At 38.1% G+C, this 144,179-nt stretch overlaps 3 protein-coding genes across 12 annotated transcripts in view; 2 read left to right on the top strand and 1 right to left on the bottom strand.

Annotated features, from left to right (window-relative positions):
- Positions 1-44,547, top strand: part of dab2ipb (DAB2 interacting protein b) — a 160,770-nt gene extending 116,223 nt beyond the window's left edge. For 7 of the 10 annotated variants that reach the window (XM_046838900.1, XM_046838904.1, XM_046838905.1 and 4 more), the window contains 14 exons: positions 9,482-9,635; positions 10,872-10,970; positions 12,725-13,279; positions 26,736-26,880; positions 29,749-29,893; positions 30,031-30,267; positions 30,392-30,593; positions 31,517-31,695; positions 31,797-32,670; positions 34,983-35,105; positions 36,497-36,699; positions 37,641-37,763; positions 39,831-39,918; positions 41,481-44,547. In XM_046838900.1, coding sequence (XP_046694856.1) covers positions 9,482-9,635; positions 10,872-10,970; positions 12,725-13,279; positions 26,736-26,880; positions 29,749-29,893; positions 30,031-30,267; positions 30,392-30,593; positions 31,517-31,695; positions 31,797-32,670; positions 34,983-35,105; positions 36,497-36,699; positions 37,641-37,763; positions 39,831-39,918; positions 41,481-41,648 — 3,295 coding nt within the window. In that variant the 3' untranslated portion in view covers positions 41,649-44,547. The remainder of the gene's footprint in view (positions 1-9,481; positions 9,636-10,871; positions 10,971-12,724; positions 13,280-26,735; positions 26,881-29,748; positions 29,894-30,030; positions 30,268-30,391; positions 30,594-31,516; positions 31,696-31,796; positions 32,671-34,982; positions 35,106-36,496; positions 36,700-37,640; positions 37,764-39,830; positions 39,919-41,480) is intronic. The other 3 variants (XM_046838901.1, XM_046838910.1, XM_046838909.1) reach the window with 1 other exon arrangement.
- A 2,979-nt stretch (positions 44,548-47,526) lies between these two features.
- Positions 47,527-73,523, bottom strand: ttll11 (tubulin tyrosine ligase-like family, member 11). The gene is made up of 10 exons (XM_046839930.1): positions 73,309-73,523; positions 72,486-72,910; positions 64,623-64,722; positions 60,433-60,566; positions 58,274-58,849; positions 58,005-58,100; positions 55,309-55,421; positions 50,740-50,958; positions 49,244-49,350; positions 47,527-48,515 (listed from the first exon to the last, which is right to left on the bottom strand). Exons 2-10 carry the CDS (start codon positions 72,885-72,887, stop codon positions 48,223-48,225), a joined length of 2,040 nt encoding a protein of 679 aa, XP_046695886.1. The 5' UTR covers positions 72,888-72,910; positions 73,309-73,523; the 3' UTR covers positions 47,527-48,222.
- A 9,218-nt stretch (positions 73,524-82,741) lies between these two features.
- Positions 82,742-136,138, top strand: si:dkey-34e4.1 (carboxyl-terminal PDZ ligand of neuronal nitric oxide synthase protein). Its single transcript, XM_046839803.1, has 11 exons — positions 82,742-83,145; positions 86,327-86,398; positions 103,538-103,630; positions 103,734-103,792; positions 105,734-105,842; positions 107,178-107,319; positions 109,937-110,073; positions 119,068-119,214; positions 122,561-122,726; positions 124,176-124,452; positions 133,945-136,138. The coding sequence occupies exons 1-11, from the start codon at positions 83,041-83,043 to the stop codon at positions 134,411-134,413; spliced, it is 1,776 nt and encodes a 591-aa protein (XP_046695759.1). The 5' UTR covers positions 82,742-83,040; the 3' UTR covers positions 134,414-136,138.
- The last annotated feature ends 8,041 nt before the right edge of the window (positions 136,139-144,179 follow it).

The following is a 144,179-nucleotide window of genomic DNA, read 5'->3' as shown; positions in this document are numbered from 1 at the left end:
TAAAATGTAATAAAATGGCATTGGAAAGCTGTGAAATAAGAAGTTTTTAAAGAAGCAAGAAGACATTTATATATAGCTTTTATAGAGGGAGCCTCCAATGTAAGTGCTTAATACTAACATTAGGTAAAGCAGTAAATGTTTAATTTTCCTCCATAGAATAGTCTGTTTTGATGTAGGATGTAATAACAATTGTCAAAGTTCAACTATGAATATTACAACAGACTTTCCCATGGAGGAAAATTAAACGTTTACTGCTTTACTCAGTGTTAGTGTGAAGCACTAACATTGAAGGCTCCCTCCATGAACGCTATATAAATGCCTTCTTGCTTTTTCAAAACTCTGAATTGTAAAGTACTGGAGACTCCTTTCATGAGCGTACTAAGAATTGTGATTGCTGATCAAAAAATACATATTTTAAATGAAATAGGTAGTCCTGCTGTGAAGTAAGAAGAATAAAACACAAGAAATGTGGCGCACTTTTGTTGGATTTAAGTTTGCAAAGCATTATTCCTTGCTGTAGAGCAGAACACAGGAAATGGCCATTCAATGTTGTTGTTTTTTTGGTCAAGTTTTGTTTGGCTACCCACCCCTTTTTCTGCTAATTACTCCAAGACACTCAAATGCAGATCTTTTCAACATACTGTTTTTCTGACCTTTATTTGAACCTACAATGTGACTTTCAGACAGGACATGAGATTATTTTGCCTCGCTGAATTTATGCTGCTATTCCCTTTTTTTTCTCTGGTCTGTTTAAATCACCCTTCAGTGACCTCTCGGCTCATTACTCTGACCTTGTTGTTTAAGGTCACTGAGCCTCTTTGGACTGATTTACTACCTGCTGTGTAATACTGCACAGTGACCCTGAGTACACACAACCACACACACATTGTATCCTCTGTATGTACACTGAAACCCAGCATACTAAAACGTCAGCGGGAAAAAAAAGCCTTTGCAATGGCATCTGCCTGCTCTTCAATAAAAAAAGCATTGCTTCCAGATGTATTCTCACAATGACTCATCAGCTGGTTTATCCTTTTTTTATCAACCATTTGTGTATTTCATGCCCTGTTGGTTCTGAGAGTCTAGCATGGCTATATTTTACTTGAAGAACAGAGGCTGGTGGTTGTTTTGAAGCTTGTTTTCTTGTGTATTGATTATTTTTTTTTAACAACAAATGCCATAACTACAGGAAAGCTTCGAGCGAAAGCATGTTTTTTTAAATGCCAATTGAGGACTTACCTCAGATCTGGTTGATTAGTCAAGAGTAATGTGGTAAAGCTCAGTGCTGTTTTGGTTTGGGGGTTATGAGGTAATGGAAGATTGTCAGTTAAATAATCAAGTATGCAGTTCGTATTTTGAGTGTTGAAATTTCACTTGCTTCAGACAACAAGGTCTGTATTAATAGTAGAAGCATTTGGTGCAGTACTATAAGATGCAACAACATACAGTCCACATTTTATTACAGCAGTATAATGTATATTTATTAGGGCTGTTTTTCGATTCAAATATTCCCATGAGTGTCATGAGTTAACTCGTGACTATTCTGTAGTATTTTATATTATTCTAAATGTACCTTGAATTTTTGTTAAGTTTTTAATACTTTAATCAACATGGGCATGGACAAATATTGATGCTTTTAGAATTTTTACAAAATATTCTTTAAAGTTATTGTGGTGTTTTGAACTTTTGAACTTGAACTTTTGCTTTGTTTCCACACGGACGGTTTTAATTGCCGGATGTGTTCATCATTGCGGATTTTGGTGCTTGATTTGAGGCGCATCAGTAAAACAAAGTTTTAGTAATGAAAAATTACATTTTTGGTGGTTATTTTCATACCTTTATATCTAAATAAACAATTTTAACAGCCCTTTTATATATATATATATATATATATATATATATATATATATATATATATATATATATATATATATATTTATCGTTTTCTTTTTTATTCCATTAAACGGTACCTATTTGCTGGTTGCCATAGAAACACTCACTTAGTGTTGGGCCAGTTAATGGTTATACCAAAGGGATCAGGGATAACAAAGCATTTCATTTTAGGTAAAAAAACGTTGGAGCAATCATGACAGCATAACCACACACACACACACACACACACACACACACACACACACACACACACATGCACACACACAAACAAGTGCACACACAAACACACAGTGTCACAACTGCCAATATTCTTTTGTTTGCTACCATCATGTGTATGTATATACAGTATGTTAAGCCGGTTGACCTTTTAAGTCTGAATAAAATATGTGTCTACCGGGGGCAGGGAAGAAAGTGGTTGGGAGCCAGGTATTGTGTTTTTGACCTTGTGGAGACATTCAGCTTTTATTTATTTTATTTTAATTAAACCGGTATTTTAATTATTTAGAAAAACGTAAAAAATGCATTTATTCATTTGGTTAATAATTTGTATAATTTTAGAAGGTCCTAGCAAGGATGCTAAGAACAAAAAGGTGTGTGTTTGTGCATGTTCATCCCCCATCACCATCTTGCTTGTGGAGGCTTGTTCGGGTGACCTTCATTTGCCCGTTTGATACTGAGTACCATTTTTCTCTATCTAGTAAAGCCTGTAGAGGTGGAATAGATTAGGAGTGTGTGTCTCTGTGTGTGTGCGTGTGTGTGTGTGTGTGTGTGTGTGTGTGTGTGTGTGTGTGTTTAATAGGGTTTAAGGGGTTTCAGATATGCGCTTTCTTCTTTCATTTATTAGTTTTGCATTTCTTCTCGAAAGTACACAGCTGAGGCTTTTTTGCCAATAACATACACAGTGTTACCGCTACTTTAATAGAACATAAACATATTTCTTCATATTGTACTGAAATGATTTTTCTGCTTTGTTCGGACAAGGCCAGTCTAGCTAAAGGTGATATTTCCTCAAAATGAAGATCCTCATGAATGCAACAGTCTGATCAAGCTGCTGTTTAGGTACCACAGTGAAACAATCCATTTCGCTTCTAAACACCTGTTAAATCAACCAGATGTCAGTCAAATGCAACTGTTTTGTGGTGATATTTACGCACTAAAACATTCATACAACATTTTTATTTGCCATCATTTCATTTTCAGCACACAACCTGCTTTTGTAGTCTATAAATATAAATATAAAAAAGGAAAAACTTGATAAATTATTCTCACTCTTGTTTTTTACGTTCTTATTATGTAATGGTTCAAGCAGATATTTGCAGTGTATTTACTTTTTAATAAGCTGTTATTATGCTGTAATAGGCTGTAATTATGCCATTATTCTGGCACCACAAAATGACCAGAGATAACTGTGAGATACCAGAGACACACACACACACACACACACACACACACACACACACACACACATGGTCAGACCAAAACAGGAAGTATATCAGGGACAGTAAAGATGTAAAGTCTGGAAATTTGATTGTGATTTCTTCAAGTTAACAATTTATCTCTAGTTTCTCTGTTTCTCCATAATATTCATAATTATGTTTATGTATTTAACTAATAATATTTTTATTATTTTCTACTCACCAGCTTAATTCTGTTGTCAAAACACTATAGAATATGATATTTAATAGCTATGTTGCTGTATAGTTATACATTTTTTTACAGCTACATTTGCGCATTGATTACATACATTTTTCTTTTCTATTTCTCTTCTAGGCAAAACATTTATTTTAATGCAGCCTGATTACAGTCTTGGAGTTTTGCTGCATGCTGTCATTTAAATATATTGGTTATTTTTTTGTGTTTTTTACTGCAGGAATATAATAACAGCTTTCAAAACGTGAAGCACACACTTTAAGGAACAGGTGTGTGTGTGTGTGTGTGTGTGCGCGTGTGTGAGTGTGTGTGTGTGTGTGTGTGTGTGTGTGTGTGTGTGTTTGCCAAAGCACAATGAAAGAAGTACAGCATGAACCTGCCTTGATGCACCATCTGAAATATTTACCAGAGTGAAACAGAAACTGGAGCACACAGTAAGATAGTGAGGAGGGATAGAAGGAATAAAGAAGGAATGGACAGGAACTTGGTTTGAAATTCTGTTTATTTTGGTCAACATGCATAAATAGAGAACAACTTAAAAAAAAAAGGTCATGAGCAAATATGATGTGATTTATATTGTAACTTAATAGAATGAAATGTATTATGCAAACATACATTATATGGACAAAAGCATTGGAAATAAATAGGTTCTTCTCTGAAACTCTTATCACAAAGTTAAAGGCAATTGTGTAGAATGTCTTTGGATGTGGCAGCATGAAATTTTCCCTAAACATGTTCCAGCATGAGGATGCCCCTGTGCACAATGCCAGATCTAGGAAGATATGGTTTACATCGTTTGGAGTAAACGGTCTTGGCTGGCATGCTATAAAGCACTGACCTCAACCCTAATGAACACCTTTGGGATGAATTAGAATGCTGACGCCACCCCAGGCCTCCTCACATCACCTGACTTTACTAACACCCTAAAACTCACACCATAGGCACACACCAAAAAACATCATCTCAGGAGAGTGGAAGTTATTATATCAACAAATCGGGACTAAATATGGAATGAAAGCACATTTCAATCTTGTGGTCAGATGTCTACAAACCTTTGACCATATAGTAAAGGTTACATTTCATTGATGCTCGCATTTGCAACAGCCATTTTACTCTCATTTACTCACAGATGTCTAATGATGAAAAGCATTCATGTTGAGTCTAAATCATAATGCGCATTCTTGATTTACCACATCAGAGAAGCAAATGCTTAAGAGCAACAGCTATTTGCAAGCGCTAATATATCCTTTTTAGAATTATAGATCCTTCAGTTTCTCATGTGGCTAATTAAAAAAAATGCTTCTCAGGTGACTGTGGTGTGAACCAGAAACAAATCATAGTCCAGAATAGCATGAGCACTGAACAAAGGCGTTGTAAACCAGACAGATCTACACTGAGCTATACAATGATATGCAGTGATGTAGAGTCCCAATCATAATGTGTATTGCTCAGTGTTAGCAAGGGCTGGGGTTCCTTGGGGACCGTGCTTGTAGGCTGTTCTGAATTTGGGTTCTTTCACTGACATGACAAATTCCCTCTCTCAATGTACCAAACTATAGATTATTAGTCACACTTAATGCACATACAGTTTACCCTTTTATATAAATCTGTTAATTTGGTATAGAACAAGATCTTATTTTTATTCTTACACAATCTGGCAACCCTGTCTTTAAATGCCCCATGCACCACTTATTTTCTTGAGTATGGGGATGTGCATGTCCTGTCCCAAATGGTCACTATAGCACTTACTTAACCCATTTTGGAGAAAAATAAAACAACAAAAATGATAATTCAGCAGATATCTGTCAACATTTTTTTAATTTACTATTATTTATTAAATAGTTCCACAGAATTTAAACTGTATCAACATTTGTTGCATGGCTGATGTATATTCATTGTAGCTGTCACCGGATCTCATCAACATGGTCTGCTTTAAGAACGATGCATCGCATCAATCACACTGTGAGTGTTTGTTTAGATTGTATAGAATCAAGCGCAGAGGGATGTAATCAAAGCTTGCTTTCTGTGTTGGGTTGCACTGGTTAACAATTTTATCAGATTTCTCGGGGAACTGATCCAATTCAGAACCTCCAAATCTAGTTTGGGGCCTTTCGACGAAAGTTGCACATTGTCCCATTTTGCGTCTCTTCTCCACTCGCCTTGCAGTGTTCCTTCTGTTGTACATTTAGTGACCAGTAAAAGCATAAATATGACAACTTGGATAACTGTGGGCTCTGTATTACTTTCCTTCAGAAGCCACACAAAGATATGATGCTCTATTAGACTTTTAGTGCTTAGACATAGGATGCTTGTATGTGTAGTGTTTATTTTGGTAAATCTGAGGATTTTTATCAGTATTGTAGGTCAGTGAGCAGGCAGGGATCATTAAACAAAATATATCCACCAAATTTTTTTTAAAAATCCTTACATACAAAAGTCAACAACTGGAAACATGGGTCAGGTTTTGTGCCAGGTACATTCAATCAGGTAACATATGAATATTTTTTACCACAGAAACTATGTAAAAGGCGTATTTTTGTCAGCATTTGTCATATACAATCAGTACTGTATTGTGAGGGTGGTAGCTTAGCGGCTAAGGCATTGGCCTTCAAATTCCAGCCACACTCAGCTGCCGTTCCTGGGCACTTAAGCAAGGTCCTTAACTACGTATTTGCTCAGTTGTATGAATGCGATAAATGTCGCTCTGGATAAAGGCATCTGTCAGCCTTTATTTGTCACATGTACATTACAGCACAGTAAAATTCTTTTCTTCAGATATCCCAGGAAGTTTTAGGAAACGGGGGTCATAGCACAGTGTTAGCTATAAAACACCACCCTTAGAGCACATAGGGTTAAGGGCCTTGCTCAGGGGCCCAAGAGAGGCAGCTGGGTGATACCGGGGTTTAAAACCCCGGCCTTCCAATCATAATGTATTAATAAATGTTGTAAAAAATGAGTTATGTCCATCAAATTTTTCCACAACTCCAACTATTCACTTTAGTGCGAAAAGAGTGTGTATATTAGTTTGTCCTGTTGTTTCCATGGCTCTTGATCTCTTACTGAATTGACTCTGGAGAACAGCAAATCTCTCAATAAACCTTTCAAATAACTTCCTTTATCTTCTCCGTTTCTCATAACAGACATACGATGCCCACTTCTTCTCGAAGGTTTTGTTGATAAGGTGTTACCAGTGGCCTGAGGGGGCCGAATGATATAAATCCCACCGCTTTGTGCTTTGATTGATTTTGGTACCTCGGTTACTTACTCACTCGGGAGACGAAAATAAAACTTCTCCCGTGTAGCGCGGAAACTTTCATATCCTGCCTGTCATACAGACGCGCCGTGATTGATGGCAGTTCGGATGGAGCCTTCGCCCGCTTTTTCTCTCTCCTCTCTCGCATGGAATATCTGTCGGCTCCCGATGAGCGCTCCCTGTCGTCTTCCTAACCGTGCAATCCAGGTTGGGAAAATTGATGTCGGAAAACAGATTCCTTTAGGAACTCGAGGAAAGCTCGATCCCCAGGAACTGGGAAGAAACTGAGATCAAGGGTCTACGCAGCACAGTTCTTTTAGTCTTCTGACTGGTTTCATGGCAGCCAAACGAAAACAAGAAAACACACACACACACACACACACACACACACACACACACACACACACACACACACACACAAATACGATTAGTTTGTATACATCAGGGATCAGTGGTTGAATGATGGGCCTTGCCTCAGGGGCACCATTTGAGATATGAGAAATAAGGAAGCAGGAAAAAATGTAGATTTAATAAGAAGAATAGGAAATCGGATGTACACAGAAATAGATGTATATCATTATGACTTTTTTCCACTAGAAAAGCTGTGGCTCCGTATTATGGCTAATGACCCAAAGTTCTCTCATTGTTTCGTTATGCTTTCAGCGTAAAATGTAGAGCAGAGTTTGTTCCCCATCCCCCTCCAGTGTATTTTCTTCACACCAATCTACATTACTGAGTTACAATAAACTTATGTCCAGGATTCTCTTTCTGAACTATACATGCAAATATGTATCGCGTATAACTTTAGTAACTTTCACTTGAATAAAAGTACAAAAGGCTTCAAATGCACCTAAGTATCCAAAGCACTATGATTTATTAAGGCTGTGTAATCTTCCTATTATAATTTTTGTCACAAGATTTTTTGCTTAATCAACTCAGTTTATGTGAAAAGACTCCAATGTTACTCGTAGCACAAGTCTATTAATAGAATGTGATTAATGAGTCAAACACCGATATCCATTTAAATTATCATGAGCCCAAAACCTCTTTTTAACTATTTTAAAAAGTCGAGCAAATAAGAACAGAGGTGTTGCGGCAAGTTCGAGTCAGGAGTTTCTTCCATCATTTATTCCTTTTAAAATGGAGCGTTCGACCCTGATTGGTTTATTGCTGCATCGAATGATAAATAAAAAGGAACAACTGATTTGGGAAAAAATACAATTGAGTAAAAAGATATTTGACTTTGAAATGTAATAATGTTAAAGTAAAAGTCTCCTAAAATAGAAATACTTAAGTAAAGTACAGATTTATTTCCATACTGCCCACCACTGGTTAACAGTATTATTTATTTATTTGTTTGTTTATTTATTTATTCAAGTGAGATAGTACGGGATGGTATGTATCCAGCCATGAAAGCTTTTTCTTCTCTCCAAGTCAAAAAGTCAAGAAACTTTTTTGTCATTTCAACCACATATAGCTGATGCAGTACACAGTGAAATGAAACAACGTTCCTCCTGAACCCTGGTGCTACATAAACCAACAATCACAGAGAAACAGAAAACACAGGGCTAAGGACTAACACAGGGCTGAGGACTAGGGCTAAGGTCCACTTTGTCGCTTTTAAGTAAAAATGGTCAGCTGTAGTGTAGCACAGATGAAACCTCACACTTGTACAAGAGATCCGAATCTCACATCTGGTCAAACGATGCCCCGTAATGGTACAGAAATACCCATAATTCATTGTGTGTGAAATTTAACCGATCTGAACAGTGAATAGGTCACGGTATTGGGCACATTTCGCATCAGATAAATTGCAGGCGTCAAATTTTGCGTTATTTAACACAATGTCACGCTAATTACACCACATTATATACGCTGTTAATTTGACTGGACAGTGTGCTGCTTATATTTCCCCCTTTTATATACTCATTCTGTCTAACTTACATTATTCTGTACTATGCTTTGATATTGAAGTGCCTGTTGGTGCATTTCTGTACTTAGATTATGTGTTCATTTGCTATCGAGAGGAAACGTGAATTAGCTTGCGAATTATTTGAATTTTAGAATTGTTTTATATTTACTGTATATACTGGAGATCTCTTTTGGTTGAAGATTACCCGTTCGAATTTAGCACCGTTGTTCATCAAGAGCCATCCCAGCTCTGCCGTCTCGCCTGAGAGTTATGTGCGGCAGGAATCATAAATAGTTAATTATATCTGAAAAGGTAATCTGAGCTCTGCTGGAGATAATGAATCAAATATGATTTTTTTTTTCATGACTTTTAATGCTGTAAGGTAACCATGCACAGACATGTTGCATCATTTTTCCTTTCAGATATATCACATTGCAAAAAAATTGAGACACCTGACCTTTCCAGCCATATGTTTTTATCCCCAAACTGTTACCTTCAAAGTTCAAGACACACAATTGTTTTCGGATGTGGTGCCCCCGTGCACAAAGCCAAATTCATGAAGATATGGTTTACATAAGTTGGAGTGGGAGATCATTTGATATTAAACACTTTTGGTATGAATCAGAACACTGACTGAACCCCAGGCCTCCTGAGATTAGGATCTCATGGATCTTCTTGTTTTTGTGACATTTATGTGTGCTTTTGTAGATTTTTGTGTTTGTGATCACTCATGGGTTACTCTTTCTTTCTGCTTTTCTCTATCGAACACTCAGATCTAATCTGATGCTGAGACTGAAAGAATCACGCTCTCACGAGTCATTGCTCAGTCCCAGTAGTGCAGTGGAAACTTTGGACCTCAGCATGGAGGAGGAGGTCCTCATAAAACCCGTACACAGCTCCATCCTGGGTCAGGATTTCTGCTTTGAGGTAAGCAAAATCCACACACATAGACCTACATTCGCACACATTTTCACTTGCACAATCTTGTGTAATTGATATAATTGAGCTTCAGATTCTGTAATTTCCCTGTTGCTGCAACAGTTACAACAGTGCTGCTAGAAGACAAATTTGTATTGTGCTCATATATAAATGCACTGCGATGAAGTAGGTTAAAATAGATCCATTTTCACTCAAAAATTGTAAATCTTCTGGAGATTTCCCTGAACCACTGAAAGATCCAATAACATCACATCCAGCTACATAAATGCAAGCTGGTATGGAGATGATTGTATGTTTAAAACTTTATATATGATTGATTCACCTTTTTTGTATGTCAAGATCTTTTATGCAATGTTTCATGCAATGCGTGAATTTGTACATTCTGTATAATCTAGTGATCCATGAACTATAAAAACGAATCGTTTTACAAATGTTTACATGGTAATAATAGTGTTTAACTCGCAGACCTACTGTACATACGACAATACAGTATAAAGGTTTGTATTGTGTAACAATTTATTGTGATATTTTTTATATTCCTAATACTATGCTAATGAAAATATATTGATGATAACATCCAAACAGACAAACACATAAATGAATATGCAAATTTATGTATAATTAAAAGAGTCTGGGCTAATAAAGAAATCATTTAGAAACAAAAATAAAAAATTTTAAGTTTTAAGACTGGTATGAAGCTAGGGTTCCCTGGTGGTCTAGTGGTTAGGATGCGGCGCTCTCACCGCTGCGGCCCGGGTTCGATCCTGGTCAGGGAACCCACCCTAGCAATTAGGGTTGCACAAGCCAGTGCACTCTTAGTGCCGGTCCCAAGCGGGGATAAATGGGGAGGGTTGTGTTAGGAAGGGCATCCAGCGTAAAAACGTGCCAAATCAAACATGCGGATGATTCGCTGTGGCGACCCCTAAAGGGAGAAGCCGAAAGAAAGTTTTAAGACTGGTATAAAGCTGATTATATAGTTCCAACTTTATATCTGAGGGTCTTGATTCACCTTTTACTATGTTCAAATCATGCAGAGTTCCTTTATTTAAATCCTGTATATATAGAGTGATCCATATATTAATATAGTGATTATAGCATCCGAACAGGCAAACAAATACATTTGCAAATGAACATAAAATCAGAAGTTTGGGCTAATTAGCATATCAATTAGAAAGTGGAAAAATAAACCTGCTTAGATACGTACTCATGTGACATTTCTCTTAGGTGAGCACCTCGACAGGAAGCAAATGTTTCTCATGTCGCTCGGCTGCAGAGAGGGACAAATGGATGGAGAACCTCAGAAGAGCTGTTCACCCAAACAAGGTAAAGAAGATGTATTGTAACTCACAAGACGTCTCACACTTATACAGAGTATTGAAATGCTCATCACTTTATTTAACAATCCAGATACTATAAAACACATTCATTATAAAGAACACTAGAAAATGCTTATCATTTGTTCCACACACACTTTTTTATTATTAATGCATCCATACGTAATGTATTCTTTTTGCAAATTCTTGTTTACTAGTGTTAGCTGAGTGATTTTTTGAAGCTCTGTTCTAATATAAAACTTTAATACACCTGGATACAGATTTTATTCTCTTTTTTTTTTAAAGATCATGACCGATTAAAAGGTATGAACCTACTTGTGAAACAATTAGTCTATGGTGTAATGATGGTTGTTATGTAAGACCTAAAACCCAGATTGCAAAATCAGCCCCACCCTGTACATGCATTTTTTTGTTGTTGCCGGCAGGTATTTTTTTCCCCCCTACAAGTAGAAACAAATATAGAAAGTCATTTTTTGCGATAACTACATCATTCAAGATTCGACTTCAAAGTCTCAGCCCACCCAGAGGTTTAGCATTTTATTGTAACGCTGAATTCATCTCAAGCCTTTCATGTGGTAAAATGATGGTTAAATATTAATCCGCTGATTTGCCAGGAAATGTACCAGTGGCACAATAAATGGTCCTGTCATGAGGTCTGCATATTCTCGGAAGACTTACTTTTCTCAAGCAGCCTTCTTCATCAAGGGAATGACTTTAACTACTAAATGAGGTCATTGCGTATTTATGCTTCCTTGCCTTTCCCCTTTACAGCAGGGGCATGAAGTGATCTAAAACAGAAAGCATCTAATTGCCAGGCAGCAATGAAACAGAGGCCATTTAAACTATTCTGCATAGGTAGTTGTTTTATGTATATGTCATAGTTATACACCCAAAAACGAAGATTCTTTATTTTTAGTTTACAGGTTTTTTAATTTGAAAATATATAGCATTTTTTCTAAAAAAAAATGTAAGGGTAACTCTAACAGGGACAAGGGGCCAAAAAGAGCCATTTTGGAGCCATTTTCAGTCCAAAAAACAGCAAAAAAATTTAAATTTTACTTGAATTCTGTAAGAAATGATAACATTGTAGCAAGAATTCATCATTAAAACCACATTTATAAATAGGATTTGACACTTCTGGGTTAATGCATTTAAGACTGATACAGGCACCTTATCTTAAACTGAAATACTGCTTTTCAGTGCCAATTCTTTCTGATTTACATTCTCGCCTCTCTCTCTCTCTTTCTCTCTCTCTCTCTCTCTCTGTCTTTCTTTCTCTCCACCCAAAACCCGGACTTAACAGCACGCATCTTTTTCAGCCTTTTAAAATGTTCACAAGAGTATTTTACGTCTTTGTGGTCTTTCTGTAATTTAATTTTTTTTTTTTTTTGCAGATTTGCATCATTTTAGTTTAATGAGAAAAATGTGCTGTGATGAAGCCAGAGAAAGTTCACATTCAGTGATTCTATCTTATGAATTTAGTTTTGAATTTAAATGCATGTGCTCGTTTTTCATCTCAGTAAATGTATTATCATAATACCAGTAAAAAATGTATTTAACAAAAAACAAATACCAAGATTTCAGATTCGTGACTCTTTTGAAAATTCCCATTTAATTTGAATTTAATTCGACATTGTAAACAAATCTTATGAGCCGAAATGCTGCCAAGCTGTATTTGCCATATAGTGCAGATCATAAATCAATGGTCCTCTGTTTACAATCTGTCTCTGCTCTTGTCTCCAGGACAACAGTCGTCGGGTAGAAAACTCCCTTCGGCTGTGGGTGATCGAAGCCAAAGATCTTCCTGCCAAGAAGAAGTACTTCTGCGAGCTGTGTTTGGATGATGCCCTTTATGCCCGCACGTCCTGCAAGTTGAAAGCAGACAATATTTTCTGGGGAGAGCACTTTGAGTTCACCAATCTGCCTCCTGTCCAAAACATCACTGTCCACCTCTATAGGGATTCCGACAAAAAGAAGAAAAAAGACAAGAACAACTATGTAGGGCTTGTGAACATCCCAGTAGAAAGTGTGACCAGTAGGCAACTTGTCGAGAAGTGGCACCCAGTTAGCACACCAAACCCAGGGAAGGGGAAGACTGCGGGACCTATGATCCGGATAAAGGCCCGATACCAAAGTATGAATATCCTACCGATGGAGATGTATAAGGAATTTGCTGAATACACTACCAACAACTACATGCTGCTGTGCTCTGTGCTGGAACCAGTTATCAGTGTCAAGAACAAGGAAGAGATGGCGTGCGCCCTGGTACACATCCTGCAAAGCACTGGGAAAGCCAAGGTAAAAGAAACTGCTATGTGATTTTGCTTCTGAGCCTCAGAAATTTGGTAAACCAACAGTAGGATAACATCAAATCATCAGAGTATGTTTGTATACGTTTTATAGTACTGTAAGTGCTCTTGATCTTCCATGAGTGCTCTCAATCAACCCCCTGCCCAGGGGTATTTTTGCCCTGCTCCAGTGTTCTTAGGATGGACTCCAGGTCCACCAAAACCCCAAGCAAGATGCATTGAAAATATTGTACTGAGAATATTACAAACCTGCTGTCCAGAGTGTATTCTATCATTGTGTTGGAGCCTTTACTATTTTGTTTGCTTAACCTTGTTGCTCTTAGATTATTGGTCCATTGCATGTCTACTTCCTGGTCGGCTCTAGCTCTATCTGTATCAGACATCAGACATGCCATAAGGTATGGAGACCCTGAGGCAGACCCAGGACCAGCTGGTGAGATTATATCTCACAGTTGGCTTGAAAACATCTGGGGATCCCCCAGAATCTGGAATCTGTGGCTTGGGATAAAGAAGTCTGGGCTGACATTCTCAGCATGTTGTCATTGCAAACCCTCACCAGCAAAAGCAGAAGGAATGGAGATGAATGAATGATCAGTATTGGAGAGCCACATACATCTATTTTTTGTTTGTATTGGCTTGTCAAAATCACTTTTCCTCCTGGGAAGTATTGCCTAAGAATCTCTACAGAGCTACCACTTCTCCGCACCCTCCATGGGCAAAATAACTGATTCTTCTTATTTTGGCCTAGAGAAGATAGTGACCATGTCAGCAGCTGTCATCGCTGTCGGGCTGCCTGAGCTATGTCTGGTCTGACTGGCGCAGTTTCAGGGACTGCAGTAACATCGCGCATTTGTGATGACTCATGGGATGAAGTAAACACACAGGGAAAAATAGCCATACATGGTGGACGAGATGTCTCTGGTTTACATATGGCATTTTCCAGAGAGCGTGTTTAGACTATATTAACGTCTCCCTCATTCCCCTTTTGTACAAAGAACAGGACAAAGCAAGGGCATGCTGCTGACAGCGTAGTCCAGAGCTCGTCATAGATCTGCAGTGACACTTTCGAACAGCCTCCCTGGAGCTACTCTGACTGGCTGGGGAAGATCAGCTAAATTAACCATGAAACAGGTTTTTACTGTGGGAGGATTGACAGCCTGGTGGCTATATTTGTCCCTGTAATCAATTGGCATCAAAATTAATTGATAAACATTGAAGGTGCCAAACTATAAAAAAACCTAGTTCTTCCCAGCATCCCTTTCTGCCTGCAAAGATCGTTCTTAAATGGTAGAACAATCATCAAATTATGTGCAATTTGGACAATTTAAGATTGCCTTTACATTACTGTACATGAGGGAAACTAGGCCACTTTCGATTAGCTAGCATTTAAAAACGACTAGCTAATAACAGCAATGATGTCCTGCTCTTTAAGCATGACTTACATTTGCACATCAGCACATCTGTTAATCTGTCATAAGAAAAGCCCTGAGGGTGAAAAAAAGCACGCTCACTATCCAATGCAATTCAAATGGAGATATTAATATACTGTATATCAGTAAACATTATCATCAGAAACAACTGGAAATGAAAATATTTTTTTATCATAGTATGGATCATTGCCGCAGAGATGGTGCAGGCTGTGCTGCGGAAATTGTACTACCTTGCCATTCGGTGGTGTCAAAACGTCATTAGGCATGGTCAGTGGGCCAGGAACAGCCGCTCTGCCTCATTATCCTCCAAGTGCTGATTTTGAGATTAGTTTTCCGCCTCAGCTTTATTATAAGCATGCCATTAGCTCACCACTTTTCTGGTTACTTGCACTTTACCCTTTCTATTACAACAACGATGACTTCCAGGGCTTGAATCTATTGGGCTTGAATCTATATCTATAAAGGGGGTGGGGGTTTGGGGGGGCAATTCACAGAGGCCACTCAAATCTTCTCTGTCCCAGGCCAGCAGTCAATTCTCGATCCTCAGGGACAAGGCTAATCCTGTTAGCCTGTGGTTGTTAATTACCGTGACTTAATTACCCTGTGTTTTAAAGCAGCCCAGAGGGATATGGACCGTAAAAAACCTGGAACGTACACATCGCCTTCCGAGCGTTCCAAGGTCGTAAGTTATGAGGACAGCTGTTAAAACCTGACTCTTGTGCACTTTAGCATCTGTTCACTCTCGGACTCGTAGCCATGTGCGAAACGAATTGGACACATTATTTATGCTGAATAGAAGCATTTTGTTGTGAAACTAAAGCATTTTTTTTTATTGCTGTAGTCAAACAAAGTACTTGGCAAAAAAAGATTCTGCATCCTCTTAGGACACAGTTGCCTTATATTGTAGCTTGGAAAGCCTTTTCAGTGCACTAGATTTTGCAGCTAGTTTCCCTTTGAAGTGAATTAGCTTTGAATGACTAGAGCTAATTAGCGAGTGTGTAACACTGTCTCGCTAATTACTATCAGATATGCTTTTCTGTTCGGTGTAAGAATCTTTCTCATTCCGTAGACACATCTTGATCTACCCTCAACAAATAAGCATGTGGGGGATATTTAGCATTTGTTTTTGCTAACTCTAGCAGCATTGCTTGCAGGCTTTTAATGGTGGTCAATATAAAAAAAAAACACCACAATCTCAGTCCAAATGAGGTCAGGATGTAGATAAAGATGTCTAACTGATAAAGCCTGCCTTGTTGTGCCCTTTTTGGATGTTGTGGAGCTTTTATCCCCCTCGAGGCAGTTGAACTTAGCTGAACCGAATTAACGCCGGCTTGCTGTGTCTCAATTGGGACAATTATTTTAAGAATTGTGACATTTCAGACCCTCTTGCTCTCATAACTGGAAAATCGGTAGAATGTTAAATGGTAGGTTTGTAGCTATGTAGGATTTTTTTTGTAGTGGAGAATAATAGTTGTTTATTTCATATATACTGTAAATATATATATAATATATTAATGTATTGAATTATTTATTTATGGTCAGATATTGATATTCACATTAACACTTCCTACAGAAAAAAGCTTTCTTTATACATGCGGCCGTTCAAGCATTTAAAAACGCTTGAAATAATTATAACGTGTAATTTGGCTTTGATGCTAATAATAGTTAATGAAACGTTTTCACATCAAATGAAACGAGTGTTTTCCTGTTATTAACTCCCCAACTACAATCGTTATTTTCTTTGTGGACATTTGTTCTCCACTCCCATCTGCCACCCTGATTCTTCCCATCCCCTCCCCTCTACCGCCTAATTTTTCTGCTCCTTCCTTGTTTAGATTTTCTTACTTTCGTTTTTTTTCCACTTCTATCATCACTTCCATGCATTTTTCTTTCTTTGCCAGTCACTCTCTCTATCTCTTTCTCTCGCTCTCTTTCTCATTGCTTTCTCATGCTTGGCTGGGCTTTAAGGCAGTTGAAAGGATGTCATTTCTGGTTTGGAGCAGCACATCACACTGGCAGATATTACACAAGCCTGACACATGTGCACATCCAAGCATATAAACAATTTTTACAATGACTCAGACTGTACTTGGGTGTTTCGGGAGTCATGTTCCAAATTGTACTTTTGTGCACTTTGGGGCTGCACCCTAAGGACAATTTCAGCACACTGTAATTACGGCTATGGATTTTGGAACAGTTCTGACATTTAAAGAAAGCGTTTATACAATGCAGATCTAAAATGATTAACTATGCATTACTTACGATATTGAGATTGAATGATTCCATGATGGATGATTTGTGAGTTATAGAAATGTAATGTTTATGAATGTTGAGGCAATTTTCTGTCGATTTCTCCAATCTGACTGGTCTGAAAGTGCTGATTTGTTTGCTTAGATCTTTTGAACATTTAATACTCTGCAATCAGGGTTCGTTTCACTAGCAATGGATAATTCACAGCTGGATATCGCACGTAATCTTCGCGTAATAATAAACAGATGCGAATTAGCAAAGAGAAACGTATAATGTTTAGCTTTTCTGATAGAAGTCTCCAGTGTCAGCTTTTTGTTAGAGTAGGTAGTCCATTTTTTCAGATATAAGAAAGTCTAATAGTGGAAAAAATTTTCATCAGCAAGCTACGTTTGTCACCTGGCTGTTTGTAGCTATTGTAACATAAATGATAACTGGAATAAACTGGTTTCATGGCCGTTCCACCACTGTGCGTTCGAAGGCAAATTGCTGTGGTATAAGAGGAATAAAACATGGTGTGATGTGTGGTGGACAGAGTAAAATTGCTTTGTATGTTGCCATGACAACCCGTCAAGTTTTATTCTGCACTAAAACAAGGTCTGGTTCTTATATCTTATATTTTTGTGTATCTTGAGCTACAAAATGGCAAGTATGTGAGTGCAGGTTTGTTTCCATGTGGTGGAAGGAGCCACTTCTTCAAATTTGAGTATTGCTCTACTGGCTTTAAAAGTTTATTTTAGATGCCTACAAGGATTCTGGACAATATCAATACACCATAAGCAACATTAATACAAACACCAGGTAATACAGCGATGCAAGCAAAAGTTGATTTATATACTGTACCACTTTTTAAAATGAGCCATTAACAAAGTGCTTTGCAATAAAAAGTACTTATTAAAACTAAATTCCCAACCAAGTATCCGTCAAAAAACACAAAAGCAAACAACTGAAACTTATCATCCTTTAGAAAATTAAAAGTCAAATAAAAAGAGTTTTTAACAAATATAGAGTAGCCAGATTTGAGGCAGGTCTTATATTAAAAGGCGAATAGCAGCAACAGCAAAATCTCGATCACCTCTGTTCGTGTACTTTACATCGTTGCAGTACTTAAATGATATCTTCTTCTTCTTCTTCTTCTTCTTTCGGCTTCTCCCATTAGGGGTCACCACAGCGGATCATCCGTCTCCATACCCCCTGTCCTCTACATCTGCCTCTTTCACACCAACTACCTGCATGTCTTCCCACACTACATCCATAAACCTCCTCCTTGGTCTTTCTTGTTTCCTCCTTCCTGGTGGCTCCATCCTCTGCACATGTCCAAACCATCTCAATCTCGCCTCCCTCACCTTGTCTCCAAAAGGTCCTACATGTGCTGTCCCTCTAATAAACTCGTTTCTAATCCTGTCCATTATCGTTAGTCCCAACGAAAACCTCAACATCTTCAGCTCTGCTACCTCCAGCTCCACCTCCTGTCTTTTACTCAATGCCACTGTCTCTAAACCATACAACATCTCAGGTCTCACCACAGTCCTATAAACTTTCACTTTCACTCTCGCAGATACTCTTCTATCACAAGTACTAAAATGACATGCAGTGTGTTAATGCTGGAATTTAGTATAGCAGGAAACGATATTTTACCATGTTCTCACGACACACCCGTGTGAAAACTCTAGAAAAGATTACAGAATATAAACATGCAGTTATATTGTGGTATGTTAGACGGATGTGATATCCGTATTGAGAAAGGTCAATGTTGAGCTATGGATTAACAGTGGTAGTGTTTCGCAGTTTTGTACACACACACACACACACACACACACACACACACACACACACACACACAAGTATACAGCCTCTCTTGAGCTCTGACCCACAAGCCCTGCTGTCAACTCCGAGACTTTGAGACGTGCAGTGCTGAAGGGAGTGAAAAGAACATCTCCCATCTGTCTGAGAGAGGGAAAAAAAGGGAAGGTGAGAAAGTGAGGGTAGCTCTCTTCGCTTGTCCTAACGTAACCTTTGCATGGCGTTTAGCACACTGATGTTATTGCACATCTGTAGCAGGAATATTGAAAACGGTTCGCTAGAGTGAAGCTTAGCATCATGTACTGTAGGGCTGAAACGATTCCTTGAGTAATTTGAATACAAAAAAAGGCAAATAATTTGCTTCGATGCTTCGTTTAGTCTATTTTACTACACACAGAGCACTGTGTTTCCACACGGACCATTATTACTAACGCACCACCTGCTAAATTTGGATCGCTCTGGGGTCTCATTTACAACGGTGGCTACATTCGCTACTTTCCACGCATCGCTGTCGCCGATTCCCCTTCTCGCTATCCATCCATCTATCCATCTATCTATCTATCTATCTATCTATCTATCTATCTATCTATCTATCTATCTATCTATCTATCTATCTATCTGCAGTGCATTTACCTTTTGTAGATTTTTTTTTATATTTTTAAATTATTTATTTATATATTTTTATTAGCATTTTTTATGTAATATGGCAATTAAATGCACTAAATGGGTTTAGTTTTCACAGATTGCAATTTCAGCAATTAAAATGTAATTTATTCTAAAAAAGAAAAAAAATTACTTGTTTATTTTAAGAGACCCGTTTTAGTTTCTCTTGTATATTCAGTATCGCTGTTTAATGAAGAAAAAGTACTTCTAATCCGATTACTCGATTGATCGATGAACTAAACAGTAGATACTAAAATAATCGATAGCTCCAGCCCAAGGGTCATTTCAGGTGCGTTACAGATGTGAAGTGCATGGGATCTTTTTTCGGAAAAGCGGCACTGGGTTTCCACAGCTTCTTGGCAAGGATCGTATAAGGCCTGGAAAGGCGAACAGATGTTGAATTGGAGCGGAGGAGGTTCATGGCAATGACTAAAGCCCAAACACATTCCAACTCGCCATACAGGGACCAAAAACAACACCCTGGGAGCGCTAAGATACACACAGGGGTTATCACAGATACTGTCACTTTGACAACACACACACAGTAGTTCAGTTCTCACAAAAGCTTTGGCGATGAAGTAAAGGAGAGCGAGTGATATTTATATTGGGTTCTGTGCTTTCTGAGGACTGAATCGAGGTCGAGCAAGATTAGTTGGTGAAACATAAACACCCCACCCACACACCAAACTACACACTGCCAACTGCACCAGTGTACGGAGCACAAATATATCCATTCACCAGGATGATATTTTTGTAAGAATGACCAAAAAATGCAGAGAGATTTTTTTAACCCTTAGTTTAAAGTTGTAGAAGAAGTGATAGAAGTGATTCTTTGGATTCTGTGGGATTGCGTTTAGCAGCCACTCCACCATGATAAGCTCAACATTCAGGAACGTTTAACTTTTAAGGGCAACGCTCATATCTCTCATGCACAAAAAAAATACATAGAAACGAAGAACAGAACCTGAACTGTGGATCAAGAATCACAATAACCAGCGTCATGAGCAAGGTCTTATGATGTGCAGGGGGTGATGGGAGACATACGCATAATCCTGACAATATATCCACCTTAATCCTATAGAACCACTGACATAAGTGAACACAAATATTTATAGGGATTTACACTAGTACATGTCAGCTAACCATTAATGCTTTTTTTTTTTGTATGTATAAAAAGGTATTTATTTAACCTTTTAAGGATGGAATCTCCAGTATCAGTGCTATCAGTGCTCTGTAATAGTCTTACGCATGACTGTTGAAAGTTTTCTGACACAGAACGGGTTTTAGGTTCTGAGAAATGTGATTGGCTTAATTTCACTTATTGACTTAAATTTTGAAGAAAAAAATGGTGAAGGAACTGAAGTTTATAGATTCTATAATGTTAGCGATTAAAGGAACAAACTTGTTTCCATAAGGACTGTATTTTTCGGACTATAAGCCGCTACTTAAAAAATGTGGCGGCAGGCTATTCTCAAAATGCCAATCTGCTTTTAAAGGAGCCACAACATATTTCATCCGTTACACCGTGTAACAGACACTGTCTTTCGTTAAAGCCTGTGTAAAGTTCATTAGTTTCAGTGTAGACACCTGCGGCTTATAGACAGGTGCAGCTTATTTATGTTTAAAATAAAAATCTTTGTCAAATTCAGTGGGTGCGGCTTATATATGGTGCGCTTTATAGTCCGGAAATTACGGTAGGTATAATGTGAGAAAACTTAGAATCATTGTGTATCATTAATGAATTAATAAATAAAATAAAAAAAGTTAGTGTTGGTGAATGGATGTATTGATTGTTGATATTTTCCAAATGACTGAGACTTGCATAGCTCCTGCTCTGACTCACAACAAGAATGAAATGTACCAACCTTCGGCTTTTCTCCAAATCCCCTCTTGTTGCTCAGGTACACACACACACACACACACACATTATTGCTGGTGTCTGTCAGATGGTCTTGCCTTTATTAGTTTTCACTGGCAGCCCATGCAGTCACCAGGAGGCGCCGGGGATTTGATCCGTTCTTTAATCCTTCCGTCACATTTTTATTATCTCTCCTGCATCTTGTTTATCTCACCTCTTGCTGTTCTTAACCTTCATCCCTCCTGTTTCAATTTTGTACTATTCTTTCACCTAACAATTTTTTCATTATTCTTGTATGTTTGCACGTTCGTCTGAACTGTTCACGAAGCACGGTTTAGCCGATCTTTTCAAACAGTAATACAGCCTGGCTGGGTATGATTAGCGCACAGCCTCCGAGCTGCGTGAACACATTTGCATGTCTGCGTGGCCTGAATGTCTATTAGCTTGTTTAGTGAGCTGTATGACAAAAACATCTGTACGCCGATGTCCTGCTACGATATTCGATACACGAATAGTGATCATCGAATAGGAATAATAGGAATGAATTTGAAAAAGTTGCGACACTTGAAGATACTGTGGTCAAAGAAATTGCTGTTATATAAATGCTATAGTCTGGTCAAGTGGCAATTCAACAGTGCGCAGTGAAAGGAATTAGCGCTCTTCCAGGACCGAGGTGCTACCCAAGACAGCACAGCGTTATATGAGACAGAGCGAAGACACAAGAAGACAAGGTCCTGCAACCACATACTGTATAGTGGTATAAGACCTGCGCACAGGACCACATATACTGTACAGTATTGCATTAGTACAATAAAAACAACAGTACAATAAATTATCAGTGGGGAAGCTTCCACACGAACAGCCGAAAGATCCATGAAGTTACACCTCAAAAACGAGGGATCTATAATGGAAGGACATTCAGTGGCACACAAATTTTCCTTTGCCACAGTCGCCACTGGCTCGCACAGAAATAAACTTATAAGTACTAAATTTATACAGTCCAACTTTCTAGTCTCTGTATAGCTGCTATGAGATAATGTCCATTGTTAAAAGTGCTATACAAAAAACCTTTGTGTTGAATTGAATTGAATTTATATAGTGCAATTATGTGTAAAAATCCAGATAAAAAAAAACATCCCAAAATTTGTAGATGTTTTAAACATCGGTAAAATGTCCTGGGCTATAAAGCTAGTTGAATTAATATTACTTCATTTTAATTTTCTTTTATTTGTTTGTTGAAGCACAGTGAGTTTACTGTATAAAAAAGGGAGAAACAACAACATGAGTCTTGTCTGTAGTGATATAAAACCTTGCTTATAGTAAGGATATAGTGGAAAACCTTTGTCCTACATAAATGTTACATATGATTACTGAAATAGTATTCATTGATGATACATGGGTAGGTCACAGTAGATCTGGAGCTGATCCCTGGAACACTGGGCACAAGGTGGAAATATGTACTAATTAAAAAAATAAAAAAACATTTGAAACTTTTTACCCACAAAGCTGAAAAACAGAAATATGACAAATCTTAACTGTTAATATTCCTACTGTCCTTTTAAGTTTGAGAACAGATCACATTCATGGTGCTCTGATGTGATTAAAATGTGTTACGATAGATAGATAGATAGATAGATAGATAGATAGATAGATAGATAGATAGATAGATAGATAGATAGATAGATAGATAGATAGATAGATAGATAGATAGATACACACACTCTGGAAATTATTCTATTAATATACATTTTTTTTGAGACGTCATGTTTCTATAGCTATATGTTTTTATTTATATATATATATATATATATATATATATATATATATATATATATATATATATATATATATATATAAATATATGTGTGTGTGTTTTTAGTGGTTGTTTTTTATGTTAAATATGGTACATGGCTCCTACGTATGTGCGGCAGTGGAGAGGTCAATGCTGAAATTGTCTGGAAAAGCAATGTTTAGTGAATAAAATAATTTTTTACGGGTTATTATTAATAGTTTTTTACATCTGAGTAAAGAAAGGACATCGTGAATAAATGTGTGTTGCGTTAAAGGTTTTCATTTCGCCTCTTTTATTTTTTATTTATTTATATTTTTGAATAAAAATAGTCGAACAGAAATGCGTCACAAATGCATAATCACGCGTTCATTAAATTAGAGCCGTTAAAATGAATTTGCGTTAACGTGTAATTACAGCATACATTTTTACATATAGGATTTCCTTAAGACTTTATGAACCGGAGCTGTTGATTCGTATTCGCATGGCTTCATGCATTGCTCTCCTCCTACATGTCCTGCTCATTCAATGGGGTAAATGTACAAACAAGTAATGTAATGGTGTTTCTATTAAAATGGCCGTGTATATGCTTGACTCAGTCTGAGAAGGCACGAATACTAGATCATGTGTTCAGAAATACTTCCACATCTATTGTATCCCTGTTTATTCTCAAGTTTAGCTTTTGATTCATCTTAAGCTGCATTTCTAATAAAAAAAGAAGAAGAAAAGAAGCAGTGCTTTCAGCAGAACTTCTGTGAGAATTGCGTGAACGCATATCCTAGATAAAGTCTTCAATGATTGCCAATGATTGCCTGTATTTCCTGTGCAGTGAGGTCGAATAAGCCATTACATAACGCGTTGATTCAGGCGGCGTTCGAGAATAAAACAGAGTTACGGACAAAATATTCAGCTCTGTGCTATTTACATTTGTGCTGCGTCATGAAGGAGGGAGAGCGAGAAACAGGACTGAGAATTCTGGACAAATAAAAAGAGGCTGAATAAAGAGAAAGCAAGAGGAACAATGCGGTACGCAGCAAAATAGGAGAAATAGATCCAAAATGTAGCACGTGTGCTTAAAAAAGTAAGCTTATGTACAGTATATAAAAATCTATGTTGCGGTTTTGACGTGTGTATTTGCATACCTGAGTCACTAAGTAATAAGTATAAAACAAGGATTCTGATTGGTGAAAAAAATTTTTTACAGTACAGACCTCACCCCCCAAACAGATCCCAGACTTTTTGTCAACTGATCAGAATTATAATTTTTTAAATACGGAAGGTTGAAAGTTGTCATATTGACCAATTTTCCCATTAACCTCTATTGAAAATGTTGTATTAATATAATGCCCAAACCTTCTAATGTAACACTACATTCACCAATCTGAGCACAGCAGTTTAGCCATTTTTATCTGATAGAACTGATAAAATTACACACACACACACACACACACACACACACACACACACACACACACACATATATATATATATATATGGATACAATATTAAATGCTAAATCATGTTTTGCTCTGTTTAGTTTGTTTGTGTATGTTCTATGAATGCTGATGCACAGCTGCTTGGATAAGTGTGCACATCCTGTTTAAAAAAAAAAAAAAGAACAACTCTAAATCAGCTCCTGATTGGTTCCCTGCCGGTTCCATTTGATTAGGACGGATCTTTATATCAGCACCGAAGCTCGTTCCTTTATTTCCTCCTTTCCTGCTGTTGTTTTAATAATAATCTATAGCTGCATAATGTCCATGTCAACACGTCTTGTTTCAGCAACTACTTCCAATTTTCAAATTTCGAAGGAATTGAACATGATTTAATGGCCAGTTATCACAGAGGGGATGGTTTGCCATTACATGACACAATGAACATAAAGTTAGGAGTGAAAAGTGCAAGTGAAGCATTTTTTTTGTTTGTTTTTATTTCTTTCACTTCCTTTCTTTGCCTAATTTGATATCATTTTAAAACATGGGCTTCTCTGCTTTTATTTTATTGATGTCTTCTCAACTATTAGAATCTTAATGGTTTGGCTTCTCTCAGGATTTTATTCATTTAAACTCCACAATATGTCATCATTTTTCTCTCAGTTTAGTGTTTCCAATTTTCAACCGATAAATAAATCTTCCAGCCTCAAACCATGCAGAATGAAGGCTATATTCTTTCTCTTAGACACATGAATCTTTTCAATTTGCTGCTCATGCTGCCTCACAGGGCATCAATACATATGCAGAAGACGATGTGTGCCCCCTTTGGCATACTCACTTCACAAATTAGCTAACCTCACCTTTATTGACAAAAAAAGAGAATATTCAATCCCTCTTATCCAGACAGCATAGCTATTTCTGCTGTCTAGGCTCCAGGCCATGGATGGCTGTGACATTGTCACGGCTTGAACTCATGATCTCCCAACAGTAGGGCTGCTTCTTCTCCTCTCTAAACATATTTCAATGAACTGCAGCTGTGTTCAAAGTGTAGCTTTTTCTCCATTCATCAAAGTTCTTTTTAAGATGTAGGTCTCATTATAAGTTGCATTTCTGTTGGTTGGTTTTCTAGTTTTCCAGAACATTATAGTGCACTATATTGTCTAAAGTATTGGGTCACCTGACCTTTCCTGCTATATGTGGTTCTTTTTCAAACTGTTACCACAAAGCCAGAGGCACTTTAAATGTGCTATAATTAAATTTTGCATTCACTTGAACTTGGAAACCCAAACCTGTTCCAGCACGGCAATGCCGCTGTGCACAAAGTGAGCTCCTTGAAGATCAGGTTTATATACTTTGGAGAGGAAGATCTTAAGTGGCCTGCTATAGAGCTCTGATCTCATCCCTACTGAACACCTTTAGGATGAATTAGAACCCTGACTGCACCCCAGGTCTCCTCACCTTCATAATTTTCTGCTTTTCGTAATACCCTTGTGGCTGATTAACACAAATATCCATAAGCACACTCCAAAATCTAGTGGAAGGGAATTATAAGAGCAAATTGGGACTAAATGTGGAATGCGATGCTCAAAAATCACCGTACTTATGACCAGGTGACCCAATACTTTTGGCAATATAGTGTATAAATAAATGAGACTCTTATCCAAAGAAAAAAAAAGTATAAAATATAATTTTTAACCCTATTTATTTACTTCATACTTATAGTATACTTTTATACTGTATTTTTATCTATATTCATAATTTTTTTTATATTCTATTTCTATTTACGTTTACATGTTGCACAGTCGCAACAAGCAGTCAAGTTTCTGTTGGCTATGCACATGCAACATCCTTTGCTCGTAGTGTGAAAAGTGCAATCGTTCTGTACAGGATGTAGAAATGATTAGCTCACTTTCCAAGTACTCTGGTCCGAGTCGTTCGTTTCTGTTTCCTGGGCAGAGCCCATGTGGCTGTTATGTGAGAAAATAACAAATTCAGACTAGAAGACCTTGGTGAACTAATCTTTTCTGTTTTCTGTCATGTGAAAGATTGTTCAAATTAACAACCATTTACTAAGTGACTCACAATTATCTCATTTATAAATCTGAGCAGTTGAGGGTTAAGAGCCTTGTTACCAACCTTCTGATCAGAAAGCCAACATCGTAACCACAAAGCTACCACTTCTCGATTAAAACACTTTGTTGTTTATTTGTCTGTTCATCCAGGACTTCCTGACAGACCTGATGATGTCCGAGGTGGACAGATGTGGCGAGAACGAGCACTTGATCTTTCGCGAGAACACGCTGGGCACCAAAGCCATCGAGGAGTACCTCAAACTTGTGGGCCAGAAATATCTTCAGGATGCACTGGGTAAGACTTGAGAATCATGCGATTAAATGAGGAAGTTACTTGCGCACTCAGAGGTCATGGTGTTTGGTAGCATCTCACATTCTTTTTTTTTTTTTTTTAAGGCTGTGGAATTATACAGTACAGCACTTTGGAGTGCTCGATTCAGTGTTAGTAACAGTTGACTAGGAAATTTTTGTAACATAATTTTACATTTTTTTGGCTTCTCCCATTAGGGGTCGCCACAGCGGATCATCCGCATGTTTGATTTGGCACGTTTTTACGCTGGATGCCCTTCCTAACACAACCCTCCCCATTTATCCGGGCTTGGGACCGGCACTGAAAGTGGCTGGGGTTGGTTCCCTGACCGGGGATCGAACCCGGGCCACAACGCTGAAAGAGCCGCATCCTAACCACTAGACCACCAGGGAACCTTGTAACATAATTGTATACATTGTATAATTACACCGATCTGATCAGTAACATTATGACTGGTGAAGTGAATCTCACTGATTATGTCTTCACCATGGCACCTGTTAGTAAGTGGGATAAGTAAGACTAAGCAGCAAGTGAACATTTTGTCCTCAAAGTTGACGTGTTAGAAGCAGGAAAAATGGGCAAGCTTCAGGATTTGAGCGAGTTTGACAAGGACCAAATTGTGATGGCTAGACGACTGGGTCAAATCATCTCCAAAACTGCAGCTTTTGTGGGATGTTCCTGGTCTGCAGTGGTCAGTATCAAAAGTGCTCAAATGAAAAAACAGTGGTGAACCGGCGGCTGAGGCTCATTGATGCAGGTGGGAAGCAAAGCCTGGCCCGTGTGTGGTCCGATCCAGCAGACGAGCTCCTGTAGCTCAAATTGCTGAAGAAGTTAATGCTGTTGATGCTCGAAGGGTCAGAACTGTTTTGACAGCAAAAGGGGGGCCAACACAATATTAGGCAGGTGGTCATAATGTTATATCTGATCGGTGTGCATAGATTATATAAGTAGTCTTATAATTTAATATAATTAATATAAAGAAAAAACAATAGTAACTTTAAATGAAAAAAATTAGATTTTACATGATCAACCTACACTTCTATCCTTCAGCAGCTTCTAGTTTATAGGCGGCCTTGTTTTGAAAATCTTGGAACAGTGACATCAGTTGACACGCATCATAACACAGCTCTGGATTGTTTTATCAAAATCGGTTCAGATTTCATTATCAGGGTACAGCGTGTAACGCCCAGCACACTGATAATATGTTCTGGGTATTTCACATCTTGAATCTTGAATCTGTATTCTCAGTGTGACCAGAATAATCTGTATAATTTAGTTCTGGATTATAATACAGGCAGCATCACACAATAGTAGTTGGTTTTTAGTAGTTGGTAGACAAAGAGAAAAATCCATAGTGGGGGGTGTTAATTTTTTATTTTATTTTTTATTAGGGCCACATTTGGCAGCGTTGAATAATGTAGAGCTGTTTTTCTCTGATTAAAGCGACTCGTGACGCTCATCTGAATTATTGAACAGCTCACGCCTCAAGATTGACTCAGAGCCACAGAAAGGACGACACAAGGACAGGACCTAAATATCTTCTTGTCTGTTTCTGTGTGTGTGTGTGTGTGTGTGTGTGTGTGTGTGTGTGTGTGTGTTCTGATTACTAGAGAGGGAGACCTTTTTTTTACATGCAGATGAGTGAAATAGCGACTGAAACAGATAAAATCATTAGAATGATCAGCTCCAGATGACTCTCTGTGGCTGAGCGTCAGCTATGTGACACTTGTCAATCCCAGTACACACACTGTGTTATATTCTGCTCGGGGTTACACGAGGTTAAACTCCTTTCTAATGGTCCCTATTGTTGTCCAGTAGATACCAGCATTTAATTTTCAAAAAACTAAATTAGTCCTTAATGGTGTCCACTAAACAGTGTGCCACCAGCAGGGACCTACAAGAGACTGTTACAGCATCATTACAGATTATTATAAATTTTTTAAGCATAAGGAAGTGGATATAAGCAGTTTATTGGTTATGATATAATAAATAATAAAATTTACTTCATTGGCACAATATTGAGATGTAAGATGTGATGCTATAAAATTATATAGCAAATTATAAGCAGCTGCTTGGATTAATATTTTCCTCTTAATCTAAACTGTCCAATTAGGATGTAGTTTTTGAGTTTCCTTTTTTTTTTTTTATTAAAACAAATACACCCGAGTACCAAATAATTTGCAGTTTTGTATTATGTTTCAAATATGTTTAAACTCCAGATTATTATGATCAATTAGAAGAAAATGTATTACATAGCTAGAAATCAGATCAGTTTCTGTTTGATTAAATATGCAGAATTGACTTTCGTTGTGTCAGAAAATATTATATCTCTTTTCATTCTAATCATATTCTGAGCTGGTGACGTGTCCAAGACTGTCAATGACTTCTGTTTTTAGTTCCTCTTAGCATCTTTGATGGGGTTTTTTCTTTTTTCTTTCTATTGTCATCCTTGACTTTTTTTTTTCACAGGTTAACCCTAACTTAACTTTTTTCATATCTAGTTTTTATTACAATCTATATAAGTTATACTGCAAAATCGGACCATGAAACTACATTAGAGTTACAGTGTTTCAGTTACAGTGCGCAGCCTTTATGCTTTATAATGTAGGATATTAGTCACAATGAGTCACATACATTTTTTCGCACAACACGGAAAATACATGTGTCAGTTGTCTCTGATGTAATAATGAAGGAGAAACAGTTAGAGAGCCCCCTAGCTGCCAAACTATTGAGCAACATTTACAGTACAAAGCTTTTGCAATAAATCTATTCAACAACAACAAAACGTTATTTATTTGAACGCCGAGATCGTTTATTTCATTTTTACACTCTGCTCTTACTTTCTTTCACTAGGGGAGTTTATAAAAGCTTTGTATGAGTCAGATGAAAATTGCGAAGTGGACCAGTCCAAATGTTCAGGCGGCGATCTTGCTGAACACCAAAGCAACCTGAAGATGTGCTGTGAGCTTGCCTTCTGCAAAATCATCAACTCCTACTGGTTAGTAAAATGAAAGGAGAGATTTTCTTAATATATACTCATTAATTACTCTCACTCTGTCTTATAAAATCGACTGTAATTTCATATTTCTTTCCGATTCTTTATTTCATTAAAAGCATTTTATTTTATTTTTGCAGTGTTTTTCCACGAGAACTAAAAGAAGTGTTTGCCTCCTGGAGGCAGGAATGCAGTAACCGTGGGCGTCCGGACATCAGCGAGCGTCTAATCAGTGCTTCATTGTTTTTGCGTTTCCTGTGTCCGGCCATCATGTCCCCGTCCCTGTTTAACCTAACACAAGAATATCCAGATGAACGCACGGCTCGAACACTCACACTCATCGCTAAGGTCACGCAGAACCTCGCCAACTTCACCAAGTGGGTAACGCTCTTATACTGATATTATTAGCTGCATGAAAAGATTCAGTGGATGCTTGAGGCTTTCTCTGAATTGAAACATGATAATATTTGTAACATGATACAAATGGTGTTTGTCTGCAAGGTTCGGGAATAAGGAGGAGTACATGTCCTTCATGAACCAGTTTTTGGAGCATGAGTGGACCAACATGCAGCGCTTTCTGCTTGAGATCTCCAACCCCGAGACGATCTCCAACACGGCCGGCTTTGAAGGCTACATCGATCTTGGCCGTGAACTCTCCACGCTGCACTCTTTACTAGCCGAGGTCGTGTCTCAAATGGATCAGGTGGGCGCTGTTGGTCCCTTGCTAGAGCATATGTGTAATTCATTTTTAGACTTTTGTTATTGAACTCTGAAGTTCTGGGGTTTGGTTTAGGGTTACACACCATATAATCCCAATTTGACATTGTTTCCATTATCCGTCCCCTGAAGTACATGAAGTACAAACTTTTATCACCTTGAAGCAACTTTAGCCTCCAAAAAGAAAACTTCTTACAGTTGCACTTTGGAGTTAAATTATGGATACTGTTTTATGTATCACTTTTAGTCACAGGTGTTGAGCTGGACATGAGAAATCCATTACACTCCCCCTTTCACTGTTTAATAGTTTTAAAAAATCAAAAATTGATCCACAAACAATCCATTGGGTATCTTGTGGTACAGCATTGCGTGGTATGTTTCATAGGATGGATTCAAGAACATTTCTCTCTTTCTTTCTTACTCTGCACATGCTTTGATCACTTTAAAGGATGAAACGTTTCTGTTTCACAAAAAAACTCCACAGAACCAGAGCCATTTAAATCATTTAAGGATTTAAAGTAGGCCAAACATTTTGAGCTTTCTTTTATTTTCAAACACCTCAGAAAAAGTCTTGGCGCTTCAGAGAGTCAGTCTCAGCCAAGGCTTCTCACAGTTTTCATTGGCAGTATAAAGGGTTTCGCTTGCCCTCAGAAGGCTTGAATTGGAAATCCACAAGCCTTTTTTGTGTTCTAATATAATGAGTGTCATAGAGGAATGAACTTTGCCAGTTTCTTATGGTCACTTCTCAATGCTGTATTTTAAAAGTGAGTCGCGCACACATTTTATAGTTTATGAGGTGCGGAGATATTTGCACCTTCGCAGTTTCTACAGTTGATGGTCTTTCGTGAAATTTGGCTAAATACGTTTGCTAAAGTTGATTGATGTTTCTGTTGACTCGTCTCTTTTCAGGCTGCCACCTCCAAACTAGGTCCGTTACCCAGAATCCTCCGAGATGTTCACACAGCATTGACTAATCCATCGAGTGTTCAGGTGGCTGCACCTTCTGATAGTGCTCCGTCCCCTCCACCCACTGGGTGCAGCGTCTCTTCTAGCCTGCAGAAAATGACCATGGACAGTGACCTATCAGGGTAAGACATGAACACTTATACATGCATAAACATACATGTTATACTTCATACAGAAGGTACAAATAACAGGTTCTTACATTTTTTTTCCTACATTCTCCTAGCCTTGTTGACTTCACCCGTCTCCCCTCACCAACTCCAGAAAACAAGGATCTCTTTTTCGTGACACGTTCCTCAGGTCTTCATGGTTCACCAGCCCGCAGCTCCAGCTACTCGGAGGCCAATGAGCCTGAACTTGGCTTGTCCAATGGAGCTAAAAGCCTGTCCATGGTGGACCTACAGGAGGCCACCAGGACCTTGGAACTTATCCCGGTCACAACAGAAGGTACTGTTGAGAAGCACATGGTGGCTTGGAACACCCGGACACCACAGTGCAACCCATCTGGAGGGCCCACACTCCAGAAGGTGGGGCAGAAGTCAACAAGTATAGAAAGAGAGGTAGTGCCAGGCAGGCCGGTTCAGCTCCTTGCCCCGCTGTCCTTCCAAAACCCTGTGTACCAGATGGCAGCAGGATTGCCTTTGTCTCCAAGAGTGCCAACTGGTGGCGACTCTGGCTCAGAATGTCACAGCTCTCTTAGCTCACACAGCAACAATGAGGAGGCTGGGTGTGGGAAACTTAGCTTTCTGAACCATGGGGGTGGGGTTGGGGACGAGTTGGCCAGACGCTCAGGGGAGTTTTCAAGAAGGCAGCTCTCGCTTACAGAAGCACAGCATGGAGGATGCCAATCTGCAGTGCCACGGCAAAACAGCGCCGGGCCCCAACGTCGAATTGACCAGCCACCACCACCTACGCAAGCTGCTCCCCCCCGTGGACGGACTACACCCAGCATGTTGGGCTCTGCTCCTTACCCACGGCCCTCGAGTGGCAGCGCTGTTTCTTCGTCACCTGATTGGCCAGGGAGTGGTGCCAGACTTCGTCAGCAGAGTTCGTCTTCCAAAGGAGACAGCCCTGAGGTGAAGCAACGCTCACAGCACAAGGTTAGTTTCTCTTCCATTTCTATCTATTTATCATGAGACACTTCTGGCCATTAGGGAGGCACAAGCCAGTGCACTTTTAGTGCCGGTCCCAAGCCCAGATAAATGGGGAGGGTTGGGTTAGGAAGGGCATCCAGCGTAAAAACATGTGCCAAATCAAACATGCGGAGGATCCGCTGTGGCGACCCCTAATGGGAGAAGCCGAAAGTTATCATTTTGACGTGAAATATTCCATTATATCTAAATTGCAGGTTTTAGATGCTTGAATGTATGACTAGATGCCTGATGTGCATGATGGACCAGGCTAGCTTGGGTTACAACACAAAGTAATGTATGTACATATATCTGTACACATATAAACCTGACCGAAAGGATTTTTACATTTGTTTGTCTGTTTTTGCTTGTTCAAACCACACTGACCAGTCAGTTAAGGATGAAAAAATAAATCCCGTGAATACAACACACTGCCCCCCTCATTCGATTTTCCATATTTGTTGCATCCCACAGGATCCCAGTGGCAATGCAAAATTCAAGCATACGCTTACATGCCTTTTCTAAAAACTTAACAAACCAAACACACCTTAACAACAACAACAAAACAGTACTTCTCCTATGTATATGTAATTCCAGAGATTATGTAAGACCTGAATGTGCCTGTTCTCTAAATGTGTGTACACATGCTTGTGTTTACAGGAGCACAGATAATATCAAGCTCCTTTATATTGAGCAGTGAACATCATAACTACTTTGCCCATGATTTGCACACATTCATTGTTTCCAATTTATGCGTTCCGGGGTCCACATGAATCCGTTTCTACCCCAAAGTTGTATTTTTTTTTTAACAATGATCTTTAAACGCATTACTTCCTGAAATATCTGCTAATATTCTATTCACAGAACCTTGCAGTCTTCTCTGCAGGCTCAGATTGCCCATAGTTTTTATAATAGCATGTATTAAAGGAACTATTCCTCCATTACTGATGTACATCCTGCAGTAAATGACTGTAAATGCAGTCTGAGGTTTTGCCCTAAGCATATGGACTGCTGTCGATGATCATAATTGTACTTTGAAGGGGACAGGAAGGGCATTTCCTCTCAATGCTTTGGATTCTCTCAGGGGGTTTGATTGATTTGGCCTGAATGATTGATGGAAACCTTGGGGCACCACCAACATCTCTGTCTTTCCATCTCTTTCTCTCTCTCTGTATTATTGACTGTGAGGTTACCAAGGCCATACAGTATCTCTCCATAAACAGATGACTGTGTAATTTAGGACATTATTTCATGGCTTTAAAAAATACTTTAAGAAAGTAACTTTGGTGAGTCAGAAACACAAAAGAATTTTACTGTTACAGACAGACAGACAGACAGACAGACAGACAGACAGACAGACAGAGAGACAGATAGATAGATAGATAGATAGATAGATAGATAGATAGATAGATAGATAGATAGATAGATAGATAGATAGATAGATAGCCTTAGCATTGCATAGTACGAAAATACATGGTACAGGTACACAGCAATGAAATACAGTTTAGCATCTACCAGAAGTGCAAATAGTAGCAAGCAATTGTGCAAATATATATAGTTACAATATACACTCACACACACACACATATATATACACACACAGAGGTGCAGCTCAATAAATTAGAATATAATTAAAAAGTTGATTTAGTAATTCAATACAAAAAGTGGGACTTGTATATTATATAGATTCATCACACACAGACTGATATATTTAAAGTGTTTATTTCTTTTCATTTTGATGATTATGGCTTATAGCTAATGAAAATTTCAAATTTAGTATTTTAGTAATCTCAGAAAATTAGAATATTGTGAAAAAGTTCAATATTGGAGACTCGTGGTGTCACACTGTAATCAACTAATTAAATCCAAACACATTTGCAAAGGTTTCCTGAGCCTTTAAATTGTGTCTCACTATTTAAGAAGTAGTATTGAGTACATATACAGTAAATAAACATAATTTCCAGGTCAACAATTCACCAAAAATGTTTTTTGATTGGTTTTATGAAGTATTACAATTTTTGGAGATAGTGAATGGGTGGGTTGCCAAAATGACCAAATTATAGAAAATAAACACTTTCAATATTTCAGTCTGTGTGTGATGAATCTATATAATATACAACTTTCACTTACATACATACATACATACATACATACATACATACATACATGTACACATACATTTGGTGGATGCTTTAATACTGTGTTTGTGTTTGTTTGTGTGTGTGTGTGTGTGTGTGTGTGTGTGTGTGTGTGTGTGTGTGTGTGTGTGTGTGTGTATATAGGCACCTTCCCCAGTGATCCCCAGTGCATTGGATCGTACGGCTGCGTGGTTAATGAATGTGCCGTACTTAGAGCAGGACACGGAGACAGATCCACGCAGGGAGGATCAGATACTCAATGAGAAGGTAACAGTCTTAACATGTACGCCTCAATTTGTACTATTCTACAATAATAACGAAGGCATTAACATTATGAATGAACACATAAGGTATTAGGCTGTAAAAAAAGACAAATACTTAAGACAAATTTTAACCATAGATCTTAAATGTGTTAACTGGTATTCTTTTTTGGGGGGAAAGGAAACAAATGTCATTTTTCCAGCAGCAGTGCATTGATGAAAGAACAAAGGCTAAACTCATTGTGTCAAAGTGATACACAATAAAGTCATGTCTGTGAGTCAGGAAAGCTTTTACATACCAATCAGAAGTCTAATTTAACTTGCAAGAATGAGTTGACAATGCAGAGACAGAACAGGCACCTCATAAATAAAATGTATTTCTGAAGAGTATCTATGTCTTCATTCACAAAGCCCTACTACATAGTGAAATTAAATCATTTTATTTTTCATATATGGGTCAGTGGCACTACTCAAAAAAACACCTAGGATGCTAGATAAACATTTCCAACAGTGACACTGAACATGAGACCTGAGCTGTAAGGAAGCTCAAGTGGAAGACATTTTTTGAAAACAATTACTGTATCATCTCTAATTGTTATCAAACAGTATCTTTTACTGTGTATCGGATGCTGAATTAGTTATATGTTGAATATCATGTTTGCTGTAACTCAAGGTTTTGCTTCTCTCCTTCTGTTTTAACCATAACCATAGCAATGTTACAGTCCAAAGGCGATTTATTATCATTTTTGTGAAACAATGAAGATATTTGGGTTTCAGATCCGAAGATGAACACGACAATATAAGAGATCATTTAAGCTTTCATTTCTTGATATTTACATCTAGACGTGTTATCCAACCTAGAACATGGCACCTCTTGTCCCTTGCTTGCAATATGTCTTATTCCAAAGGCTTTCTTAAATAGTGGAGTGTGGTTTCTACATACCTGCCCTGTGGAGTTTATTGGTGAGGTCACCTAAAGGTTTTTATGGTCTTAATTCAAAGCTCTCACAATGTTTCTGTCATCAACTGCTGTTTTTTTTGGAAAACTACATGCTAGTTTACCAGTGGGTTCTTTCTTTTTCAGGGATTTTTAGTTTATTATACCGGTAATGCCTCATGCCTAATGTGTGGGTTTAAATAAGAATTGCTGTGTTCCAAGTTGTTTAATATAAAGATGTAAGCAACAGGAAATGAAAGCTAAAATTCTGATCAACCATCTCATATTCATATTTTAATCTCAAACCCAAAAAGTGTTGTGAGTGTATACAAAAAATAAATTGGACTTGCTGTTAAAGTATTTTCAGAGGGGGCTGTAAATAAACTATGATAACAGGACATTTCCATGTGTTCATGTGTTTACTTACTGCATGTTACTAATGATCTCCTTCTCTTTCTCAGTATCAGGCAGAAATATCCTTGCTGCAGGATCAGTTGCGTGTCTGTGTGCAGCAGCTGGAGCAGTGTGAGGCTCGGCTGCACTGTCAGGACGATCAGGCTCAGCAGCTGCTGCTGCAGTACCAGAACCGTCTGGAGGAAGCTGAGCAGAGACTGCACCGCCAGCAGGAAGACAAAGAATTGCAGATGAAGAGCATCATTAGTAGGTGAGTCACAGTCTACCAGATGCTGAATGTACTGTATACTCTGTTCCAGTGGCTAAATATTTGCAGTGTATATAGGGTTTTTTGAGCAATCACGTGGTTGTGTTGGTTAGACGACTGGGTCAGAGCATCTCGGAAACTGTAGCTCTTGTGGGATGTTCCCAGTCTGCAGTGGTCAGTATCTATCAAAAGTGCTCAAAGGAAGGAACAGTGGTGAACGGCAGAGACACATTGTTGGACGTAGGGAGAAAAGGCTGGCCTGTATAGTCTGATCCAAAAGACGAGCTTAATTTGCTGAATAAGTTAATGCAACAGATCAGGACTGTTTTGGCAGCAAAAGGGGACTAACAATATCAGGCAGGTGGTCTTAATGTTTTAAATGATTGGTGTAAATAAAATTAGGCCTAGTCACCTTAAAAATAGTCCCCTTGCACAGCAAAACAGCACTCCCAGCATTCCTGGCACTTCTGGATATATCCTGGAAGTCTTCTTTTCGAAGTGTGTCAAGCATATTCTGCGATTCGCACTTGAACTCTGCAGTAGTGTCAAAATGGCAACCTTTGAGCTGGATCTTCATCTTCAGGAAGTGGGGGGAAATCCACAGGAGCCAAATATGGCAAGTAGGGTGGGTGCAGATGATGAGATCATGTTGTTTCCAGTGAGAAACGTGTGAGGAGAGCCCGGTGATAGGGTGCATTGTGGAGGATCCACTTTTTCGCGCACCACAGATCCGGTCGCGTTTGCCGAATGTCCTCCCTCAGACGCCTTAAAACCTGACAAGACCATGAGCATGCACTTGATTGAGGGCAGACCTGCCTCGCCTTTTTCGGTTGTGGAGCTAATGGGCTCTTCCACTGTGAAGACTGTTGCTTCTTCTCAGGGTCTAATTTTTTAATTCTAATTTCACCTAATTTTGCTCACTGGTAATGATCCTCGACATGAAGGACAGTTCATCCACGGCACGCTGACAGAGTTTTTGGCAGACTTCAGCACGGTGTTCCTTCTGCTCTGGGGTCAGATGTCTGGGGACGAACATGGCAGCAACACAGCGCATGTTCATATAGCATGTGAGTATTGCCTGGACTGTTCCGTATGACACACCAACAATGGCAGCAATGATATAGATTGTTGTCCGACAATCATTATGCACAAGTTGCCGGATGGTTTCTAAATTTTGGAGGATTGAGTTTGTTGAAGGTCTTTCTGATCTCTTGTCGACTTCCAGTGATGTTCTTCCACTCTTGAAGTGCGCGTCACTCAAAACACCTGTATCACTGTAGCACACTGTAGCAGCTATCAAGAGTCTCTCCTTCTCTAGACTGTTTTAAAATACTCTTGATGTCAATAATCCTAAAAAGCACCATGCTTAACAATGTCAAACATTTTAAATTATGTGCATTTTGTCCCTTTGAACTAAAAAATGATGATGACGTTAAAATGAGCACATTGATATGTAACCAATGTTACTACTGGCAGGCCTTCTAACCAAACAGATCTGGGAATTCAACAGCGCAGTGGTATAAATATTCACTAATATTAAATATTAAATAGCAAGAGGTAGATCGGGAGGGGGTTGTGGAAATACTGACCTCCTTAATACAGATGTTTTATTTATTTTTTTATTTTTTTATAAATAGGTTAAACCCAGTGTCCCAAAAACAATAATTACAAATACCGATCAACAATCTTAAATTTAATGACGATAAAAAGAGAGCCGAATTAAACACTAGCTCATGACTTGGACAGGACAGGCTGTTTGTTATTACCTACGATAATAGCTAGCCAGCAACTTGCTAGTAAATTAAACAGCAGTTTGTGAAGTACAACAAAACTAGATTTAGCACATATACAAAACCAGGATATAAATATTCACAAACATTGCAAACAATAAGAAAGCTTGTAATGTTAATATATGTTGAGATGACTATATTTTAAAAGAAGAATATTCAGAAATAAGAACCTGCTCTTTTGGTGTTCACTACATACATTTCTTAGTCATTTATCAGCACATCTGAGGTAAATACCTCATCCTTAAATATTTTGTTTCAGGTAAAAAAAATATAAAAATATTGATATTTCGTTTTTTGTGGTAAATATACATCATCCTGATGATATTATTTAGTTTCTGAGGTAAATATACATCATCCTGATGATATTATTTAGTTTCTGAGGTAAATATACATCATCCTGATATTTAGTTTCTGAGGTAAATATACATCATCCTGAGATATACATATATATATATATATATATATATATACACACACACATACATCATTCTGATAAGCTTATTTTGCTTCTGCATTTATTCTGTCCTAACATTTTGTTTAATTGTTAGCATCAGTCATACGTGCTGTCCAGATTTTGCAGTTGCTAAGCGACAGCTGTGTTCTCATGACTGTAAAAACTTGAGTAGTAAGACAAGTACAAGAACATGATGAGGAGTGCTTCATTTACCTCGTTAAAAAAAACATTTATTACAGTACATAATATTGTCATTTTTCTCTCTTGCTGTGTGCTCTAAATAAAGCCATGATTCCTGTTTTTGACAGTTCCATCACGTTACATTTTTTTTTTTTTTTTAATGTCGGGAAATATCGGGAACCAAGGAAATAGAAAAAAAACAAATTTTAAAAATAAAAAATAAAAAAAATGTTCAGCTCTGTATGGTTTGCTGAACTGACCTGTACTCAACTGAACTGGGAACTCATTATGGGTGAAAAAAAGCAACAGACTAGAATAGTCTCAAATAAACAAACAAAAAATGGTGTTACATACTGGGACAGAGTATCCTTTTTCATTAGTTCCAGTCCTCTAAGGGTCTGGATGGATAAAACTGGCAGTTATTTTCTAGTCTCTGTTTACTGAGATTATTTGTGTCTCCTGTATAAACAGAGTAAATTTGCCTAAATACTGAACCCATTTTTGGAACAATCTCCAAATACTGTAGTCAATAAAATTCAATTATTGTTTGTATTATAGTGCTTTGGGCTTTGTCCCAAAGCGGCTTTACAGGATTAAATTGATTAGGAATAAAACTTTTACATTTATAAATCATTAAAAGTTTGTTGGTGATGTGTCTGTGTGGAACAATAGACAAATAATAAGCGCTGAAAATGTGTGGTTTTTTGCAGGTTAATGTCTGTTGAAGATGAGCTAAAAAAGGATCACGCTGACATGCAGGCCATGGTCGACTCCAAGCAGAAAATCATAGACGCACAGGTATGAAATGTCTAAATTGTCTGAAAATTTTAATGTTTACAAAGCAAGTAAAAAAAAAAAAAAATGCACTGATATTATTATTAATAATAATTCATTTAGTGAAGTCTAATTATCTCTCTCAACACATCAAACCATTTCCTAAAATCAGCTGATTATAATTTATAAAGAAAGAAATGCTGCACTAAGAGTACTAATGTATTATCGAATAATAAGCCAAGAGGCACAGCGGCGCAGCAGGTGGAATTTGACGCTTCACAGCCCTCGGGGTCCCTGGTTCGTTCCTGAGCCATTGTATAACGAATCAATTAATCTCTCGAAGTAAAGCCCAGGTTCCAGTCGTTAACATTAATTATCTTGTTACATTAATTAACGCTGGTAGTTTTTTCACTTTTAAAGATGCCTCGTACTTCCACACACCTTTTCTATTAATCAACTTGTAAAGGAACTAAACATGACAGTTTCTTTTTTATCTATTTAATTATAGGCTTAGACGATGTAGATCTTTAACCAGTCTCATACAGGAATGAGCTGCTGCTATAGTAGCAATAACTTAATATATTGAGAGCAGACATGACTAGAGATCTACATGGAAAATTCATCAACGCCTTTCTGAACAATCAGATTTGTGAAGTCAGCAACGGTGTGGTTCAAACGATGATACGTATTCCAGCTCTAACCCAACATGCAAAAAGGAACCGTGATGAAGCAAGATCTGAGAGTATTGTGTAAATTGGAGCTGAAATAGAACATGATTTTTCAGTTTTCTTTCATTTTCATTAATAATTATTGAAACGATTTGAATTGTGATTTTTGGGATAAAAAAAAAAAAAACCAAAAAAACAAAACAATAAACCAAGTAACATTGAATAGATGAAGGTATTTTGGACAATTTTTCTTCATTGTCTGTTTGTTCACATTTGTATTATACTCCCAGTTTTCCAGGATTTCAGTGTTCTTACTTACAAAAGTAAAAAGTACAAACCTCCTACTTAATGAAATTATTTTTCCTTTAACAATTCTACTTGTGTAAAAATCCAAACGACTTGCTTTTAAAGGTACTTTGGTATCCAAATCAAAAGTGCTGATTTGTGAGCTATGAAAACTAAATTTGAATATTTTATTGCAAGAACCGTAGGGTTACGTTTGTGTATTCGCTTCAAAGTAGCAAGGAATAAAATGTTTTTCTGAAATGTAGTGTAGCAGAAAGTTATATATTACACATAACACATGTAGTGCAGCATTAGTTTCCCCAAAGTAAAAATACTCTGATAAAGTGCAGATACTTGAGAAATATACTTAGTGTTTTACCATCCACCATTAATAACTACTATTGAACATAGTTATTTATTTATTTATTTATTAAATACGGTAATAAATCAATTTCAACCACAGCAGCACAAACCAGCATAAAGCTCATAAAAAATATATATAAATATATAAACATCACATTCAGGGCACTCCCTTTTTAATGATCAGGAACCGTTCTGTCTCTCGAGCTTCATAAACTGTTCCTACTCCTGTTTCAGGCACCACATTTTTCTCATTTTTGCTCTTCTCTGCAGGAAAAACGGATATTGTCTCTGGACGCGGCGAACGCGAGGCTCATGGGCGCTCTGTCTCAGCTGAAAGAGCGCTACAGCATGCAGACGCGCAACGGCATCTCGCCCACCAACCCCACCAAGCTACAGATTACTGAGAACGGAGAGTTTCGCAACACATCCAACTGCTGAAGCCAAAATAGACAAACATTCATGTCTTAATCCGGACTGAGAGAACGGACGGGGACAGGAGACCCATCCTTGAAGTCACTGGAAGAGAAATTGAAATTTCTCTTTTTTTGAAGGACTGTCTCCTGAACCCATGCAAGTTCTTTTGGAAGAAAGATGAACCGTTTCGTTCTTTGGGGAACGAAGACACGAGTGAAACCTCAGAATTGTTGCTGTGACCGAGCAGTAGTGTCTGCTACTTTAGCTTAGGACAAACCACTAGACGTACATAAAATCTCTCTCAGTAAAAATATCTACATGAAAAAAACTAAACAAAACGGACATACTGGTACAGGTACATTGCTTTATTAATATGGAAGCTTCAAGCTGTTGAAGCTGGAGTGCGAAATGCCGAAAACATCCCGTCGGAAGAGGTCATTCTTTGAAGCGTTCTGTATTACAGAAATACCAAGCTTCTTCAGGACATCAAGTGCTGCTTTGCACTCTTTCATCTACACGGCCTGGACTCTCTCAGAACACTCCACTTTTCCCATACATAGTGCACTTTGTGAGCTATTGACATGATAAGCCTTAAAAAAGAGAAATGAACTGCAGCTCCTTTATTCCTTGATCTGTGTCTGTATGGTAAAGAGTCAGAAGTATTATTTATTTTTTAAACCAATTCCTGGCCAAAAAACAGTTACTTATATATAATATATATTATATAGTATGTACTCTGCACACAGGTCCTACGTGCGCACAGCACTTCTGTGATTAAAAAAGGAATTGTGGAGTAGTTTAATACCAATGATATGTCATAATATTAATAATCTTAATCAAATTGAATCGATCATCACGGTAAGCAGATCACCTTCTAAAGTTTCAATAGCACTTTACACTTTATCCTGCTAGCTACGCCTTTTCCTGGCTCGATTTCTTTTTCTACTCTGCAGTTTTTTTTTTTGCCTCCATACACAGTATATAGTTTTCACTTTATTCAGTCGATACATCCAGACTTTATTAATGACTCCAGACGCCATGGGTGCAGTCAGTTCCTGGTCATATACATTATTTATTAGCGTCTATGCTTAAAATGGGGTCCATTGACTCATGATGATTTAATTAGATTTTTATTTTTTACAATTTTTTATTTACTTTTGCCATGAAAGTATCAGTTAAAATGCTAACGAGCAGTATGATCTTGGCAGCACCACCAGAACAGTTTGGTCCTCACTTCTGTGCCTTCTTTTTTTGAAGGCAGTGGTGTTTTTTTTTTTTGCTCATTTGTTGCGCCAGGTATAGTCCAAAATCCCTCGGCGTATAAGGCTTTTTTTTTTTTTTGGTTCATAACTGGTTATGGAGCCACACGCAGTTATGACACGCACTGTGGTGAAATGTGTTGCTGAAACTTTAATTCAGCTGTTTCTCCCCTACCCCACCCCCACCACTACAAAAACATGGGAGACAAATGTACCTGTCTTTATTCGACTGCAAATAATCTAGCGATGCATCAGGCCTGGGTTTTGGGGACCCCAAAACCTCAGAAATGAAAATGGTATCGCTATTTAAAAAGAAAAGGTCTGTCTGCTGTAGCAAGACAACAGCTGTGTCCTGTAAATATTCTATAAAATCAAATATATATATAAAAAAATATATAGATATCTATAAACTTCACCATGTGTTCTGCTGATAGGACTTAGAGAATCCATTTCCTATAATGTTACTGCTGTTTAAATGCCATGTGTCTTTTTATTTTTAAGATCCTGTCGTGAATGCAGTCGTCCCGCTGATTTATTAATACGCGTTGTGGTCATGTTGCAAAAGATCAGTTTATATCCAGAGAGTTTACAGAATACAGAAGCACAAAAACCTACCATTTTATTCTGCCCTGTTAAACCCATTAAGCCTATGCACTTTTTTTTTTTTCTCAAAAAGATATTTCGTCCTCCTTGAGAGGGAAAGTATAAGATCAATTAGTGTTAAAAATGGATAAACAAGCAGCAGTAGCCCAATAGATTTGGTGGTTCTACTAGATGAAAGGTCATAAGTTCAAATCCTACAGTTGGATTCGAGCTGCTGTTTGGTGCTTGGACCCCTAAATGCTGACAAACTTGCTAAAAGGTCACTTTGGTAAAGTGTTCTCTAAAGCTGATCTGGTTTAAGAAATTAGAGGAGGAGGAGAAGTCTGAATTGTGTAGCAAATCAAAAAGTGTGAGGTAAAAATGTATACAAAATCACACTGTGATGATCTACTTTAGATTCATTACTATGTAGACAAAATCAAGGTGCTCTTTGCCCTGAAATGGAAGCACTTTCTGGATTTATTTGTAACCAAATTGATATCTGTGGTGCTTTATTTCGTTAAATTGTCATTTGTAGCCACTAGCATACAAATAAACATGTGCTGCAGTTGCATTTAAAGCACTATTTAATCGCCAAGCTGTAGCCACGCTTAAAGCCCATTTTTTCCGTCGCTTACATCCAACTGAACTGTAGGCCTTGCCAAATGACAATCTATTCAAAATATCTCCGTTTGCTAAGTGGTAAAGTCATTGTGTTGATTCTTATCAAATCGTGCCGCATACAAAAAGCATTCACAAAACCGAAAGATTCGGGTTCCTCTACTTGTTTAGCTCTATCTCGTCCGATATCTCAGTGACACGCACCTGTTCTCAGCAGTCGATGTGGTATATAAGCTTCGTCAAAAGACATATGGATCTCTATACGAATGAGACTATGTTATATAATCCTTGTAGAGAAATCTTTTGTAAGTATGTTTTAAAGTATTGGCTTCTTTCGAAGGACGACCGAGAACAATAATGTACAGAGAGATATGTCCATGTTAAGAACTATGAATATGTGGCTGTGCAATTGAATGTACATTGGCAACTAGGATGATTAAAAGTTTTATTTAGATATTTTATATATCTGCTTTCTTGTCTTGATTTTATGCATAACGTTCTGCAGTCCGTCTGCGCAACGAGGCAAAAAGCTTTGGAGCTATTTATCAAAGAAATTCCAGGCTTGGTTATTGTTACTATAACTTTCAATCAATAGCTCCATTTTCTATACTGCATATCCTACACAGGGTTTTCAAGAACTCTGGAGGTAATCCCAGGGAACTCAAGGCACAAAATGGGGGACACCCAGAACAGGGCCCAACCCATCACAGGGAACAATCACATGATACAAACAATGTGAAAAATCCAATCAATGCAGAAACACAATCTCTGGGTTGTACTGGAAGGAAGGATTTCCCTGTGGAAACCCCTAAAGCATGAGGGAAGACCAACTGAAGAGATGCCACTGTGCCCCCTGGAAATATTTTTCCTCTTATTTAGGTATAAATACTTCTGAATGTGAGACGTACTGCTGATGTCGGATGACAAATTCAACCATACACATTGTTTTTCCATGGTATGATCAGATCCTAGAAGCCCTGAGTTTTTCCAAATCACCAATGAAACAGGTCTATATGACCAATAGAACAGCTGGAACTGTTGAAATCCTAAAACTGAATCAGAGCAAACTTGCTTATAAGTCACTTTGAATAAAGTGTTCTCTAACATCAATCTGGATTAAGAAAGTAGTGGATGAGTAGAAGTCTAAATGTTGAAGCAAATAAAGCAACAAATTAATGTGATGATCCACTTTGAATGAATCCTGACGTACATAAAATCAAGGCGCTCATTTCCCTGCTTGCTTATAGTCATTACTATTATTACTTATACTTCAAATCTCTGGGTATATATAGTATTTTAGAAAAGTGAGTGCACCCCTCACATTTCAGCAGCCATTTTAGTGTATCTTCTCAAGGGACAATACTATAGAAATGACTCTTGGACATACTGTATCTCACAAAAGTGAGCTCTACTCACCTCAAACTCAAACAAGAACTTTACAACCGTAGCGAGTAGAAAAGCGTCTTTCAATGCGCATGTCAGATCTTGTTTGCTACATCAGCAGAAGAGCACAGCAGGTTCCACAACAGGGATCGAGGCTGCAGAGGGCACAGTTACAAACTAGGCAACAAAAGACTGGAAAAACATTTTCCAAAAATTACATTTGAATACAATCCAAAGCTCTTGTGTCTGCATTGTATGTAAATTAGGTTATACATCGCATCATTGGTTGAACGGCTAATTACATGCAGGAGCTACAATGATTGTGACTTTATGAAAATAAAGCAAAGTAGAAAGGCAAGTACACAAACAAAAAAAAAGTTCAGTCAAGCTTTATTTAGCATGACCATCCAAAACAAGAGTTAAAAAGATAAATGCAATATTAAATTACACTATACAGTAGGTAAATGGTCTTATATTAATTCAAATATTATATATATATATATATATATTGCATTCATGAGACCTAGCATGACCTGCCCTTTTTTAATCAGATGTGTTTATAAATATTTAAATTATAGTGATGCACTCTGTTATATATAAACATAAAGATACAATATTAAATTAAATACTCTGCGAATAGAAATGCAGTAGTTAAAGTAAACATTTAGTGCACTCAGTGCCATAACATAGTGTTAACACGGTCGATTTTAATAATAAGGCCGCTGTGTTTGGTTAGTTGCCGGCCGTCATAGTTGTCAGAAGTGAAACATCAGTGGTACAAATCCCTTTAAGATTCAAGAGTCTGCTTGTCCCTGATTCTGCGATTAAAGGGATATGAACTTTTCCTTAAACAAATCATGTTTTAGCAATGCAGTGCAATTTTTCGGTCTCGGAATACACAAGTGACAGTCCTTATGATGACAATACATGAATACTGACATTAAAAGCACACAAAAAACAAGGATGTGTGTGTGTGTGTGTGTGTGTGTGTGTGTGTGTGTGTGTGTGTAAAATACATGCACAAAGACAACAAGGTAATCAAGTCATATCATTTTCTTATGCAATCGCAAGTGAAGGGGAAAAAAGTTACCTGATCACATACAGTGCCCTCACTAACATTGGCACTCTTGGTAAATATGAGCAAAGATTTGCACTAGCCTACTTTTACACAGCCTGCACAAATTGTGTAATTAATCATTCAAAATGAATAGTCTTTATCTTTCTTTATTAGTTGATTATTTTACTTTCCTTGTTTTTATAGTTCTTCATATTATTCATACACCGTGACAAATTCCTTGTACAGGCAACCCAAGATAATTGGCAATAAAGATCATTCTGAAGGTTGTGACTTTATAATCTTTATTATTTATCTTTTTTAGCATTTGTTAAAAAAAAAAATATCTCTGCTCCTGAATATTGCAATTGCAAACACAACATCTATAAAAGAATTGATCTTTGTTAAATGTGTGCCACAATTATTTCCATTTAAGACAATACTGTGTGCTACCTGCCTTTGCCAAAATAATGTCTTATGAGGTTGGACACGAAATGGCAGGAATTTGAGGCCATTCCTCCACACAGAATCTCTTTATCCTTCAAATCTTGGTGGACTTTTCTCTTCATTTCACCCACAGGTTTTCTATGGGGTTCAGGAGAGGGGACTGGGATGTCCATGGCATGATTTTGTTGCCAGTAAACCATTTGTGTTGATTTTGACACATTTTCACAATCACTGTCTTACTGGAAAATCCAGAAAGTGACTCACCATTATATTACCATAAGATACTTTCCAATATGCCTACCCTTCTGTGTGGGCCAACCAACCTCCGTTGTTCATTACCAAAAATCTCCATTTTAGTTTCATCTGACCAAAAAAACCCGAGTACTGTCTTGCAATTTGAAGATGCCTTTGTTTGCTTTTTCTCTGGAAACCCTACCAAACAAAAAAACGTGTAGGGATGTAGGTGACATTGATATCACCCAAATGAGGATGAAGTTCCCCTTTTGAGTCTGGTTCCTCTCAAGGTTTCTTCCTTATAACATCTAAGGGAGTTTTTCCTTGCCACAGTTGCCATGGCTGCTCATTAGGGATAAATACAGACCATTCACATTAACTCTTAAATTCTGTAAAGCTGCTTTGACACAATGTCTGTTGTGAAAATAGAGAAATAGAGAAATAAACTAGACTTGACATTGTAGTTATGGAGGCTTTCCGACTCAACGTCAGCAGTTCTTTGCAGATTTCTTCACAGGGTGTTGAGATAATACAGACACGTGTTCTTTTCAGCTTGCTTCGTATCATTTCCAGTACAATCCAACTTCTTAATTTGCTCTGATGGTGGTAAATGGCTGTTTTCAATGCTTCTGACATCTTCTTATGGTTACTTTTCCATTTGGTCAAAACCTGTCACACATCACAGCTTTATTCCTTGCTATCTAGTTGTACAAATCAAATGTAAAATATCAATGGGATTATACTTTAGATATTTTCTACATAATCGAATTCAAGGTGGCAATAATTGTGGCACACAAATATTAAACAAAGATAGGTGTTATGTTTGCAATTGCTTGGTATCCATGAGCGGATCAAGATTTTCACAGGCGTCTTTGCTCATATTTAATAAGGCGGCCAATATTAGTTGAGGGCACTGTGATTTTTGAATAATGCCATGCATAAAATATTAATGAAATATCTTCCACAAAGAGACAGCGCCGGCCCTCTGAATTTTTCCCCTCTATTATTGCTTCCTGTTTTAAGTAGCGGTGCGTGGGTCAGCCTCCCAGGTCTCTACGTTCCCTTTCCCAGAAGGCTGCAGCGCCTGACGACGGCGAGTGCTGGCAGGGGAATTGAACGCGCTTGGAACGTGAGCAGAATTGAAACCGGGGTGGGGTTTCGAAGGGCGTGGCTTCTCGGCTTGTCCCTCCCCCTCGAGCGTGGTTTCACACAGCTCCAGCAGCGAGAGCACTTGTTCCTTCAGCGGTGATGCTTTAAACCTGCGTGAGGCTAAGAAAAAAAACGCCTCCACGAAGGCCTGCAGTCCCATTCCTGGAAGAAGCAGTGACCTTAAAAATGCATTCACTCAAAATGCTCAAATTTGTGACATCATATTTAAATAAATAAATACAATTCTTTATGTATCCAAAAAAAAAAAAAATCACACGGTGGCAACTTGAATAACATCTTGTAGAAAACAGAAATACACATCTGCAGTCCTGCCGTAGCCATGGAAACCAAAGTCACCAAGCAACTATAAAAACAAGCGCTTGGTAGTCTTATTTGGCTAAGCAAGAAGCAACAGAAAAACTGCTTTAGTATGAAATCATTCATACTGTATTCATTTGCTGTATATGGGGCTATGAGCAAATCGCTTTGACGGTATTTTCACCGTTATATAGTATAAATATAAAGAAATATAAAAAAATATTAAAGTAAAAGAAACGCACATTCACAATATAAATGGAGATCGTCCAAATATCCCATTTGCCTCCCCTGTTGTTGCCACTTTGTGTTAGATTATGTCATATGTTTGTATGTGGCTATGCTTAATTGCTTAATTGCCTGCCAGTCCCAGTATCCTGCCTATTGTTCCCAGGATCGGCTGTAGGTCTGTGAGAACTGTGAGAACCCTAACCAGGATAAATCCCCTAACTTATGATGAATAAATGAATAATGATGTCATGATGAATCATGATGAATAAACCACACCATTCCAAAACATTCTAGAAAAAAAAAATCTGCTAAACAGATCAAACGCAGAACACCAGGTTGCTTACCAGCTTCTCTGGAGTCAGAAAGTGCACCAGCCCAGCGGCGAGTGATGTCGATGTACAAGATGTCCACTGAGGCCATGGTGAAACTGCTGTTACTCAGCTTGCAATTCCTTCAAGAGACAGCGTGCTAGTTTGAGTGTTTCAATATGCTTTATTAAGTACAAGATCAAAGGTAATGATCTCACTGTATTATAATAAAGGTGTTTTTTAAGCACGCTTTATCGTACGATAAAACATAAACCTCCACACTTTTCACTACTTGATCGCTCAAAAGGTGTTAGTGTCCAAAAAAATATATACCGTAATTTCCGGACTATTAAGCGCACCTAAATATAAGCCGCACCCACTGAATTTAACAAAGATTTTTATTTTGAACATAAATAAGCCGCACCTGTCTATAAGCCTGTCTACATTGAAACTAATGAACTTTACACAGGCTTTAATGAAAGACAGTGTCTGTTACACGGCTTGTATCTAAACAGTAGCCTACCAAGAAAATCATTGTTCACTGTCTTCCTCCTTCCTTTCACAACAATTTCTCTCTGGAGTTTTTCTTTTGGAATCGTCGTGCGTTTAAAAATCACCATCGGTGAAGCTTTTCTCCCGATGCCGTGCAGCTCAGAACACAGGTGAAGTGTGTGTTTTTCATGCCCGGTTGTTTTCAGCGTGACGAATGATTCACATTTCCTGTAGACAGTCCGAGTGAGCGGCAGGTCAAACATCAGAGGAACATCATCCATATTTATGATGTGGTGCGGCCCGATTCAGTGGGAGCGCATCTGATTTAATATAAAGAGTTTCATTGGTTCGCCTGAACCCGTTCCGCAATTTCATTGGTCTAATGTTATGGGGCTCAGTTTTTTGGCTTGAAGTTTGTAAAACCGGGAAAAACCCGGGAAAAATCCATAAATTAGCCGCTTCGTTGTTTAAGCCGCGGGTTTCAAAGCGTGGGAAAAAAGTAGCGGCTAATAGTCCGGAAAATACGGTGTATATATATGAAATGTAAATAAAGTTTAGTTTATTGCAATCAATTTTGTTTTATATTTCTATGGTAACATGGGACCAGTGTTTTTTTTCAACAACAGAGTCTCTATTGTTAGAACTTGGACAAGAAATGGATGTTTATTGGAACCATAAAACTGTTTTTATTATTATCATTATTATTTATCATTAACTTAGATTAGCTGTTATGGTATCAGATATTAAACTATTAAGAACAGATACTACTTTGTATAGCTATAGTTATAACTTACGGCTAATATGAACTTGTTTCATGGCCTTTCTGTAAATTTTAAATATAAAAGTAGACTATTAATACATTTACAGTAGATTTTATATAAAAGTATTGTCACTTCACATTCATGCAGAAATATATGCAAAATGCAAACAAATTCCCTCAAGCTCAAGATCTTTAACGTCAAGTTAAAGTCGAGTATTTTTCTATATCAGCATGCTTTATCGTTTTATTACTTCTATAAAGAAGAATCGACTAGTCTTGCCTGATGAAAGTGCGGAAGCTGGTCGGGCCGAGTTTCATGGTTCCTTTGACCCCAAGGAAGCGCAAGAAAATGTCTGCGATTCGCTCTAATATTCGCAAATAGTTGAACTGCTTCATGTACTTCGGAAAGACTTGTTTGAGACACAGAGACGGAAGTGAATCGACAAGCTCTGCCTTTTCATCCGATCCGGCTTCCACGATGATGGCTTCTTCTGAAGTTCTGCGGGAAAAGGAACAGGATCACTGGATGAACACTTTGAAAATGTGCCCAGATAGTATTTTACCCAAGCAACAAGACATGGTCTCTTACTTGGGTTAGAATTATAAAACCATTAAAAGTTTCTTTTTAATCTTGACTTTTTGGCTGTTCATATAGTAGAACTTCACACAATTAACTTAATTTCATGGAAACCATCATTAATGCCCCAAACCGATGAGGTGCAATCGGTTTTTATCTTCCTCGATCTCATTTTATGGACCATTAGTTTTATGTAAACATTGAAGAAATGCTTGTAGCTGAAAGTCTAGAGACAAAAGAATGAATGAAGAATTCTTTAATGACATTGAGATGTTTTCGAGAGATCTTCTCCTATATTAATAAAAAGAATCCGTGAGCGGATTTTAAACAAAGTAAGTGCCCTTCCCAATCACAGGCATTTTAAGTGTTTTAATTGCAATTTAGAAATTTTTTTTTTTTATATTTGTAGCATTTGGTTAACATAATAGTAAGTTACTGTCATGTTTCTTTCGTGAGAAAAAGAGTTTTCTGAGAGGCCCAGCCCATCAGAGCACTTTGATGCACCTTAGCATTTGAAAGATGTGATTTTTAGCAACCAATGATCATCTTTTTAAATATAAGGACATCAACAGATGAAAAGTGGTTTAACAATGTTAAGCTAAAAGCAGGAAAATTACCCACTTTTGAGTATAGGAAAGTTCCACATCATGTTTATTCATGAGGTAAAATGAAAGATTTGGCCTTAAAATTTTATTTCTAATGTATTATTCCTGGCCTAATATTTTATGGGCTGCTTTGTACTCACTTATTTTCCTTGTATAAGTATAAAATACTGAGAAGGCCCCATGGGGGAAAAAAAGTGTAATATTCTGTACATATTGTGGACACCTGTCTATCAAACGTGTCTCAAACTGTCACCATGATATTGAAAGCAAACAATGGGATGATGTGGTATTTTATTCCCCCCTTCAATGGAAATACGATTTCAAAACATGTTCCAGGTGTGCAGATTTTTTGGGGCTACAATGCAGAAATGTTCACATCACCAGAAGGATAGTCACAGTGCAGAAATTGGTACTGTATATTAGTCAGTGCTTGGAATGGGTATAAACATTAGCAGAGACTATATACACTATATTTCCAAAAGTATTGGGACACCTGACCTTTCCTGCTATATGTGGTTCTTTTCCAAACTGTTACCACAAAGCCGGAGGCACTCAATTGTTCAGGACGTCTTTAAATGCGCTATAATACAATTTTGCATTCACTTGAACTTGGAAACCCAAAACCTGTTCCAGCACGGCAATGCCCCTGTGCACAAAGTGAGCTCCTTGAAGATCTGGTTTACATGCTTTGAAGAGGAAGATCTTGAGATCTTGGTCTGCTATAGAGCTCGGATCTTATCCCTACTGAACACCTTTGGAATATATTGGAATACTGACTGCACCCCAGGTCTTCTCACCTTCATCAGTACCTGCTTTTCGTAACACCCTTGTGGCTGAACACAAATATCCATGAGCACACTTTAGTAAGACATCTTTCCAGAAGAGTGGAGGGAATTATAAGAGAAAATTGGGACTAAATGTGAAATGCGATGCTGAAAAATCACATATACTTATGACCAGGTGACCTAATACTTTTGGCAATATAGTGTATGTGGACTGCTGAAGAAATGGGAAAGTTTAAGTGAATGCAGACTCTGATTTGATCACCTGATGAGTGACAAACAAAAGCCCTAATAACTATTAGAACTGTCTAAAGGTATGAATTATAGAGATTGTACTTTAAAAATGGACAAACATAACCTAAAGCCAAATTCTAATCCCATGTGCTATTAATAATGACCATTTATACCTCTTTCATGAATCAACTGGAAACCCAGATGTGGTGCAGCAGTGTGATAATTTATTGGAAAAGGCTTCCGATAGGAACTGTAAGCTGTAATTCCACAGGAAGGCAATAACATTGGTCATGCCATTCATGGAAAATGTTTGATTTATGAAGCATGGATTGGGGCTGAAGAAAGCTTGATTATAGGCCAGACCTTGCCCTATTTGGTTTTAGTGGATTTAACTCTGCGGCAGCAAGACCGATATCCCATTGTTTAGAGGTTTTAATGTTTAACAATAGAATAAATAAAAAGAGACAAGAGTAAACTGCTTGAAACACTCCTACAACTAGGAGACCCAAACCTGTCCCAGCATGACAATGCCCCTGTGCACAAAGCCAGCTCTGTGAGATATAGTTTATTAGGTTTGGAAAGGAAAATCTCCTGCTGTAGAGCTCTGAACTCAACCCTATTGAAAGCCTTTGGGATGAATGTGAATGCTGACTGCACCCCAGGCCTCCTCATCTCACCTACATCAGTACCTGACTGTACTAACACCCTTGTGTCTGAATGAGCACAAATCTCTACAAGCAAAATCTAGTGCAGGGGTCCTACAAAATCTTCATGTCAAAATTACATACTTTCCCAGACTCGAATATGCCGATATGTTTTTTAAGAACTGATCCTAGCACCTCATGAACTGGCACATACTAGCATGAATTTACGGATTAAGTAGGAGAGTGAGAGAAGTGTATCTGCTTCCCTTGGTGGATGCACTCTACAGCACTGTGGGTTTTATGGTTCTGGTTAAAAGGTTCCAAAGGAGTGGATGAGCCAAAATGGTTTCACTTGAGAATATAAAGTTCTTACTGATCCAATATTTTTTTTTTTATACAGTGATTTGTCTTGCACAGCTGTTCAAGAAGTCTTATTGAAATGAAATGCCAGTTCCAACAATCTGGGTGGTCAAAATGTATTTTAGACCTGTTGTCTAACAGAGGAGTGTTGCAGGCCTGATTTTTAGAAAAGCTCACACTAGGTGCACACAAGATCCCCTTTAAGGTGTCTCAATGGAACATGCAAAGCAAAAAAAAGGCAGCTGTATCAGCACATTGCGTCAGGATGTTAGTTACAAATCCCAAAGGATCCTAGTCCAAAAGAAGACATCTATACAAGACGATTCATTTTCTCTATAGTCTATGGGATATACAGTAACTTAAAATATATTGTCATTCCAGTGGCTATTAATCCCTTTAATGTTGGTTTCATGGCATCCATACATCTCTAATTTGTGTATTAGTTTTCCACCTGTTACACATCAATACCAGAGTGAAATATCATGTACTGTACTGTGAGTGACGGAGCACGCTGGTCAGAAGGCAGGTCCATAATTTGCTATGCAATTTGAAAACTTATCTGAAGCATGTAATACAATATTTTCATTATGCATAAGCTCTGGGAATTGTGTGGGAAGTGTTCTTAGGGAAAAAAAATAAAATAAATAAATCGATTTCAACAATTGCAGGAAGCCATTAACCTCGAGTCTCGTTTATGTTCTCTGTTCTAGTCGTGATTATGCAAAACGAAGGCAGTGGAATGCCCACGCACAATCCAACAATTCATCTTTCTCGCTTCTGCTGCGTTCTTGTTTAAACAGATCACCTCCTCCCTTTTTTTTCCCCCTTTAAGCTTTCAGTAAATGATAACGTTGAGGGGTGGTGTTTCTTGAGGGTAAAGTCAATTTCGATGCTCCATTTAATTTAATTACATAGATTTTTGGAGATAAGGATGTACACACAGACAAACGGAATTCAAACCAAATGCGAAATGCTCGGTACGAGCGATCCTAAAACACACACACACACACACACACACACACACACACACACACACACACGTACTTCATTCCCCAATGCCTACATGGTGTTGCAAGGAGCAAGAGTCCGAATAATGCTGCACTACACACTTCCTGACAGCGGATTCAACCTTTTCAAAGCGGATTCCTTGTCTTTAGTCTGTGTTAACACACCTTGCCATGTCTGCTTTCACATTACATTAGTTTCCAGTTTTAGCTTAACCAATTAGTCTTGCAGCAAGCACACGAGAACTTCTATTCGCCCAATGGAGAAGCTAATGAATTCATCATTTATCTGATGGTATAATTACGTTTATTGGCATTCTTCTACTGGCATGAGTGCAAGGACATGGTTTTAATGAAGACTACAAAGCACTTCGGTGAGATTCTCTGAAGAATGGCATCTGCTAAATGCTGAAATTGTCAATGTAAATGTGGGGACTGAGAAAGCAAAAGTTCAGCAATGTGGATGTCGAAGGTAAACAAAATGTGAAATAGAATGACCTGCTCCTCTTTAAAACTCTAAAGATGCCCTGAAAATGTGTGTGTGGAATCAGATTTTCCCTCAATGCTGCTTTAGTTTTTTTCTTTTGATCATTACAGGCACTTTGGTATCATTTTAATGACCTCAACAGAAAAATAGACTCACGTGGTTGGCTTCCTCTGGGCTGGATCCATAAGGCGGAGTGTATCCCTGATGACACCTACTTTGACTTCCTCGTCCACTGGACTAGGTACATACTCAAAAACACCAGGCGATACCTGAAACATAAGAATGTTTCATAGTTGCATTTTAATATGTGGGTCTTTATACAAGGGTTGAATTATCACACGAGAACACATTTTATAGTGTACATACAGGACACAATAAATAGGACAATAAAAACAAATACAACATTTACAACATTTTATTCCATTTCCAAACTGCATGCTATTGTAAATATGAATGCATGAGAATTTTAAGTAACCAATAGAAGTACCGTAATTTCCGGACTATATTTATAAGCCGCACCCACTGAAAAATATGGTAGCCATTTTTGTCCAGTTATTATACCTAAACATTTAGCAAATCCTGAATTCGGAAGTGTAAAAACTTCATTTTCTTTTGACTGTTCCACATAAGAACACAGAGAATAATTTACCCGAAGGTAAAAACAAGAGTGCCGTAGATCCATTTCACCCTAAAGACACTGGTCTGCTGTCTATGTCAATACTCTTCTATATCTGAGCTGATAAGTGCATGGATAGCTTTCCTATGTACTTAAATAATGACACACAACAGTGCCTACACTGTCTGCATCACTCAACATGAACAGCCCTCCAATTCAGCCTTAATTCATGTAGGCACAACTAGATATTCACTCCATGTTAAATAGTACTGAACTTCATTTCCAAAAAATTCAAATAAAAAAAACAGTACTCAATCATGAAAAAGTGCTATATAAAAGAAATATATTAATAGAAATTTAGAAAAATAAAAGACATACATTCAAACTGAAATTAAAAGTAACACTCCAAAAATATTTACATCCAAAATGAATATTTTTTTAAAAAGAGACAGTGTCAGTGATTCGCCTCTAGAGGCTGCTCTTGTACTGTATAATGACAGCAAACCTTCTCAGCTACTCCAGTAACCCGAAAAAACTATCAGTATGGATTTTTGCTTATAGCCAATAGTCTCAGCAATCAACTACTGGGGACTATTAATTGGCAAAATCGCAAAATCGGTCACCCTCTAGTCACAATGTGAACATTGTGGAGACACTGCTTCATTTAGCTTGCAGAAATTATTAAACAGAAAGCATCCAGAAAACCTTTATGAGAAATCAGTGGTGGTAATTGTGTCCAAGCTGACTGTGGTTTCAAATCACGGGTTGCCACATTTTAACCAGAAATTGCATGCTCTATTACTGGGACTTCCTATGCTGTTTACACTATTCCCAGGCCCCTATATGATTTTTATGATTGAACCTGTACTTTATTAGTCTTATGCCATAAATTTTAAATAAATATTCTCCTACAAAAAATATCTGACAAAAAAGAAAGAAGTAGTGGTGTCTTTGTAAGTTGTTGGTGTTGGCCCATGCTAACTTACAGCTTCAACTTTATAGATTCTACAAGTCTTTGGAATTGTACTGGAGTGATTAACACCATTCATTAAAAAAATATTTCCTCAGCAGTTGGAAATTAATGGTACTGACAAAAAGTGCTCTCTGGTCCAAAATCTCCCAGTTTCACAAATGTGTTGAAAATTTCTGACTGTGAAAGCCATAGTGTATGATTTATCATCGTTTTCTTTATCATCATCAAACCATTCGATGGGTTCATGTACCCTGAGGATAGAGTCATTCCAGAAGAGAAGACTCGTGCGAAGTGAAAAAAGGTTTCATCGTTGGATATAGGAGTTCAGTCAGAAGAACTGACTCAAGTGAACAAAAATCATGGCAGTAAAATAGATCCTACAGAATAGTGGTATTCGCTTCATGTCAAGCATTGGGGTAAATACCATTCTCTGATAGTATGCCATGCTTTCCCAATGTATTTCAATAATTCCAGAATTGGGAAAAGAAATCAACCTAGTTGAGCCTTTTTATGAATAAAACTTCTGCAATCTGTGCCTTTCGCCATCTTGATCCAAAACCCATTGGCGGGCGGTCAGGACCAGCAAAGCCTTCTCTGCTGGCCTAAACACTATCAGAAGCACTGACCTACATTTACAAACTAGATTCTAATATTTGTTCCATGAAATTGTATTAATTGATTCTCTTCATTTCGTAGCGTTTCTCTTGGCTGCACTGCTTCCAGTACTTGTATGTGGATTTTTTGTCCAGTTGTCAGCCTTTATGTGCTGCCATGTCAATCTAATCTGCCCAGGGCCTGCAAAGTCTGTACTGCTGGCCCTTTTAGCTTTGAGAATATTACCAACGGGTCTGTTTATTTACCCAGTCAGATTTCAAATTCACCTCACAGGGTAGCTAGCTGGCCCAGAATAGCATCGGCATTTTTCCGTCCTCTAAATTGATTGGTCCGAGGGAAACTGTGTTCGATTGTAACCCAGTTCGACTGGCAAAACATGTCTGTAGCTCTCTCCACACATTAATACATCTGAGATAGATTATTTTATGCCTACGGAGGAAGAGAAATTAATTTGGTATCAGACATACTTAAAAATCCATTTTAAAGAAAAACTAGACATTGTGAGGAGGTCGGCCAACCCCGAAGCTAGCGTGTCTCAGCCCGGGAAAGGGTTTGTTCTCCACCTCCAGACCAGTGAATACGAGCGGTACCAGTATGTTTCTCCCCTCATTTATTCAGCTGTGTGTATTGAATTTTATATCACCTCACCTCTTGTTCATGTTCAATCCTCATGCTCGGATTGGCGTTGACCTCCAGGAGAACAGGCTTTAAGTTCTTCATCAACAGGATGTCAAAGCCCAGGATCTATAAATGCATAAGTTGTTCATAGAATATGGAATCATTACCCATTTATCACTGTTGTCATGGTGACATTTTAGCATCGCTATATAAGCTGCAAAAAAATAGTTATCTAGAAAATGCTGTGTTCAAGTGTATTTGTCTTGTAAAATATAATTGTATTATATCATAAAACATACCTGAAAACAAGTAGGTCCTGGTTTGCCTGGTGGTATATCAGCTTGATAATAGACCTTCAATTCAGGTACAAGTGCAATAACTGTCTTGATAACCAGCGCTATGATATCTGACCAAAGCTTCTTAATGTCAACTCCTTTAGAGGCGAGACGATAAAGGACACTGGAAAACGTGCGCTTGCTCCCTGTGCTGCAGCTGTCCGAGTGCACAAAATTGCCACTTTGAATGTTCAGCGAGTAGTTCGTCAAATGCATGAACACATGATTGAGGTTTTTCTGGCTCGGTTCCTGGTACAGTTCTGTGCAAAATCTAGAAAGGCCTTCTTTAGCGATGTAGATTTCTAAAGGGTCCAGAGAACGTACAAGAACGTAAAGGCGAATGTCAAACTTGAGCTTGTCGATGAGGAGCGGTTTCTGAATGTACTCTTGAACCACCGCCTGCTTGACTTGTGATCCTGAGATGGCCCGGAGGTCAGCAGGGTCACGGATGAGGTAGATGCCGTCGCCTTGGGAGCCGGAGTTGGGTTTGACAATGAATGTGGGTTTCAGGCTGGAGTCGCTGTCTTTCAACAGCCGAATCTATTATGCATCAGGTTAAAAGAATGAATGGGGAACTTACATTTCTTCTCAAATTCCAGCTTCGAATTTACAACAGAACTCTGCTGCCCTCTACAGCATTTGGGTCAAAATGTACAATTATGTAGTTATAAACAAATCAAATGATTTCCTCACCTGAATTTTCCTCCTTCCTGATTCTAAAAGGGGTTTGCAGAATTAACCTAGATCCCAGGTTGTCATTACTTGCTTTCTGGCAGATACTGTAAATGGCTAAACCTGGATTCACAGTAATTCTATTTCTGCCAATTACTGCCACAACTACTGCTAAAAAACAAAACAAAACAAAAAAACAGACTAGGTGTAAGTGAGGGGAAAAGTTTGCACACTGCGTATACGCCAAATACAACAGCAGCAGCCATATTCTCTGCCTGGCTAAGAATAGCTAGTTGCACCAGTTAAATAGAAATTTCATTGTAAACGAAAGCAATATAGAATTTCCGCTACTCGACTGAAAGATGTGTCCTTTTAACACAATGTTTTGTTTGTTTGTTGTCCATGATCATTTCTAACCTATTAAGTTAAATTTTTTTGTTCCTCTTTTCCAAAAACTAAACTAGCAACTAAACTAGCAGTTACGAGGCAGTTACACAGGACGCTCGCATGAATGCACAAAACCTCCTATCAGGCATTAAATCCCTTAAAGCGATCTCTTCTGATTTCTGAAACTTGAATGATTTAAGTAACTAAGTAAGTAGGTAACAAACAAGCAAACTAAATAAAATGGTGTATTTCTATTTGGTTATATTTCTCTTAGAGTTCTCTTACCATTTTCTATCCTACATGGGTTACATTGCTAATACTGGGTAATAAGTCTTGCTCTTTAAATCACAGAGTAATAATTTTAATAGAATAATATTTCTAAGTCTAGTTCTATAGTTTAGATAGATATTAATGGCACCAAGCTGTAAGAATTTACAGACTCTGCCTCAACCCAGACTCCACCCCAAGCTTGATCAAAATGAGCTCATCTGCAAACGGCTTAAAAATCCCAAAAGTAATTATGGAATTTGTTCGGAATTTCAGTCGAGTCAAATCTAATCATAGTCTTAATTTAATCAGTGTGGGAGAGGCAGCGAGCCCTCAAGGGCTATCTCTAACCAAAAGGTGTCCGAGACCATGATTATCTTTTAATCAATACCCTACCCCGACCTGCTGGGGGCGCCGGCACCAGCAAAGGTGTAAATTCCGTTGACTACCATCTGTTGACCTCCAGCTAGATAGTGGTATCACCCAGCCATGTGTTTCTTTACTCAAGACATCCTACACTTCATTTACATTTAAAGGCTAAATCCTATTTACACTTCAAAGGGAAAAAACATTATAAAATGTCTGGGCAGAATTTGTTCTGCGTTCTTTTTTGACTCCGATGAACCCAAAGTACTTCATTAAGATCATCGTTGTCCAACGCCTGGCTCATTAAAGGCTTTAACATTAACTAATCAGTTGGATCAAGCAGTTTGGCAGGGTGTATTGTGCCTCTTATAGTATGCTTTCTTTCTGATGGTATATTCATTCTCTTCATGCTCATGAATAGAATTCTGCACCTCAGTGGAGAACAGCTGATACTCCTCAGGCAGGATCCATGAGCGAGGGTAAAAGTTGTACTCTTCCGGGAAAAGCTGCTGCATGGTGCGTACGGCACGACTTAGGTTGATCTTGTGCAACATCTCTACCATTCCTGCACATAAACAGAGACAAGACCTTGTATTACTAGTAATCACTTTCTGACTGGTAACGATATTTGATCTAATGTAATAGATGTTTCATAAGTCAGTCATCTATCAATGTCAGAGTCAGTATACAGTACAGACCAAAAGTTTGGACACACCTTCTCAGTCAAAGAGTTCACTTTATTTTCATGACTATGAAAATTGTAGAGTCACACTGAAGGCATCAAGGGCTATTTGACCAAGAAGGAGAGTGATGGGGTGCTGCGCCAGATGACCTGGCCTCCACAGTCACCGGACCTGAACCCAATCGAGATGGTTTAGGGGTGAGCTGGACCGCAGAGTGAAGGCAAAAGGGCCAACAAGTGCCAAGCATCTCTCGAGGAACTCCTTCAAGACTGTTGGAAGACCATTTCAGGTGACTACCTCTTGAAGCTCATCAAGAGAATGCCAAGAGTGTGCAAAGCAGTAATCAAAGCAAAAGGTGTCTACTTTGAAGAACCTAGAATATGACATTTTTCAGTTGTTTCACACTTTTTTGTTATGTATATAATTCCATATCTAATTCCACGTGTTAATTCATAGTTTTGATGCCTTCAGTGTGGCTCTACAATTTTCATAGTCATGAAAATAAAGAAAACTCTTTGAATGAGAAGGTGTGTCCAAACTTTTGGTCTGTACTGTACATGGTTAAATGTATGGTCGGGTCGAGATTTAAACACAGTTACATGCACTGTTTCACTCCTTCTGACAGTCACAGGCAAAGAGCTTCCAGCAAACAGACATATGATGCAGCATTTGTAATAAATCCATCGGTCATACAGCTATTTTTCTTTCTCTTAATTTATCCATGTCAGATTGTGTGTACAACAATATGGAGGTGAACGTACAACCAGAAATACATTTACATGTGCATTTTGGCAGATGCTCCTTTTCGGAGCGACTTACAATTATCTTAGCAGATGAGGGCTTTGTTCTTGGTGGTGCTGGGATTTGAACTTCGGTTCAAAAGTGCAAAATCTTGACCACTGAGCTACCACTTCCCATATACAAATACACCGTTTTAGTAATGTTAATGGCAATTGTTTAATTTGAATGGCGTTTCTAAAAGAACATAATGTATTGAATAGGTTTTTTACATTAACAGACTGTGGGACAGTATTACAAAGGAGTTTATTAGAGGGACCGCACATGTAGGACGCTTAGGAGACAAGGTGAGGGAGGCGCAATTGAGATGTGCCGAAGAGGAACATGGGGTATTTCGGTAGAAGAATGCAGAGAATAGAGCCACCGGACAAGAGGTAAAGAGGAAGGCCAAGGAGAAGGTTTATTGGTTTGGTGAGAAAAGACATGCAGGTGGTTGATTCGAAAAAGGTAGATGCAGAGGAAAGGGTGGTATAGCGACGGGTGATCTGCTGTTGCAGCCCCTAACGGGAACATCTGAAAAAAGAAGCAGCATTAGTAATGGCTTCATTCACTATTTGACAATGGTTCACTATTTCCCTATTATTTAGTAGCTACTGGTCTTTGCTGAGATCTGGTAGGGTAAACATAAAGCAGAGGGTCAGTTCCTTTGAAACCATCTCCCTAAACATTAACAATTCAGCGGTCAAGCCTATGCATAGGTGTTGCAAAGTGGACTCAACCAAGTGCAACTTGAGTTCGGTTCCCTCCATTTCCAACACATCTCTCCACCAGACGAATGCGCTGCATTTATTATTGGCTCATGCTACTCTGTGGCTAGGGCTGCTAAAGTGATGAGAGACACACATCTGGAGTCGGGTTTCCATCCATCCACAGCCCATAGCTAAAAACTGCTAGCATGCTTGAATTAATTTCCCCATACCACAATATATACAGTTTCCAGTTAGTCATGCTGGAAGGGTGACACCCCTGTACTTCGTGTTAGAACACTTTGGAAGCCAAGCAACGATGCATCAACAACGTGCTCACTGCCTTAGCATTGACCATCGTACCAGATAGAGTTCTGCAATGCTAACAGTGCCAACATGGAATGCCCTTGACGAGTGATTTGAACCCCAACTTGAAATGAATCCAAATAATTCAGCCATTAAGCAGTGCTACTAAACCACTTAATGGCCAGGGCCTACAGTGGTGTGATTTTCAGCCAGAAATATTGCACACTGGACATCAGGTCAGCGGGTCTTGATGACCATTTTCACAGAGATGAAACAAACTCCTGCCCCATTTCCAATCTCCAACATTCTCTGCAATCAGGGTTTTCCACATAGGTTTGTTTTGGAGGGAAGCATGAAAAGTAAAAATAAATCCAACAGCCCAGAATAATGAATATTACTAAAATGTATTTTCCGTCTCAGAAGACGTGCAATGACTTCTATCCAGTCTAGATTTAAAAGGGCTGAACTGGTTATTTAAAGCTGTTCCATTCCCATGTTCATTTGTGCTATGCAAATACAGGACTAGATCGTGCCAGTGGAATTACTAAACACATATTTCCATGTTGCCAAAACACAACTGCCTTGGGAGATTTGCCAGACATTCCCTGTTCTACACTTTAGTCTCTCCCTCACAAGTCTTTCAATGATGTACCTATGCAGGTGGCCCCAAGACACCTGTATACAGCTCTATATATACGTAATTTCAAAGAAGACTGTGTAATTCAGGATACATCTGAACTTCTCACTGACATTACACGCTACTTAGACTGAGGACGGCCATTCTTCAAGACATGGAAGGCTGCCTTTTTTAAAGAAAGACAGGCCCAGTGGGTGGTGAACATACTGGTAAGCTGGTTAGACACCAAACCTATACACTGATATGCCACTCAATTAGTAGTGTCTCCTCCTCATAGTCATTACATAGTTGTATGCAACAACACAATATTTTGTTCTATTTGGGACTCACCATGCACCATCACCAGGTTCTACTAATTTAACATCACACCTGCCAGTGGTCTGAGTAGAGATTATTATTATTATGGGAGTTATTCTACAAACCCAGAATGACTCCCATGGTGCTCTGTCATTCACTATTAGTGCTGAGTCGACAAGGAGTCGACAAGAACATTCCAGAAAAGGATGGTGGTATGACATTATATTAACCTAAAATACCAGATAGAGTAATTTTTACATGTTAATACAGGGTTCATCAAACCACAGATTTGAGAACAGCAAGCATTTATTTGTCCTTATAGAAAACATTTGGCGCATCATAAAGAGGAAGATGCGACAAAGAAGACCCAAGACAGTTGAGCAACTAGAAACCTGAATTAGACAAGAATGCGACAACATTCCTATTCCTAAACTTGAGCAACTTGTCTCCTCAGTCCCCAGACATTTGCAGACTGTTAAAAAAAAGAAGAGGGGATGCCACACAGTGGTAAACATGGCCTTGTCCCAACGTTTTTGAGATGTGTCTTCCCTCAAAAAATTATACATTTTCTCCGTTTAAACATTTGATACGTCATCTCTGTTGTATTCTGAATAAAATATTGAAATTGAAACTTCCACATCATTACATTCTGTTTTTATTCACAATTTGTACAGTGTCCCAACTTTTTTGGAATTGAGGTTGTAGTAAAATGAGTAATAAACAAATCTTTTAGGTATTTACTGTAAAATAATTATACCTGGTTAGAATACTAGTAAGTATAAATACTAGTAAGAACGATCATGGCCACAATATTTTTGAAAGTCTGTAACAGATTTGCCAGGATACTTTACCGAATTCAAATGCATATATTGTATATACCTTATTCAAAAGACTTACATAACACAATTTGTTTCCAAACAGCCAAAATGTCCATATACTGACCATGCATTTCTAAAGCCCTGAAGAAAATTCAACTCAAATAATCAAACCCAGATTGCCCTCATGAAATGTTACAATGCAATTGGTTTACATCTTATCTTGGAATTAGATAATTGATTTGAATTAAGGTTTGTATATGTTATGATACAGTATATATAATTTTTTTTCTATATATGCCAAGCATATATATATATATATATATATATATATATATATATATATATATATATATATATATATATATATATATATATTTTTTGTTCATTGTAACTTACCTGGGAATTTGTTGACCTGCCCTGAAACAATATTCTCATGATCATGAAAGGAGACACCATGCCAGTAAATATCACATGCAGTCCGTCTGCCTGTTGGAAACTGAGAGAGTAAATAGAGAGAGAAGAAAACAACATTAAAAATCTTCAACTACAGACCAAATTCAGTACTGATACTTCATAGAAATACCGAGTAAAAGCCTAAGGTGTAAATAACACAAAAAAAATCTAAGAAAGTGAAGCAACTAGTATAATATACATTTCAATTGTTCTAAATTAAAAAATATCTGTTTATGTGCAGTACACACACATGAAAACTTATCATAGATATACAGCTAATACAGTTATTACATTGATCACTGTATTAATACACCATACTGAACAAAATAAAGTGAACACATCTAACAAATTACAAATAAAGCACAAATAAAGTCAACATTAATTCACAAAATTTGAATATCTTAAATTAGTAATTGTATGAGCAAGGGGTATATGCAGGTGTTTATTATTGGCTTATGGTTTATTTATCCAATGATTCATCATATGAAACTGCAAAATATGCCGTATTTTAATTGTCTGAAACAAACTAATGTTTTGCTACACTACGCTTGTATGGCAAATTTTTAGGCTTTTGAACAGTCAGCAAAACTACACAAAAAAATTCACGAGTGAGATCTAAAAACTGTGCACCATCCCCAAAATTAACGATATAAAAAAAAAAAAAAAACATTTTTATTTAGGTACTATTAATAGTGTATGTAGTTATTTGTTTAGAGCCATCATTTGGATTTTCAGTCTTATACTACATTGGAAACAACAGATAAGCTTTATTTTTAATCCCAAACTAAAAACCATGGGGGGGGGACAAACCTGGGCGCCTCTATGTTCCTCTGAGGCTACAATAGTGATGAGTGATAAATGTCTTCCCCTCAAAACAACAACTATGTAAAACAGAATATAGTTTTAACAAGCATATACGTCTAAAATCTTTACTTTTAGAGTAGAAATTCTGAGGGCACATGGTGATTTCTTTGGGTTTACCTGGTTGAAGCTATGCCCTCTAGATATAACTAGCTAGCTATTACTAGCTCTTGGTAACAGCTAGCTAGAACACACTGTAGAGTAGACTTTTATGATTTACCCTGTGGTATAAAGTATATTTATAACACTAGAATTTCCATTTTGTCCTTTTAACCTGGATTCACTGATCTTGAATTCCATGGGGCTGTTACTATAGTTTTATATGTATTACACTTTTTGATTCTACTAGTTTTAATTAATCAAAGGAAACTTGTAGGTTTGCTTTTTACATGCTTATGCGTGCAAAGTATGTCAAAAGTATATCAAAAGAAATAATCACCTATTTTATCAAGTCTTTGAGACACGTGCATGTTCTTTTAGTTTTTTTATGTAACAAACAAGGTCATTTAAGGGTATGAAGGTTTACTTTTGACCAAACAAATGTACAATTTTACAGATTTTGCTTGATTTTCATTGTAAAATCCTCCCTTAGTATAACAGCTTTACACACTCTTGGCATCTGGACAGTTAGTTTCTCTAAACATTCAGATTAAATACTTTGCCATGTCTCTTGTAAAACTTGCCAAAGGTGTTCTTCACTAGTGCAAAATTTCATTGAGTTCATCCCAGAGCAGTTCAATGGGATTTAGGTGCAGTGACTGGGCAGGACAGGCCATTCCATGATAGATAACACGCCAGCTGACTGTTTGCTCTCTAAAAAACGCTACAAAGCTTTGACATATGTTGTGGGTCATTGTGTTAGGTTCCTATCAGCCGCAGTTCACACAGAATGTCATCGCAATGAAGTATGGAATTAGCCATTTTGGTTTAGAATGCATTTCACTTGGAATAAGTCTCCAAACGTCACTGCTCCGAAACAACCACAAAACATTAAGCTTCTTCATCTTGCACAAGATCCTTAGTTGGAGCCAAAAATGTCCAATTTAGAATCATCTGTCCACTAAACTTTCTTCTAATCATTTACTGTCCAAATCTTGTTCGTCTTTGTCATTTTTTTAGTTTGTTGCAAAAACTTGCAGGTGTCTGAAAACAATAAATGAAAAGGTCTCAATAGTGAGCTTTTTTGAGCCTGCTGTGCCTTTTTAAGAATGAAATATAAACGCGATGTTCAAACTGTATGTAAAATGACGTGTACCAGATTGGATTCTGTGAGGACTATGTCACTGTTTAACAGGGTAATAGAGATGAAGCACTGTTTCTATATTAGGCACCTGGTACACTGAGGAAACGAGGGATGTGATCAGATTAGGAATGTGTAAATAGGGTTGTGGAAAGGTCACATGCAATTGAGAAACAAACACACAATCAAGGAAAATCTCTATTATAATCAGTGACTCTCATTATTTACAAGTCTTTTGGTTTAAAAAACCAAAAGAAAGGATTTTCTATTCAAACTTTATACAAGTACTTAAAAGTAGCTTCCACACTGGCTTCTGTCTGTTAAGTCCCTCATTGACCTGCAAACGGGATCGGATAGAAATAAGATTATCCCAGATTAATCACTAATCATGCTTAATCATTTTCTACCTTCAAACTGCGACCCATGTGTTTAACGTCAGCAGGAAGAGCTGAGACACTTTTTTGACACACCAAAAAGAATGGCATTCACTACATTTTTCATTTTTAATTTAAATAATGCAGTACATTTCAGAATGATCTACACTTCCAGAGAAAGGCCAACATGTGCTATTGGCATAAACATACCAACAAACATAATTACACAGTTGGAAAAGGACCAGGATGAAGAAGATAATGAATACATTTTAAAATGAATACTGGATAAAAAATGAACACTATGTAAAATACTACTGAACTTTATTATAAAAATAAAACAACACAGAATTTTGAAAATGGGCTAAATGAAACAAATAAATATTGAGGAAAATAAGATTTATTTAAACTGAAACAAAAAGTAGCACTTTAAATAAATAAAACCAGTAACACCTAAAATGAATAAAAGAAAAGACAGTAAACAGCGTCAGTAAATCATAAACAGTACGTTGTGTCAGTTATTTACCTCTAGAGGCCGCTCTCGTACATTATAACGTAACCCGGAAAAACGTATCGGTATGGAGTTTTGCCATCCGATAATTCCAGCAATCAACTATCCATGCAGATCAATCGGCAAAACCGATGAATCGGTTGACCTCTACCTGTGACCTCAACATCATAATATGACATAAAATTTTGCAAAATGACTGCAGTATAACACAGTTAATATAATGACAATTTAATGTATTTTGATTTGGCTAGGAGTTAAGCTTTGAAAGTTTGTTTATTTAACTTTGTGGGTTTTTTCATTAAAGTTCCCTGTTTCTTAATATTTTTATGCAAGTGTACAGAATAGTCTTTTTTTTTTGTTGTTTTTTACCTGACAGGTATTTTGTTTGGAGCGGGCGTGTAAGTCTGCTTGGGACCATGGCAGCTTTGGATAGTTTTCACACACCTTACACACCAAGCATAAAAGTCAGTTCAGTCAGATGCCTCAAAATAAATCCAAACAAAAGATAACTTTCACTGTATTACCTCTAGCCCACTGCTTTTGCTTTTTTTTGGACCATTGCTCATACCAGGGCCTTTATCTGGGTTAGAATTTGTCCAGAGCCCAGTTCGGAGTTAGCATTTTTCCTTTTCAAATATATCTCCAGTGCTGTCAATTGCTATCTGTCGCACTTATGATTCAAATAAACAGTACGTTGTGTCAGTGATTCACCTTTAGAGGCCACTCTCGTACTGTATAGCGTAACCCGGAAAAACTATCAGTATGGATTTTTGCCATTCGATAATTCCAGCAATTAACTATCCGATCCAAAACCGTTTGACCTCGAACTGTGACCTCAACATCCTAATATGGTCATCAACAAAACATAAAAACATGTATGTTTCCACACATACACATGACTACAAACTTACTCAAAATGCCAATCATTAAAACTCTTCACATTGTTATGAGCAACCCAATACAATTAAGTTATAGCCACCAAAGCCAAACATGCTTTACTCTGCTGTCAGACACTGTCGGATTTAGTTACTTGAGTGACAGTTTTAGTAACTTGTCTTTGTTTTTCAGTCTGTCTCATTACCAATATCACTACCCAAGAATGTACATGAGTCTTTCGGTTTATTATAGGCGAACAGCACAGGACAAAAGGGTAAAACAGATACGGATCAAATGAAACCCAAGGCTTACTAGGAAGGTATAATGTTACGAGTGAGTCTTCACATGCATTTATCGTGTGTATAACTCGCACCAGGCAGCCGTCACACAACACACATGGTCGTGCGTATGGTGCCATGTAATGGGTAATTAATATATTTATGGGAGGCATGGAGTCATTCCTGTTAACCCAGAATGTGGAATGTAACCATACACGAGCGACTCTGAAAGCGTTGAAGAACAAAATTGAGTTGAGAGATGGGTGATAAAATATTCAGCTGAAGTATATGAGCCATTGGAAATTTGACTCTAGTATCATTCAGGAGATAAATTTACTAATCAGGCATCTTATTCGTGATGATATATTCAGGCTTTAGCATATTTTGTTAAAATTCATGCGGAAATTCATTTACCGGCCATTTAAGTCATCCAGAACAAATTCATCCAATTCCATCAGTTAATTAAAATACAGTATAAATGAAAACGAATCCACATGATTTTTAAATTATTAATTTCTAAATAAACAACATATGCTAATGCATGGTGTAAAATGCTTAATATCTAAATCACCTCTAGAGGCCGCTCTTGAACAGTATAACGTAACCCGGAAAAACTGTCGGTATGGATTTTTGCCATCCGATAATTCCAGAAATCAACTATCCATGCAGATCACTCGGCAAAACCGATGAATCGGTTGACCTCTACCTGTGACCTCAACATCATAATATGACATAACAAAAATTTTATAAAATGACTGCAGTCTAACAGTTAATATAATGACAATTTAATATATTTTGATTTGGCTATGAGTTTAGCTTTAAGAGCTTGTTTATTCAACTTTGTGGGTTTTTTTTTTTTATAAAGTTCTCTTTTTCTTAATATGTTTATGCAGGCGTACAGAATAGTCCTTTTTTTTTACTTGCAGGTATTTCATTAAGAGAGGGCGTTTAAGTCTGCTTGGAACCATGGCAGCATTGGATAGCTTTCACACACCTTACACACCAAGCATAAAAATCGGTACAGTCAGATCCCCAACAGTAAACAGTAAATCCAAACGAAAGATAACTTTTTTACCTCAAGCTCACTGCTTTTGCTTTCTTTTGACCACCACTTATACCAGGACCTTCATCTGGGTTAGAATTTGTCCAGAGCCCGGTCAGGAGTTTGCATTTTTGCCTTCTCGAATATATCTCCAGTGCTGTCAATTGCTACCTGTCGCACTCATCATTCATGCGATTGTCTTGAATTAACAAGGTAATTCTTGTGCTACCTACACTGCCACCTATTGACAGGCCCCGGTACTCGAAAATGGCAAATTATTTTGGTTAATGAATAATTTCTTTGGACCAATTAAAGGGGAAATTATCCAATTGTGAGTGGTTGAAAATCACAGCTATATATATATATATATATATATATATATATATATATATATATATATATACACACACACACACACACACATACAGTGAGGAAAATAAGTATTTGAACACCCTGCTATTTTGCAAGTTCTCCCACTTAGAAATCATGGAGAGGTCTGAAATTGTCATCGTAGGTGCATGTCCACTGTGAGAGAAATCACAATGTATGATTTTTAACTATTTGTATGATACAGCTGCAAATAAGTATTTGAACACCTGAGAAAGTCAATGTTAATATTTGGTACAGTAGCCTTTGTTTGCAATTACAGAGGTCAAACGTTTCTTGTAGTTTTTCACCAGGTTTGCACACACTGCAGGAGGGATTTTGGCCACTCCTCCACACAGATCTTCTCTAGATCAGTCAGGTTTCTGGCCTGTCGCTGAGAAACACGGCGTTTGAGCTCCCTCCAAAGATTCTCTATTGGGTTTAGGTCTGGAGACTGGCTAGGCCATGCCAGAACCTTGATATGCTTCTTACAGAGCCACTCCTTGGTTATCCTGGCTGTGTGCTTCGGGTCATTGTCATGTTGGAAGACCCAGCCTCGACCCATCTTCAATGCTCTAAATGAGGGAAGGAGGTTGTTCCCAAAATCTCGCAATACATGGCCCGGTCATCCTCTCCTTAATACAGTGCAGTCGCCCTGTCCCATGTGCAGAAAAACACCCCAAAGCATGATGCTACCAACCCCCATGCTTCACAGTAGGGATGGTGTTCTTGGGATGGTACTCATCATTCTTCTTCCTCCAAACACGTTTAGTGGAATTATGACCCAAAAGTTCTATTTTAGTCTTATCCTACCACATGACTTTCTCCCATGATTCCTCTGGATCATGCAAATGGTCATTGGCAAACTTAAGACGTGCCTGGACATGTGCTGGTTTAAGCAGGGGAACCTTCCGTGCCATGCATGATTTCAAACCATGACGTCTTAGTGTATTACCAACAGTAACCTTGGAAGCGGTGGTCCCAGCTCTTTTCAGGGCATTGACCAGCTCCTCCCGTGTAGTTCTGGGCTGATTTCTCACCTTCCTTAGGATCACTGAGACCCCACGAGGTGAGATCTTGCATGGAGCCCCAGTCCGAGGGAGATTGACAGTCATGTTTAGCTTCTTCCATTTTCTAATGATTGCTCCAACAGTGGACCTTTTTCACCAAGCTGCTTGGCAATTTCCCGTAGCCCTTTCCAGCCTTGTGGAGGTGTACAATTTTGTCTCTAGTGTCTTTGGACAGCTCTTTGGTCTTGGCCATGTTAGTAGTTGGATTCTTACTGATTGTATGGGGTGGACAGGTGTCTTTATGCAGCTAACGACCTCAAACAGGTGCATCTAATTTAGGATAATAAATGTAGTGGAGGTGGACATTTTAAAGGCAGACTAACAGGTCTTTGAGGGTCAGAATTCTAGCTGATAGACAGGTGTTTAAATACTTATTTACAGCTGTATCATACAAATAAATAGTTTAAAAATCATATATTGTGATTTCTGGATTTTTTTTTAGATTATGTCTCTTACAGTGGACTTGCACCTACGATGACAATTTCAGACCCCTCCATGATTTCTAAGTGGGAGAACTTGCAAAATAGCAGAGTGTTCAAATACTTATTTTCCTCACTGTATGTATGTATGTATGTATGTATGTATGTATATATATATATATATATATATATATATATATATATATATATATATATATATAGTAAGCAACAATTCACTTCACCACTTGAATAAATTTGATTGGTCAAACATTGCAAAAGCGCTCATATTTCGCGTTTCGATGTGTGTATCGCTCTGCCGGGCAAACAATCCTTTTTTCGGGAACACAACTTGAAAGCGTGTTTGATGAAGATGAAAAAAGAAACACAGGCTGGAATGTACAAATCAATATACACTAATTAACCAGCTATAAAGTGTGTTTTTTTTATTTAGGATCTATTTCTGCTTCAGGAGCAACAGTAAATAGAACATACTGGTAAAATATCACTGTTTATAGACCTGCTGTATAAAAATAATCATGTGGCTATACTAAATAACGTGCATAATTGTGGTCTCGTGGGTTTCCTTGAGGTTCTGCTGGTTTCCACAGGAAATCTTGGCATGTGGATCAGCTAAAGTGCATCTCTTCCAGGTGTGGATGCACGTGCATATGAATCAGTGTGATGCCCAGAGCCAGGGTTCTAGAGATACTACAAACGCCCTTGCTGACTAAGATGCCTGTTGTGACGTCACAACTCCTGCAGTTTCTCTCACCTCTTTCCATTTGAGTTGTCTGATGCTGAGCTTGAGCGCCTCCAGGGACGTTTTGGCTTTGGACGTGTCCACCGTGACCGATCGTGGATTTCTTGCACCTCTGGTCGCGTCCTCATCCTCCGCGGCTTTGCACGGACTTCCGGCGGGGGTCAGCGCGTGCCGTCGTGCGCCCTTGGCGGCGCCGGGAGCGCATGCGCGCGCCTTGCTCCGAGCCACCAGATCGGGGCCTCGCTTCACGATTCCGGTTATTGGTTTGCCCTTAACTTTTCCACAGCTCTTTTCGGACGTGCCGGTGGTTTCTGGAGCACGAGAACCGGATGCCGGTGAACACGCCGGCAAATGCCCGGTAGCGCGCGCCTCCATCTGCTCGTGCACGTTGGGCTTCTCATAGTGATCAGTCATAGTGTCTCAGCTCGCGCATAAGCCTGTTAAATACACATCTACCTTAGATCTAGCAATAAATAAATAAAATAAACAAAATCGGTGCATTGCATTTGCATGCATTTAAATAAACAAGCACCAATTTTTTTTTTCTATTTTAAATAGTATTTGTTCTCCATAATATGTTGCACTCGTATATTAAATCAACACTCTTAACCCAATTTTTTGTGCATTTATGCATTTCTTTTCATTCTTTTTGTAGGGGAAAAGAAAAACCCCACAACTGATGGAATCTACCCAAACGCTCCAAGTGCAAGCTTTGCAATGCATTCAGCTACTAACATTTTACACCAATCGGAGACACAAATAATACAAAATAAACACTAACTTATCTTAAAAGTGTTTACTTCATGCACATTCTATATATAAGATGCATAATCACCTGCTATTTCTGCCTCTGCTATTCCGTTAAACAGTTCATCCTCCTCACCATGATGTTCTCTTTAATCTCGGAATAAAATACCGAATTAATAACGAATAAAACATCAAAATCCCCGTTAGAAAGGTAGAAAAGCTTCTTGATTTCCTCGTGCTAGAAAACAGTGCACGTCCCAAAGCACCTCCACTGTCACCACATTCACCGCGACTGTTTTGGTCTCATTGACCACGCAACGGACGGAACCCACAGAGGGACACAAGAGAAAATGCGTTTCTGTTTTTCCGTTGTTGTTGTTGCTGTTGAACCACGAGAGGCGCTGTAGAGCAGTGCGACGTAAAGTATACACCGACCACGTTTACGACCACCAATCAGGAATAACATTATGACCACCTGCTTAATATTGTGTTGGTCCCCCTTTTGCTGCCAAAACAGTTCTGACTGAGCATCAACAGCAACTTCTTCAGCAATTTGATTTACAGGAGATCATCTGTTGCTAGACTTTGCTCCCCACGTGCATCAGTGAACCTCATGATCCTGTCACCGGTTCACAACACTTTTATTAGATACTGACCGGAACACCTTACAAGAGCTGCAGTTTTGGAGATGCTCTGACCCAGTCATATAACTTAGCCTTTATCAAACTCACTCAAATCCTTACACTTGCCCATTTTTCCTGCTTCTAACACGTCAACTTTAAGGACAAAATGTTCACTTGCTGCCCAATAAATAAATCCCACCCTCTAACGGGTGCCATGATGAGGAGATAATCAGTGTTATTCACTTCATAATGTTGTAATGTCGTAATGTTATGCCTGCTCAGTGTATTACGGGCCACTAGTACAGATAATACATTTAGTTTTTATCAATAGCAGGCCCAAGCCTTTTATAACGCCACGGTTATAGAACTCATCAACATTATACAGAAACTCAGCATAATAATGTGTTGCATCACAGACAGGAATCACATGCAGTGAGAACAACAACAAACAACAACAAGTCTCCTTTCACTGCAGCCAAAGCTGCATCACATACAACGTGTTTTAACCTAATAAAAATGACCCTGGGTTTTCTGTGTATTGCGCTTTTCCTGAGGCAAATTATTTGTTTCTGTGCAAATTCTATTGAAAAAAGTATGTATATATACGTACAGTCTAAATATTTCAAACATTTTTTAAGCTTTTAAGCCTATATATATATATATATATATATATATATATATATATATATATATATATATATATATATATATATATATATATATAAATAAAAGCTTAACAAAGGTTTTAAATATTTTGACTGACTTTTCCTGGTGATGTCCAGTTTCTCTTGAAATATCCAGCTTGTAAATGTCCTTGTAAGTGTATCTATGACCAAATTTGTTTTTACTCTGTCTCACACAATTATATTTGAGCTTGTGCAGTTTGCTACAGATGCGGTTTGCTGCCGCTAACTAGTTTACCATCTATCCATCCCTAACCATCCAATCATAAGATGTGAAAATGCTGACATGATCATACACCTGCTAGAAGGCAACAGCAACATGGAATTTGAGCTAAAAAAAAAAAAAAAAAGTCGCAGTGCTGAGTCAGGTGGTCTTACAATACTTTCTGTTGACCCCAGCAACACGAATAGTCTATCAGGAATAATTAATTTCGTGGACAGAAATATATTAAAATGTAAGCCAGTGATTCTGATTTGGTAGAGTCTGATTCTACTGCAGTTCAGGCAGCGGAGAAGGCCTTGGTGGCCCACCATGGAGAAGAAGTTGGTAGATTTATGACCGAAAATTTTTCAGTTTTCAATATTCAGGAGAAATTATCTTATGTCATAACTGTTAATGTTAATATCCTGATAACAATGGAGACATTATGGCTTCTGTTTTCACTACACAAATTTTGCACTTCCATGGACCAGCCACTTGAGGGCGCTCTAATTCTAATTTTTAAAACAGGATTCACAGTACATTCAATCTCCAAGCTCCTTTAATGTAATAGTAGACACTTAAACATGTCACGTTTACGCTTCCCAGAGGTGGAAATATTAATAATTGTATTTGTAAATATGTATTAAATTTAGCCATATGCATTATGCTCTGCCACTGTTGAACCTTTGAGCAAGGCACTTACTGTAATCTGCTCAAGGGTCTCTGTACCATGGTGTGCCCTGTTCTCTGACTAGCTGGGTTATGTGAAAAATGACAAATTCCCTTCAGGATTAATAAAGTACTCAAAATTTCATAAATAAAAAATTAATTAAAGAAGATAGGTCATCTCCTTTGTATGCTAAGTTCTAAAAATGTCTAACATTGAACAGTTTCCTAAGCATTTAGCTAAATTATCTTGGAAAATTTGTGAACAATTGAAAGCTTATTTATTATGGCATTATATAATATCTGATTTTATTTCAGAGCACTATAACGCTCAAAACATGTCCAATTAAAAAATGGGATATCCATCCAGTGACTATTTAAAAATCCCAGTTTAGAATACAATCATATAATTTTGCCATTGAATTTAAAATGCATGTAAGTTCTACTAACTTGTTAACATGAAAATGTTTTTGGTCCTTTCCTAATACCAGGTAGCATCAGATGCACCACCTAGTTTTCCATGTTCCCATGTGAGTTTCTTCCCCAGGTTCTTCAGTTTCTTCTTGCGGTTCAGAAAAACACAGGTAGACAGAAGCAACTATGCTGTTTTGCATGAAAACATAATTTTTTTTGGCAAACCAGCTTAGTTGCTTCCAGTGACAGGCCATGCATTTGGTACCTGGGCCTTCAGTGGGGACTTACCCGACTTAATCCACCTCTTAATACCACCACTATCACGTCACAATCAAAGAAACCATCAATACTATACAAAAAAGCAATAAAACAACGCGTGGCATTACAGAGAGAGAGGCATTTCACATATGGAGGATAAATACCAAAGCAAGAAACCCAGTTAAGACTCCAAACCTCTACACTACAAGCGCAACTGTGCCACCTACATCATCTGGAGCAGTTCAGAATCAAAATTTGTCTAACCTGACAAAAACTTTAAAATGTTAATAAAATACAACCTACTCACCAGAGATGCAGATTCATAATTTGCACCACTCCTCAGAGGCTATAAGCCAGTGGTATTGCTCGTATTCTCTGGTCTGGAAGTGGAGAACAAACCTTTTCCCGGGCTGATACAAGATAGCCAGCTTCGGAGTTGGCCAACCTCCTCACGATGTCTAGCTTTTCTTGAAAATGTATTTTTATGTCCAAATCAATTTCTCTTCCTCCATCAGCCTTTGTGGGCATAATAAAGTCTAACTCAGATGTATTAATGTGTGCAGATCTGCACACATATTTTGCCAGTCGAACTTGTACTTGTACTTGCTGTAACAATTTTCCTCTGACCAACCAATCAGAGGACGGAAAAATGCTGCCGCTATTCTGGGCCAGCTAGCTAGCTAGGCCCTGTGAGGCAAATTTTAAAATTTGATTGGTTAAAGAAACAGAACCATTGCTACTATAGTCTTAGGTACATCGGCCAGCACAACAGATTCTGAAGAGCCTGTTTTCGGCTTCTTCCATTAGGGGTCGCCACAGCGGTTAATCGGTCTCCATACTACTCTGTCCTCTACATCTGCCTCTTTCAAACCAACTACCTGCATATCTTCACCACATCCATGAACCTTGGTCTTCCTCTTTTCCTCCTGCCTGGCGGCTCCATCCTCAGCATTCTCCTACCAATATACCCCATGTCCCTCCGCTGCACATGTCCAAACCATACAACATCTCAGGTCTCACCACAGTCCTATAAACTTTCCCTTTCACTCTTGCAGATACTCTTCTATCACAAATCACTCCTGCTATCACTCTTTTCCACCCACTCCACCCTGCCTGCACTCTTTTCTTCACTTCTCTAACACACTCTAGATTACTTTGCACAGTTGACCCCAGGTACCTGGACTCCACCACCTTCACCACCTCTTCTCCCTGCAACTGCACTACTTCACTGCCTTTCCTCTCATTCACACACATGTACTCTGTCTTACTACTTTCTCTTCAGCGCGTACCTCCACCTCTCCAGGCTCTTCTACTCTCCCTACACTCACCACAAATCAATCATCTGGAAACATAATAAACTTTATCTATGACTCTGACTGACATAAAGGACATCACAAAGACTCCTGTCTGACCTCGTCTGTCAACCTGTTTATCACCACTGCAAGCAGCAAAGGGCTTAGAGCCGATCCTTGATGCAGTCCATCCTCCACCTAGAACCAGTCTGTCGTTTCCACTGCACACTTCACTGCAGTCACACTGTCCTCATACATGTCCTGCACCACCCTCACATACTTCTCTGACACACCTGACTTCCTCATACAGTACCACAACTCCTCTCTCCACCCTGTCATACGCTTTTTCTAAATCCACAAACACACAATGCAACTCTTTCTGACCTTCTCTTTACTTCTCCATCAACATTCTCAAAGCAAATAATGCGTCTGTGGTGCTCTTCCTCAGCATGAAACCATTCTGTTGCACACAGATGGTCACCTCTTCTCTCAGCCTAGCTTCCACTACTCTTTTCCATAACTTCATGGTGTGACTGATCAACTTTATTCCCCTGTAGTTACTGCAGGTCTGCACATTATCCATTATTCTTAAAGATCAGTACCAGCACACACCTTCTCCATTCCTCAGGCATCCTCTCACCTTCCAAAATCTTGTTAAACAATATAGTTAAAAGTCCACTGCCATCTCTCCTAAAAATCTGCATGCTTCTACCAGTATGTCATTTGGTCCTACTGACTTTACACTCTTCATCCTCTTAATCAAGTCAAGTCAAGTTTATTTTTATAGTGCTTTTCAGAGCAGCTTTACAGAATTTAACAGTTAAGGTGAATGATGTGTGTTTATCCCTGATGAGCAGCCATGGCAACTGTGAGACACATGAGGCAAAAACCTTATGAGGAACCAGACTCAAAAGTGGAACCCAACCTTATTTGGGTGACAAATTAATCGCTGCTCTCACTTCCTCCTTACTAATCCCATCCACTTCCTGCTTCACCATCTCCACATCATCCAACCTTTTCTCTCTTATTTTCCTCATTCATCAGCTGCTAAAAATACTCCCTCCATCTTCTCAACACACTCTCCTCACTAGTCAACACTTTCCATCTCCATCCTTTATTGCTCTAACTTGCAGCACATTCTTCCCAGCTCGGTCTCTCTGCCTGGCCAAACAGTACAAATCCTTTTCTCCTTCCTTAGTGTCCAACCTCTGATACAGCTCCTTATGTGCCTTTTCCTTCGTTTGCCACATCCCTCTTTACCTGCTGCCGCATCTCCTTGTACTCCTGCATACCTTTCTTATCACTCTGTCGATCCCAAATCTGTTTTGCCAACCTCTTTCCCCTTATGCTCTCCTGCACTTACTTATTCCACCACCAGGTCTCTTTGTCCTTCTTTCTATTTCCAGAATTCACAATAAGTAGTACCTTTCTAGCTGCCTCCCTCATCACTTCTGCAGTAGTTACCCAATCATCCAGCACATCTTCACCACCACCGAGTCCCTGTCTGACCTCTTCCCTGAATCTCACACTACACTCTTCCTCCTACAGTTTCCACCATCTTATTCTTCTTTCAGTCCTCACTCTTCTCCTCTTCTTCTTCATCTCCAAAACCATCCTACAGACCACCATCTGATGCTGTCTAGCTACACTGTCCCCTGTCAACACCTTACAGTCTCCAATCTCCTTCAGGTTGCATCTCCTACATAGAACTATGGTCCACCTGTGTGCACTTTCTCCGCTCTTATACGTCACCCTATGATCCTCCTTCTTCTTAAAATAAGTATTTACCACTGACATTTCCATCCTTTAAACAAAATCTACCACCATCTGACCTTCCACATTTCTCTCCTTAAGGAAATAATCACCTATTTTCCCTTCACCAACATGCTCATTAAAGTCTGCCCCAATCAATAATCTTTCTTTCCTAGGTTCACTCTCTACTACTTTATCTGACTCACTCCAGAACTTTTCTTTCTTCCTCATCTCACAACCCACTTGTTGTGAAATATTATTGGAAGGCATGGGATTAACTTTCACTGTTATGCTGATAAAACCCAGTTAACGTATAAATCTTATCAAAACCAGACAAAACATCTTAATTGTCCAGGATAACTGTGTTAAAGAATTAAAAGATTGGATGACGCATAACTTTCTATTATTAAATTCTGATAAGACAGAGATTTTGCTCATCAGCCCAAAAACCAGTACACAGAAGCTCCTGCATTTTAACCTGCATTTAGAAGGATGTACTGTAACTACTAGTTCAACAGTAAAAGACCTGGGAGTTATTTTAGACACCCACTTGTCTTTTAAAAATCATATCAACCAAGTTACAAAAACAGCCTTCTTCCACCTTAGAAATATTGCTAAACTAAGAAACATATTGTCTATATCTGATGCAGAGAAGCTCGTCCATGCATTCATGACCTCCAGACTGGACTATTGTAATGCATTTCTAAGTGGATGTCCTGCATTATTAATAAACAAGCTACAGTAAGTTCAGAATGCAGCAGCCAGAGTCCTGACAAGGTCGAGAAAATATGACCACATAAACCAATCATACAAACCATCATATTATCCCCTACACTGGCTACCTGTTGAGTTTGGAATCGACTACGAAGTATTGCTGCTTATCTACAAAGACCTAAATGGTTTATCTCCCATGTATTTATCCAATCTTCTAACACTCCACAATCCATCACGCTCCTTGAGATCCCAAAAAAATAGATTTTTAGTAGTTCCTAAAATAGCAAAGTCCACTAAAGGTGGTAAAGAATTCTCACATTTATCTCCTAAACTTTGGAATAGTCTTCCTGACAGTGTTTAGGGCTCAGATACACTCTCCCAGTTTAAGTGCAGATTAAAAACATATCTTTTTAGCGAGTTCTACACATAACACCCATCACATATCATAACCTTGTGCTCCATTACATCTGATCACATGCACATTATCAACTTGTGCTTGTTAATATCATGAACAGCAGCTACACTAATTCCTCTCCATTGCTTCTCTTTTTTTACCCATCCTGAGGCATCTCGAGGTTGCGCCAGTTCCAGTCACGTTCCACCTCATGAAGATTATGGACCTTTAAAGAAGCAGATGCCGACCAGCAAACATCCCAAACTATCTAGAGACGTACCAGCGCCATTTGGATCCGACTTCATGTAGAGATTGGACATTGGAACTTTTTGAGGGTTATAATGTTAACTGACTGTATAAGACTGTAGAAAGGACATTACTCACAATCTTACATTCTGGTGCTCATGTTAGTTCTCACTCCCTCTTGTTTTGTATTGCTTTAAGATTTATAATCACACTAATGATATCACCCAAATGAGGATGGGTTCCCCTTTTTGAATCTGGTTCCTCTCAAGATTTCTTCCTCATAACAGTTTTTCATTGCCACAGGTCACCCCAGGCTGCTCATTAGGGATAAATACACATCATTCAGCTTAATTCTTAAATTCTGTAAAGCTGCTTTGAGACAATGTCCGTTGTGAAAAGCGCTATAGAAATAAACTTGAACTTGAACTTGAACTTGTGGAGCATAAGCACTGATGACATTTATCATCATTCCTTCAAATTCCAGCTTCACGTTCATCACCCTATCAGAAACTCTCTTCACCTCCAATACACTCTTACTGTACTCTTCCTTCATGATCACACCTACACCATTTCTCTTTCTATCCACAACATGAAAGAACAGTTTAAACCCATTTCCAATGTTTCTGGCCTTACTCCGTTTCCACTTGTTCTCCTGAACACACAACATATCTACCTTTCTCCTCTCCATCATATCAGCTATCTCTCTCCCTTCACCAGTCATAGAACCAACATTTAAAGTACCAACCTGAACCTCCACTTTCCTACACTTCTGCTTTTCCTGCTACATCTGTAGACGTCTTCCTCCTCTCCTTCTCCTCCTTTGGCCAACAGTAGCCCAATTTCCAATGGTACCCTGTTGGCTAACAATTCCTGTGGCGGTTGTTGGTAACCCGGGCCTTGACTGATTCGGTATGAATTTCTGGTTTGATTTGGCACATTTTTTACGCTGGATGTCCTTCCTAATGCAACCCTCCCCATTTATCCAGGAATAGAGTTTCTGATGAACAGGAAGCTGGAGGTTGAAGGCGTGATGATTAATGTCATCAGTGCTTAAGCTTCACAAGTGGGTTGTGAGATGGTGGAGAAAGACATTTTTTTGAATGAGTTAGATGAAATGGTGGCGCGTGTACCTCGGGAACAAAGATTACTGATTGGAGCAAACAATTATTTTTGCATTATTGTATATGTCACTTTGACTCTGGACTGTCACTTTAATTTGGGACTGGCACAGCACAATGTCACTTCATGTCACCTTATACCAGCACATGGACACTTTAAGGACAAATTACAATGGTCACTTTAATCTGTACTTCTGTCAATATCTCCAAAATGTTTGAAACCACTTACCTCTTCAGCTTTCTTCTAGTATGAACATGCAACATTTACTTTCTGCTCATGGCCCTAAATCAAGTTTTGGCCCTTCACAGCAGTTTGAGCACCTCAAAAATCTCCAAAAGCAGGTGTCTCATATTTTTTTGACGAATATACTTCATTTTATTGGGTCGGTATGTATAAAAATATAAATATGTTTATATAGGGGAGGTGTTAGTGTGATGGCTATGGCATTGGACTTTGTATCTAAAGGTTGTGAATTCAAAGGCAGATCTCTGAGCAACCCTGTAGCTTTTTAAGTTGTATGAATGAGATAAATGTAAGTGACTCTGAATAGGGGACTCTGCCAAATAATGTAAGTATTATATATGTTTAATAATACAGCCTGTGTAATAAAAATCAATCAGAAACAGAATCATTTATTGATCTTCTAGGCAAATTGTTTGGTTGCAGTTGCTCACAGTAAAAGCCAAAAAAAAAAGAGAAAATATAAATATACATACAAAGTTATATATTAAGTGAATGCAATGTGTAGCAGCAGGAAATGACATTTGAGGCAAAAAGTCAGTAATAAAAGCAAATCATTATTATTGCCCAAAATAAAAAGAATAAAATCTTTTGTGTGTGTGTGTGTGTGTGTGTGTGTGTGTGTGTGTGTGTGTGTGTGTGTCACGTGACTCGTCGAGCTCAAACCAGGTCGCAAAACAACGGTCATTTTTTGAATTGCGGTGTGTAAACATACACAACAATGTCCCTGCGCGGTCACGTGACAGAACTTTGCTCCAATACGTTCGAGATTGTGCTTTGATATGTAAATGAGCTCCGCCCCACGGCCCGCGTGCCAACCTGCTCGAGCAGAAGGAAGCTCTTGGGAATTGTTCGGGATTTTCGAAGTGCGGTAACGGGTTCGGTTCTGAGTGTCAGAATTTAGTTAGAATTCTGTAATAAAATATTTAACAAACCAGAAAAAGGTCGGAGGGGAAAGTTGGGGCAAAAGAATAAACATATATTTATTAATATTTTGTTTATTTTTGGAATCCTTCCTCCTTTTATTTGTCCTGCTCCACAATGCGTGCTGGTCTCCGGTCCTCGGTTACACGCTGGGACATTTTAGAAGAAACGGAGACGTTTGGTGGATCTCGACCCAGCGCAGATTTAGGAGTGGAATATCCTGTGGACGTGTGGATTGTTTAGTTTATTTTCTGAATATAAATAACTATATTTTTCCTGAGTTTGGGGAGGAAATGCCTGGCCGGAACAGGTACAACCTGGTGGATGACGCGGCGGACTCGCGCGTGCCGCTGCACAACGACGAGGCGTTTCAGCACGGCATTAATTTCCAAGCCAAGGTGAAGCCAAAAGCGAGTCAAGTGCTTTTGCGTGGACTTCAACTTATTTGCATTACATTATTGCACGCAGCATTTGGGATTTTTTAACATCCCTCGAAGAAAAAAAAACAAACAAGAGTGGAAAAGAATCTTTTCAGAAGTAACCTGAGCAGGAGAAGCTCGTGCATGACTCTGCTTTTCATACTATACCATATATATATGCAATGATTTGTATATTTCGATTACATCCTTACACACTGGTTACATAAAGGAAGATCCAGAGCAGGACATATACATGCATATATCACTGACCAAGTCAAATCCAATTTATCAATGAATAAATATTTGTGGCATGCAGTCCAATTGCTGAATCAGACCATGATCATCTGCCACAATACATGTTTTTGAGATGTGCATGAGAAAAGTTATGTCTTTTTTTGTTTCCTTAAACTCTGGAAGCAGCTGCTTTATTGTTCAATATTACAATACTCCCCTTTCAGACAATTTAATAATATTTTGTAGACATTAAATGAAATCGTGGAACTAATGTTAGTTTGTAGGAAACCTACATTCACCATCCACCTTAATGGCAAAACCTTTGCATTCATGAACTCAACCAATCAGCCAATCATGTGGCATTGCATAAAAGTGAAGAGCTTCAGCTAATATTCATATGAAAAAAATTAGAATTAGAATTAAGAATAAAATAAAAAGTAAAAGAAGGACAACAGAGTATTTCAGAAACGGTTGATCTTACAAACAATTTTAGATTTTACACAGAAATGGTGCGAAAAACATCCCACCTGCAGAGAGTCGGCAGGCCGAAACATCTTGGTGCTGGGAATGATCAGACTGGTCTAAGATGCATAGAGGTCTATAGCAACTTATATAAGCACTCTTTCCAACCTTGGTAAAAGGGCATCTCAGGATACATCAAACCTAAAGGTGTATGGGATTAAAAAAGAAACAAAAGATAGCATTAGGTTCACACCAGTTAGTTATGAACAGCAATCTGAGGCTGTTGGGGGCACACACTCACCTAAAGCGGACATTTAAAGATGCGGTGGGGGCATGATTATTGTTTATTTTATTTGAGCATATGCATAGTTTCTGAGAGAATGCATACCAAACAATGCAGAAAATCTATTAATAATTACTTACCGATTATTTACACAGTGTCAGTGTTTATCTCAAATTGTGTGGTGGAGGATGAAGGTGTTTTTTAGATTTTCATCCTTTAAACTTTTATCCTTGGGAGGAACGAAGCTTTCATGCAGATTCAAGATCTTTTTTTTTTTTGCTGTGGGCAATGATTTAAAAAGGTTTGGAGAAGGTGGATGATAAGTGGAAGTGGATTTGATCCAGAATAGCTGATCACAGCTTTCCCAAATGGTACTAAAATATATAGTTATGTTTAACAGATCATGAGATATATTTTGGAAGATCTCTGAGGAATATCTGATTATTAGATTTTCTAAAATGTAGGACGTTTCACTTTAAAGTGTTAGTGTTTAAAAAAAAAACGCAAAGAAAACTTGTGTCTGCTTTTACCATTCTAAAGGTCTTTTGGCTTCAGTTTCTTAAAATCACAGACGTGTCTGATGCAATCCAATTCCAAGGTGTTGATTATAGTGTTCGAAATTCAGGTATATTAGCGGTACAGACCAACTTAATAACTTCTGATGTTTCATCTGCATGTCAATCAAAATGTCCTATTCGTATACCACTTTTAGCAGGAGGTAGTAGTCTCAATCTGGATCTCTATTCAGTAAGTCAGAAACTGTGGCAAAAAAAAAACCTCTTGAAATAGAAGAATAAACAGGAACTTATTCTCCTTTGGGTGACTTGTACAGGATCTAGGTTAAGAGCATATTGCCAGTAGTATGTTTGAGATGATCACAACAGTAATTCTTTAGATTTTTAAGTCGGTTATTCTAAATGCCTGAAGCAGGTAGATGAATCATGAGTGCAAACAAAGCCAGACAAACAAGCAGCCGAAACAGCAGTGGAAGGTAAAGGGCAAGGATCAGGCCCCAGTGCTATTTCTTTCAGGAAACAGCAGGAGATGTTTTGCTAGGATCTGGCACACCAGGCTTCAGGAGTATAATTCAACCAGGAAAGATGAATAGGTATGGTGAGAATGAACAGTGGCATGAAATGATCAGTGTGCAAGTGGGAACTCGGTTGATGAATATCTCTGCCTCATCGCTGTCTTGTCTTGCAGTCATGGGCTGTGGATATCGACAGAAAGAATAAGGTCATGAGTACAGGCTGTTTCTCGGCAGGGTTGCTGGGATTATCATCCATGATAGACTGAGGAGTTTGAAAATCTGGAAGTCTGACTCTTTTGCATTGAGCTGGTGATTGAGTGACCTGGCTGTCTCTACTTGATGATTTAGACCGAGGAATGTTCTGTAGAATGAAAATGAATGATAGAACGACCAGAAGGTGGTACACAAACATGGAAACTTTGCACCTCATTACTTCACTGTCTCAATCCTTGTACTGTTGATTGAAGATGGTGCTCTACCGTGAGCATTAATGAGAAGTGTATGATGGTCTTTTTTTTCAAAGCAGCAAAGGTTTTCATGCCTTACGGTATTACAGGAACAGAATTTTCTCCCTTGGAGTTAATAAAACAAGAAATACAAATTGTCAGGAAATCAAGAAACCACAATCCCTCCAAACTGAAGACCACGTCTGAGAGCTTAATAGGCTTAGGTGGAAAGTAAGGCATTACATTCGGTGCAATCCAGATGAGGATGGGTTCCCTCTTGAGTCTGGTTCCTCTCAAGGTTTCTTCCTAATGCCATCTCGGGGAGTTTTCCCTTGCCACCGTTGCCACCGGCTCGCTCATCAGGGACAAACTTACTTATGAAGAACATCTTATTCACTTTTAATCACCACATTTTTTGTGTAAAGCTGCTTTGAGACAATGTTCATTGTTTAAAGCGCTATACAAATAAAAATGAATTGAATTTACTCGCGTTACTCAATTTGAGTCTTTTTTGGTACTTTTAAAAGTACTTTTACTTTTTAAAGTAGTTCTTAAAATCTGTCTTATGTAAAATGTCATTGAAGTAACAGTACTTTTAGTTGAGCAGAATATTTGATTACTCTTTCCACCTCTTTACTTCTGACTTCTTCCTAAATATGTTAAACATTTCACAAATTTTCCTACTTGCATCTGTGTGTGTTACAGTATATTGGAAGTCTGGATGTCCCGAGACCCAACAGTCGCATGGAGATCGTGGCTGCTATGCGGAGAATCAGAGTAAGTTCACACCCTTGCTGCTGGGTGTCATTTTTTGGGTTCCTCTGCAGGTGCTGTGTTTTTGTGGCTTGGCTTCCTCCAGCAGTTTAAATGTGGTTTATTAATAAGTAGTTTGGGGGGGAAAATCTTCTTCCACTTCATCATCTCTATTAAACGCACCTATGGGCATGTGCATGCATGTGTGAGTAGGTGGTTCACCTTGAGCCTAATTTGCGTAGTGGTGTTTGCTCATTATTGTTCTCGGGGGTTTATTGTACGTGCACAGAACAAAACCAAGTGCGGATAAATGAGATTAAAGCCCGGTGCACTTACACGCACATGCTGTCATTTCTATGCAGAGGTTATGTTTAGAACAGAGCTTGTGAAAAATACGGTTGTAGTAACACAAAGTCAGTGTGAGTTCTCCTTTAATAGAAGGGTTCTGCATACTGGGGACACGGAACATTGAAGTTTCAATGATTCTTCGCATGTAAATTCAGTAAAGGCTGAATTTTGTTTTAAGGGGTTGGAAAATGCCTAAAATTGAGATGAGTTTAAGGTTACAAAACATATAAAATGATTTTGTTTGATACTGAATCCAATTTATTCGAACCTCAATGTTGAACTTTTTTGCTTTTTTGAATTATACCGTACATTCGTACATTTAATAGTTAAATATTAATTTCCATAACAGCACATTCCAAAACAGTTTGCTTATACATTTTATTGAATTGTAAACGAGTCTTTTACCAATCAGCCTCTGGTATTTCTTTGTCATTTCTATATTCGAACATAATGGGCAAAAATGCAGGCAGTTTTTGCTTTTTATTCCGAAGATTTACGTAATTAGAAGTTTCTGCACAGGAGGCGCATTTCAAAAAGATATAATAATAATTAATTTCCTCATAGAAAATGTCGACCTTTTTTGTTAATCATTCGATGAGAAGCATTTGCTTTACAGCTTTATTGTGTAGAAACTGGAACCTAATAATTATAATAAGTTATTTTTGGTTCAACTCTACAGAATGGTTTGAGGTTTGAGGTTTGTAAGTAAACTTTCGATTGAAAAATACAAACATTTCACATCATACGACTATAGCAAGACATTAATCTTTAGGGCGGCAACTAACGATTATTTTGATTATTGATTATCGGGCGATTTCTTTTCCGATTTATCGAATAATAATTTTTTTTTTTTTTTTTTTTAGTAAAATAAGCTTCTTTGATTATAATAACTATATAGAAACTAATTCAGGGTATTATATGTAATAAAGTGTACTAAAAAAAATGCAAACATCAGATGATGAATTTAACTGTCTTTAATTTAGACATTTTAAAGCATATAGTGGTACATGGGGAATTTCTCCCTTTAAACAAATTGACTCTTTCTGGGTTGTTTCTTTCTGTGAAAAAAAAGTAAAAAAAAGATTTAAGTGTGCAAGGTGTAAATTGTGTAAATAAACATTTGTATTGTTTTTACTGATAATTGCAGGTGGCAAGGTGACAACCATGCTTAAAAAAAATTCACAGAGATTTTGTTTCGTTGTGAAGAAACAATAAAGGATCTATAATGTCATTAATGAAATTTTGTAATAATTCAATAATAAAATGATATAAACATAAATACAATATACAAACACTAAAAACGTAGTAGTAAAGCTGCAGTAAATCACTTATAAAAACAAAGAAGTTTTTATAAGTGATTTACCATTTTTGTAGAGAAATGCTATGAAAGGAGAATAGAACAGAGAAAGGCAGCAAGCTAACAGCCTTAAAAAGAAAGGAAACACAATACATCAGTGTACAAATGCGTTAGCATTCGCTGAAAACCACGACAGTGACTATTGTTTACTGCTGCTTTTATTCGCTGCTTTTAGATTTAGTGTTTGTTCGCACCGTTTTAACTGAACCCATCACTATATCGTGAGCGAGCTGATTGCGCAACCTGATGCTCGCGAGTCACGACAGAACAGATCCAGTGCGATCGTCCCGAAGTTAGCAAACAAACATCAAACTTCGTTAAACAATGACGTTTGATGACGATCATACAGTTTTTGCTTACCGTGCTGATGTTTCGCCTTCATCCATGACACCGATGTGTTACTAACTAATCGATAACGGCATTCGTTGACAATGAATTTCATTATTGATTATTATCATTTTGATCTATTAGTTGTTGCATCCCTGCTAATCTTCCTACATACTGGGTGATGATTTATCCTACATTAATACTGCATTTATTATGCCTCTCATAGATGATATTGTTCTGCACACTTCTCCAGTGGGTATCTAATCATTGTTCTCCATGTGTTTATTCTGTTCTCTTCTCTTCTGATTTGCTGCTTGATTGTGTTTCTCAGCCTGGTGTGCTGAACGTGTGGGTTTTCTGTGTTGATTGTCAGCGAAGATGACAGAAGATCACAAGGATTTATTTTTACCTGAGGATATCTTTCTCTACCTTTCATCCACTTTTATGTCTTTGTCATTGACTGCGGACCATCAAACTTAGAATAGTTTCCTGCTTATTAAAAAGAAATTATACAAGGCCTGACTGCATTATGAAGTTTGTATCTGATGATGTTTTCTAGGTTGCTGTAATGAGAATGTCTCTGTTATCTGTCTTTCTCGTTCTTTCTCACGCTCTTTTTTTATAGGACTGAAAATTAGGTATGCAGAGACAGTTTTGATTCCCACCTGCTCTGTGTGTGTGTGTGTGTGTGTGTGTGTGTGTGTGTGTGTGTGTGTGTGTGTGTGTTGTACCTACATTGATCTGAATAATAATGTGTTAATATAGCTAATAATTTTCAGTGAATTGGTCCAATTTTGCCACACAGAAATACAAATGACCTAATAAACTGTCATTTTGACAAGTTGTGCATACGGTAAGAGCTAAATGTATGTGTCCTATTATAATTTTTGAATGTAAATAAGTAAACTACAGTTTACAATGCATCTTTGATGTCCTCTCTATTTACAGACCTGATTTAAAGTAGGCAGCTTATCAGAAAAGATGTCGTGCTGGTCCTATACTTTATTTAAAGTTAATTTGTGATAAATAACATGTATAATGATAATTGTAGCCATAAAATATGACCTTATATTAGACACTATTTGAAGACACCCAGACTGTTTGGTTGATACTCCATTCTTGAAAATTATACAGTTACTTGTCTTTAGAAAAAATACCATTATGGTTGATGGATGGCTAGAAATTAATATACAACCAAGTTGTCATTAATTTAAGTTGTTGTACTGAACACCGCTTTGAGCTGACAGGGTTTACTCACATGGAGATGGGCTTTCTTTTGAGTATGGTTCCTCTCAAGGTGTCACAGTCACCACTGGCTCATTCATTAGGGATAAGCTTATGAGGGATAAATTGATAAATGAATTTTATAACCTATTTATCTCTGTAAAGATGCTTTGGGAAAATGTCATATGTTAAAACTTACAAATAAACAAATAAAACTGAATTAAATTGAATTGAATTTAGTTGAATTGAAGTGTTTGCAAAAAAAACCATTTTGTGCCACTTTAAATTGATCTATTTATGAAAAATGGTAATTATGCCGTCTCAATTATGCCGACTCACCAATACCAATACAAATATGACTTGGTAGCTTGGTAATAAATAAAATTTTGGGGTGTTAGAAGCTTTTAAATATGTGTTTTGTTACATGGTTTACCTTGTGACAATAAAAAACAAGTAAAGTCAACTTTATTTCTATAGCGCTTTTCACAATGGACATTGTCTCAAAGCAGCTTTAAAGAATTTAAGCTGAATTATGGGTATTGATCCCTAATAAGCAGCCTGGGATGACCTGTGGCAATGAAAAACTCAACGTTATGAGGAAGAAACCTTGAGAGGAACCAGACTAAATAGGGGAACCCATCCTCATTTGGGTGATATCATGAGTGTGATAATGAATCTTAAAGCAATACAAACCACCAGGGAGTGAGAACTTACATGAGCACCGGAATGTAAGATTGTTAGTAATGTCCTTTCTACAGTCTTATACAGTCAGTTGATGTTATAAAAACACCTATACGTGAGGTAAATATGTTACCCCGATTGAGTATGATTGCAAAGAAAAGTTTAAAGATTTTTTTTTTGTCAGAATTTATGACTACCAAAGAATAATAGTGGCTGGTCATCGAAAATACCATACTTGGTAGAAGCTGTTATTTTCACTGCCACTCTCCATTGCCTGAATTTCTTTTCCTAGCTAGTATTTGCTACATAGTCAGGTTCTCCTGCATGTTGCTAGATTGATGTTTTAGATATTTTATTAGGGAAGTTATATTGCAAGAAGTTTCTAGTAACTGCTCTTGATATTTACACAGAGCACCGTTAGCAATCTGCTTTGTTTAGATTGCCATCACTAACTGTCATTTTGTGCCACCTGTTCATTAGTGCAACAGCAAACAGTAAACTCGCATCAAGTAAGTACTAAGTGGTATTGTGTGTCGGTATCATGGTAGCATTTGACAACAAGTATGAGTAAATATGGCATTGGACGATGATTATAGGCTCATAACCGATGAGGTCATTCCTGCAAAGTAAGTCACCACACATTGAGCTTTAACCACAACCGAGCTTTTTAACGATGAAGCATTTTCAAAAGATCCTTAAAAAAAGCGTTTAGGAGACTTGAGTTAAGGCAGGCTTAATTCTTGTTGATTCTTGTGTCTGGAATGTGAGCAGTCATGTAGTTTATAATGTTTCATAAATATACAGTAAACAGCTATTAGATATGTTGTGGTGTGAGTTTTAGATCTCTGCTTGTAGCTGAAGGATAGTGGTACTGAATGTCCTTTCAGCTGCGGCAACCTGACACATTTTTCACAAGAGTAATTGCAGGTATCCAAGTCATAGGACTCGACTGAGGTTCAGGGCTAGGACGTAATCTATTTTCAAAGACTGATGACATCTTAATTTGGCTTGAATTATAGGAACAGTAGCCCTGATTTTAGATCATTGGGTATCGAGTGGTTTCTTTTTTCATAAGTAATGAAGAATCTAAGAACATGAAGTTTGGGGATAATGGAAAGTGTCTATAGTAGCTATTAGGACTGTTAGCTAAAAGGCTGATTATAGATTTGCACAACAATTTACTGTCTTTGAAGTAATGAATTTATAATTTCAGGTGTGAAGATCCCAATTTTTGTAGTAAATACCCTCACTTTTTTTTTTTAAATACAGTATTGGTCATGCTAGCTAGACATACAATAGTATGTGTCAGAAATATACTCTCCCAGTATGCTTGGTGGTTTTAATTTTAGTCGTGTCTTTATCTCTATACTGTTCAATGTTTACTTCTCGTGTGTTTACCCGTTCGATGTTTACTTCTCAATTTGTTTGTCTGTTTATACTCAGTCACCTCACATTATCTTTGTGAAGTCTTAACGTCAAGACTAATTTGTAGTCAGTATATAAATGCTAATGGGTCAGTTACACAGTGAATGATTACGAAACAAACTAATTATTGAGATTTTTATAGGAATTATTTTCCTTTCTTTATTCTTTTGAGAATGTTGCTCAGAAATGGAGCACGATTTGGTTTAGGTCTTTTGAAAACCACTAACCATACTGATCTGTGGAACCCTAAAGTAGCGCTGTAACAGTGCAATAGAATGAGTTTGACAACCCAAAGTTAGAGAGTCATGCTTTACTTATGTAGTGTGTTTGTGTGATTCCTGTGGAAATGAGTACATTTTCATAAATATTACTGCAATTAAAAAAGTATTGTGGCTGGGTGTGTATCATGTGTATAGTAAAAAAATTTTGAGATTGTTAGCATTTGGAACTTCGTGCTTTAATAGCCAAATGCACTTGTGCTGACATGGATGCCACAAGGTTTTGTGAAACCTGACGATCCATTTTAGATCAGTTTATCATTTTAAATCAATTAATTTTAGATAAATTCATCAGTGTGTCCTTGATGGATTTTACACACATTTCAATGGAAATTTGGTGAAAAAAAAGGTGAAAAAAAAGATGCTTTATACTTGTCGCATGTACTTTTACAGCACCGTGAAATTCTTTCTTCGTTTATTAGGAAGCTGAAGTCAGAAAGCCATGATACAGTGCCCCTGGAGCACTAAGGGTTAAGGGCTTTGCTCATGGACCCAAGGGTAGCAACTTGTGGATTCCCAGGTTCAAACCCCCAAGAGCCTTAACCACTTGAGCTACCACCTTCCCCATATGAGGCCTTTTACATAATCAAAGTCACAAATCTGCTTAAAATTAGTTTTTGTTTTCTTTGAAAGAACTCAAACACATACAGTAAAGTGGTGAACAAAGATTATTAAAAACACATTAATGATTAGATCAAATCTGGAAGATGTGACAATGACAAATAAAGTGGCAAAAGTTGAATCAGTCGGAACTGTCCTAACTGTGTTCAATAACATATGGAATTATGGTGTGGTGTAGGGTTATTTTATGTTTTTATATAATGCCAAATCATTGTGCCAGATTTTATAAACAACATAGGAGCAATTCTTTGCAAAACAGCTACTTAAAATTTTTTTTTTTCAACTTGCAAACACAAACGTATAATTTTATTTTATGCTTGCCTTATAATTGTAGCAAGGTCTAAAACTTGGGAGACCGAGACCCAGATTATGGAGTGGTATTAATGTGTGTGGTGATAGTGACAGTAATTGAAACTGCTCGATATCAGTGGAGCAGGGTTTGATACCACATGGTTTAAGATTCATGATTTATTCCTCTCTCTGCATGTTGGGATATGATTCTTGTGGAAATGGGTCACCTTGTTACATAAACAGCACACTCAAAAACATGGGAATATAAATATATTACAGAAATGTATGTGTGTAAGTGAGAGGAAGAGAATATTTCTGACCTGCATTCAGACCAGTGCTATTTTGAAATTGTAGACTTATTCGTTTCTTTTAGACGTTTTTGTATAGAGCATTCTTTCTTTTGTGTTACACCCTATGGTTAAAATATTGGGACACCTGATTTTTTCCAGCCATATGTGGTTCTTTCCCAAACTGTTACCTCATTACATTGTAGAAGAAATTTTTCCCTTTACTTGAACTAGTAGACCAAGACTTGTTCCTGCATGGCAATGCCTCTTTTCTAGTGGACAATCTAGTTGTACAACTTCCTGGAATATTGTAAATTATTACAACAGGAAATATGGACTAATTGTGGAATAGGATGTTCAGAAAGCACATCTTAAAGTCAGGTGACCATTAACTTTTGTCCATATAGTGTATGTCTGCTATAGCAAAGTTTAAAGTTACACATTGTCCAACATGATATATTTTTCTTTACATGATCTCATAATAGAGTAAGTACAGTAACCTTTCATGGTTGAAAAACGAATGTCACAATGTGCTGACCATGTAGTAGTATAGTAGTATGCGTGGACTGTGCCTTGTTTTCTGATTCTATAGTTATCATGTTCTCCCGATATAAATACATGTGGGGATTTGTCTTTTTTTCTTGGAAGAAACCCCCCCCCACCCCCCACCCCACCCCCAAAAGATGATGTAAGCTGAGAGAGGAAATTGTGGAATGGACTGGAGCGAAAGGAACTAGGGTTACTGAAAGAATGAATGAAAGGAAGAAAGGACTCATTGTTGTGTGCCGGCCCATGAGCTAATTCATAGTAGTGACCTATAGGAGTTACCCTAAATTTGTTCAGTCCTCAAAACGCCACTCACTTTGTACACTGTGGATTCTCCAGGCTGTGTGAAGAGAGGAAATGCTAATTATAAATGCTAAAATATTGTCTGTCTTAATCATCAGCCCTTCACCTTGTGTGTAATGATGTCATTTTCTTTACATCGAGGAGATGTTAAGAATGTAACTTGCAGCCTGACACGTTATACCTAAACAATGTGGATTAGGTAAGAAATAAAACACAATAGTTAGACAAATACATTCACATATTATGAAAGCCTGGTCTGGAGTGTGTTATTCCTCTAAAACAAGCCTAACAGAGATTTGTGAGTAAATACCATGTTCCATTCACTAGTATGCGACATTTGCTGAGGAAAATGTGAGTGGTGCTTGATGGTGCAAAACTGTGTAAACCGCGAGATACGCGTTTTGCCTGGCACATGCCTGGCATCCCCCTTATTTTGCAAGGGGTCAATGATGTCACATGACGTCACCACATTCTCCAGCATTCAACTTACCTCTCTGTGCTAAACTTTTAGACATATCACACGCCCGTTTTGCCAGAGTTTCGTGATTTATTATCGAACCACACTTCTGAATTTTGCTTTGTTCTTGTCCTGGGACTAAATCTTTTTGAATTTTATTTGTATTTATTTATTTGTTTGTTTGTGCAAAGTCTTAACAGACACACACACACACACACACACACACACACACACACACACACACACACACACACACACACTTCACTACCTTCCCCACTAGGAAACTCCATATATTATGGAGTTAAACTGCACAGTTGTACACGTGTGTGCCGTCCACGTTTATGTTTACGAGTGCAACTGAAGTATATTTAATGAAAGAATATTCATTAGTGGACCTATAGGAGCAGGCTGAATCACACTACCATCTGTCTGTCTTTTGTATTCAATTCAAGCGAATGGACGCTGCAGGGATCCGCCCTTTTTTTTCTTGCTTTCCCTCTTTCAAATCAAGGGTCACTCCAGACGCTAAACCAGTAACATGAGGCCCCTTGTGTCCTATTACCATAGCAGCCGTTGTCCCTGCAAAACATGCTCTGCAAGTGTGTGTGTGTGTGTGTGTGTGTGTGTGTGTGTGTGTGTGTGTGTACGAGCATATAGGTGCACAAGTGCTACAAAGGCTGACAAACAAAAGGTACTTAGGAAGATGGGGTTCCTTTTATAGAGCTTTGAGAACACCGAGTAAAGACAGAGAAGAAAGCTAGGAGGACGATGAAAGAGAAGACAGCATTGAGAGAAAGCTGAGCGAGAGAGACAAAAGAGAACAGTGAGAAAGTGAACTCTGAAATGAAAGGAGGATGGATGAAAAAATGTATAACAGGAGAAAGAGGATAGATAGAAAGATAGGGAAACAGAATGGTGACCTGCTTTTCTCACACTGTTTCAAGATGATCAGAAAAACTTCCTTGGCATCAGTGTACCTATAAACATACTCGTTTTTTCCACGTGTAGAGAAACACTTGATATTTGTAGACTAGCTATTTTTCCTTCCACTGGATATACAATCCTGACTGCTACAGGAAAGCCTTAAGGACAGAAGACATTCTTTCTAATGTAGCGAGGGGTAAAAAAAAGAGAGGCTTGTGTAAATAACTGTTTATAACTGAATCACATTCACAGCTCATTAGCACTTGTATATAACCTCAACTTCCACAGCACTCATTGTTTCACATCTATCTTCCCATGGTTGCTGTTGGTTTCCCACAGTCTTTGTCTTCACTCTCGGGTTTCTGTTTCTTTGTGTTTTGTTTTCTTTGTATTAGTTACTTATCTCCACATTTTCTTCCTTTCTTCTCAGAGTATTACATGACAACGGCCTCTTTTGCAAGGTTTCTCTTTGTTTCTCAGAATTGTTTCTCAGACATCGCACAACGTTAATAAATAACGTTATAATATACTTTTTTTAATACATATTTTTATAGTATTTATTCCAAATTGTAATATAGTCACCAGTAATAACTTGTTCATGCCATGGCACATCACACGACTACAGGTTTAATAATTTTAAATATGAAATGCCTTCTGTAAATGATAACAAAAAACGGTGAAATTATGACCGTTCCGACCCCTTTTCCAGTTTCCTGTTCCATCCCTGATACGTGGTTTCAAGAAAACCACAGGATCCTGAATCTGAAAGGTTCTTTGAAGTGCATCAATACTGATAACTTTTGTTCTGACAACCCTCAGGGACATTTAGATGAAGTGTTCATTGGTAAAAGCCTTTGCCAGTATACAATTCTTTTAAGCTCTAATGGCTACACACACATAAATATCACTGATTGTTAAGTAAGTACGGAGCTACAGTACTGAAACACATTTTTCATTATGCATGTTTGGTTACAGTTCCCAAGAAGCCCTTGTTTGCTGAGTTGACATTTGTACTTCATTTTTAACAGTCTGTGAGTTTCCTGTAAAAGCTACACACATGACCAGTTTCTGTATTTATAAGGTGCACAAAAGGACCAGTGGAAAAGAGAATGTCCTATTCCATGTGATGAAATAATTCGGGTCACAGAAATGGACAAAGTACTCATCATCTTAGAAAGTCCAAATATATAACTGTCCTTTCCCAAGAAAGGTAAATCATACTTTTGATCTTTTATTGAAATCACGTTTAATCCCAGTCTGAAACACTAATTTCAAGTACATCTTGAATTACACAAGTATTCTGACTTTTCGACACTTGAAATTCAGCTCAGGTGAATTTCTTGTCTATTGTCCATCCTTGAGACACTACAAACTATTGTATGATGTCGGTTTGGCATAAGCTACATTTCACAGTGTCATTGCAGGAAAAAACTGTGTACTGCATCAGCTATATAGGGTTGAAATGACAATAAAAGCTTCTTGACTTGACTCTTGACTTGAAAACCAGTGATGATAAAGCCAGTGAAAGCCAGTGATGATAAAGCAAGGCCTCAGAAACAGGATTGTGCCATATTAATGATCTAAAATATCTGCTCTTAGGTTACCACACTACTATGAAACAAAATGCTAATTTAAATGGGTAATGATAATGTGGCTTGATGGATGGATGGATGGATGGATGGATGGATGGATGGATAGATCAAATTGTTATTTGCTGGATTGTTAATTAAATGTATAGATGAATGATGGATGGATTAATGGATAATTAGATAAATGGATGAATGATTAGAGGGACAAATTGATGATTTGCCAAATGGATGGATGGATGGATGGATGGACAATTAGATTAATGCATGAATAATTAGAAAGACAGATGGATGATTTGATGGGTCGATAAGAGGGATAGATGGATAATTATATTAATGGAAGAATGATTATAGAATGAATAGAATGAGAATGAATAGTTAAATTGATGGATGGATGATTTGCTCTGTGAATTATATAGTTGGATGGATAATTAGATTGATGGGTGAATGTTTAGGTAGATGTATGGATGGATGGATGGATGGATGGATGGTTGAAATTTAATTACATAGATAAGATTCTGGGTCAATAAGAGAAAAAGATAGTGGAAAAAACAGAAGGATACTGTATATAGAATGAGATAGAGGAAAGAAGATAGAATTTGTTTGCATAGTATTAGATTTAAATTAGATCGAAAGATGGAAAGATCGATAAATTCATGGTATAATGACATGTACAGTATGCACTTGAGTAAAAGTCATGAGGAAATGCCCACTCGTCATGTCCCATTCAGTGGGACAGTTATTGACTATGGAAACGAACTTCTGACTCAAAGAAAGACAGAGAGGAGGACTAGGCTAACCGAGGCTAAATGCGATTTTAGCTTAAAGGTTGACAATGCTTTAATTGCCCATTAATACATAAGACGTGTGCATAGATTGGACAGAAAAAAAAACAGTAAAGTCTTTGAATTGCTGTGGAAGTAATTGCATTTGTGTATTCATACACATTATCCTGGATCTTTCAGAATACTGTCACTGATTCTTTGAGTTAAAATAGTGGTTTGTGCTATCGATTTGAGTGTCCTGGGCATTATGAAAAATTCATTACATAATAACACATTCCCAAATAACTTTGAGGCAATATCAGCCTACATCACATATTGACATAGGAGAATTGGAGAGAAATTTACATAGAGATACAGTAAATTAATGTATGATGTAACTCTTTTTGCATATTCTGTGTACAATCACAAAACCATTTGCCCCTTCGGCATTCCTCGTTTCAAAAACGACAGCTTTTAACCCAGTTTATATGGAGTGCCCAGAGAACTCAGTCTCCTCTGTAGTCTCAGGGGTCTCTCAAACACACCACACACACTATATACTGTAAACTGTTATTTTTTGCCATTCTCAAATTCAGTTAACAGTATGCCAGATTTGGATTGTGCCAACATATTTTTTCTCAGCTATGTAGCAAGTGATAGCATATATTACACAAGCCAGCTTATGGTCTATGAAACACTACTATAAATATATCAAAGATTATTTCCTAGTTATACATTTGCCACGGAGCTGCGATGACATTTGACTTGAGATTCTGTCCTCAACTGTGCAGAATAGTCAATTGAGCAGCAAAGCATCAGTTACAAATTATTAAATTCTTGGAATAATCTTGACGTTTCTTCAATTTCCTTCTCGCAACTTTTGTTCCTATAAGCAGTTAGTTGTCTTGTTTTTGACGTATAGAGAATAGTTATGAACAAAAACAAAAGTGGAAAGGAGTAGTTGCATTCTATCGGCACCCTGAGCACCAAATGTAGTTCCTGTAGCTAATGTATATCTACAAGCTACATGAAGGACAGTTGCCTGCTTGCATAAATATTAGATTATGTAGGTGTTTATATTCTAATTAATGTGCATACTATGGATTCATATTATTTAGATAATGTATTTACCACACTGATTGTAAATATTCTAGTTTTCCAAGCATAAAATCTGTTCATGATACGAAGAATTGCCAATGCACAACATGAACATCTCACATTAAGCCCCATTTGCTGTTATAATAATCTCCATTCTTCTGGAATGATGTTCCACTAGTTTTTAGCATCGTCAGGTACTGATGTACGGTAGGTGAGGTGAGGAGGCCTGGGGTGAAGTCAACGTTCCATTTCATCTTAAAGGTGTTCAATAGGGTTGAAGTAGCAGGCCACTCAAGATCTTCCACTCAAAACCGTGTAAATCAAAACATTTTACATTTGGCAGACACCCTTATTCACACAGACTTGCATTTATATCATTTATACAACTGAGCAGTTGCGGGTTAAGAGCTTTGCTTAAGGGCTCAGCATTGGCAGGTTGGCAGAGTTCAGGTTTGGACTCAAAACCTTCTGATTAGAAGTCCAGCATCGTATCCACTCAGCAATGACTTCTCTTCGTCTGTGTTTATGCAGGGAACATCATTTGCATTCAGAGATTATGACTGGTTATGATTAAAATGATATCTCCTGCAGTGCGAAAGAAAACAGTCTTTTGAAGGGATAATACAATCATTTACAAGGTCGTTTTTATGTCTTGTGTTCTGGCAGCAGTGCCATTTGTTTTAGTAGGAAACTTAAATATAACTTTGCTAAACTTCAGAACGCTGCATGTGCATTTTTAATTGTTTACTGAGATGTTTATGAAAGTGGGTGAGCATTAAATATTGAATAAAGTTTAGTGCACTTGGGCTTGAGATCTACATTTTTTATAGTTAAACACAGTTTATAAACTCCACTGATCTTCCACTGGCTATTTGAACTGGGAATAAAGTATATTGAACTATAAATATTGTACATAAATATTGTAATTTGTGTAAGGCAACGTGTTTAAAGCGTTTTCCCAATTTTTGTGAAATCCTGTAAAAACCCGTAGCATTTTTTTGATTACATGATCATGATTTACTAATGACCAAAGATTCGTTTTGCTCCTGTGGAGACTCGTTTTTTTGGTTTTTTTTTTTACCCAGAGTAAATGAGAAAACATAGGGCAGAGTTTAACATGCCTAAGCACAGCTTCAGTCGAGTAAAGATTTGTTTGGCTCTGCCAGAATCCCTAGCTTGGTGAATCTTCCTTTGTGAAGATGTAAAAAGGTGAAAAAGATAATTTTGTGGTCCGGATCTAGGGGTTAATAAGAACAGGTTAAGCTAAATACAGCAAAGGCTGGTTGGGATATTAGACATTGGGCAGATGAAATGTGATATCTGTGACCAGCTTGACAATGGATCTATTAGAGTTGTGCAGGAGATTATATCCCAATATTGCATAATAACAAGGTGGAGAAAGCTATTACACTTACCCCCCAACCCCCAATACACACACACACACACACACACACACACACACACACACACACACACACACACACACACAGTCCATGTTTTAAGTCTGTAATGCTTTACTGGGTTCAAGCTGAGTTTCCTCTAAATTCCAGACATGATTATCAGAAAAGTTTGAACCCATTTGTTCAAACCAAAAAACTCCAAACTTGCAGTTCTGTTCTTTGTCCTTTTGTGTTATTTGTACGTTCATTGAACACACTTCTTTTTTCTATCTTTTTACTGTCTTGTAGCGTCTCTTCCAGAGGCATTTTTAGAGAGTAATAGAGGAAAAAATCAGCCGATGCCCGATATATGATGTTGGCTAATATGTTTTTTTCTCATTAAATCTAACAATTATTTAATAAGATGTGATACAGAAAGCTGCTTAAATTACACCGTTATTGAACAACACAAGCCTTTTCAATCAGTACACTTTACCAGGTTTTGGTTCCCATGTCAACCTGTAGGCTAAACTACAGCTGGTTAAAGGCTCGCTAACAAAACAAGCATTCTATAAATGTTATTCTCATTCTCTCTTCTAGTTTTTTTCTGCACCTTTGGCCTTGGTCGGACCGCATCAGCTTTTTTTACCGGCTGATTCTGCATGTCGAATTGGAGGCAGAGCTCGTCGGCGAGAAAGAGAACTCCGACTGGCTAATTAGCTTAGCGAATGTGTGCAAAAACAGAACACGCTTGTTGTTATTCTTGCAACTTAGCAAACACAATGGAAAAAAGCTACACAAATTACTTAGTAATGATAGGAGCAGGTGTTTGCATTATATACAGTGTCGACAGTTCTCTCTTCCGGTTTCCCTGTTTGGATGCCGAATACACACTACTGCCACCTGCTGATAAGGAATATTTTTGTTCCCTTAAGCAAGCGGCGAACGTACACACACGGTTTGGTGTGTCAGATGCGCCTGCATAATAATAGACCTAATTTGCAGCACAATCGACCGATGCCGATTAATAAAAAAAATAGCAAAAATAGTTTTAATAAAGGCTTTTTTTGTTTTTTTTCAAAAACGTTTTTAAATCGTTTCGTGTTCGCTACACGAGCGAATTCAGCCCTAGCTTTGCATTCTGCATTTTTCATTGCATTCTGTGTTTTATGTGACCTGTTAGTGGTAAAAATTTATAACCGAAAGACAGGAAAAGCAGTTCGTCCCTGCTGGTCAAATGTCTTACTCAAAGCATAAATATGCGCTTTAACGAAAGTGACAGTGCGTTTGTAAGAGTCTACCTACTTTTGGATGTCATTCTCAAGGCACTTATATAAAATTATTATCACAAGCAGTGTACCGAAAGAGCAAGGCTTTATCATCCTCTCACATGAGGCTTCAGCTGTCATGGCTTGTTCTTGTCTCCTGCCACATCTACTCTTTAAATGCACTTCTCTGGTTCTCTTCCAGCTTATGAAAGGACCTGACTTGAGTAATGAATGCTGCAGTTGTTTATCAGAAAATCATTTATTCGTGCTAGTGATGCATGGATTAATCAGAGACCTATTTGGTTTTAACCAGAACAACAAAGTCGTTTTACAAAAGAAGCTAACCGAGGCAATTTCTGTTGCCTTACAAATGTAAGTCAGAGTATTGTACTTTCAGCACTTTTATGTCTTATGGAATCCCATTTTGCATACTAATTACATATTCTAATTTCTCATTATTATTCTCGATTGTAATTTAGCCAATAATATATAAAAAATAAATGACCAAAAATAGTTTAAATATACATTACTATTAGTATGATTATTATTATTGCCTAATGCACAACATGAACATCTTTTTAAAATTAGTTTTATTAGAACATTCCATTCCACATTTAATCCACATGTGCCGTTTTTATAATCTCCACTCTTCTGGGATGATGTTCCACTAGATTTTGGAGTGTTCCTGTAAAGATTTTTGCTCTTTCAGCCACAAGGCGTTAGTTGTCAGGGTCAGGAACGAAGAAACCACCTTGTCAGTGCTCGGGAGCGGAGCCCTCTTTGGCAACCGCTGCGAAGCTCGGAATGAAGAAACCACTTTGTCGGTGTTAGGGAGCAGCGAGGAACAAAGCCTGGGCGACGACCCCAGTGGGGTTTGAGAGTTGGTGAGTTTGTCAGCTGCTAGCATGACCAAACTGGTGCATGAGTTCCTCGCAAAAAATCTGAATAGCTGGAGCAACAGGCTCTCTGATGCTCCCAGACATCTGCTGCCCAGTCCAGAGCCTTGCCTGAGAGGTGGAGGATTAAAAAGGTTAAACTCCTCCTCCGCTTAGTCTGGTATTTCTCTAATTGGGCCATGGGCCAAGGGTGCATTGGCAGAGGAACAGATTGCAGTTGTCCAGATTCCCTAAAAAAAAAAATTGGGAGTCCCGAAAGCAGTGTGCTTGAGCGATAAACAGTTTGTCTCCGGTAAACAGATAGTCTATGGTCTCTGCTGGGTTCACAGTTGGTTGGTTCATTCCATCAGGTTCAAGAGCGGGTCTTAAACCCAAAGGTGTTCAATAGGGTTGAGGTCAGTTCTCTATAGCAGGCCACTCACAAGGAAACTTGCACTCAAAACTATGTAAATTATTACATTTTACATTATCTCATTTATACAACTTAGCAGTTGAGGGTTAAGAGCCTTGCTGAAGGGCCCAGCATTGGCAGGTTTGCCTTCTTATTAGTAGTCCAACAACGTATCCACTCAGCAATGACTTCTCTTCCATTACCCCTGTCTGTGTTTATGTAGGGAACATCATTTGCTTTCAGATTATGACTAGTGATGAACAATAACTATTATTATTACCACTAGCAATTATATTTATGAACAATATATTTAAAAAAAGTTTTCTGTAAATACACCAAGGTTTTGAAATAATATAGGCCATCCCTATATTAAATAATTTAGGTGTAATTTCTTCAGTTAGCTGTGTAAGTATTTACTATACAAACAAGCAGCGAAACTACACAAAACAATTGCCATAGACATATCTTTCTAGCACTAATCATTATGATTATGAATATTATTGTTTATATATACTTTCTATAAGTGTGGAGGATTTCTACGCTTGTCTAGACGAAAATTCTCAGTTGTCTCAGTAGCCTCAACAACATTCCACTTGTGTGGTTCATTACTTGTAAAAAAAATGGCTTGGCCATTTAGGCGTGACCTGCATTTCCCCGCTTCACAATTGCTAAAAGTTTTCTCACTCTTAGCCATCATGTTTTTGTGTCGTAGTACGAGTTCAAGGCGAAAAGCATCAAGAAGAAGAAAGTGAACATGGTGGTCTCGGTGGACGGCGTAAAAGTGTTACTTCGCAAGAAACAGAAGGTAAACTGTAATGTTTTTTTTCATGGTAATATTTTATTGAGGACATGCTCCAGTAAAACGCTGCAGAATCGTTGTGTTTGATTCTGAATTTTGAATCCCACAGAGGAAAGAATGGACATGGGATGAAAGTCAAATGCTAGTGATGCATGACCCAGTATACAGGTGAGTCAGGTGACTTTGGCAACTGTTACAAGTTTTGTTTTTCTGTTTAGGACACTAATTTTTATTTAATCTATAAGCACAATGGTACACAATTAAGTATTCAGATGGGATGAATTTCCAGACACGCATATCAGCCAGTTTTGGAGGAACCTGCATATATGCACATTCACACAACTCATGCAGTTCCTTTCAGAAAGGCTACGATAATTCACATAATCACTCCGTACAACCGAGGTGAGCAGAAAAGTATCTTAGAACATGTCAAATTTTGTGCTGAATCGACTACAATAACAGAAGGCCACATCTGGTTTCACTTCCATTAACAGAGAACATGAATCTGATGCTACAGTGTTTAATAAAAGTTGACCCGGTGATGCTTTACCAATCCCCAACTGCCCAATTTTACTGAGTCTGTGCCCAGTGTAGCATCAATTGCTGTTTTTGGTTGATAGGAATGGAAACTATTGTGGTCCTGAGATGCTTTTCCTTGTCTAAAAAAAGAACTTTATTTGTGTTATTCTCTCCAAAACATATTTCTCTAAACATGAATAGTTAATGTGAGTTTCTGCCAACTCTGCTGCTGCAGAAATTCTAACAAATTAACTAATGAGAAAGTTGGCACAAGTGAAGAAAAATCAGTTTTGTTTTTATGGTGTCTGATTAAATTTTACAAATAATAAAGCCAGACCAGTACTAAGTGACTCTGTTCTATACCTTTAAGATGCACTAATTATTTTACATTGATTTTAATCATGTCAATTAGTTATACTTTAGTACTAACACCAGCATAAATTAAGGATTTTTAATTCTTTAAGTACTGTTGGTGTAATTGTACACAAATTTCATGATTCAGTAGGTACCTCGGTCACGGGCCAGTTCAATTTTCATACGGTTAGGGGAAGGAAATGCAAAACATAAAATTGCTTGTAATTTTTCATTATTATTCATATTATTATTTTTTATTATTATTTTACATTATTATTATTTATTAATATTAACAAATGGAAACATCAACAGTTTACATTTTTAAAACAATTTTAAACGAACGTCTTGCTTAATTAAATAATAAAAATAATAGATTATAATATTTTTTTTATAAATATAAAATATATAAAATGAAGAGAATAAATGAAATTAATGCAATGAAATTTTGTAATTTTATTGATTCAATTTGAGCGGATTTTAACTATGTTCCGCACATAAAAAGGATTGCTGCACATGTGCACTGAACCGAAAAGCCTGTACCCAAAATACGAATATGCGTACCGTTACACCCTTATAGTACCCGTCCTACACTATAAACAAAATGTTTTTGCCCCCTAGCAATTATTAAAAAAATAGCAATAGCATTTATAAATAAATAATTAAAATCGAATATAAAAAAGTCAGGTACAGAAATGTTCTGCAGAAAGATCTTTTAACAAGGTATTACACTAGACTTGGTTACATCTTAGTTCCAGCTATGTCTTTGGCATATATTTTTGGTGGGGATGCCAATAATATTAAAGCCTATGTTTTCGATTAAATCCATAGGAATTCATTAGATAAAAGCTAACTGGATTTCATACCAATGAGGTTGAAAGTAAAATGTATGTGTTAGCAAGTAAAAGTGATGCAGGATCATTTCAGTGCTGTGAAGTCTGCCAAGTAGTTTTGGCGTCCTTTAAAAAAAAAAAAACTGCTGATCAATGTTGCCTCTGTGTTTTCTGCTCATAAAACTTTTTCAGTGTAGATGCCAAACATCAGAGTGCTTTAGTGTACATCTTGTGCTTTTATGCATTTGTAATTTGTCTAATAAATCCATATATCAAAAGTAGCCTTCTTAGTGTTTAAAACCGAGCCCATTCAGGATCAAGAAACACTTCATCTTTCTTATTGTACTTACATTTTAGAAATAAAAATAATTTGTCTTGGGTCACTTTCTGGCTTCTTTTCTTTTAGGATTTTCTATGTGTCCCATGACTCTCAGGATTTAAAGATTTTCAGTTACATTGCCAGAGATGGGTCCAGCAACACCTTCAGATGCAACGTCTTCAAGTCCAAAAAGAAGGTATTCTGCCATCTGTTGTTTTTACCTTTCAAAGGCAGACCATGCTTTTAAATTATATTGGCATGGAGAGTGCTTATGGAAATGCAGCGGGGGAGGAGAAGCTCCCACGGGTTGAAAACGTGCTGAACAGAAGAGTATGGTTCGTAATAGTAGTTCTGGAGGCGAAGGAAAGACAAAAGCTGTTTTCTGCAACAGAAAGTGTGTTAGATGACATTATTTGTATAGACAGGGGCCAGTGAAGTGATCATCAAGAGAGAGGGAGTGGGTTTAACTCCTGCTAAGACTTTTTAAAGGTTGGCTAGAAGAGGAAGAAATGATGAAACAGGAGCAATATGGTACTGCTGGGCTTCTGGATGGTAGGGGTACTGAAGACATGCACAGGAGCCTGTTGTCTGCAGAGTTTCTTTAACAGGATCAGGGTGCAGGGGTAGTATATGCTTGACTTCATTCTATTGTGGGATGAGAAAGAATGAGATATTGAGGTGGGGGAAGGATGCGTGAAGAGGAAGGGGTTGGATGAATAAGATAGGTTGATTGGGATGAATGGGGGAATTTGGAGGGAGAAGAAAGATGGGGTTTGGATGAATGGTGGAGGGGTTAAAGGGGGGTCATATTGTGGTGAACAGAAAATTGTCTGGGATGAATGAGGGAGCTGATGGGAATGAATGGGGAAGGGGTTGGGTGGAAGGGCAAATGAGGTGGAGGAATCAGGAAGGAGGTTAGGAGGAGTAGGGAAAAGGATTCGGAAGAGTGAGGTACCAAATTTGAATGAATTTTCGAGGAAACGGTTAGAATGAGTTTTGGAAGGTTAGAGTAAAGGTAGGGGTTTGGTTGTGGACTGGGATGAGTGAGAAAGGAGATTAAGATGAACAAAGATGGGATTATTGGAATAGTGAATGAGGTAAAAAAAAAAAAATAGGAAGGTATCTAGGATGAATAGGGGGAGGCATTGTGATAAGTTTGAATGAATGATGGCAGGATAGGTTTGGGGTTATTGGTGGAGGAGTAGATTAAACATTTGTGGTTAACCAGGAGGGGAATAGATGAATTACAGGGAAGGGGTAAGTGAGGGAGGTTGAAATGAGGATTAGGATGAATGGGGTGGAGGAATGGTGAATGAGGTGGAGGAATCAGCATAGAGGTTAAGGTTGAGGAATGTGAAAGGGTATGGGAAAAGATTGGAATGAATTTTGGGCATATGGGTTGGGATGAATGTTAAATAGGTTAAATGAGGTGAACAGGGAGATGGGAAATGGGATGGATGAACATAGAGGGGATTATTGAGTTTCAGAATAAAAATGTATGCTTATTGTAAATATGACTCTTGCCTTTCAGAGTCAGGCAATGCGTATAGTGAGGACAGTAGGCCAGGCCTTCGAGGTGTGCCATAAGCTAAGTCTGCAGGCTGCTGACGGACAGATGGACAGACTTGCAATTGGAGACAGTGGAAAATCTGAGGACGAGTCACCTAGTACAGGTGAGACAGAAACAGGTCACCTCTTTTGAACATAACTGAGTGGTGTGGAAAACAAAATAAGGATATGTTCTACAGCCAAAAACTGAAAAAAAACACTAAGGGCTACAATTTATTTGACTCTTTTGAACTATTTGTTTTTGGTGTACCGTTGCTCATTATAGACTCACAGTTAATGGCTACTAGGACTGAAACCTGATATTGTTTTTTGCAGGTGTATTTTTTCCACCAAAACGCTGTGCATTCTGTGATGTTTTCTTGCCTGCCACAGGGAGAAAGAGTAATAATTTAAGTTGTCCGTCAGCTTAAACCACACAGCTCACATCAGCAAAGAGTTTCCACCCACAACTTGTTCACTGAATGTTTGCACCATTGTGTGAAAATATACATATTTCTTGGATAATTGGGTTATTTTCTGATTAATCAAGGGGACAAGGATTCCTAATAAAGTGGATGCTAATTGGATTTTTAAATGCAAAAGTAAAATGCTTGCTTTTATAAGAGATGACACAATTTAGAAGCACTGCAGAAGTAATTTCACAGCACTTGGCAACAAAACCTTAGACTGTGTGCTTACTGTGAGGATCAATAACAGGTATTGGCTGATACCCATAAAATGCCTTCCACTCTCACTAAATCCAGTTTATGTTCAGAGTTTTTAAGTGGGCAGAAGTTAGCTAGCATTACATGTATTTCTGGGCAGGTGGTTTATGCAAAAATTTGCTGTACCTTGTCCTTTAAGTGATGAAAAGGTGCTTACTTAAAACAGCTTTAATTTAATTTTATTAAATTGTTTTCAATGTTTTACATTATATATATATATATATATATATATATATATATATATATATATATATATATATAATGTTTAATAAAAAAACAAAACATTTTTTTATAAAGATTCTGCACCCAGCTTCATCTGATTATCAGGTTCATATTTATTTTTGTATGTTTTAATATATATATATATATATATATATATATATATATATATATATATATATATATATATATATATATATAGTACAGACCAAAAGTTTGGACACACCTTCTCATTCAAAGAGTTTTCTTTATTTTCATGACTATGAAAATTGTAGATTCACACTGAAGGCATCAAAACTATGAATTAACACATGTGGAATTATATACATAACACAAAAGTGTGAAACAACTGAAAATATGTCATATTGTAGGTTCTTCAAAGTAGCCACCTTTTGCTTTGATTACTGCTTTGCACACTCTTGGCATTGTCTTGATGAGCTCCAAGAGGTAGTCACCTGAAATGGTTTTCACTTCACAGGTGTGCCCTGTCAGGTTTAATAAGTGTGATTTCTTGCCTTATAAATGGGGTTGGGACCATCAGTTGTGTTGTGCAGAAGTCAGGTGGATACACAGCTGATAGTCCTACTGAATAGACTGTTAGAATTTGTTTTATGGCAAGAAAAAAGCAGCTAAGTACAGAAAAACGAGTGGCCATCATTACTTTAAGAAATGAAGGTCAGTCAGTCCGAAAAATTGGGAAAACTTTGAAAGTGTCCCCAAGTGCAGTCACAAAAACCATCAAGCACTACAAAGAAACTGCCTCACATGCGGACTGCCCCAGGAAAGGAAGACCAAGAGTCACCTCTGAAATCACCAGCCTCAGAAATCGCAGGTTAACAGCAGCTCAGATTAGAGACCAGGTCAATGGCACACAGAGTTCTAGCAGCAGACACATCTCTACAACAACTGTTAAGAGGAGACTGTGTGAATCAGGCCTTCATGGTAGAATATCTGCTAGGAAACCACTGCTTAAGAAAGGCAACAAGCAGAAGAGACTTGTTTGGGCTAAAGAACACAAGGAATGGACATTAGACCAGTGGAAATCTGTGCTTTGGTCTGATGAGTCCAAATCACTGGAGAATAATCTGGCTGTTCTCAGTGCTTCCTGGTTTCAGCCATGCTGTTCCTTTCAGCCTCAGATAGGGGTGGAGTGAAAGGGCGTTTATGTGGCCGTCTATAAAAAGCGTCCTAAGTGAATACAAACACTGCAGCCCATAACACAGTTTTCCAAACAGGGTTTTTTTTTCAGCCACATAATACACTTGGGTTTAAGCCTTTGCATAAGCAACTACTGTTTCTTTAATCAAGAAATAGCTGAAATATCACACAGCTTTTACAGAACAAAGATACAAAATTTGAAATGGTTAGACAATACTTCAGTACTACCCAATTAGAGTGTTTTATGTGATGGATTATGATGTATTCAGAGTGGATGACTTCAGTCACATCAGTATTAATATCAGGAAAATTGTGCCTTTTTATAAAAATAAAAGGAATAAAAATAAAGAGATCGAAAATACGGACTAAAAGGAAAAACTGCCTTTCCTTTATTGTGAAAGGTTTTCCAATGTAAAAAAATACCGGCCTCGAAATGGCATTCAACGTTTTTTTACTTGTATTTACAGCTCGAAGCATAAACTTAAATTTGACATATTGACAAGCGGTTACATAAAACCGCCAGGCAGCGGAGCATCAATTTCTGTATTAAAGCATCACTACGCATGCGTAACTCAGCTCTGCATATCGGCCAGTATTTCTTTGCTTATGAAAAGATTGAACATTGCGCTGTTTCTCACAGGCCATGAGTTGACTGGAGCTGAGCACATCAGTGGCATAGAAATGGAGATGAAGTCGCTGCCAGCCAGCGCTTGCGATCAAGCAATTACTGATGTCCTTCAGAGTTTATCAGAGCTGAACATGGTGAAGCCAGGGCAGGTAAGAATGTCTGGATATCTGTAGTAGTTTGCGAATGTATAATAAGGTCATGTGTATTGTACTGATGTTTTACTTTATTAAGTGTGACAGATGCCAAGATAGTTATTAACATTAGTATCTCTTTATAATGCATGTCCCCTTATTCTTTCTTTAATTCTTATGTGTCCATGAGGCATTTATAAGAAACTCTGTATGAGGTCTATACATTTATAAATATTTTTAATAGATATGTTTTTAGCTGTATAACAGCATCTAAAGCCACAGCTCAAACATATATTAGTATCAATTCAGCTTTCTGCATTTTGAAACCGATCCCAGTCTGAGCGCTCATGCTGACATCAAGCACGGCATCATTATCGGATTAGATATTTTCCAGTCCAATTCCGTGGTGCGATTCATGCGATAGACGTTGACCGATGTTGCACTTTAAATATAGGACATCATGTCTCCGATGGATCAACAGTAGCATTCAGAAACAGAAACATACATAAAAGTCGGCCCGGTTGCTAAGAAAGTGCCGGCATTGCATCAGTGTCTGCTATCGGCCAAAACCCCCAGGGCTCGCGTATCGCTGGAAGATTAAAAATAGACAAAGTGGGATTGGCGGCGCTTATTTTGTACTGCCGTTTTTTCGGAGACAGGCTGCATGTACTCAAAACGGAATGATTCATTTTTAATGCAAGAACAAATTTTTTCCCATTAAATGTACATTTGTGTTATTGAGCTGTCTTTAAATAGAAAAACTGTATTGCATAAAACTAGTAGTGAGTAAATTGATCTAGTTTTTGACTTTATTTTACTAGTTTGAATATTGGAATTCATGTGTAATACGTGGAGCTTGCTGGCTCAGTCTGGGAGAAAGGAAAGACAGGTGACAGATTCCCCAATCAAAAACAAACACTTTATTTTGCCACAATCACCCTTTGGAATTTTAGTTTCACTTTTCAGTTGGTAAAACCTGTAGACACATGTACACACGCTCAACTCACCATCGCTCTCTCAAAGCTGCTTTAGTTTCACTTTATTATCCCCTTCCTCATTCACTGCAACAGAGAACATTCATTAGTTAAATCGCATACAGGTGTAATAATCCTTACTACTCAATTCCTCCGGCACCGTTCCACATTAACAAACCGCCCGCCGGCACTATATGTTTTTATTCTGCTTCAGCAAAATAATTCTATGCACCGTTTTAGTGTAAAATTTTACAACATTAAGGGAAGTCTTTCCGTAATAAGAAGGAACATAAACAATTTTGTTTCACCTAGAAAGAGATTTTTGATTGGGGAAATGTGAAAATTAAGATAATTTTTGAGAGATTTTGACATGAGATTGACATTTAAAATCATGACACACACTGACATGATTTTAAGAGAAATATGGGTAGTTTGGGGTGGGGCGGAGTCAATGCTTTAAGCTCCACCCACTTTAAAACTTTTTTAAATTTAGAATTTACATTTTATATTACTAAAGTGTAAGAGAAGACACTGTAGATATTTCTTCCTGTAGTATATCATCTTAATTACACTTTATAACCTGGTTGCTATATAGCGGAAGGTCATTTCTAAGGATATAAGACTTAAATGAAGGTTGGAAATATAAATTCTACCACTGCCTAACTGCCACTGCTGGACCTTTTACCAAAGCGTTTAACCCTCAAATAAGTTCATTCGAAGTCGCTCAGGAAAAGGGCATCTGCCGAATGCTGTAAAAATACTGCAAGGACTTTCTAATGATCTGACAGGTGTCCATAAATTTCCTTATAGTAGAGTGGGGTGAAAACAGCATGGCTGCTTCCAACAGTTTCCTAATGCAAGTCACTGTTTATAGCAAAAATAATAATAAAAAAAGTCGTGGGCTGTTCAGCGGTGGTGTTTTGATTATGCTGTGGGTGAGCATCGCTTGTCACTGGTGTCACTGACTGCATGGAAATACCAGTGATGCTTTGTGATCAACGCCGGATTATATGACTGCAGCCTCTAGCTAAAGCTCAAAAGCCTGAAAATAGTACAGTACATGCACCCTCGGCCCAACCACAGCAAGCAGCCACTGTAGCATACAAGGGACGCTTTTCTGATTCGATCCACTTCCGAAAGTCATCCATCATCCATCGTGGCATCTCCGACAGAAGAAAAGATCAGCCGCCTGCGAGTGATGTGTAATTAATAGTAAAACAGGGGGAGAAAATGACAGCTTATACAAATGACCATGACGGGGCCTATCAGCAATGATTTATAGCTTCTACTGATTTCACTAAGACACAGGGCAATTAGGGAACAGCCAAGCAACACGAATCCCTCCTCATGGATGACAGTTTTCTTCTAGGCATTACAGAAAGAGGAGTGTGATTCAGAGCTGCAGGCTGGTGTTCAATGCTACACCGATTTTTACCTAATAAGACTTTCTTTTATTTAAAGTTCAGATTGTCTGGGTTGCTGCGTGGGTTCACGGGATGTGGATGCACGTTGCGCTGAATCCATCCAGTCCCAAAACCTGAAATGTCCCTCATGGCTTTTAAAAGCAGACCATGAAATATGGTCAGAGACTCTGTTTCAGAAAGATAAGAGAAGAAAGAGAGAGGGAGAGAGTCAGATGAATGGATGGATGAATTTTGATAATTGCTGTCCTTTAGACAAATAGAAAGGAATCAGTGGGGAAGAAACATACACATAGTTTTACTTTGGCATTATCCTAATTTTGCTTTTCTTTTTACATTTCTCAGTCTATGAAGTCTCTGTTTCTAAGGTGTGTGTGTGTGTGTGTGTGTGTGTGTGTGTGTGTGTGTGTGTGTGTGTGTGTGTGTGTGTGTGTGTGTGTGTGCGCTGTTTTAGTAATGTAAGTAGCTCTCCCTAGTGGACACAGTAATCTGTTGCAATGGAAAGAAGAAAATATTAAAAAGAGTTACATAGGCTAGGAAATACAATCACGAAAAACATACAATAACTTTGACCTCTTGTGTGAACTGTGATTTTTTTTATTACACTATTTCCCATTCACATGTTCACATAGTGTGTAATGGGTGCCTAATAAATGATGCTGTAAAGATCGTTTATTGATGAGCTGTTTGTACACAGAGTGACACAACAGTCACAATTTTTTAAAACATAAGCAAATAGATTTAGTTTCAATATTTAGTTCTTTTTTTTACCTTCAAATATTTGAATATTATGAATATTCAGGTGACATTTTGTTTGTTTTTTTGTGTGAAAAATATAGGTTAAAAACTCAATAATCACATTATGGTCTTTACAGATATTATTTTAAAAAATCACCTGATTTACCAGTAAAATGAAAAAGCGACATGAATAGCAGATGCACAGGATAAAAAAATCCAGAAACAATCAAGGTCTATAGTAGAAACTGGTCATTATAAGTAATATAGGTTGGAGAGACATAATTTCAGCCATACGATGTTAAACTTCTTGTCCCTTTGACACCAACAGTGGTGGTGAGGCCAGACAAGGAGCGTCTTCACACAATAAAGTTTTTCTGAATATTCACATGCATTCGATTTGATCTGATGTATGTACAGTATATGTGTATATACAGTGCCCTCCACAATTATTGGCACCCCTGTTTAAGATGTGGTCGTGGACTTCAAAAAATTCTCCTTTTTTTTAAAACAACATAGAACCCAAATGCAAAAAAAGAGAAAAATCCAACCTTTTATTTAAGTACATTACTTTGGTGGTAAAAAAATCACACATTTAGAAAAAAAACAAAAAACTTGAAACCATGTGTGCCACAATTATTGGCACCCCTGATGTTAATACTTTGTACAACCTCCTTTTGCCAACAAGACAGCACTTAATCTCCTCCTATAACATTTCACAAGATTGGAGAACACAGAGAGAGGGATTTTTGACCATTCTTCTTTGCACAATCTTTCTAGATCATCCAGTGTCCTGGGTCCTCTCTTATGCACTCTTCTCTTTAGCTCGCCCCACAGGTTTTCGATTGGGTTGAGGTCTGGGGACTGAGATGGCCATGGGAGGACCTTGAGTTTGTGACTGCTGAACCACTTTTGTGTAGATTTTGCCACATGTTTTGGATCATTATCCTGCTGAAAGACCCAATGACGACCCATCTTCAGCTTTCTGGCAGAGGCCATCAGGTTTTTATTTAAAATATCCTGGTACTTCAAAGCGTTCATAATGCCATGCACCCTAACAAGGTTCCCAGGGCCTTTGGAAGAGAAACAGGCCCACAGCATCACAGATCCTCCACCATACTTCACGGTGGGCATGAGGTGCTTTTCGGCATACTTATCTTTTGTTTTACGCCAGACCCACTTAGAGTGTTTGTTGCCAAAAAGCTCAATCTTAGTCTCATCTGACCAAAGCACACGATCCCAGTTGAAGTCCCAGTACCGCTTAGCAAACTCCAGGCGTTTACGTTTGTGAGTGTTAGTGAGAAAAGGCTTTTTCCTTGCATGCCTCCCAAACAGCTTGTTGGCATGTAGAGAGCGTCTGATGGTTGTTTTGGAGACTCTGTGACCCCAAGATGCCACTCTTTGATGCAATTCTGTGACGGTGAGCTTGGGAAATTTTTTTACTTCTCTTACCATCCTCCTCACTGTGCGTTGTGGCAAGATAAACTTGGGACCTCTTCCAGCCTTGTTTGTCACTGTTCCAGTTGTTTTAAACTTCTTAATGATTCCTCTGACTGTAGATACCGGCAAGTTAAGGCGAGTGGCTATTTTCTTGTAGCCATTGCCTGACTTATGAAGGTCGACACACATCTGCCTCACTTGAATGGTGTGTTCTCTTGTCTTTGCCATGTTGACAAATGGGTAAGAGAATTAGGCCTCTGTGTCACGTCATATTTATACCCCAGGGAAACAGGAAATCATAAATTACTAATTAAAAGTCCCTAGATACCCTGACCAACCTTAGCAACTACAGAAAAATATATGAAAAAAAAAAAACAATTAAATTTTTCAGAGGAATTGTTAGGGGTGCCAATAATTGTGGGACACATGATTTCAAGTTTTTTTTTTTCCCCAAATGTGTGATTTTTTTTACCACCAAAGTTATGTACTTAAATGAAAAGTTGGATTTTTCTCTTTTTTTGCATTTGGGTTCTATGTTGTTTTAAAAAAAAGGAGAATTTTTAGAAGTCCATGACCACATCTTAAACAGGGGTGGCAATGATTGTGGAGGACACTGTATACAGTATATAGTGTTATATTGGAAATCTTTTTTTTTCCTATGATTTTTTATTATTATTCTATTTAATGTAGTCTGTAGTTGATGTAAATATTTTGGTTAATTCATACCTTATGAGAACCTAGACATTGCAACTCAAGTAAAAGCTCTGACAGCTCTGATTAAACACACTTTGAGTGGTAATGTATTGTATATGGATGCATTTCATTTGAACTTAAATTGCAATCAAATTAATTTATTCTAATCCATTTTTAAAGCCAAAAACATCATGTTTTAATGTTGCTTTGTCAGCATGTCTTCCCTCACCACACCTATAAACCTCCTCTTTGGCCTTCATCTTTTCCTCCTTCCTGGTGGCTCCATCCTCAGCATTCTCCTACTGATATCCTCTGCACATGTCCTAACCATCTCAATCGGGCCTCTCTCACTTTGTCCCCAAACCGTCCTACATGCGCTGTCCCTCTAATAAACTCGTTTCTATTCTTGTCCATCCTCATCACTCCCAACGAAAACCTCACATGTCCTAGACAAGTGACATCACTAAAATCACAAGGTCAATTTCTTTTTATGATCTGGTTACTCAGAACACATTTGAAGTTCTTTTGGGATGATCATAAAACATTTGTCGTCTGAACGGCAAAGGAAAAGTGAACTTCAAAGAGCTCCGTTGAGCATTGTGGCAGATTTGTGGTTTTAGTGTGCCTTGAGCGCTTTGTGTACATCATTTTAATGAAATCTGTATGCTACGTTGTGCATACCGGACAGATGTTGTATGGCTGTTTCTCGTTACCCAGTTTGGTTTAGCTTCAGATTCCTGTTCTTGGCTGTCAAATGAGTCCAATGTGGTGCTTTTAACCTTTACGGTTCAATATATGTTTTTTTTTGTTTATTTCGATGCACCACAGGTGTAAAAAATAGTTCTGAGTTAAGCTTGCTTTGTTTCGAAAACACTTTGCACAAAGCCTACTGTCTATAAAGACATGAACCATGAGCTGCCTAGAGCTCTGACCTCAACTCCACTTCACACCTTCTGAATAAACACTAACAGGTTTTCATGGCAAACATCAATTAACCTTGTTAATTCTCTATTGGCTAAATTCCCACAAAACCCTACAGTTTCACTTCCAAATCCAATGGAAAGCATTTCAATCCAAATTTTTATTTCCCATAGTTATGGAAAGTGATTTTCAACAAGTACATCTGATTGTGATAGACAGGTACTTACTATTTCTTATCCTGGGAAGGTGTCCAAGGGTAAAAAGTATTCATATTATTTATTTCTGTGCAATTACTGAACGAATATCTAAAAGAAAATTGTTATTGGCTAATATATATCAGCACGTTATGTTTGGTTAGTATTATTTGGGCAGATTTGGTGATTTTGCTCACAAAATGCGGTCACAAGAAGTCACATTGAATTCAGTTCAGTTCATTAAATTTGTATTTGTATAGCGCTTTTAACACTGGACATTGTCCCAAAGCAGCTTTTCAGAGAAAAAGAGGTTAGAAAGTGATGCACATGAAGATGAAGATGTCCATCCTGGCTGTCTATTTGTGATTGGATCACTGAAGGCAGATGTTTGAACCGAGCAAACACTGAAATTGGACTGCTTCAGAAGAATGTCAGGGAGGCAGTTTATCATCTGCACAACAAAACAGTTTAGAAAAAAATAATATTTGCAGAGATCAGAGTCCAAACCTAAACCCAATAAAGGCACTCTGTTGTGACCTGAAGAGGGCTCCGAGAAAGTCCAGTGAATATTGAATAGCAAAAACACATACGTTTTTCAGCCTGGATTGTAAATGATTATTCAGTTCAATAAAGAATTTTTTTTTTGTCTAATCAGTTTTGACGGCAATTGTAAATTCAATTACTTCCAAAGGGCTTGCAGACTTTTGCTTTTGCAACTGCATTAGTCAAATCCTCGTCCTCTTCCTCTTCTATTGGCTGCTCCCATTAGGGGTTGCCACAGCAGATCATTCATCTCCATACCCCCCGTCTTCTACATCTGCCTCTTTTAAACCAACTACCTTTATGTCTTCCTTCACCAAATCTATAAACCTTCTCCTTGGCCTTCCTCTTTTTCTCCTTCCTGGAGGCTCCATACTCAGCATTTTTCTTTCTATATACCCCATGTTATTCCTCTGAACATGTCCAAACCATCTCAATCTCGCCTCTCTCACCTTGTCTCCAAAATGTCCTACATGTGCTGTTCCTCTAATAAACTCGTTTCAAAATCCTGTCCGTCGTCATCACTCCCAACAAAAACCTCAACATCTTCAGCTCTGCTACCTCCAGCTTCAACTCCTGTCTTTTACTCAATGCCACTGTCTCTAAACCATACAACATCACAGGTCTCACCACAGTCCTATAAACTTCCCTTTTACTCCTGCAGATACTCTTCTATCACAAATCACTCCTGCTATTACTCTTCTCCACCCACTCCACCCTGCCTGCACTCTTTTCTTCATTTCTCTAACACACTCTCCATCACATTGCACTGTTGACCCCCAGGTACATGAACTTCTCCACCTTCACCACCTCTTCTCTCTACAACCACACCACTCCACTGCCCTCCCTTTCATTCACACACATGTACTCTGTCTTACTCCTACTGACTTTCACTCCCCTTCTCTCCAGTGTGTACCTCCAGCTCTCCAGGCTCTTCTCAACCTGCTATTCTAACCACAAATAACAATATCATCCGCAAACATTATAGTCCATGGAGACTCCTGTCTGACCTTATCCATCATCCTGTCCATCACCACTGCAAACAGGAAAGGGCCTAAAGTCGATCCTAGATGCAGTCACACCTAAACCTTAAACCATTCTGTCATTCCTACTACACACTTTACTGCTGTCACACTGTCCTCATACATGTCCTGCACCACCAGACTTCCTATTACAATACCGCACCCTGTCGTACACTTCCTCTAAATATACAAACACCCAATGCAACTTCTTCTGACCTTCTCTATACTCCCACCAACTTCTATTTTCTAAAATTAATTGGGTGACCGCGGCTTTTGAAGGAAAATATAAATGGCTTGGAGGATTATTGATTATGGAATTTTGAAGGACATTTTGAGGTCCTTTTTTTGACCCCCTCCCCCCATCCACCCATTAATACTCATTGCTTTTTCTTGGTATTATCAAACAACTGCAGTTCACTTTGTAAAGAAGAATTGAGAGTTTTTTTTTTTTTTTTATGACACACCAGAAGGATAAAATAATTAGTTTTAATTCTGCATTAGCTGTGTTCCACGCTTCTGTCCCCAGAGACCCACGACTGCTCCAAGCTAAGCAGACAGGCCAAAGCTACTTAGAGAAAATGAGTTTCTTGAGCTTAGAATATGAATGCGTTTGAGCTCATAAAACGATAATGAGCTCCTTAAAGGTAGAGGGGTTCGAATTTTTATGTGTAATTGGCACAATAAGAAATTTCGGAGCAAGCCTTGAATACTAACTTTTGACTTTCTGCCATCTTTATATGAATTTGATTGGAAATCGCTTCACGTGTACATGCCTGACATGCTTTTATCCGTTTTCACTTGTGCTTTTTATAGACTTGCTGTCATTTACAGTTTAAGATTTCACTTTCAGTAGACTTTTAGGTCACTTTGTATGTTTGCACCAATCTAATGCTTTGCACAAGCAACCACCATAAGACCACTGACCAGTTATTATTAGTTATTTGTCCTAATTAGTATGTAATAAAATTCTTGGTAGTAACAATGAGGTGTCATGTGGATGTTCCATCATGTCCATTAATTATATATAAAGTATGAATACTTTAAAAATAATTTATCCCCACTGTCTTTGTAGGATTTAGAGGGGATGCCTCTTCACTCTTTGTCTCCCAGCAGCCCTCGCTCTCTGTCTCTCACACCATTGGCTGACCAGCACCAGCTGCAGTTATTACAGCAGCAAGTTCTTCAGCAGCAACAGCAAGCTCAAGTGGCTGTTGCACAGGTAAGGCATGACACACACACACACACACACACATACACACACACACGGCAGAATACAGCAAGATTTCCTAATGGTTTATCAGACACTCCAAAAACTCGTTTCTTGAAATACATTATAGTGTTATAAAGAGGGAACAAAACATTGTTGCTTAACAGTAAGACACAGCATACAATTGTTATGTTGGTCCTTTATTTATTTATTTATTTATTTATTTATTTATTTATTTATTTATTTATTTTCAATTATTGTAGCTAGATTCCCGAACCTTACCAGAAATTTTTTATATTAAATATTCTTCAAATTGCATAAATGCAATATCATTATGTGGACATCCAGTTCTCAAAAAGGGCATCAAGTTCAACTAAAATACACTCGCGCAAAACACGCACACGCAAGCAAAAAAGAATAATTGATGGCTTCATCAAATGTTAACACCGGGCAGATATTGCTCAATAAATCCATCCCATCTCCTCTGTTCCTTTTTGGCTAATGTGCATAGACATTATGATTACACTCATAAACCTAGCATCTGATCGTGAGATGCAGTATGCAGTGCTATTTGCTCTCAGATTCAGTGTGTGCTGAGATTCGACTGCACTGACCAGCTGCTCCATTATGGCCCATGGAGCTGCATTTAATCAAATATTCATAAACACACACATGCACAAGCACACACACACACACACCAGACTTTCCAAATGTCATGACACAAAATAAAGCAATAATCTTTTCTCATACTATCTCTGTGAACTTTTTCTAGAAGCCATTTTAAAAGCACAAATCTGGCAATCTTGTGTTTTGGTTTATTAGCCACATGAGAAGTGCGTGTATATAATCAATGACGTCAAAGGATTTTAAATGTTTTATAACAGTTAGTTCTTTATCACTGACATGGATAATTCAATAAGGTTCAGAATGTCAGTTAATAAATACAAAATGTAAAGTTGTAAAACTCTCAGGCAGTATACCTCACAAAAGAATTCTTCAAGTAACTCGAGTAATTCGAATTCATCGAATGCATTTTGTTATTATTTTGTTATAATTATTTGTCTCAAAGCTTTGTTTAGTCCATTTAACTACACACAGCACTGTGTTTCCCCACGGACCATTATTACTGAAGCACCACCCGCTAAATTCTGAAGCGATCTGGATAGGTAAACACTATGGAAGCTTGATTCTGCCACATAAAAAAGAAGTTCGCCTAATTCCGGATTTATTTCTTACAATTCTGACTTTATTTTTAGCGCAATTTCAAGATTTTTCTTGCCATTCCACCTTTATTTCTCACAATTCTTTTTTAAGCCAACCATGACCTTGTTCTGCTAAGGGACCGAGTGAATGAGAGCGAGAGTACCCATAAATATACACTATGTTGCCAAAAGTTTGGGGTCACCTGACCTTTCCTGCTATATATGGTTCTTTTCCAAACTGTTACCACAAAGCTGGAGGCATAATAAAATTGTGCATTCAATCAAACTTGGAAACCCAAACCTGTTCCAGCATGGCAAGGCCCCATGCGCAAAGTGAGCTCCTTGAAGATCTGGTTTACAGGCTTTGGAGAGGAAGATCTTGAGTGGCCTGCTATAGAGCTCTGATATCATACCTACTGAACACCTTTGGGGTGAATGTGAATGCTGACTGCACCCCAGGTCTCCTCACCTTCATCAGTACCTGCTTTTCGTAACACCCTTATGGTTGATGAACACAAATATCCATAAGCACACTCCAAAATCTGGTGGAACATCTTCCCAGAGGAGTGAAGGGAATTATAAGAGCAAATTGGGACTAAATGTGGAATACAATGCACAAAAAATCACATACCAAACTTATGACCAAGTGACCTAATACTTTTGGCAATATAATGTATGTAGGACAACAAGACTCAGGTGTGCTCTTTCAGTGATTAACCCTGTAGGTCATCCCCAAACACCCTCCCTCTGATTGTAGACTTTCCAAACCTACATCAAGATTTGATATACATTTTCCACCAAAGGGTTTCAATCTTTTTTTTTTTTTTTTATCTTAAATGATCCTAGAGGCAGATGAAGACAAAAGAGAGCCCAAAAGCAAGATAAATGTCCAGAAAATGTTTACAGGTATTAATAAAAGGACGCATTGAAGTTCATGGAGTGATACTATCTGCTGAAACAGGAAGATGAGTCTTAGTCAACAACTGTTTTCTTGGAAACTGTATCCATGGGAGATTTCATTAAAAATTAGTTTTTTTCCAACACTGCATTGGTTAAAACAGTGTAAACCGTGAGGCTGTAAGCAGGAACTCTTGTAGGTCTCGCTTGTAGGTTATTTCTGAAGCTACCAGACACTGTCCATGTCACTAAATGAGTTATGACATTAATAAATGACAAAATGCTAAAATGTTGACACATATACTGTATATACAAAAATCTGCTGTTGGGACATAAAAATGCCTACAGAAACACCCTACAATATGATTAAAATGAAGGGTCAGAATGTAAGGCAGATATGAGGGCACCACAGTAGGACATTACTATCCCACCTGAATAATTACATGAGAGAGAAGTGGGTGGCATCAAATCATACCAAATGTCTTTCTGCCTCTGAATTGGATCCAGAACTACACCTTTACTAAGAGAAGAATTATTTAACATAAGGTTTGACTAAATTAATACATTTGACTGAGATGGGTCTGTGGTCTGAACAAAGCTAGGGGGCTTTATACAACCGTCACATATACTATAATCTTCATTATTCTAGGTACTAATAAAAACAGATTACAATAGACGAGAAAATTGCTCAGGTCAACATCGTAAGGACATTCGGTCCTTCAAAGGTAATTATTATTTTAGAATGAATGTAAATTATACTTTGTGTGTAGTGTGGATTCAATACTGGTAAATGGAGCCACTTTTTGGTTTCAATAACAATGCTGAAATAATTGAAGCTTGTACACATGCTGAGAGGTTTAGAAAGAACAAAGATATTACAGTTATAGTTAAGACCAAAAATATTACATGAATCAGAATTTGTGATTAGTAATCAAAAACTCTGATCTGCTGATGTGAAACTGTCTCTGCATCCACCTCTTCACTCAGACTGCAGACATTTAAGTGAAGGTTATTGCTTTTGGGAAATGCAAACAAAACTAATCAAAGTCAAGAAGAAACCAGAGCACTGTCCTCCCACACTGTTTGAATATGGTGAGTATGTGAGACAGGGAAAGAAAGAGAGAGAGAGAAAGAATGAAAGTGCCAGTCAGTTTATGTAACAGCCTGATTAGCCTGTTTGTTATCTGACCACCTGCATTTTACACTCCTCTTTCCTCCAGTAACTCTCCACTCTCGACTGATCATCTTTCTCACCTCAGGTGCAGCTGCTGAAGGATCAGATAGCAGCAGAGACGGCTGCCAGGATGGAGGCTCAGGCCAGGAGCCATCAGCTGCTGCTGCAGAATCGAGACCTGCTGCAGCACATAGCGCTTTTGGTCCAGCATGTCAGTGAGCTGGAAGCCAAAGTCAACGGCTATGCAAAGAGTAAGACACACAAATGCATCTTGCACTAGTAGGTGATAGAGAGTGGTGGCTGTTTAAATTATGCGTGTGCTTGACACAGAGTCCTGTCAAATATGAATAATGATTATCTCAGGAATATGCTAATTAAATACCTTAGCAGTTGGTTCAAAAGATCAATCCTGTGAAGAAATATAAAGCTCGGAATGATGCAGCAGAAATAGATGGTGCATGTTTTCAACTTTTACCAAAATATAGTACCATACTATGACCGGATAGTGCACACGGACAAATCAGCACATAATCTCCGGATGGGAAGGATAGCATGCTCCATCTCCCCTGTCAATCAATGTGGCACTAGCCAATCTTTCAAATTAGAATAGCCTTTATTTGTCACATACATTAAAGTACAGTGAAATTCGTTCTACGCATATTCCATCTTGCTCAGAAACTGGGGTCAGAGCACAGGGTCAGCCATGATACGGTGCCCCTAGAGCACAGGGGGTTCAGGGTCTTGCTCGAGGGCCCGAAAGTGGCAGTTCGGCGATACCGGGGCTTAAGCCCCCGACCTTCCGATCAGTAACCCAGAGCCTTAACCACTGAGCTACCACTCCTCAACCTCCTCATAAACATCTCCTCATCTTTGGTATGTGGAAGAAGACAGGTAGCGCCTTTTCTCCAAGCGTATAAAGGTACATGAGCAGTAATCCAAAAAAATGCAGTTGTCTGGCTTCATATGTCTTGGAGGAAGAATGTACTATCCCTCAGCTTTCATTGCTGGTAATAGGGAAGGTCTGGCTTGTGGGAGGGAATTGGTGTAGGGCCAAATTAAGGAGCAAAAGCGCTAAAAATGTTTTAATTTTAGCTTTTAAACGAGTATTTGGGATAATAATATGACCCCCCACCCCTATAGTAAGAGGTTTGTCTTTTAGCTTCTGTCATTTTGTAGCATGACTTAGCTAGACTTAGCTATCTTAAATAAATGCTTTAGACACAGTTAGTAAATCGGATTGCATGTTTTCTATTGCGTCTATTATCAAGTTTGCATTTTTTTTACAGATACACACAAACATTTTTGTCAGTCAGGTGCTGAATGGTGTCATGCATCATTTTTTTTACTTTAACATAAAAAGAAATCTAATCATAGAAGACAGAGATGGAGTACATCAGCACTAGATAGAGATTAGATTCAATTACACTCTCAGCACTTCTGCCCACACCCGAAAGCTCGGTGCGCCATTTGTTTGGATGGAATGTTAGGTTTTTATGGAGTCTATCTTTCAAAGTGAATCCATTCCAGAGAGTTCATGAGGTCATCATCGCTGGGCCTGTTGCCAAAACATGTAGAAGAGTCTTTGTGAGTGTTTGTGCCTGTGCTTTAGTGAAAACATATAGATTTATTTGGTTTTAACCGACTTATAATTGATTAATCTCCCCCTCATCCCTCTCATCCGCCTCCTCCTCCTTCTTCAGATGAAGACTGGAGAAGATCGTCATCCTGTTCTCTCTCTCTCAACCTCAAAAACCACTACAGTTCAGACCAGCCCATCACCTCCACGCCGGCAGGAGACGTCCAAGTCTCTCTCACAACCCCTTATAGCATGATGTGCGCTGAATCCTACCTCAGCCTGATCAGAACAGGAACGTCCCATGCAGCCAACGGCATGCAAGCGAACCTAGGACACAAGCAGAGAATGGGGAGTGCAAGCAACGACTTCACAAAGTTCAATTCAGCAGCAGTGGATCAACGGTATGCAGGACATATACACACACAGAAGCTTATACATGAGCACAAGGTTTCGTTGGCTGTTTTTTCCTCTCTTTCACCTTCATAATCAGCTCATTCAGTGAGCAAAACAGTTTTCTTAAATAAATAAAGTGAACTTAGACTACAGCAATGTGGCACTTACCAGGAGCAGTTCTGTGTGGAAGTCCAAAGAGGCCATGAATTATAATATTTTTTTCTCTCTCGAATATTTTCTATAGTGTATAGTAGAATAAATCTACACTGGTACGCAAGATTACAAACTTAATATAAATATAACTCTTGACATTTATAATGTGATTAACAACTTACACATAAGTATCCGACACTCGAGAAGGGGGCTGTGTCTTGCGATACAATTACGTCATGAGAAAAACAGGTTTTTACTTTATGTTGAGAAAACAAGAAAAATATATATATTATAATGTATCACCTCTTAGGTAGTTCTGGGCCTTTATTTTTTGGCACGTTCTGCATTCTGTATGTCGTGCGTGAGATGCTTTTCTGATCGACGTTTGTTGTAAAGAGTGGTTACGCAGTTTCTGAAATCCCAAAAACAGCTAAACTCGGAGTAATTTGCATCCAAGCATTAACAAAAGAGAACGTTCAAACAGTATTTATATCCCCGCTGCTGTGCCGCTTTGTTATTGCTAAGAAAACATGAATATTCATATCAAGTACAAAGGGTGGGTTTGGCCAGAAGCCGGAGAAAAAGCTTGACATTGCATAAAGAAAGAGAGAGAATGCAAAAAATAGCTTCAACAGAGAGAGACGTGTGGTGGGGTTTGTATTGAAGTGTGTGTGAATGTGTGTGTGTGTGTGTGTGTGTGTGTGTGTGTGTTTGATTTTCTTTGATGCTGGCTCTGTAATTGTTTTCCATATTGTAGTTAGTACACACTCTATATACAGCTGACGTGTGTGTGTGTGTGTGTGTGTGTGTGTGTGTGTGTGTGTGTGTGCGCGCGTGTGTGCGTGCAATGCTTTCCACTTGCCGCAGGACTGATTTATAACCAATATAAGCCCCGGTTTCGGTACAGTCTGTAACTCAAGCCACTCAATTGGGCAAAATAAAAGCATTGGGTTTAAAAAGGTCAAAACACAAACAGAAACACGGGACCAAAAGAAGGGAAGGACATAAAGAAAAGCGAAGCAGTGGAGAAAAAGAGGAACAGGTTTTACCCTCGATGTGTGTGTGTGTGTGTGTGTGTGTGTGTGTGTGTAGTCGGCCAAGCTAAATACTTTTGGCCATAGATAAAAGAATGGCAAATGAAACGTCTCAGACCTGGGTCATTCACAGTATTGACAATACACTGCCACATTTTTCATTGATCAATCTTTCTCTATTTTTGTGACACTTCTCAAATCTCTCCATCTCCATTCGCTTTGCCCCATCACTCAGTCCTGAGACATGCAGAAAGCATCAATGGATATTACATTGTAGGAAGACAAACAAAAATAATGAAAGTGTATAAGAGGACTGTCCTCCCACACTGTTTGAGCATCATATAAAAATGTGTTTGTTTTTGTTTGTGTGTTTCTGTGTATTTGTGTGTCTGTGTGTGAGAGAGAAAGAGAATTTCATGTAACCGGTAATGGAAAATTTTTGACCTTCTGTTAAGTTCTAAAGAGTCATTACTCTGTGTGTGTGTGTGTGTGTGTGTGTGTGTGTGTGTGTGTGTGTGTGTGTGTGTGTGTGTGTGTGTGTGTGTCTAAACAGGAACCTACAGTGCCAATTGCGCTTGAATTTTTCACTTTATGGAAAACAACACACACTGTTATATGAATCTTGGCATGTGATTATTTATATATGTATTTGTTTAATTATTTATTTGTTTGTTTATCCCCCTCCCACCATACTATTTTTTTTATGATGGCAAAAGTCAGTTATGAATTTACATTCACCGGCCACTTTATTAGGTACTAGTACCGGGTTGGACCCCCTTTTGCCTTCAGAACTGCCTTAATCCTTCGTGGCATAGATTCAACAAGGTACTGGAAACATTCCTCAGAGATTTTGGTCCATATTGACATGATAGCATCACGCAGTTGCTGCGGATTTGTCGAACTATTTTTGCGTTTATCTTTTTTATAAAAAAGTATAGAAAGTCCAGTGTTCAGCTGATGTTTCAGAGCAATGCGTAACAAAGCCGACCGCAAAACAGGACAACGGTCATGGAGCATTGTTATAAACCCAGCATGGGGAAAAACTTGATGATAACAAGAACTTTTATTAAAGTATGCAGCAAGCAGATGTCCTATATAAACAGACCGAGAATTATAAACACTCAAAGAGCTTATATGTAGCTGTTCAGGACTTTGTAAACACATACTTACCGGATTGGTCCCTTTAGCATGCTGAGGACCGTCAATTATTTCATATACACAATGTTTTTGTATTAAGATTTTTTTCAATTAGTTAAATTATAAAACACACACACACACACACACACACACACACACACACACAGAGTGACCACTTGCTAACCTAACAGTGAGTCACTGAACAGCATGAAACGTCTACCATGTTGCACTCACACACACACACACACACACACACACACACACGTAATTATGTCTTGTTTACTGCATGTCACTTTTTTTGAGTACTTTCTCTTCTTTTCCAATCCTCTATCCCCTTGTTTCACATTCCCTGCATTTCCAATACTTTCTCAACACACACACACACAAACTGTAAATATTTGTCATTGCATCCTTCATTTTCAGTCATTTCTTCTTTCTCTTTTCTGATTCTGTCCCTCCTGAATTACATTGTGATAAGCTATGGTTTTGCAAGACCACGCTTTTCAGCATGTGCTTGTCTGTGTGTGTGTGTGTGTGTGTGTGTGTTTGCTTGCATGCGCACATGTTCGGGCTTCACTTCCACACACTGCAGGCTAATGCCACTACTGCTCCCTGTGTGTGTTTATGTTTTCAGGGTCAGTGCTCTCTCGTGTTTTGTCTGGCTGGCTGAATTGCGTTGACATTTTTTTTAGACCATGAGTGTGTTTATGTGTGTGTGCATGTGTGTGTGTGTGACTCAGTTCAAGCCCTCTGCTCCCACACGGATGTGTCTCACACTGTGTTTCTTTTCAATCGGTGCAGATCTGTTTTTGGGCTTTCTTTCTGTACTCATTGATTTTTTTCAAAGGGAAACAAAAAATCTTAAGTGGGTGGGGGTCTGTCTTCAGTCCCACTCCAGTCTCATGCTGTGTATGTGTGTGTTTGCGTTTCTGTTCATGAATAGTGTGTATGTGTGAAAGAGAACGAGAGAAAAAGATTGAGAGCTGTGAAGCTGCCTGGATTGGCCTGTCTATTGATCTCTAATAGTGGTCACGCTAATTACAAGCACTTACAGAGGGCAGTGTGTGTGTGTGTGTGTGTGTGTGTGTGTGTGTGTGTGTGTGTGTGTGTGTGTGTGTGTGTGTGTAGGATACTCACTGAATACCATAAAGGAAATTAGCATGACAATAACAATAGCACTTAATGCTTCTACTTTGTGTTCACAAAATAATCCACAGTTTGAAATGTCTCTCACACACACACACACACACACACACACACACACACACACACACACAGAGTTGTACAATACAAAACATCCATTACAAGCAGGTTTTATGGCTCCAGTTTTTATTTTCTTATTCACAGTTCCACTTTCTGTTGTCTTTTGCAGTAGAAAAGATTTCAGTTAATATGTATGTAAGCTAATGTATGCAGAAGAGGGCAAAATGCGATGGTTCATGGTTAAAGAAAGCATGTTTTAACCTTTACTCTTCCTGGTTGTATTATTGGGTGGAGTTGGATGGTGGTTGAGGACTGACCAAAGCAAGTAGTAGTATTAAGTTCTTGTGAAGACTACAGAAGCACATCTGTCCATCACAGTTTAATGTATCTTATTTTTTTCTAATGTTACGTTCACCAGTCACTATACAAAGAATTATAGGTAAAGGCACCTATGACTGGTTGCTACAGTAACTTTTATCAAAGGGTGGCACAACTAGCATTTCACTTTTGACGACAAGTCGGGAGACGTTTTCTAGTTTTCTAGTGCGCGCTACTGTCTTCACTCCCATTGGTATTGGGTGTAGCAGTTCACTCCATATTTGCATAAAGTCCGCATCTTTCCCATGTCTCTGGACACACCCACATTCAGTCACTAAAATAATCTCAGATTGCTTTTAGTCGATTTGTGTGTGAATGTACTTTCCAACTATTAATACATTTTACTAGCTAACTAACACATTACATCAATTAGTCTAGGTTTTTTCGGTAGAGCTATAACTTACCATCTGGGCGAGCTAATGGATTGTCCTCTCCTGTAAAAGAGATGGTATACATTCGTGTGTTTAAATATAGCCTGAAGTTGTTCTGTGTTTTTTAAGACAAGTAAAGTATATACAGTATAAACCCACTTATGATGCAAGTTTGAGAAATTGAAACTGATATATTGTCCTGTCTAGATGGCCTTTATCTGAAAAGGGCTCGGAATAAATGTATGCCATTTGTGCCATGGTTAAATTAGCACACTTTTTAATTATGCATAACCTTTCTAAATATAAATCACTGAATAAAGATGTTCTAACCTGGATAGTACTGTGAACAGATTAAGTGAACATGTATAGTGATTGGAAGTAGTTACTAAAGAAGTAAATTCTAGCTGAGTATTAGCAAGAAGATGCTTTTGTACTGGTTGAAATAAATACATGAATAAATAAATGAATAATCCAACAGCAAAGGTTAACATTAATCCTATTTAAATTTTAATATGCATGTGTAGTGATTTTCCTGGAATATAGATATAATGCAGCACTACTGCTTAAGATTGCTTTCTTTGTATTAGAATAAAATTATAGGATTTTACAATGTAACATTTATTATATACGCTTGGATAACACCAAATGTATGTTATATCAAAATATAATTATTTATTGTCTATATCGAAAGGTATTTTGACCCACCCAACAAATCAGTCAGCTAGCATTGTCCAAAAGATACCAGCTTTTCAGGGTTCCAAAACTAGCTAACTTACACAAACAAGCTAGTCTGTTATAATAACCAGTAGTTGAATGAAATATCTTTACAAAACGAACCAGCAGTTCCTGATTTAATTTAATGTAAACTGCTGTGAATCTTTAAACATTTGATTTGATAACATTTGTCACTTACTCTAGTTTTGCTTCCTCAGAGGAACACGAGAACTGAAGATAAATAGAGAAACCCCAAAGTGCGTTTAATGAAATGAAAAGCACCCTGTGTGGCTTGTCATTATTGCCTGAATCACAACTCAGATTCAAACAAGTACATAGGAAATGAGTGTTTGCCTGCAGCTTTGTTACCTGTTCTTGTGCTCTCTCTCTAATACACACGGGATATAACCAAATATGAATACAATTTTGCAAATCAGTCATTTGTTCCAGTAGCCTGGCCTAAACACAACCTTAATTGCTTCAAAATACAACCATATTGCCACCATATTCGCAATGTCCCCTACCATCCCCTACCATCTGGTCAAATATCCGTCGTCCTCATGGTGAGACTCCAGGAACTGCACAATGCTGTTCTCTAAGACAAGTTGGCATTCATTACAAGCACAGAAACCCTGTCTCAATACACAGTGCCACATTCACACGTTTTACTGACTGTTCCATTACTAACAAAGCTCAATGCTAATTTAATTACGAGTGATAGCAAAAAAAAAAACTTGAGAGTGACCCCATGACCCTGCCAAGATATAGCCATGTTGCCAAACTGAGTCAGTAGGTAAGGGATTGGGCTTGCTCCTATTTACTACACAACCTGAGCATGCTTTTCACAAACCAATGTTTATGGAATACATGCCCATAAAAACCACCAGCCCATTGGGCGTTAGTGTTGATTTATCGAACTCCAAGACTGTTCAGTATAACCAGCCCTACCAATTTTACTTGGTCATTTGAAATGCACATTAACTTGCTGTATTGACAATAAACTTGGCCAGCTTTTTAAATGCTTTGATTTTTACACATGTTCATTTCTGTACTACTTTACGAGACCATGTCCTTCAGTGAATCTCTTCAATTAGAGATATATAAGAGAGCAAGTGAATATTTTGTCCTCAAAGTTGATGTGAGGAGAAGCAGGAAGAATGAGCAAGCATAAAGATTTGAGCAAGTTTGACGAGGGCCAAATTGTGACAGCTAGACGACCGGGTCGGAAAATCTCCAAAACTGCAGCTCTTGCGGTCTTTTCCCGGTCTGCAGTGGTATCTATCAAAAGTGGTCCCAGGAAGGAACAGTGGTGAACCGGCGACAGGGTCATGGGCGACTAAGGGTTACTGATACACGTGGGGAGCGAAAGCTGGTCCGTGTGGTCCGAGCCAACAGACGAGCTCCTATAGCTCAAAATACTGAATTTATGCTGTTGATGCTCGATGGGTTCAGGACTCATTTGGCAACAAAAGGGGGACCAACATAATATTAGGCAAGTGGTCATAATGTTATTCCTGTTCAGTGTATATAGCATATCTAATGCTAGATGCCAAGGTGATAGCTCTATTATTTGTATATTGAGTTTATTCTCAGATTTCATGTAAATACCCCTTCTAACAGAACTCCCATACCTTTTCGTAACCACTTATGGACATTAAAATCATCACAGTATCATTAACACACTTCATAGCCATGATCCTCTTAAGACTAACTTGGTTGTCACTTGAACTGAAGTCAGTTTTGCCTATCAGGAAATTGACATTTATGGCATTTGGCAGATACACTTATCCAGTGTGATGTGCAAATATCTCACTTATACAACTGAGCAGTTGGGGGTAGAAGACTCGCTCATGGTGCTGGGATTTTGAACTCAAAACCTTCCGATCAGAAGTCCAAAATCTTTACCACTGGGCTACCACTTCCCACCACTTCAACAAGTATAGGGATGTCCTTCAATGCCCATTTCTTCTTTATAGTTTATTTTTATCTCCACAATAAACAAAGATTTGAAGCCATGTATAGCAGATGCCCTTAGTAATTTTTCTTGTAATATTTAAATCACAAGCGTCATGCCAGTCCTCAAAAATACTTGTCCTAACCGTAATGGCTATTTTAATTTTGGACCAATGTCCACACTTTCATTTCAATCCAAACTGTTAGAAAGTGTGCTTGGCTCCCAACTCCAAAATTGAACACTAGCAGTCTCTGAGCCTATTCAATCAGGGTTCCATTCTCTTTGGAGCACCAAGACTGCTCTTCTAAGAGTCACAAATTACCTTTCTGCTGATACTGGTGCCATCTCGTTCTGTTCGTTCTCAGTACAGCTTTTGACTTTCTGCTCTCTCGAATGTGTCTCACATTCCCGGCCGGGTTGATGTTTGCTTTGAACCATTTAGACAGACTTAATAACCTTCTGCAATTTATACAATAACATTGTTGAAGGATATAGCCTTCAGTCTCTCAGGAATTATTGAATGTTGCTATTGGATTTTTTTGCCAATAAGAGCATTAGCAAGGTGGGGCAACTCTACACCCTTGATCGGACTCAGAGAATCTCGTGACCAAGACCAAAATGATATCAGTGGGGCAGAGCCTTTCAACCCAAAACCTTTGAATAAGGGAAATGCCATATCCAGGTATTTTTGTAACTGCTTTTTCTTCTCTCAAGTAACCCAGAAGTACCTTTTCATATCTTTGCAACAATCAGTGCTCAGCTATCACAACCCAGCAGAGTCGCTGCTTCACAGAGTCTGCTTCTGTCTTTAGAAATAACAATTTTAACCAATTTAAAGTACTTTTTTCATCATACTTTTCACAGCACATTGTAATTGTATTGTAATGTAATGAAATGAACATTTTGACTATAAGGTACATTTGTGTCCTAGCGTTAAACAAGATTTTGATAGTGTTGTTAAGTGCGGTTTCCTAAAAAAAATATAAGTAAAAATGTTGGATGCATATAACGCTGTTGGTTTAGGCCACGCCCACTTCATATTTTCGAAGGTTAACGCAGACAATATGACCTATTTGAACTAAGATTGTGCGAATGTGTTACACTTCTAAAACACATACAGCACATTTATCTTCATTTACATCTCTTTTCATTTGGTGTTTCTCCCCGTGTGCTTCTTCGATAACTTTTTGTGGAAATTTCTCTCCCTCCTGTATTCCCTTCTCCATTCTTTCCCTCCTTCATATTTCTTATCGCAGAATATTTAAAGAATCTTACTTTCCGTCTTCCACATCCACAGAAATTGACTCTCCTTTTTTCTTTTCTACTGTCTTAGTTTATTAAGGAGTGTTTACTTTTTTTATTGGTGTGTCTGTGTGTCTGTGTGTGTGTGTGTGTGTGTGTCTGCCTGGGAGATATGTTACACTCCTTATCAAAGCTAAAGTGTGTGGGATTAATGCACGTGTTGTGAGCATGCATGCACTCACTCCCTCCTGCTGTGAAGTATTGCTAGGCAGTGAAAGAATGTGAAACCCTGTGATACTGGACCAGACACACACACACACACACACACACACCAGCAGTCATATTTCTGACCATTCTCGATGAAGGCAATCTCTATTGCCTTGGCTTTTTTCTTCTCATCTCTCTCAGAGTGTCTGATTCTTTTATCTTTCTCTCTATCTCTGTCTGTCTGCCTCTCCATTCAGAAGCAGTTAGATTGGACTGGGATGTACATAATGCACCTCTGCACATGGCATTTTGGCTTCGGCAAGGAATGTTATAGGTGTTTTTAATAGCTAATTGGAGAGAATGGCTTAAAGTATTTATTGAATTTTATTTATGTATCCAGAATAGATAATGAACGGAACGTAGAGAGAGAGAACAAAATAGAAAGATCCTTTCAAAAGGAGTGGGGGATTGCTGTTTATGACACTCGCTTGGATTGCTGACTCAAGGCTTATGCTAATAGCGGAGAGAGAGAGAGAGAGAGAGTGTTATGGATTTCCACCAGTAGATGAACCAAAATCAAATAAATGCCTGTCACTATCTCTATGGTTACTTCAGGGTATGTTTGTGTTACTGCTTTGCTTTGTGTATCTACATGAATTGTATTTTAAAGTCTGAAAAAAGGCTGGTGTGTGTGTGTGTGTGTGTGTGTGTGTGTGTGTGTGTGTGTGTGTGTGTGTGTGTGTGTGTGTGTGTTTTTCTGGGTAACTACAGACAACCTTTGCCCCTCTTTGTTTTTCCCTCTTTTCTCTCCCATTCTCCTCCTAACTCTCTTCTGTCATTACATTGAACGGAACTGTGGGTGAGAGATAAGTGTGCACACACACACACACACACACACACACACACACACACACACACACACACAAAGAAGCTGATAGTTAAAAAAAATGTTTGCTAAAGAGCTTTACCTTGATGCCACATATAGCCAGATTTATAATAATAATAATAATAATAATAATAATAATAATAATAATAATACTTTATTGCCAGTCAGATTTTTTAAGTCCTTAAAGTAATTTTTCATTTATGTCTATTTTTCCCACACAGGGTTCAAGAAATAATCCCAAAACTGGACCCGCCCCCTCCTCCCGTCAACCGAAAGCGACCGAACAGAACAGGATCTGAAACGGCGTCGAGTCTGGCCTTCAGCTCGACCTTCCCAGACGTCACACCGTGTTCCGTTTCTTCAGCTGACCTCGGTAACGACTTTAGCGCCTCGTTTTCGGCGAGCGAAGATTCTGGCATGCGCTCTGACAACAAGCCGTCCGGAGATGATCTGTTCGAAGATCGCAACTCCGCCCTCCTCTCTACGTCCAGCACGTGCAGCAGTTTGCCAGAGGACCACCCACTGGCTGGAACCCCGCCTCGTTCGGCCACTCCCATCAACTACGAGCACACGATTCCGTTTTCATCACCCCTCAACAAAACCTGCCTTCACATCAGCCTCAGCGAAGACGAGCTTCTGGACGATGGGATCTTTCCTACATCAAGTTCACTCAGTAGCTCACTTAGTTAGTAGTCAGGGCAACCACAATGAAATTAGCCCCAGGCTTCAAGACTTCTATATAAGCTGTGTGAGATGAGAAGTTCTGTGAGAACTTCAGTGCTATTATGCATTGTATTCCATTTCAATTGTTATTGTAGTGAAAACATGACTCCATAGTCCCCAGTTTGCTCCTGCTGAAGTCGAGTTTCTCATACTCTTCCCATTTCCATGGAGGTTTTTCCAGGGTTCTCCGGTTTCCTCCTGAGGTGGCTTGGCTAAACGAGTGTACATGGTGCTCTGTAATAGACTGTCATCTCATTATGCATGGCACTCACTTTTCCTGGAATAGGCTACGGATTTATCACGAACTTGGGAATAAAGTGGTACAGAAGATGAATGAATGTTTAATGGAATTCTCTTCCTTTTGGACCTTGATGCTGATGGATTTTTTTGCTGTAAGACAAGACGCTCGCTGGGTCGTATTCAGAGTTAAATGAAGCTCACAATGCACACGTTATACATGCTGGGTAAAATTGACCTAAAACAAACGAAAGCAACAATGCAATATTATTCATTATATCATTATTAACAATGCTATTTCTACATTCAAGTGATTTGCACAATATAAATCGAAGGCCCAGAAACTGGATGTAAGCACGTGTGTAACTAATGTTTAAATATGAGGAAATTTTCTCATATAAACCTTTTTTTGACTTATTTGGATTTAACTGATGAACTCTGAATTTGGCCCAATTGTCTTCATTGCGTACATGCAAATGTGCTGGAAAATAATATACACTGGATTGCTATGTAAAAATAGAAAAATAATGAACTGTTAACGTAGAACATGGGCTACATGGGTTACTTTATACACCCTAAATACAGATTAGAAGTAAAAATGAAATATAAATGAAATGCATGGGGGAAAAAAGGTGCAAATGTTTTGTTGAATTTTGGAGAATAATCTAGATCATGTATGGAAGTCAAATGCAAATGCTCATCAAATATATGTTTAGGCACATGCAAAAAAACAGAAGAAGGATCTTAATTACACTCCAGAAATTACACTGGGAGTTCATTGCATTTCATTTAGTTCTGTTTAAGGAATGGAAAAGATCCAGACTGAGATGAAGCAAAGCATAAATGAACTCCATGTTCATAAACCCGCCAGGGTGACATCATCAGCTGGAAAGCAGGACAAGAATCTTACCGCGCCGTTCTTTCTGATGATGAGTGGCATTGATACACAGTCCGGGAACGCGGGGGAGGGGGAAATAAAGTGTTGCCTTAGCAGCGAATTGACTCAGAGGAAGCGAAACCAAGGTAAATCAATTTCCTTGCTCTGTGGATTTCCATGTCATATTATTGATACCGATAACATCATGCTGAACTCAAAAAAATCGTTTTCGGTCTTCTAGAATTGGTGACATTGTGGTAGGTTTAAATTCGCCCCACAGATGTTTGAGACCCAAAACTGAAATGTGCATGAAGACTATTAGCAGTATATGCACCTCAAGCAATGCTAGCACTGTTCCAGAGTGTGAAGAGACAGAATTAACCATGGGAGACAGAGCAATAAGAATGAATGAGATAGAAGGAATTAGGAAGAAGGGAAGATGGCAGGGATGCTGTTATGAATTATTTTGAGGAAGAAAAAGGTGAAAAAGACATAAAGGTAGGGAACACGTTTGCAGTGTCACTGTTGGAAGCTACGCCGCAGCAATAAACGAATAAATAGACAAAATATATCTTGAACAACCGCAGCATTCGTTTTTTTTCTTCTCTTCTCAGTATTGGTGGAGTTATATCATTATCATAAATATGCCATGGTGACCAGAAGTCATTAAGGCTTCAGTTATGGATTTCATCCATTGACTTGGTCAGCCTCCTCATTCTGAATGATGACTCTTGTTCCTGCTGTATCTCTCGCAACCCTGACGCCGACTTGCATACTCAGCTGAACTCAGGAGCATAACAGCTAATTCTTTCTGCCTAAAAGCATTTTCAGTGCTACAGTTAAACTGCCTTGCCTGAGGCTATCACTTTTGCTTTAATAGTACAGCAAAGGTTGACCCCTTCAACATCTGTATTATTCAGTAACCCTTTTGAAAGCATGGTTGTATAGAACAGTGATAAATTATTCAGGACAATACAGTATAGAAGTACAGAGTATGTATATTCTTAAAGGGTTCCTCTATGGTGCTTTTATTGGTTTCAGTTTTCAAGAAGAGGAACTCGCTCTTCCACAGGGGATCTTCAGGTGCGTCTCCAAAATGTACAAAGAAAAGAGAGTAATGGAGCGTCATTTTGGGTGATAATGATAATATTCTCGTTAAGCATTTTTTTATTTTACGTATTGGACATTACGTATTTTTGAAAGGAAGATTAATACAACAATGTAAAGTTATGATGAGTTTAGAAAACACCTATAGAGTTCCAATATTAGTTATATTAATTATTAAATTAAAATCAATATTTTAAACAGAAATATTAATTACAGTCTCCAATATTCTCCAGAACGTTATTCCGAAGTTTCATTAAAGATATCTGAAATATATATATAAAAACACTTTTTGCATCAATGTTCTTAACTATACTTTTAGTTTCTTCTTCATAATCCAGTTTTATGGAGAAATCACAGTTTGCTGTTTACCCACAATTGAGTGGTCTTTTGGACCACCCAGATATACGTACTGTGAAGCCAATGTTACGATTGAAATTTATCTCAAGGACATGGTCCAAAGGATTGGATTGAAGAGATTGACAAAGAATTGCCTAAAATATAACCCTGATAGAGGCCACGTTGGACTTTTTAGGGAGTGAGGAGCTTCGTTTAATGCTAACAACTAACCAAATTCAAGCTGCTGCATTTCTTTTCTGATTTAAAAAGCTTTTTTGGAGAAATGAAACAGAGGGATCAGCTCAAATGGTGCCTCATTGAGTTGTTAGATAATGACACTTTGAATAGAAATAATTTGCCAACTGAATATGAAGTTGTACTTCAGTACAGTACGATAGTTCTACAATGCAATCCGAGATGGTAGAGATCATTGGACCTATTTTCTGGCCATCTGGACTGCCAGAGAGCAGGTTCAACCCCAACAAGCGACCACTGATTGATTTACTGACAAGTCAAGTCCAGTTTATTTCTATAGCGCTTTTCACAACAGACATTGTCTCAAAGCAGCTTAACTCTTAGATGTTATGAGGAAGAAACCTTGAGCGGAACCAGACTCAAAGGGGGAACCCATCCTCACAAGGCCCATCTCCTTTAATTTCCTGCCTTTCTAAAATCTCTAGGTTGTAAGCGACTTTAAATGCAAGTGTCAGTCAATGGACAGGAAAACTGCTTTGTATCCTGACGAGAAAAAGAAGCAAGATAAAACATATTTTGGGTCCACCTGAGAAAATTAATCTGGTAGGCAAGTAAATTTTGAAATTTAAATAGAGCTATGTGGGAATCTTCGCTCTTCGCTTGACCTGTGAGAAAAGGAGAACAGGGATTCCCTCAGAACACTCTGCAGGTCACAGGGAACAAGAGACGATCGCACAGAGGGAAAGAATGAGAGAATGAGAGCGAGATCCTCTGTTATAGAATCGATTTCGAGAATCACGTTAGCGCTCGCTCGCTCTGTGCCTCACTCCATTTCTGTGACTCATCCTCCACCTCTGATCCTCTTCTTATTGACATATAGGAGAGGTCTATCAATACACATTACCTTGTGATGGTGAGGGAGGAAAAGAGCAAGGAGGGAGAAAATGGACATGCAGAGCTCTTTAAAAGCTTTTCTCAGGGAGGTTAACAAGACAGGCAACTGTAAAGGATTAAGCAGACGCTTTGAGCCTTTGGAAACTGAGCTTGATTGAGCCAAGCAGAAATGAGGACCTGGTGTTTATAGAGCGCCCACAGAAAATATTTCAACAATCTTGCTGCTTTGATTTTATATTAACAAGTATAATGTTGTCCAGAGTCACCTGACTGCCTGATTGAACATCTAGGGAAATTATCTGCTAGAAAAATATATAGATCTCTTCTTGAGCTTAGAGCTGTGTTTTTGAACCTTTTTTTGAGGCACACTTCCAACCAAAAATGGTACAAAATGGCACAGTGAAGTCTAACACAGTGTATATTATGACCATTTACCGTAATTTCCGGACTATTAAGCGCACCCAAATATAAGCCGCACCCACTGAATTTGACAAAGGTTTTTATTTTGAACATAAATAAGCCGCACCTGTCTATAAGCCTGTCTACATTGAAACTAATGAACTTTACACAGGATTTAACGAAAGACAGTGACTCTTACACGGCTTGTATCTAAACATTAGCCTACCAAGAAAATCATTGTTCACTGTCTTCCTCCTTCCTTTCACAACAATTTCTTTCGAGAGTTTATCTTTTGGCATCGTCGTGCGTTTAAAAATCACCATCGGTGAAGCTTTTCTCCCGATGCCGTGCAGCTCAGAACACAGGTGAAGTGTGTTTTTTCATGCCTGGTTGTTTTCAGCGTGACGAATGATTCGCAATTCCTGTAGACAGTCCGAGTGAGCGGCAGATCAAACGTCAGAGGAACATCATCCATATTTATGATGTGGTGCGGCCCGATTCAGTGGGAGCGCATCTGATTTAATATAAAGAGTTTCATTGGTTCACCTGAACCCGTTCCGCAATTTCATTGGTCTAATGTTATAGGGCTCAGTGTTTTGTCTTGAAGTTTGTGAAACCGGGAAAAACCCAGGAAAAATCCATATATTTGCCGTTTCGTTGTTTAAGCCGCGGGGTTCAAAGCGTGGGAAAAAAGTAGCGGCTTATAGTTCGGAAAATACGGTAATCTCATCTGATCTACTGATTATAAACGTAATTCCAAACAAAAGTTCTCCGTATTGTCTCAAACTCACTATTTTTGCTTTCTTTATACCCCCACTCATACTAGGACCCTGATCTGGGTCAGAATTTTGTCCAGGGGCCAGTTCATAGTTTACACTTTTCCATTCCTAATATTTCTCCATTGCTGACATTGCTACCTGTCACACACATCATTCATACTATTGTTATACATTAACATGGTTATTATTCCGTTACCTTCACTGCCACTCACTGATGTGGAGGAGCATTTCCATTACTATGCCAGTCACTACATCAGGTGTACAGGTACAAAATGTTTGGCCTAGAGACAATTATATTAGGGACCATTAATTTATGTTCAGTCATAGAAGTCTGATAAATAAACTAGTCTGGGAAATAAATTCCAGATATTTACTAAAGGTACATTTATCCAGTTTAATGGTCTGTCTTCAACCTCAAGTGCCCCTTCCTTTTAGCTGTGTTCATGAACCCGGAGTTCTAAACGACAAGACTTTTAATCTTGCTTTAAATATTTCTCACTAAAGAGCCTTTTCCACACCCTTTTTTTTAAAATCGTATCTATAATTATCTGTCTGTCTCTTTGCTTTCCTTGGTAAAGCATTAATTATCTTGTCAGCTTTGACACGAGTTGGAATCTTTTAAAACATTTCCTATTTCCCCAGGCATAGGAATGAAATAAAAAATGTGTGTGTGTGTGTGTGTGTGTGTGTGTGTGTGTGTGTGTGTGTGTGTGGGGGAAGCTATTTGATGCCACCCCCTGTGTTATCTAATCAGACCACAGGGGAACGGGAACCTCCTAGGTTTGCTAGCATTTCTTTTATTTTCTCTGCAGTGACATGCTGTGCTATTTATAGTTCTGAAAACGACATGCTTTCCTGAACTCAGATGTTTCTCTTCTGCATGTGTCTCAATCAGGAGTAGTTCTAGCACATCTAGATTACCTACAGAGGTGAAAAATTAGAACCTTGCAATTGCTAAGCATTTAAAGGTTGTATTTAAACTCCACTGAGAGACACCATTACATTGAACATCTAAAAGCAACAGCTGTCTACAGATTTATAGTCAGGTTTATAGATAGGTTTATAGATTGTTTGCATTTATTTGAATGGGTAATAAATTAAAAACTTATCACTAATCACAAAATGTCTTTATATAGGCCTTTTTTCATTTATGCTCTTCCCCTTTCACACTGCCATATTGGCTTTTTCCACCACAATACCCATCTATCTAGATATCTGGAACGTGGCTAACATGATGCTGGCATCGTTGAATGGTTTCCTCTCTGTGTGCCATGTGCTGTTCGTTGGCGAGCTTGCAAAATTACTTGTATTTCTGCTCATCTAAAGCTCTGAATTTGGAGTTGCTTTTCCTTCCATGCAAAGAACTCTTTGACAGTTGAGTTAACACATTTCCTTTTGTGGTTTTCCCTGGCAGAGCTGTACAGCTCACAGGGACAGGACAACCTGGGTATGACAAATTGTTGTAAGCCTTTTCCTTCTCCACCACAGATTCTACCCATGCTGTACATAATTCATCCACTAGTTGACAGTCATGTCAGAACCTCGGTCATACAAACAAACCTTTACAGCTTCCTCTCTAGTTAAATGGGTGACAATATTTGACGTGTCTGTTGGCCTGGCTTTTGTGCCATATAATTTGACATATAAGGATTGCAAACTAGAAAGAAACACTGACGTCACAATAGTGATTAGTGGATAAGCCTTGTATGCCCATTGGTGGACACTGTCTGTGAATGGTTTTCAATTGATTGCCTGATTCCTGACTTTTTATGTAAGATATTAGCAAGCCTTTACAGTATATTTGCTAAAGAAAGGTGAGGTGTCTTTAATTATTAAAGCTCGCTTAAGGTCCAATGTGTGACCTCTTAATGAAGGTAACATTAATAAGTTTAGATAATTACCAGCCATTGTTTATTGGCCATGGAACAAAGACCTAGAAGTTTTTCTTATCTAAATATGAACAATTGTTTGGTGACCACATTGACATGTATTGGGTAGTCAGCACCTACTGTGATATGCCACTCTGTCCAACCATCTATAACTTGTGTAGAGGTGTGCTCCTCTAGGAGGTCTGTGCATCTTCTACTTAGACATCAATATATACTTTCTCCAGATTCTACCAAGTTCATGTTGCCCATCCAAATGTGCCAAGTGTGGTGGTCTGGTGGTCATCTCTGAGTAATCTTTAAGAAAGTCCTATAGTGTATGTCCTAAAAATGTTCTCTGAAGTAAGAAAAGTAATGAGTAATCATACAGTTAGTAGAAATATCACAAGCCTGACTCTGTAGCATAAAGTCCTATCTCAGTGAGGCTCATTACTTGCTTGATCAGTACTTGGAACTAATGATGTAATGGTTTTTCACAGTCAGTTTCACACATCAATTACAGTCCAATATTCAAAAGGGCTCTGAAAATATCAGGTTATAGTCCATACTGTAAGTGGTTCAAATAGTACAACTAAAAATTCACAGGCTTTTTTGTTCTCAAACCTAGGATGAAAAGATTCACATTTCTATTAGTATGTAAAGAAGCCAGTTGTTGAGGAACAACGTTGCTCAAAATATTTGAACTAGACAGTAATCAGGGAGATTGGAGCAGGAGATAATTAACAGTTATACAAAAATAAACCTTATAACACCGAGTGATTATTTCCACCCGTCGCAGTTCTTTTTTCTTTCACACTATTAATTTGACATTTTTATGTCGATTTCTTTTTTACAACAAAAGGACTCACCCATTTCTTTCTATACAGATAACTCAGCGGCTTGTACAGTTGCTTTTGATTTGAAGACTGCACTATTGCCATGTCTTCCTCTCAGCACGATTCAACTTCTGCAATTGTTGCATAACTTGTTTAAACCCTTCCAAAATTCTCCCACACCAACCCATTACAATGTCTCCTCCATTTGCTCCCTGTTGATTCCTGCATCAGATTTGAATCACGGTTATTTGTCTACAATGCTAAAAACAGACTAGTGTCATTCTACCTCAAAGCACTCATAACACACTCCACTGCACCATGTTTCCTCATCATTTGGTACTGCATGTCTGGTCCCACAATCTCTCAGGCTACAAGGACGGCATGCATCAATTTGCTTCCCTGTTCTGGTGACTAGGTGGTGGAAAGAACCTTCTCTAGATTTCTTACAGTTTTCAAATGATGTCTGAAGCACTACTTTTTTCAGAAAGCATTGTTTTTCTAACTGTATAACTTACCTAAAAGAGTCTGTAGACTTATGGTATTCTTAGAATGTGATCGAATGAATCATTTTCAGGATGTATTTATTGATAGAAACTTTGAAGCACTTCCAAGTCCCTCTGGATAACGGCATCTGCCTTGATTCCATAAATCCACGTCAGTCATGATGCACGACCCCTGCTTTATGTTGCGTTGATCAAATTTGCATCCTAGATCCATGTTTTACTATAACCTATGCTCAGATTATTATTCTCTCTGAGTCCAGCCTTTCTTTTTCTGCTCCTACTTTCCTTCATACACAAGAATTCCCAGAACTCTACCCCAATTTTTTTGACAGATCAAATAACAAAAGCAATATGTACACAGGCAGAGCAGCAAAACCCAAATTGTACTGTGCCTTCTGTAAGTTATATGCTACAGTTTCTTGCCATCAGTCAAACCACAATGCACTCTGGGTCATGGGTTTGGCAGGCGGCCAGGACAATTGAAGGCACTTCTGCAAAGTGAGACATGAGATATTGTATTGAGTGTATATATATGTGTATATATATATATATATATATATATATATATATATATATATATATATATATATATATATATATATATACATGCATATTATAGTCAGAATATGCAATTGTTGCCTCTGCAGGTTCTTTGCATCTTTATGAAGACTGAATGATTCAGGAAAAAATGTAATCTTTCTCAGATACGTTCTGTTTGTTCTGGTTACAGCTGTTATTTTTCTGTATCTCTCTGATTACATGCTAATAGAATCAATAGTTTTGAAGTTAAGTACACTAAATTAAATTAAAGCAACTGATTGTAATTGCAAGACTGAGACACCTGGTCAAACAAATGATCTTGGTTTGTCGTGGCACCTTGGCTACAGTGTGTATTCTAGCAGACTGTAACCAAGGCAGTATAAAAAAAGACAATAATGTGTGCTGAGAGATCAGTGTGAATGAAAGCTGTGGCAATGAATAGGGTTTTCCACTAGTTACTGGGAGCCTAAATCCCTAAGCAGTCAGAGAGCTACTTTTGAACAAGACCCTTAACCCTATTGAACTCTATCATCTGGACCTTTAGTTTGTCCCTATTTTGTGAAACCTGTAATTGATTTCTACATGTTTGAGCAAGTTTGCACAAGCAAGAATGCAGTTTCATTCAATTAGACTAAATGTACTGAATTAGCTGGGGCAGCTGCAGTAAATCACAGTCATACCAATATTCAGTATTCAGCATAAAGGCACTATTGCTTTTACACAAAAAATAAGCTTATATTGAGAATGTGACATTTTAGAGACATTATAGATTAAATTATACTGTTTATTGCTTAGCGAGTAAAAATTCTACACTTCATTTACAGCATGTCAGCTATATATCAAGTCAAAAGTTATATTTCTGGAAAATATATCATTTGTCAAGTCCACTGATGATTCTGGAGTAACAGCTATGAACTGGAATTTTACCCGGCGGACACAGAAGAGCAGAGTGATACACAATGTGAAAAGTCCCCAGTTCTTTCTAACTCTAACCCTTAACTTGATTGCCAATCGACCATACAGATTAGCGGACTAGAACCTGTAGAACATAAGTATGTCACATGTCACCTACATTGCATCTTTACATGTTTAACGGTTTTATGGTTGTACAAATTATCAACATGTACAACATCAACCTTTCAGAAAGTGAAAGCCAATATTGTAG

This window comes from Silurus meridionalis, chromosome 25 (genome assembly GCF_014805685.1).
Source record: "Silurus meridionalis isolate SWU-2019-XX chromosome 25, ASM1480568v1, whole genome shotgun sequence".
Classification (NCBI taxonomy): Eukaryota; Metazoa; Chordata; class Actinopteri; order Siluriformes; family Siluridae; genus Silurus; species Silurus meridionalis.
This window is presented reverse-complemented; position numbering and strand designations above follow the sequence as displayed.

Coding starts and splice junctions, on each gene's coding strand:
- ttll11 (XM_046839930.1), bottom strand. CDS start 72,887: ATGACTGATCACTATGAGAAGCCCAACGTGCACGAGCAGATGGAGGCG. Junction 58,101..58,273: donor CAGGACCTACTTGTTTTCAG/GTATGTTTTATG, acceptor ATGCATTTATAG/ATCCTGGGCTTTGACATCCT. Junction 48,516..49,243: donor TTCTGACTCCAGAGAAGCTG/GTAAGCAACCTG, acceptor TGCTTCTTCCAG/GAATGGGACTGCAGGCCTTC.
- si:dkey-34e4.1 (XM_046839803.1), top strand. CDS start 83,041: ATGCCTGGCCGGAACAGGTACAACCTGGTGGATGACGCGGCGGACTCG. Junction 103,793..105,733: donor ATGCATGACCCAGTATACAG/GTGAGTCAGGTG, acceptor CTTTTCTTTTAG/GATTTTCTATGTGTCCCATG. Junction 119,215..122,560: donor CTCAAGTGGCTGTTGCACAG/GTAAGGCATGAC, acceptor TTCTCACCTCAG/GTGCAGCTGCTGAAGGATCA.